This window comes from Coloeus monedula (genome assembly GCF_965178545.1).
Source record: "Coloeus monedula genome assembly, chromosome: 2".
NCBI classification, from domain to species: domain Eukaryota; kingdom Metazoa; phylum Chordata; class Aves; order Passeriformes; family Corvidae; genus Coloeus; species Coloeus monedula.
The window spans coordinates 88723967-88868145 of record NC_138782.1 but is presented as its reverse complement, the minus strand read 5'-3'; the positions used below and the strand labels follow the sequence as shown (position 1 = coordinate 88868145).

Sequence of the window (144179 nt, the reverse complement as noted above, 5' to 3'; positions counted from 1 at the left end):
TTTTGTACTACTGTTACATTACATTATTCCTTATCCATCTGCTGAAATATCTGGTGCTTGCTGTAAACAGAGACAAAATATAGAACTAGGACTTTCATCACATATAGGCTGGACATCCTGAAATCCCAAAGCAGAGTTATTCAGATCTGACATGACTTACACTGAACTCACCAGTTAATCCCCATTACTTTAAACAAGTGCTGTTTAGAGACTTCTGTCTGATTCTACATGATTTGCAGATGAAGGGAAACAAAAGGTACTATTAAACTGCCTACATTTACAGCATTTCCAAACAATTACGGATAGCTACTGATAACACAGCTATAATTTGACCATACCCATGATTAAAAAGAGGTATTTGAATAGAAATACTGTAACCTTTATACACTAGTATGAAACGTATTAATTGTCAAGAAGTGTCAAGAAGTGGAAGATTCCCTAGGAATTTTAATTTGAATTGAAACAAGAAACACATCCCCACCTCAAGTTCTTTCTATCAGCACTTGTGCATGCTGCCTGTTGGATTTCAATGTTCAGTTTTCACAAACAGCAGGTAAAATTTTGAAAAATAGAAGTCTCAGTAATTAAAAAACTTTTTAAAAGCACTATTCAAAGACACAGCATTATTTTTAACTAATTTCTGTATTTTAGAAAGGAAACTGAACAGCAACAACTGTATAATATTTTAAACGGTAATGCAATCTCCATCTGTGTGGCAACAAAGTTAGTTCTACACTATTACACAAGCATTTTTTTTTTTGATGTTCACAACAGTCAGTACTCTAAGTTGCTCTAAAAAGAAGAAACATAACCCAGAGACAAAGGAAACCACTTCACAGCAGAACCATTTAATGCAACGTGTGTTTTACAAACGTTATGTGCAACTGAGAGCTGTGGTAGCAAATGACTTCCACAGATGTTGATGCCTCTTCAGGGAATACCTGAAGAGGCACAATAAGGAACCCAATCAGCAACTTCAGTTAGTTTTTTCCAGCCATTTTGCAGCTTGTCCTAATGCAACCTTCTCTTCTAATGCTAAGGTTCCCCATCTTCTCCTCCCAAGATTGCTGGCATCACGTCTTTCTTGCACGGCATTCATCTTCAGATTGCTCTAAACCAGTTTTGTTTTTTAAACCAGGAAAAGACTATGTTAAACGTCTTGAAATTTCTGAGCACCTTTTTATCTTAGCTATACCAGTTTCTCCAGGTAAGCTATGCCATCACCAAAACAGTTTCATTAAAAACAGACCAGTACAGTCAAGTAATTGCTATAAATAAGAATATTCCACCTCCCTCAACTCCTAATTTTTCCCTGATAAGTAACTCAATTTTATAAAATTTCCTTGAAAAGCACTATATCTGGACCTTAAGGCTATGGTTTTGTTTCATCCAGTTACCTTAGTAAGAAAAGGTATTTTACCTCTGCTGCTCACTGAGGAAAGAAAGTGACAATTTGGAAACTGATCCAATCAGAATGAAGCTTCCTTCTGGTCCCTTTCTCCCCCAAACCCCATCCTTAAAATACTTTCAAAAATGCCACTTGTCCAGTGGTTTTCTTAGTTTTATTTTTAACTGGAAATGTTCTCCCCTATGAGGTAGCAAAGAAGTAGATAGTATTTCAGAAGCCATAAAACTTGGTGTAAAATCTGAAATAATCATAGAAGCCATAGAACGGGGAAAATATTTTTATAGTTATGTTTTAAAACAGAGCAGTTAAAGATGGGTACCATGCATCTTCAAACAAAAAATTTACCTTGAAAACTAGCACTAAGGTAAATGTCAAATAAGTAAAGATAGTGGAAATTATATGGCAGGCAACATTTTTGATGCATCTGCTTCACTGTGCGGGGTTATCATTTCCCATCTATATGTTTACATTCCAAGGTTCTTAAACAGGTTCTTCTATTCTAAACAGCAGATGATTTAGTTTCTTTAATTCAGAAGAAAGTGACTATATTTGCACATATCTCACCTCCTGTGCATCAAATCGCAGGATCTCCTTCATGTATGTGGGCAAGAGTGTAAGAAGTGTATAGAAAGTCCAATTATAAGAGAAGTGTGCCACAACAATAGCCCAGAGTGGAAGAGACCCCAGCATAGGTCTCCAGGGAACAGATTTCTGTGTAGAAAGCTGGCAGTCCGGAGACAAAAAGAGAAAAAGAAAGAAATCAGGATGTTGATATGAACATTTACTAAATAAAGCGTTTTGATGCTAATCAAATCTATGCTGATCACCCATTCTGAAAGGCACAAAATGAGTCTCAGTTGATAGATACAAGTCATCAGCAATGAATTAATTACTGTCTTCAATTCTCAGTGAAGGTGTACTAAGGTATGTGACTGCTCTGATGTTTACTATTCCAAAGTAAACCAAATACTACATTTTGTAATTCAAAAAGCATGCCTTCCCTTGTTGAAATTTGATGCCTTCTGCTTTTACTATAAATAATTTAATATTTAGTCAACCCTGAGGTGTTTATTTAGCTGAATCTTTCCTACTCAGATATTAATTGTGGTCTCTCAGCCAGCTTCACTGTTTGTAAATACATATTCCCCCAGTCACAGGAATGGATCTTATGCAAACTTTAGGATGTGGCTCATTAGCATTTTCTCTGCAAACAGCAATCTGTTTCTTACTCTAGATGACACACTGAGAAAGAGAAATGCTCTAAAATATTATACTGCAAATGTTGAAGACATTATACAGGTCTGCATCTAGCATAAAGTGACATATTTGAGCTTTTTTTAAAAATAAAAGGCTTTTTAAATAAAGCACCACAAAAACCATCTGTAACAAAAGGCATTATTATAAATGCTATTTGATTGCTGATTTTAAGTTTACAACTGCATTATTTTTAAAACTTTTTTTGTCCGAAAAATCCTGCTTCCATTTCAGTTTAAGAATGCTATTCTATACATAAACAGAGCATGACATTAATGACAGTGTTTGTGGTTTATGTTTAGGCTTAAGTAGGTATGTCTACACCAAAGTGCTGTACCTGATCTTTTAGAGAAGACAGTATATATTCTCTTTCAGCATGTGAAATGCTCCTGTGAGTTTCTGGTGTATCACTAACCAAACACATCCAGAAGAACCACCATAATACGCCAAGTGCACCTATTATTGTGAAAAGATGGGTGAAGAGATAAAAATTTTAAAAAAGCACTTATATTGAGTGAGTATATAATCTCAGATAATATAATCAGAAGTGTTTTCTCAAAACTCTAATATAATTTTAATGAACATTATTTTTTTATCTACTTACAAACACTAGTTCCCCAAAGTGTCTTAACAATGCACATTTAGATACAATAAACAATGAAGATGACTAAGCAGGACTTTTTGTTTTTTCCTCTTTTTTTTTTTATACTTGAAGTGCTTCATGCAGCAAGAAAGCTGATGCACATACATAATTGTATTCTTATCAGTCACATGGAAAAGCCACAAAGGATATGGCTCACCCTCAGGAAATAAAAATTCATATGAAGTTTAATCACAAAAAATGCTTCGTGCACATACATAGAATATCACTACATATAGCTTAATCGATGTACCAATCCTCCTTTTCTTTCTTAAGCCAACCCCAGAACTATCCTTTGAAAAAAGGTAACTTTTCAATAATCAGTCCAAATTAACTGCACGTTTATGTAACTGTAACATTGCAACTTATCTCATCTTGTTCAGTTCTTTGGTTTGAATCCTTGTAATTTATAAGAAATTGGAGATGGTTTTTTTGAGGAAAATGTAACCCTCGTCTTACATTCTGATTCCCTCTTCCCCATGCAGAATATGAAATGGCTCAGACATGTAAATGGACCTGGAAAAAGCATCAGCTAGACCTGTTAGCTAGATGCTGTTAAAAAAAGTATTTTCTGTTTCAGCTTCTTCCAGAACATAAGCCACAGTAAACATGCTATGCCTTGCATTTTGGGCATTCTTTCATGGTCCCTGTGACTGCTAGAGATTTTCCACACTTTAAGCAGCAGTAACTTTTCACACGTTCTTTCATTCAAAGTAGAAGTTTATTCCTGGGATTAAAGTTATTAACTCAATTTCACACTCCAGATAAGAAATTTCAGCCTGCTGTTTTCAAGTGATGGGAGAGTTAAGAGCATTTGACTTGTACCAGCTTTTGTCCAACTCAGAGACAGCTTTGCTCATTGGAAGAAAGCTTATTTAGCCATTCACTGGAATCTACTTAGCTTTAAATATCTCTAATTGCCCAGAAGGAATAAAACAGCAACCCAACATGTCAAACACACTTTTAAAACTCAAAATAAGTTTTATAACATATGCTTTTCAAAAAGAATGTGGATTGTACTTTAAATAATTAAGAAAAATCAAAACAACACAAACTCACCAAATATGTAGAACACATAAACCCAGTTCATATAGTAACAAATTAAACCAGATAGTGGCAGAGACACAACAGTTCCCAGCTGTGCACCTACCAGAAGAAAGAAAAACAAAGCAGAAAAATAATTAGATCTCCTATGGACCCCTTAAGTATAAGTGGCATTTCAGAGTTATTTTATTTCTCTGTAATAAATCATGCATAAAGATTGTCACCACCACTAGAGGGTTGTGATTTGCTTTAAAGAAACACAGGCACAATGAGCTGCTTCGGCAGCTCCAAGCAAATAGAGCCCCAGTGCCCTACAAAGCCAAAATTAGAAGCAAAGAGCAATAAAAGATAATAATTCTTGGCACATTTGTCTCCAATAAAGTGACGGCTCTAACACATCTAAACCAATGCAAATTAGTCAACTAGTATTGCTGTAAAACAAGAGAGAGCTGAATGCAGTATAATTAAGGCTTTGGGAGTACAGTGTTACAATATAGTCAGTTTGCATTTTTTGTATCTCCTACTAGCTCTACAAAACCAGGAATGCTAGAAACATGAACCAGAAGTTAGCCATATATAACCAGTAGGCTCAAATTCCATGTTCCCTAAATGTGACAAGGTGTAGGATCAAGGAAGAAGGGAAAGATGAGCAGATTCCAGTTCAGAATACAGCCAAAACCCAGAAAGAACTATTCCTGTGCTTATAATTCAACATACATTTTGCAAAGAATAAGGATGGCAGGTGTTTCCCTTTCGAAATCTAAACCAGAAACCCATATTATTTACATACTTAGACACTCTACTGGTGATAAACAGTAGGTTTTGTCTCTTAATGTTAGCTGTACGATTACTTCTCCAAACCTAATCTCAACTCAGAAAATATTAACATTATATTGATACTCTGACTACCTAGATTCCATCTTCACGGAAACAGTAATTTTTATTTGAGGCAGAAAGCTCCAACCATGAACAACAAAAACACATACATCATGCAAAATATAAATCAAAGTAACAGCTATATATAACCTTAACCACATGTACTCTCAGAAAATCAACATGATCACGACTAAATTAACTACCGAGCACATGACGGCCAATGTGCAGGAAAACAGCCTGCCAAGCTTACACAAGATGTCTTAGCCACCCGTGACTGCTAACAATTGGCTCTTCAAGGCTACAGACTCTTCTCACTAGTACATTAGCATAGTTTCACAAAATACATAAGGACAGTTTAAAAACTCCCATTTGCTAGATGCAGTAGAAGGCAATCCCAGCCCTGTACTCTCTGCTTGTGTGCTGGGTCTCACATGAAGACTTCTTTTAAAGTGGATTTAATTAAACACTAAGGCAGAAAACAGATTTTTAAAAAAGAGAAAGAAAAAAAGCTTTCTGATGCATTAGGTGTATTGAAGTAGATCATTGAAATGTCACTTCAATGAGTGATGAGACACTTGGTTCAGAGCAAAGTGAAGAAATGTGAGCAAGAAAGGATTAAGGCTTCATTCCTCTGGGAAAATCACTAGACTGTCACTAGACTGTCCTAGCTCCTTAAGAAACTGTAGCTGAAGTTTATATGGTATAGCCCTGTCTTCTTGATAAACCACAGGTCAAATAAAAAAGCTGTAACAGAATTATTACTAATAGGAGTGAGCAAAGCAAACCATTACTTCAGTAACTGAATACAAAATTTGTCATCCTCAAAGAAATAATATCAATTTTGACTAGCACATTTGGAAACCCGTGTTTTTCACCTGTCCCTCAAATATTGCACCAAGCAATGTGACTGACCAATAAACCCCTAAAATGCAAGAAGGTTCAGTGGAGGAGGGCAAGAGCAATGGGAAGAAGATCAGGGAATAATGCTGGGTGTGACCAACCACAGTTGTTGCAAAGAAGCTGACTTTATCTCAACACAAAGGGCACCAGAAGGTGGCTTTGGTTTAGATAAGCAGCTATGTCAGTCGAGTGGATCAGCTGGTGGTGTAAATGTTTCTCCTCATTCAGTTCATTAAAAGTGTGACTGTCTCCCTGACTTAGCCAGACCAACATGAGGGAAGTGAATACGTGGGTCAGCCCAACACAAAGTATAAAAGCTAAACAACAACAGAATTTCTGAGAGAACAACAGACTCGACTTGCCTTCAACCCAAATTGAAGTGTATTGCAATTGCTATATTTTGCTAAGTGTCAACTTACATTTGCTAACTTATATTTGTACTGTGCTTTCAGTAAATTCTGTATCACTCTGCTAAATCAAAAATCCTGTGTAACATCAGCTATCTTCAAACAAGTAAATCCAATATCAAATATTACACCTTCCAGATGCAGAATATCTAGGAGAATCTGGTCAGGGAGTACTGGACGCTGACACGGAGCTCTTGCAGCAATACATGGGACCTTGGATGGTTTCTTCCCCAAGCTCCTCCAAGAACACTTAAAAAACACTCCGAAAACCAACCAAACAGCTTTATCCTGTGACTGCCTCAGCTTTTTTGTTCCTAATACTAAATCTTTTTTATTTACAGTATCTTCTCTTAATCAGCTTCACAGTAACTCTTTGCATCATTTACACCAAAGTTAGACCCAAGTTTATACTTATTTGTAGATCACTACCTTTAGTCAGGTTATAAAAGCCATGAAGAAAACTAATGGAAAACAAGACTTACTTTAATGTTATGCTTTCTGGATTAAATGCTGATTAAAATTTACAATATAAATCCCTTTGATTTAAGTCAATCCTCCCTGTTACAGCAGTAAAAATTTATAATCCCATTATCAGCGTGGGAATTTCTCACCTGCATATGAAATACTAAGGAGCTTGCTGCGTTCCATTGGAGGAGCCCAAGAAGACCACATTGAATGCATAGCTGGGAAGGTAACACCCTAGAAAACATTTCATTCTGTTGAAATGCAAGAATTTTAGAACTCATTTCAATTTTACATGCTTCAAAGCATGTTTCATTAAAAAGCAGTAGTACAATCTGTTAGTTTGTTGTCTAGCAAGAAACCACTTATAAAACTTCTGCAAGGCATGAGAATAAGGAGGCAGAATTAATTTATCCTGCTTTTGATTCTGTATATACTGGAAAAGCAGAAATTATACAAACAATACTATTTTGAGGCCCTGGTTTCTGGAAAATGAGAATAACTCTAGTTTTGGCTCAAGTATCCTTACATTTCTTATCTGAAAAGCTAAGGCTAAAATATAGTGCAAATGCTTTAATTATTTTAAAAACATAAAACTAAGCCACTTGAATGAAACAATCCATATACTATTCTAGCATACCAACACCCCCAGAGTCTAATCACTACAATTTTAAACAAATTATTCAGATACATATCCAAGTTACATAGAGAAAGCAGGATTACCTCTCCCAGTCCTTCCAAGGCTCTGACAGCTATGAGGTAGCCAACTCCCAAATTCGCAGCTAAGGGAGTAAGCAAGGTGAATACAGAGGTACCAAAGATGCCAAACCCCAGCAACAGCTTGCCTCCAATTTTGCTTGCAAGATATCCTCCTGGAATCTGAGTAATGATATAGCCATAGAAAAAAGAACCAAGGATCCATCCCTGAGTATCAGCATCCCAAGAATATTTTTCTCCCTAAGAAGAGGAAAAAAACCCCAACAAAATGCAGTAAGTTAAAAACAACAGTTTCTCTGACCATATTTTATATTACATAGATACACTATTTAGTCCTTTATAAATAAATTTCAATTTTTTCGTGACCTACTCCCTAGGGTCTCCTTCCCCTACACTCACCTATACTGCAATCAAAGTTGTGTTAAAAGCTAATTCAGGTAGTTTACAGTCTGTTCAGACATATCTAACCGAAGTATGGAAGTCATCACTACATGAAATACAAGTGCTCTGGCAGTTATGCCTTTCTGCATTCTAAGCAGCTTGGGTTAGGTGACAGGTATGTAAACCTGCCTGAGTACAAATCCCACTTCTGAATCACAGAGTGGACATTCTGTCGTGCTCTGTAAAATGGCTTTACCTGCGAAAATTTATGGACAAAAAAAACAAACAAGGAAATACAGGTGCTTAAATTTAATATAAAGAAAGAGAGCAGTAAAGGACAGGGCTCAAAAAGGTAGGTGGAATAATGGGAGGAGCACAACAGAGGGAAGATGACTTCAGTGGACAATGCGATAAAAGCGAAGATGATTGAGATAGGAATCTGCAGCTATAAAGGAAGCCAGCAAGAAGATATGAACTGTTGCCCAATAAAGTGATTCTGACATTTGGGATCACTTCCAAAAGATCAATTTTTCGGCATCTAAATGAGCAGCATATATTTCACAGAAATGATGAGTCAGAACCTTCCCCTAAAGCTCACCATTATAATTTGTTTGTGATAAACAATAAATGACCTCTAAACAAACAAACAAAATGAAAGAAGGAAGATGGCAAGAGTGCTCAGGAATAACTTCAACTACAAGACAAGATCTGTGCAAGTCCAAATTCACAAAATTGGGGATTTTTTTAGAAGTTTTTTTTTCCATATCCAGCAGTTCAGTTAAGAAATGTGATTTTAAGGATTACTGGAAGCCAGAGGTAAAGGATATAAAGACAAAAAGCATGACCTGGGAAAGAGATCAAAGAAATGAAGAGAAAAATATTACATGTTAATTTGTAATGAAATTTCATGCCATTGTGACTGTACAAAAAGCAGGCAAATTGGACGGTGACGTGAGCTCTGACGCGGATGTAACAGTAACAATTGATTAGCGGCATATAAAACAGTGAGTCATGAAAGATTTACGTAGTCAGATTAGCCAATCTTTAAGGAATATCACAGAAAAGATGTACGTAAAAAAGCTGACCCTCAGCACAGCACTCCTTAACTAGCTAGTCATTTAAGGCTAATACTTCCCAGAATCGCTTTAAAAGAACCACTGGAAAGTCCATCTAGTGAAAAACAGCCTGTTTTCTTGCCACCTAAGTATGGTTCCATTTATCACAGACTTCTACTAAAACCACTTTGACATGCCACATTACAAGACATTATGTCTGAGACCTCACCGTTGTGTTGCGAGGAACATTTATGGCGGAAGAATGCTCTGGACATACATTGGAAGTCACATTCTTTGCTAAGCTTGTGTTAGGTTCTACCATATCCACCAGAGCGACGCTGAGGTTCACACGCAATGCATACAGGAGGAAGAACCCAAAACAGGCCAGGAGCGCAAGATTGTAGCGAGCTGAGCAGCATGCAGGGACTGAAATGAGAGCAAATGAAAAATGTTTAACAGACCTAACAGAGTAAGAACAACTCATAAGTCGTTTTTACTGATTTTCTCAGAAATCTTTGGGTAAGATAAAAAATTAGCAAGGAGACAAGGTCATTTTTCCTCTTAAGGAGTTTATTCAGTAGGGGTAGAGTCTGAGGCTGGTTGAAAGAATTTTTAAAAACCCTTTCATACCGATGTGCAAAGCAAATGTAATCTTCGTTTAGACTATAGGCAGCTACCCACACTAGAATGGGGGCTGCAGAGGAAGGACAGTGTGTGGTTTGTGGAAATGGATTCAGAAACATAGTTTTAAAAGTCCTCTCCAAAATACTGTAATATTTATTTAAGACAGAATTTCACACTAAAAAAACCCAAAAACAAATTAGTGGGAAGCCTGTAATATACACAGAAATGGATCAAGAAAAACAAATACTCTTAAAGGAGTGCTAAACAACAGTCATTGCTATTTCAGGCTGTCTTCTAGGACAAATTTTCTTTCTACAAGTTTGCTTACAAGGGAATATGCATTCGCTGACAGATGCCACACAGAGAAAACTCCATAAAGGGGAATGGCAAACCATGCGGTGGCACTGTGAAACAGCAACAGGCTCCCAGCTGCCCAGTACACCCTCTTGGCAGTCACAAGACAACAAAGGAAATGAGTCCTAAGATTCAGCATAAAATCTGTCATGACATTAAGTCAGCTCTGTCAGCTGTTAATACACAGATAGCAGACTATGAACTGTAACACAGTTATTGATTTTCTACAGTAGTACACAGCAGCATTTGGCAGAGAGCATTCATCAGTGCCAAAGATCCAGATCAGAGCTGAGCTGTAACAGTTTAAAGCTCTGCAGCTACTCTTTATGAACTGGGAATGCTTGAATCTACTGAGCAGAAACGTCAAATTGTTGAGGAACTACTTGAACAATCTGCTGAATTTTCAAATAAAGCATAGAGTTTCCCCTCTTGTGAGGGGAAAGTTTTATATAGGAAAGTTTTATATGGGAAGTTTTATAACCTGGATGTCTGAAACTCTAGGAAGGCTGGGGATCAGTAGATATTAGATCAGTCTACAGTGATCTCATCTTTCACTACTCAGAGTTCAAATGATGAGTAGAACAAGTACATCTATGAATAGGACTGACCAGAGCTTCATCTACTACTGCAGTACATCACTTAACTGGATTTTCTGATCTGCAGTAAGAAACAAAGGACATGCCCTGTGGACAAGCTGATGAGATACCTTCCCCTTGCCAGTAACTTCCCTGAAACAAGGAATGAGCCTATGTGATTTTATTTTTCAGGGGGAACACCACAGAGCCTTTCTGCAAGATTGTTTTTCATGAAATTAAGAGAACTTTCCCATTTTTGAAGTCTCTAATCCTGATAAATTTTATGTGAAGTTCATTATGGCTGCACAAGTTGTTAAAATGACACAGAGATGCTGTACTTGCTATGTTCATTTAATAAATAAATAATAAACAAGGCTATTGTACAAATACGCAAAACCCCTTCCAGACCTGTGGTAATTGCAAGTTTTGCCTCAGAAGCATTTGTAAAAGCCATCCTGGATTTTTAAATGACATAAGGGAGAGCAGCCAAGATTTTATTGCTTACATTAAAAACAACAGGCACTGAGTACAGGAAGTACTTACTACACAAAAACTAGTCAAGCCGCTTCATTGTTCTTTGTTGTTTAAAAAGCAATTTGCCTTAAGTAGAAAATGTATAGTCATATAATTTATAACAATGAATATAATTACAAGTAAAGCTACTTAACTGGTCCACTTCTTGTAGTTGCTGGGGTTAGACAGTAGTAACAGAAAGCTGAATAACACACTGGTGATGCAACCCTTCCTTGGAAATGCAGATTAACTGGACCATCCATTACTCTTCCGCTATAAGACTCTTACTGGTATACAACTTGTATGGAGAGCAAGCTCCACCAAACAGATGTGCAAGAACTTAACGTCACAAGTGTCAGATTTTTTTTCCAATTGTAAGCAGTTTATTAAAAAAACCTAACAAACATGTAGGACTGAAGTCTGAAGCAAATAGCTACTAAATTATTGATTCCCTGTCATTCCATCCTGTGCACTTGAAATACCTAAGAATATTAAGACCAGAATGGAAGATTCAAGAAGATTACAGGTGTGTTTCAGGAGATTGCTATAATCACACACAGAGGCATTCACTCCCCGAAAGGTTAAAGCAGCTAACCAAAGTTTAAAGCATTGTGTTCAAGGTCTTACCTTGACTAGCAGTCTTGGGTCCTACATCCATAGTTAATTCTGATTTCAGGGGCATGTTTAAAAGTACTGTAGCTCTAATTGAACAAGATTCTTAAATTGCAGTTAAAAAACAGGTCTGTGCTGCAAGCTGCACCGCAGTTAAAGGAAGTTGCTCCTCTGCTGTAGTTTCCTTGTGGGTGAGGTGAGCCACCTCCAACTGGAGCCTGATGTATTGTGCAAACTTAGGAAAATATTGCTTTAGGAAGACTTGAGCTCAAATTTCTCTCTTTCTGGTACTTTTAAAGTAATTTTGTTAGCAGACCCCCTTGATGCAGTTGCACATTTGCTAAATGGATTAGAGCATTTTTCCATGGCATACTAAAGAAACTAAAAATCTTACGCTACTCTTTATAGGTTGTACGTTCTGGGAAGCAAAACAGCACAGACAAATAAACGTGCAGGCTGTGTTGTTAAGCTCTGACCATATATCGAGCCTCCTCTTCTACCTTCCTGCATCCTTTCACCTTCTTTCCTCTCCACGCTTGTAACAAGCAATTAGTCTTACTCAAGTTCTGCCTTCATATGGAATTTAGACACAATCTCGATGGACCCCGGTAGTTTTTAATGGTTGGCCCGGTATTTGGGCTGGAATGTCCGCACTGCAATGTCACCGAGCCGAGGGCTGGTGTCTGACAGGGCTGCACGCCTGACGCCACCACCGACAGAGCTGTCAGGACGCGGAGCTGTGCCTGATCCAGCACCTCCGGGCATCGCGGCATCCCGGGCACAGAACGCCGCTAACGGCGCGGGCGGGCGGCGCAGCCCCGGGCCCGTCACCGCCTTCCCCGTCACCGCCTTCCCCGTCACCCCGGCAGTGGCACGGTGGCACCGACCCCCGGGCCCCATAGCGGCGCTCGCCGCCCGCGCCTCCATAGCAACGCGACGCTGCCACACAGGGGCAGCTGCCGGTCCTCTCACCCGTGTGGGGCTGGGGCTCCTTCAGCAGTGGGGTGCGATCCTCTCCCTCCTCGGGCTCCATCTCACTGCTGCCACCCGGACCGCGCAGCGCGCTCAAGGCCAGACCGCCCGGCGCCACCGCTGCGGCCGGGAGCGGAGCGTAGGGTAGGGTGGCGTGGCGTGGCGTGGCCTGGCCCGGCTCGGCTCGGCTCGGCTCTGCTCTGCCGGGCTCGGCTCAGTTTCCCCCGGCCGCCGCTCCCCGCCCGCTCGGCTCTGCCCCGCCGGGGCCGGGCACCGGCGGCCGCAGCCCCCGGCGATCATGTGACGGGCAGGGACGGGCGGAAACGGCTTCAGCCGCAGCGCCACGCTGGGGCGGGCCGCTCTCGGCCGCCATCTTTAGTGAGGGCGGCCGCTCCCTCGCTCCCTCCCGCTGGCTGACGAGGCCGCACGGACGCGCCCTCAGGCGGGCGGTGGGTGTCGCTGTGCGCGGTGTCCCGAATGCTGCGGGAAAAGTTCCTCAGAATTAGGACAAATCTGATCACGCTGATCACCACAAGCGGCTGCTTCTCAGTGAAGGCGAGCGGTCTCTCGGTGGGGGTCCACTGTGGCAGCCACGGGCGGAGGAGGAAAGGCTCGAGGTGCGGGCGCTGTGTCTCTCTGTAACCACTGAAATGCCGTTTAACGATAAATTGCAGATACTGCAGCACATGGTCTTTTTGCTCTGTGTGTGTTTGCAGTGTGCAATTCCTGGACTGAGGTTTTAAAATAATGGAATGTGAAGGGGTTGGAATGGACCCTAAAGATCATCTAGTCCCAACCTCCCCTGCCATGTGCAGGGACATCTCCCACTAGACCAGGTTTCTCAAGGCCTTACCCAGCCGGGTTTTGAATACTGCCAGGGTTGGGGCATCCACAACTGCCCTGGGCGATCTGTTCCAGTGTCTCACTACCCTCACAGTAAAGAATTTTTTCCTAATATATAACCTAAATATCCCCTCTCTCAATTTATACCCATTACTCCTTGTCCTGTTGCTACAGTTCCTGACAGAGTCCCTCTCTTGCTTCCCTGCAGGCCCCCTGCAGATACTTTAAGGTCGCTATGAGGTCTCCACACAACTTTCTCCAAGTAAACAGCTGCAACTTTCTCAACCTGTCTTCATAGGGAAGGTGCTCCAGTCTCCTTATTGAATACATGTGAAAATGCACCAATATAAATTAATCAGCATCATGGGATATGTAATTTTCCTCTTGCAATCTGTGTTTTTCAGCCCCAGTCAAAGCTAACAACAGAGTGGATATCTTTAAGTTTTACAGGCTCTTCCCTACACGGGAGCCGCCTCCACTTAGCCTTGCCAGGGCTGAGTGCTGAGTCATTTTGATGCTGCTGCTGGTCATCCACTGAAAGCTTTGGCATTGCTTAGATGCCTGTGCCATCCTACTGATGTGTAAGTAACTGCCTGGAAAATTCTGTGTACTGGAAAACAGAGGAATGTAAAAGATCCCTGGCAGCATATTCAGGTATATTGTTTCAAACAAGGTACATGTATGAGTTTGCAAGTATCAATAGAACACCTGTGGCTGTGTGCCTATCACATGGTATTACATCTCTTTGAAAACATGAAGCAAATCAGTGCTTCCGTTCTGGTTCTGAAACTTAGCCTGAGTGTCTTCTGTGAGTCAAATTTACCTGGAAGACATTCTTACAGCCAAAATGAAGGGAAGAAAACAGAAAGAGAGAACGTGTATCAAACATTTTATGAGTAGTGGTGATTTAGTTTGTAGTACTGAAAGACTTTAGCTTTGCATTTCACACATGTGATGCTCTTCTTGGAGTTTCTGCACATACCACCAGAGACCCCAGTGCATTAGCACCCAGCCCATGAGGAAGGAACTATAGGGGTATGTGGGCCAGGAGTATGTGCAACATGCACAGTATGATGAGTTTGATCACTTCCATCCACAGGCTGAACCCCAAGCTCTCCATAGACTCCTCTCATCATAACACAGGGAGGACAAGGAGCTGCAGGGCCTGGAATGATAGACAAAGCTTTTCCTAGACGTCTGCTTTTTTTTTACCTCTTAGTTCTTCTCCCCAAAGCAAGATGTACTTTAAATCTACCTACACTCTCAGTATGGGATAGTGCCGAAAACCCTTGCATTACCAAGGAGCATGGATTTCTCTGCCTTGCTGCCTCCTTCTTGGATCTTGCAGAACCTCACTGTGGAGTGAATCTCCCTTGGTTAGTGACAGCTGCACCAAAAGCAGCTTGATTGTGAGGCTGCAGCCCCACAGGCAAAAGGTGACTGATGAATACAGGTTCAGGAGTGTGTGGGGGAGTGTTGACCTTTGTCACAGCAGATAAGAATGTCATTCCTTACACCCTGGGGGCTGACTCTGTGTGTAGTTGTATGGAAACGGGCGTGGTTTGCCTCTGTCCAACCTACCAGGAACTCTATGCTGGTTGTTGGTGTGCTCTGCCAAGTTGTGTCATACTTGTGATGCAGCCTCCTGATGTGGAGGATTTGCAGTATTTTTGGACCTTATTTATTTTCATTTCTAAAAATGACAATTGTTTGCATTCAAACCCTTTTGCCCTGGTTACTTCCACTGCTGGGTGCAGCTGTGCTCTGTGATAGGCTGGGAAGGTGGTGGACAGCACTACTCAGCAACCCGCTTCCCTTGTCACCTGACTCCACAGCATAGAGGAAAAACAGCAGAGGTTTCCACTTCCTTCCCTAAATCCCACTCTGTCATTTCAAATCATCAATCTAAAAAGACATGCTGCAGCATGTCTCCTATAGAGCAGTAGATGGCTCTCTTTTCTCTGAAGTCCTGTTGGGAAAAGAAGCACTGCGTTTTAAGAGAAAATCCAGCCTTGTTCCCTCAGTGCCAGGGCTCCTTTTGGGCAAGCTCTCATATTCATTCAACAGTGCAGACAGGATACACTGTGATGATGTAGGAATGCATTTTAAACTGATTAACTCTATATACCTATATACCCAATGGCTTGAAAGATGAAGAAGGTGGCCAGGGAAAATAGATCAGTGATGCTAACTTAAATTGTAGTATTTCCTCATGGAGCAAGATAATACCTCTAATGTCAACCTATTAAGTTTTATAGGGTATAATAAAAAAGTTGTTTCTGGGTTCCCACATTTTTTTCAGGCTTTAAAAAACTATTACAAGATACCTTTAGTTTTTTATACCTTTTTAATGAATCTGACTTTTGAAATGTTGTTTTTTCAAGATAAACAAAAGAAAGGAGCAGAGAAATACAGATCATATTCACAATATAATAATCATCCGGTTATTCTCAAATAACTGAAAGTAACATAAATAGAGTTCAGTGAGTGAAGATTTGTCTAAGTCTCCTTATACGCAGTACAGTATACAGCATTTTAAGATTGTAAATGCCTAACAAGGATATTTAAATTTTAGAATGATAATTTACAAAATAGAAGAATATAAAGTTAAGGAATCACATTGTTTGGACAAGAAAATATATGCACATGCATCCAAGCAAAACATTTCTCAGGTTTCCCAGAAGAGAGCAGGTTGCAGTCAATCAAAAAGGAAAAGAATTAGAATGCCTTAAGCTGGGCAGTTCTCATACTGTAAAGCTGAATACAAAGTCATTACTTAATCATGCATAAGATGATGCTGACCAAATCAGAAATGGCTTATGTGGCTCTGGGAGTACAATGTGTTTTCATCTGGCTGGAAATATTCCGTCTGCTGCAAATGCCTCAGGGCACCCTGTCACCATGGACATTCTTGCCTGGGGGTTTATGTTGGGAGAGGAGACCCATCCTGCCTGCTTTTCTTATTGTTTGTTAGCAGAGGCATTCCATGCTGTTCAATTTTTGGCATTGGCCGTGGCAGCAGAAAGCTCGGGACTTTCCTCAATTAGCAACATTGCTTTCATATGGAAGAAAGGCTTGTATTGTGTCCTCTACAAAGTACTCCTCTGGGTTATATGGCAGTGCTCAACTAGATTCAGAGAAGTAGCTTAGGCTTTGCATTACCTAAATATTATATGAGCCAGTGGAAGTACAGATTGGAAGTACAGGTAATCTTAATGTCTAGACTCCCTCATTTATAGGTATTCTTCCTAAAGGAAATGGGAGTTGTGATGATGCTGGACATTTCCTGTTAAACAACTGGCCTCTGTTCAGAACACTCATCTGTACATGGAAACATGGTCTCGTGTTTCCCCTCTGTCAGTGGCATTTAGTAACTACAGTGAATGCTGAACCTCAGGCAAGACAAGGCACTGGGGCTTTGTGGAATCTTCGTTGTTTTAAACTATAGTTGTTTCCTTATGTATAGAAGCCATGAATATCCTTAGGGAAAAGAGTATATTACCCTCAAGCTTTGTTGATTGTTTCTGTATTTTCTGGGTTAATGGCTTAGAAACTTCACTGTGGACTACTAGGGGATGTTGGAGTGCTCACTGTGAAGAGAAGTTCTTTTGTCAGTGGACTCATAAAAACAGAGGAATAGCGAATGGTCTGTCGGACTGTTATGATCCAGTTTTAAGGTTCTTAGAAATGCCTCTGCCTGAATTAAGGTGCAAACGAGACCATATGCCAGTGACAATAGTAAGGGTTTTATTTGATGGTAAATAGGGGAGAGAGAGAGAGAGAGAGAGAGAGAGAGACAGAAAGAAAAGAAAGAAAGAAAGAAAGAAAGAAAGAAAGAAAGAAAGAAAGAAAGAAAGAAAGAAAGAAAGAAAGAAAGAAAGAAAGAAAGAAAGAAAGAAAGAAAGAAAGAAAGAAAGAAAGAAAGAAAGAAAGAAAGAAAGAAAGAAAGAAAGAAAGAAAGGAAGGAAGGAAGGAAGGAAGGAAGAAAGGAAGGAAGGAAGAAAGGAAGGAAGGAAGAAAGGAAGGAAGGAAGAAAGAAAAAGAAAGAAAGAAAGAGAAAGAAAGAAAGAAAGAGAGAGAAAGAAAGAGAGAAAGGAAAGAAAGAAAGAAAGAAGAAAGAAAGAAAGAAAGAAAGAAAGAAAGAAAGAAAGAAAGAAAGAAAGAAAGAAAGAAAGAAAGAAAGAAAGAAAGAGAAAGAAAAAGGAAGGAAGAAAGAAAGAGAAAGAAAGAGGAAGGAAGGAAGGAAGGAAGGAAGGAAGGAAGGAAGGAAGGAAGGAAGGAAGGAAGGAAGGAAGGAAGGAAGGAAGGAAGGAAGGAAGGAAGGAAGGAAGGAAGGAAGGAAAGGAAGGAAGGAAGGAAGGAATTCGGAATTTGGAAGGAAGGAAGGAAGGAAGGAAGGAAGGAAGGAAGGAAGGAAGGAAGGAAGGAAGGAAGGAAGGAAGAAAGGAAGGAAGAAAGGAAGGAAGGAAGGAAGGAAGGAAGAAAAAGAAAGAAAGAAAGAGAAAGAAAGAAAGAAAGAAAGAGAGAGAAAGAAAGAAAGAGAAAGAAAGAGAGAAAGAAAGAGAGAAAGAAAGAAAGAAAGAAAGAAAGAAAGAAAGAAAGAAAGAAAGAAAGAAAGAAAGAAAGAAAGAAAGAAAGAAAGAAAGAAAGAAAGAAAGAAAGAGAAAGAAAGAAAAAGGAAGGAAGAAAGAAAGAGAAAGAAAGAGGAAGGAAGGAAGGAATTCGGAAGGAAGGAATTCGGAAGGAAGGAATTCGGAAGGAAGGAAGGAAGGAAGGAAGGAAGGAAGGAAGGAAGGAAGGAAGGAAGGAAGGAAGGAAGGAATTAGGAAGGAAGGAAGGAAGGAAGGAGAAAATAGGTGGGGGGGACAGAAAGAGTGACAGGGACAGAATAAGGGAAAGATCACCACTCCGTGGATCCCAGTGATGTCCCGTTGATCCTCTCCAGCTGGCCTTCTTGGTGGTGAAGGTCCCCTCAGAAGGCACAGAGTCCGATGGGTTTCTATGCTCAGGCTGGGTGGGCATGTCCGGCCATGGCCCCCTGGAGGGGGGGTCAGTCTCTCACAGCAGACTCTGGGTCTGTTGCACCACGTGCAGCCCTGTGGGGCCAAGCCTCTCATGTGAAAGTCCCGTGGATGTGCCCTGTGGGGTTGGGGATTCCACAGCTGGGCCAGTTTGTGTAATGGAGGATGGGTGTTTGTTGCCTCTCACCAGAGGTTACACCATGCACCCAAAATCTCCTCCTCCCCCCTCGGTTGGGGGGAGTCTGTGTAAACCTGGCTTCTGTGAGCTGTGCTCTCCCTCCACCCCAAACTCAACTGGGGATAGTTGCAGCAAGTGGCTTTGGCCGTTTGTGGATGCCCACCTTTCCCTCAGCCTGAGGTGACTGAACAATGTGTTTCCCTTTACCCAATCAACAGTTTGACTTTCAGTTCAAAGTCCCACTCTTCAGGGATGCTTCTTCGGTTGTAGCTTCTTTATAATGAGCAAAACTTTATATCAATGTTTGAGGCATGAACTATTTTCAGTCTCCGACACAGACCAATGTTCACTTCCCCACAGTACCCTGTCTAACACAGCAGTCAATAGCAAATGCTGAGGGAAGGGCTTGTACAGACCAAACATAGGGTGACACATCCTCTGACTAGTCTCTAAATGTTTGAATACACTGATTAGTGACTCAGGCTATTCCTGAGCAGGATGTGGTACCTCTGTTCTGAATAGTCCCTGGAAAATTTTAACATCTGTTTCAGATATAATAAGAAATGTAACTGCAAACTCCTGAGCTCTGTATCATCACCCATCAGCATATGCAGTCTCAGTCCTTGGAGGTTTTCAAGACCTTTCTGGATCAAGCCCCAAGAAACCTTTTGTGACCTCATTACTCATCCTGCTTTGAACCGCAGGCTGTATCAGACAACCTCCTGAGTCCTCTGCCCTGAATTTTCCCATGGTCTTGTGATCCTGTGACCTCTCTCAGGAAAATATCATGTGCACTAGGTGTTTTAAATATAGTTCATTTGTTTTTTAATATCTAAAGTAACCTACTCCCAAGAAAAGAGAGAGGAGAGGAGAGGAGAGGAGAGGAGAGGAGAGGAGAGGAGAGGAGAGGAGAGGAGAGGAGAGGAGAGGAGAGGAGAGGAGAGGAGAGGAGAGGAGAGGAGAGGAGAGGAGAGGAGAGGAGAGGAGAGGAGAGGAGAGGAGAGGAGAGGAGAGGAGAGGAGAGGAGAGGAGAGGAGAGGAGAGGAGAGGAGAGGAGAGGAGAGGAGAGGAGAGGAGAGGAGAGGAGAGGAGAGGAGAGGAGAGGAGAGGAGAGGAGAGGAGAGAGATGAAAAGAGAAGAAAAGAGAATAGAGATGAAAAGAGAAGAAAAGAGAAGAAAGGGAAAGAAAGGGAAAGAAAAGGGAAAGAAAAGGGAAGGAAAGGGAAGGGGGAGGGGGAGGGGGAAGGGGGAGGGGGAGGGGGAAAGGGAAGGGGGAAGGGGAAGGGAAAGGGGAAGGGGGAAGGGGAAGGGGAAGGGGAAGGGGAAGGGAAGGGAAGGGAAGGGAAGGGAAGGGAAGGGAAGGGAAGGGAAGGGAAGGGAAGGGAAGGGAAGGGAAGGGAAGGGAAGGGAAGGGAAGGGAAGGGAAGGGAAAAAAGGGAAAAGAAAAGCCTCCCAGAACTGCTGTTAGTGGTCAGCAAAATCACAGGGCAAGTCTTTAGCCTAAAAACATGGCTAGGAGACCTTAGAAAGGTGTCCAACATATGACAGCAACGTCCAAACGTTCGGTTGTTACAGCAAGCTTTGGAAAGAGTAGCTCTTGGGTCCGCACCCTCTTCATTTAAATGAACATGAGTGCTGCTGTGGGTGGTTGGCAGTGGAACAAACAGTTGCTTTTTGGGCAGTGTGAATGAATACCCTACAGTGGCATTACTCTAGGGCTAAATTTATTTATTTATGTAGCACATTTGGTGACTTGAAACATGAAACTTTTACTCAGTTCCTTCTTAATCGCTGAGATCAGACTCCTCACCCTCCCTTCTTTCTTGTAGGCTGTATGTGGTAAGAGTTACTCCTCAGGGAGAGGTAACTGGTGCTTACCTATGTCAAAACTAAACACAAAGTTTTGTGCAAGTTTCATAAATAGTTTGAGTGTGTTTTTAAAATAATTCTTAATCGCTCTGTCTGTAGAAGCCATCTTAGCTACTACAGGGACTGATTTTGTAAGGGGCAATTTGTGTAATATGAGGTTGACTCATGATATGTGATTGTCAAATAGATGTCATCTAAAATAGAAGGGAGTTTCTAAGAGATTTTACCTATATAATTAAGGTCTACATACCTCTAACTATTTTTTCTTGATACCACAGTGGAGTGGGTTGGAAAGGCAAAGATTTCTTGTTTTCCTTTTTTTTTTTTTTATTTTTAGGTTAAAAAAAACCAAACAACCAAACCAGACAAACTAAACTTAAATGTCACAGTTTTAGCTTTTGACCAATTTCCAAGCAGAAAGTTTTGGTTTTATTTTTAGAATAAAAAAAGTTGTACTGCAAGAGATCACATCCTACAACTTTTCATTTTAACAGCTGCTTCTAATCCTGTCTTCTTTTCTTTTTTCGGTGTTGACCTTTTCTGGATGTGACAAGATGGAGAAAACCAGGACTGAAATAGTATGGTCTACACCACTGAGAAGTGCTTTTCTTTCCCTCTTGACAATTCTGTTTAATTTCTTTGGGAGCAGATCCCTGCTCTGTCCTTCCTGGGACACATTCATCTCTAAAGGATTTTGGTCCCTTGACTCAAGAACACCCTCACAGATTTTTGCCAAGCTGCCTGGAGATCGCCTAGCCTGATCTCTATGTTATGGAATACAGAATTTCAGCAAGCTGACCCTCTATTTAGCCTCATTGTTTGGTTTAGACTTTTGAATAGGCATTCAGGCTTAACTGGAAGACATAAAAAGAAGCAAAAACCACAGCTTTCCTGAGCAGTGTGTTCAGGAAAATAAACTCTGTTGACAGTATGTGCCTCTTCTCTAACTTGCATTTGATTGACTTTAATTGCCTGACCATTAGTTCCTTTTACACTTTCTACCATAGATTAGCACCTGGCATTTTCTTTCTATGAAAGAAAGAAGTGTCATGAAGGTAACTCTCAGTCTTCTCTGACTGGTGAATTAAAATACACATCTCTTTAGTCCGTGGTTTTAGGGCATTGTCTCCACACCTTGATTTACTTTTGTGTAAAATGTGGGAAATGAGTCTTGTCTACACTATGAATTGCTCTCAGGTGAGTCTGCTTTTGAAAGGAAGCTGCCTCTGCCTACAGGGATAACTGCTGTACTAACATCACCTTTTTTATGGGTACATGAATGCCATAAAAGCTATTACAGAAACACACATTCATTACAAAATCTGCCAGTTTTTACGTCCTTAATTTAAAGTGAAGTTACAGCGTATGAATGCACATACTCCAGAGTGCTGTGATGTACTAGTCTATGACATTATGGAAACACTGGGTTTAGAAGTTCCTTTTTAAAAACTTGTAATTGAAATTTACAGTTTAATTATAGGCTATAGTTTAAGATAATTAAATCCTCAGGGAATTCTTACCTTCTTTAAAATCAAATAGTGTTAATCCACACTAAATTATTTAATAAAAATAAGGTTTTTCTTGGCTGTTTTGGCTTTATTTGCAACAAAGACGGGTTGCACTGACCTTTTGAAAATCCTCAGAGGAAAGGGAATAAGAACACTAAGGTAAAATGATTAATGGAGCTTGGTAAATCTCATTTCATCACATACAATTTTAAATAATACTGCCCTAGGAAAATAGATTTTTGAGGACAACCTGTCACCATTTATATAGGTTTTTAACTTCTCTCATTTTCACAGAAAGGACATGTTTGTACATGTTTTAACATGCCCCTACTGTATGGTTGAACATTTTACAATCAGAGAATAATTCTAAAATAAAATAATGGCATTACATGAGCTTGCTTCCTAAATGTTCTGCATGTATGTATTGGATAGGATGCAGTATATCACTCAAAGTTAAGGGGCTAAATACAGCAAATAATGAAAAAGCCCCTCAGTTCTTTATCAAAGTTACAGAGATTTGAGTGAGGTGGAGGATACAATTTTGAGTCCTGACCTCTCTAAAGGCAGTGATTTCAGTGCCACTGATTGCTATAAAGCCAAGAGTCTACTTTGAGGCTGCCTACAGCAGAAATTTGAAGCTACACATAAAATCCTATTACAGCTATCCCGTTCACTCACACTTTGGAGGACCTTCTGCACATCAGCCATAAGAACATAGGGTCATTTCACAGTAATTCATTACAGTTCTGTGAGATTCATCAACTGCCGAGAGCTACTGTTCTGGGAAAAACAAGGGCCAAGGTCCTCATTTTCATTCCATTATGGTCCTTCTGCACTGCTTAGTTAGTTCAAAGGGGCCAGGGAACTTGGTAATTGAGGATTATCTTTACTGATGAGGAATCCCTATGTGTATCACTTGTAGATTTGTTCCTCAGACTTTCACATTTCCCATTGTGTAATTTTGTCATTCCTTCTTTAATTCCCTTTTCTTTCCGAATCTCATTTTTAAAAGCGAATCTCTCAAAACTTCATCAAGTCTTAACCATGAGGTCCCTCATTTTGTTGGGGTTTTTCAAAGCCCGTATATAATACTACATATCATGCAATAATATAGTACTTGCTGATTTAATCACATATATTTTTATGGGTATGTTTAAAAAGTGTAAAGATATTTAAAAATTAAAATATTATGAAAATGTAAGTATATAATTCCAAGATCTTAAGATTTTTCTATGCTTTTTTTAATGAAGAAGAAGCTTTTCACCTTTTTGGACATAGCTTGCTGGTTCTTATGCCAGTCTTTGAACAAAATCTGATACCTTCAAACAGTGCCTGATCCAAAGCTTGTTAGAATTAATGTCTTTCTTTAGGTTAGGCGAATACTCAGTGAGGACTCTTAAGATACAGTCATCTTACATGCTCTGGAGATAACAAGATATTTCAACTACTTGTCTTGATTTCCTGTTTAGAAATGTAATAGAAGTTGGTCCTTTAAGAATGGGATTCACCTGATAGGTGTAGAAGGCTGCTTTTGAATGTCTGTTCATTCAAATGTTGGTATTTCAGTGAGTCATACAAATCTGTTCTGAAAAGTGCCAACACCACTGTTCATCCAGTGAATGTAAATAACCAGTTATAGGCAATTGCACAGTCCATGTTTGATCAGGTAAATCCTACTACTCTGGGTGCAGTAACAGTTCAAGTTGGAAGAGAATTTACAAATAACATTTTTCACCAAGGGTGAAAATGTCTTCAGCTACTAGGAAAAAAAATTCTTAATTGTAGTGTACACCAGATTTTCATAAAGCTCCACCCTGATAGCTCAGGGCAAGTTTCAGTGCATGGCACACCCATTGACAGTGCAGTGTAAAACATTATGACACATTCCATCATCAGAAACAGCATCAAAGGGGTTCTGGGAGAGCTTTATAGCCTCTGCTCCTGTCAGTACTTTCCAGCAAATACAAATTCTTCAGGCTTACATCCAAGCAAGGAATGTGCCCGCCTACTACCACAAATGATCTTCCACACACTTATTTTTAGTATTCACTTTAATTCTGGTCCACTCACTATGAGTGATAAAACAGACTATTGCTTCCTTCCTAGTTCCACAAACTGCTGAATCACAATTTCTGCTAGGACCTCATCCAAAGCCTATTGAGACTGATAAAAAGATTTATCAATCCCCTAAATGAGCTCTGCTGCAGGCCTTGAGTTCAGTGATGCATAAGGCAACTGGCTAAGCTTTTGAAGAGAGAATATTATGCTGGAAGAGCCTGTAGTGATGTTCTGATTCAAATTTCCACATAACGTAGCTCTTCAGATTTCCCGGAATTTGCCTCATTTCATGGAAACATATTGTTTTCACCACAATCTGGAGTGCCTGCTGAATCCAGTTGAATATCAGACCATCCAAGTTCACTGTCTAATGCTAAAAGCAGACACAGGGCATTGACCATTCTAGTACTCTCTGCTGTAATTTTTGTGGAGATTTCCCCAATATTTTAAGTACTGTAGTGCTTAGGTTTTTACCCTTACCATAACAGTAGTTTTTTACACATGATATTAGCGAAGAAGAGACTTGCTGTGCGTGTTTCCAGCCAATCTTCATACAATTACTAGAGCTTGCTAGGTGCTGAGGTCCTTCTAATTGACCAAGGCAGAAGTTGCTTGCTGGACTCATTAAGAAACCATTCTGGTTTTCTGTATTTATTTAATTTTTATTTAGACTATACTTAGGCTGCAACTCAGAGATGTGATTTCTGCTGGTACTGGTACAGATATTCTGGCTAGACTTAAAATCAAGTTGTATAGAAACGGGTAACAGTATAGTTGTTAGCACAGCCAGTGTTGTAGATAATGTTTGCAGACTTTTCTGGCTCTGTTTGTCAAACACTATGAAGGATTAGAAAAATAAGGTTCCTGAGTAGCAGTGAAGGTGGTAAAAGTGGAATTTTCATAATGATGACGTACCACAGATCAGTATAAAACTTGAGTCTGGTAGTGTCTGTTTAACTCCAAAATGTGAACATTGAACAGAGAGGGAACTAGCTTCTCTGGTTGGTATGCTGAACACAAGAGCAACCTGTTTTACCTCCCAAATTGTGTCTCCACTGTATCCACTTGACCGGCTTGGAGCAGTTGAAGATTATTAAATCCTTCCATGCTAGGTTATACTCCTTCAGATTTATTCCTAATATTCCAAAACAAATTTTCCTTGCATGGTCATCTTTGTGTACAAATTAGTCTTTCAGGTGTTTGTCAGAAAGAGGCATTTAAAACATACTTAGGTCTGAGATGATGACAAATGGTTGTTTCTACAGGCTTGAATGTGTAGACCAGCTAAGGTCTTTTGTTTAGTTAAAACATGGATGTCCTAACAGTTAATTACTACTAATGTGATCTGTTCCTTCTGCTTGTTCTGGATGGACAGGAATTTTTTAGCTGAGAATGTTGTGTGCTCTATAACAGAACCCAGTGGGTATGCAAAAGCTTGTCATAACTAAGTACCCCTAAGTTTAATTTTGACCAGTTTAGCACACACTGAAGCAGTGATTGTTTTTGAGTTACCAGTCTGACCTAAATCAAACAGTGACACACAACTGCATAACAAAACCCTAGCATAGACAACTGTCAGTGGAAATGAGCAGATTAACAGAGTGCTGGGGAATGTAACAGTCCTACAACCAGTAGGGTTGTGTGATCAGTTATGCTTACCTGAAACCCAAGTCAAATCCAACAGAACAAATAGCTTAGCACTTAGTGAGCATGAATGGGATACCAGTTTAGCTCAATTCTCTCCAACTGTGCTAATTTTCCAAATACTCATGATCCAATTTTTTTCTTTGTGTGCAGAGAAAAGTGCAGAGTATGGTTGAGATACATGGTATAGTTATAGGCAGTCACTGGCTATAGGCTGGAAGTTTTCTTTGTTTCTTATCTGCCCATGCTCCATAGTTTTTTATCTACATCCTATACTGATACACACTTCTGGGGCTGTGGGCCTGTGCTGCAAACAGGGCCACTGAAATGAGCTGCATTAGCTGTAAACCTCTCTCCAAAAAGAACAGTATAGAACAGGCTGAAGAATAGGGTTTGGAGGGCTGTGGATTGCAGAGCTGGGAGGTGCTGAATGGAGAATGGGAGAGGGAGCCATCACACAGTAAAACTGCTCCCTGTTCACGTACAGTAGTGTCTTGGGGTGACCTTATGATGTGTATCCCATATCACTGCCTATGCCCAGAAATTAATTATTGGCCTTTCTATGCCTCTGAACTGAGCCTGAGAGGGGGAAGAAAATAACTGAGCAAAACTTTTTCAAAGCAGTTTGAAACTTGTTCAAGGTCACATAAAGATAGCAGGTTTTTTTTCCCAGCTGGGGCAGTGGGGGGGGAGCGAGGAAGCACCCGGCTTGCAGCTTTTCCAGTCAGTTTTTGGCCAGTTTTTTGTCCACTTCTTCTTGTTCTCCGGAGAGAGACTGAGAGTCGAACTTTTCCTTCTCTGGAATTTCGGATTTTCTCCCTTTTCTACTGGACTGCTTGATTGCTGTAACATCAGAGCACATCGGGAGGACTTTCCACCGGGCACAGAGGGCCTGGCCCTGGCCAAGCCCCAGCTCCGAGGAGACCAAAGGGAGGACTCGAACACTTTCCCAGGTTTTTCCTCTACAGCGAAAGATTTTACCATTTAACATTATTTTCCTTTCCCGTGTGTTTGTTAAATAAATAGTTTTATTTTCTTCACTTTCCTTCGAGGAAATTTTTTTTTTCCCCGAACCTGGTGGGGGGAGGAGTGGTTGTGCCTTCTCTCAGAATATATATATATTTCTAAATTTGGCCAAACCGGAACAAATTTAGTGGCGCCCAACTGTGTGGCTTGAAGGAAAGTGAAAAAAACCCTGTGCTAATTACATTTTGGTTTGAATTTACTTATTCTGTGTTGGAGTAAAGTAATCACCATGTTGGTTGAGTTCATAATGTCTCTCTGTCTTGATGTACTCATGTCTTTTTGGTCCTTAGGCTTCATTGAGGTATTGATTTTTTTTTGGTCCCTAGGGTTGTTTGCCTATCCACAACTTGCTCCAATTTTGTCCCTGATATGTAAATTTTACAGAGCAGGGAGACGAATCAGGATTTCTATCTTCTTGTGCTCAGTGATAATGATTTATAAGAAGTTGACAGAGGTACAGGCAGCTGTTCGAGGTGTGTATGATAAGTGGTTTCTCCGTCCTAACCCCAGTCCTAGCTTCAGTAGCCTGTTTTGGGAATTTATTAGTAATTGCACCCAGATTGTTAGAGGAGGAGGAGATGGGGTTTCCCTTCCCTTTAAATTTGATAGGTCATCTTTTGAGAATGTTCAGTTTACCCTGGATGTTAAAGAGACCGCCCTCCTGGTATTTAATCTGGTAAGCTTCCTCTATGTGCTCTGTATGTCTCGCAGCTTGTCTAGAATAAGAGCTCAGATTTCCAGGGTGACTGATGAGACACCTGACCCAGAGGTGGAACATCCTGAGTGGTGTGGGGAATGGGAGGATATAGGCCAAATCTTGAAAAAATTCTCTGACCCAATGGTTTGCAAGTTTCCCCCTGAACAAGTTCAGAAACCAGCTGAGGTGGCAAAATATCTGAAAGAGAAATACAATGACAATTCCAATGAGAACAAGCTCCTTGCAATATGTTGGGCTTTGGCATATGCCTATCGCACATTGCAGCAGGTAATGGTAGAGAGGCAGGAAGATCAGTCAGCAAAGCCTGCAGATACCCCAGTCACTCAGGCTGCAGATAAACCAGACAGCAAGCCCAAACCAGACGGAGATTCTAAGCCACTGACAGTGGCTCCTGTCACAAGGAAAAAGCACACAACCAAAACTGATCGCCCAGTGAAAGATGATGATGATGCAGGGGAAGGGACCTCAAAAGATGCAGGGGAAGGAACCTCAAAACCACCAACGGACTCAGGCACAGAAACCATTACTGAGTCCATGTCCATAAAGGACCTTCACAGCCTAAGAAAGGATTACACCCGACGGTCTGATGAATCCATAATAAGTTGGATGGTCCGTATTTGGGATGCGGCAGGTGATGATGTGATGCTGGATGGTGCTGAAGTGAGGCATTTGGGATCCCTGTCACATGATCCAGTGATCGACCAAGTGATGAAAAGGGGGGCTGACTCTACCAGTCTTTGGAGGCGGGTTTTGACAGGCGTGGCTGAAAGATACATGTGCGGAGATGATCTCTACATGCAGCAAACCCCATGGAAGACCATAGAACAAGGGATCCAGCGCCTGAGAGAACTAGGGGTGGTAGAGGTTATCTTCACAAATGACCCAGGATTGAGAAGTCCAGACCGGGCCAGAGTTATTCCATACATGTGGCGAAAACTCATACATCTTGGGCCACCAGAATACGCTTCTGCTTTAGCAATAATGAAACCGGACTATGGTGCAAATGAGACCGTGCAGGATATGGCAGTGAAGCTCCGAGCATATGCAGACTCTGTGCATGGCCCAACACATGCAAGAATCGCAGCTGTGGAAACACGTATGCAGAAAATGGAAGATAAGATGGAAAGGAATCACCAAGAGATTAAAGAGTGCCTTCTCCGTGGACGTTCCCCAGAGAGAAGGTACATCCCACGAAGTGAGCTGTGGAATTTCCTGTGTGACAGTGGGGAAAACATGAGGAAGTGGGGTGGACAACCCACTTCTGCTCTGGCAGCACGAGTGAGTGAATTGAAGGAGCGCAAGTCTCAGAAAAGAGGATCTACCAAAAAGGAAGTAGCTCCAGTTGCATGTAGCCAAACTGCCGGAAATGATGGAAAAGACGATGGCATGTCCAATTCCCATGAAGGAACCTCTAAGATACAGGCCCAGGGAAAGAAGGATAACCAGGCATAGAGGGGCCCTGCCTCTAGCCAGGTAGAGGTAAGGGAAAACCGTGTTTTTTGGACTGTGTGGATTCGTTGGCCTGGTACATCAGAACCACAAAAATATGATGCCTTGGTTGACACTGGTGCGCAGTGTACAATAATTCCATCGCAGCTTGTGGGGGTAGAATCTGTTTCTATTTCTGGTGTAACAGGTGGATCACAAAATTTGACCTTGGTGGAAGCTGAGGTGAGCCTGACTGGAAATGAGTGGAAGAGACATCTCATTGTGACTGGCCCAGAGGCCCCGTGCATTTTGGGCATAGACTTCCTCCGGAATGGGTATTTTAGAGACCCAAAGGGACTCAAGTGGGCTTTTGGAATAGCTGCTGTGGAGACAGAGGGCATTAAGCAATTGAACACTTTGCCTGGGCTATCAGAGAACCCATCTGCAGTCGGCCTTCTGAAGGTGGAAGAACAAAGAGTACCAATTGCCACCTCGACAGTGCATCGCCGACAGTACCGAACAACTCGAGATGCTGTGATTCCCATCCACAAGATGATCCGTGAGCTGGAGAGCCAAGGGGTGGTCAGCAAGACCCACTCACCCTTCAATAGTCCCATTTGGCCTGTGCGCAAATCTGAAGGAGAATGGAGATTGACTGTGGACTATCGTGCCTTGAATGAAGTGACTCCACCATTGAGCGCTGCTGTGCCGGACATGTTGGAGCTCCAGTACGAGTTGGAGTCCAAAGCAGCGAAGTGGTACGCCACTATTGACATTGCTAATGCATTTTTCTCCATTCCTTTGGCAGCAGAGTGCAGGCCTCAGTTTGCTTTCACCTGGAGGGGTGTGCAGTACACCTGGAACCGACTGCCCCAGGGGTGGAAGCATAGCCCCACCATCTGCCATGGACTAATCCAGACTGCACTAGAAAAGGGTGAGGCCCCAGAACATTTGCAGTACATTGATGACATCATTGTGTGGGGGAACACTGCAGCAGAAGTGTTTGAGAAAGGAGAGGAAGTTATCCGGATTCTCCTGGAAGCTGGTTTCGCCATCAAGAGGAGCAAAGTCAAGGGACCTGCTCAAGAGATCCAGTTCCTGGGAGTAAAGTGGCAGGATGGACGGCGTCAGATTCCCACTGAGGTCATCAATAAGATCACAGCGATGTCTCCACCAACCAACAAGAAGGAAACACAAGCTTTCCTAGGTGCCATAGGCTTTTGGAGGATGCATATTCCTGAGTACAGCCAGATTGTGAGTCCTCTTTACCTGGTTACCCGCAAGAAGAACGATTTCCATTGGGGCCCCGAACAGCAACAAGCTTTTGCCCAAATCAAGCAGGAAATCGCTCACGCCGTAGCCCTTGGCCCAGTCAGGACAGGACCAGAGGTGAAGAACGTGCTCTACTCTGCAGCCGGGAGCCATGGCCTGTCCTGGAGCCTTTGGCAGAAGGTGCCTGGTGAGACTCGAGGTCGACCACTGGGATTCTGGAGCCGAAGCTACAGAGGGTCTGAAGCCAACTACACCCCAACAGAGAAGGAAATCTTGGCAGCCTATGAAGGAGTCCAAGCTGCCTCAGAGGTAATCGGCACAGAGGCACAACTCCTCCTGGCACCCCGACTACCAGTGCTGGGATGGATGTTCAAAGCAGAGGTTCCCTCTACCCACCACGCCACCAATGCCACATGGAGCAAATGGATTGCTCTCATCACACAGCGCGCCCGAATCGGAAAACTGAATCGCCCTGGGATTTTGGAAATAATTACCAACTGGCCTGAAGGTGAAAACTTTGGTCTCGCTGATGAAGAACAAGTGACACGTGCTGAAGAAGCTCCACCGTACAACCAACTGCCATCAGAAGACACACGCTACGCTCTTTTCACCGACGGTTCTTGTCGCATCGTAGGGATGAAACGAAAGTGGAAAGCAGCCGTATGGAGTCCCACACGACGGGTTGCAGAAGCTACTGAAGGAGAAGGTGGATCAAGCCAACTCGCTGAACTCAAAGCTGTTCAACTAGCCCTGGACATTGCTGAAAGGGAGAAGTGGCCAAAGCTCTACCTCTACACTGATTCATGGATGGTAGCCAATGCTCTGTGGGGATGGTTAGAAAAGTGGGAAAAAGCTAATTGGCAGCGTAGGGGAAAACCAATCTGGGCTGCTGCAGAGTGGAAAAACATCGCTGCCCGAGTAAGAAAGCTGGTTGTGAAAGTCCGCCATGTAGATGCCCATGTCCCCAAGAGTAGGGCTAATGAAGAACACCAAAACAACAAGCAGGTAGATCAAGCTGCAAAGATAGAAGTGTCACAGGTAGACTTGGACTGGAAACACAAGGGAGAGTTGTTCCTAGCTCGATGGGCCCATGATGCCTCAGGCCATCAGGGCAGAGATGCCACCTATAAGTGGGCACGAGACCGAGGGGTGGATCTAACCATGGACAGTATCTCCCAGGTTATCCATGATTGTGAGACATGCGCTGCGATCAAGCAGGCCAAGCGGGTGAAGCCCCTGTGGTATGGTGGGCGATGGTCCAAATACAAGTATGGGGAGGCCTGGCAGATTGATTACATCACACTGCCTCAAACCCGCCAAGGCAAGCGCTATGTGCTCACAATGGTAGAAGCCACCACAGGATGGCTGGAGACCTACCCTGTGCCTCATGCTACTGCCCGGAACACCATCCTGGGCCTGGAAAAGCAAGTCCTTTGGAGGCATGGCACCCCTGAGAGAATCGAGTCTGACAATGGGACTCATTTTAAGAATAGCCTTATTAACACCTGGGCTAGAGAACATGGCATTGAGTGGGTGTACCACATCCCTTACCATGCACCAGCTGCAGGCGAAGTGGAACGATGTAATGGGTTGTTGAAAACCACTTTGAAGGCACTGGGTGGGGGAACTTTCAAAAATTGGGAACAGAATCTAGCAAAGGCCACCTGGTTAGTTAACACCTGAGGTTCCACCAATAGAGCTGGTCCAGCCCAATCTGAATCCCTGCATACAACCGATGGAGATAAGGTCCCAGTAGTGCATGTCAGAGGTCTGTTAGGAAAACCTGTGTGGATAAATTCTGCCTCGAGTACAGACAAACCCGTCCGTGGGGTTGTCTTTGCTCAGGGACCTGGTTGCACATGGTGGGTAATGCAGAAAGATGGCACAACACATTGTGTACCACAGGGAGATCTGATTGTTGTGTGAAAACCACCTATAATGTGGAATGCCTGTGTACCCCTGCTTGCTGATTGTCACTGTCACTGTTCGTATATAGCTGTATATATATATATTTACATATGTATTAATGTGTGTGTAGAATTAGAATATCTTCGTTTGGGCATTGAGCCAACAATATGGGATAAGGGGTGGAATGTCTTGGGGTGACCTTATGATGTGTATCCCATATCACTGCCTATGCCCAGAAATTAATTATTGGCCTTTCTATGCCTCTGAACTGAGCCTGAGAGGGGGAAGAAAATAACTGAGCAAAACTTTCTCAAAGTACTTTGAAACTTGTTCAAGGTCACATAAAGATAGCAGGTTTTTTTTCCCAGCTGGGGCAGTGGGGGGGGGAGCGAGGAAGCACCCGGCTTGCAGCTTTTCCAGTCAGTTTTTGGCCAGTTTTTTGTCCGCTTCTTCTTGTTCTCCGGAGAGAGACTGAGAGTCGAACTTTTCCTTCTCTGGAATTTCGGATTTTCTCCCTTTTCTACTGGACTGCTTGATTGCTGTAACATCAGAGCACATCGGGAGGACTTTCCACCGGGCACAGAGGGCCTGGCCCTGGCCAAGCCCCAGCTCCGAGGAGACCAAAGGGAGGACTCGAACACTTTCCCAGGTTTTTCCTCTACAGTGAAAGATTTTACCATTTAACATTATTTTCCTTTCCCGTGTGTTTGTTAAATAAATAGTTTTATTTTCTTCACTTTCCTTCGAGGAAATTTTTTTTTTTCCCGAACCTGGTGGGGGGAGGAGTGGTTGTGCCTTCTCTCAGAATATATATATATTTCTAAATTTGGCCAAACCGGAACAAGTAGTTAGTGTTTGGGCACCAAAGAAGGACCACATTTCATAAAAGAATGTAGGATTTAAAGTGGTGTTTTGGGGAAACCAGAACTTACAATGAAAATTAGCAGCTGCAGAGCACTTTTGAAAATCAAGACCTTGTTTAGATGCCGGTAAGACATGACTCTTGACATTATATTTGAATGGGCTAATATGTGTTTAAGTTTTCTGCCAACTGGGAACTTACCGAATCCTTACGTACCACACGATTTCTAAATGGTATATTTAACCATGAAAATCCTCTACATGTACCTATAGTGTAGTATATCCTGTTTGGAAATGAAATTATGAAAATATCCCTGAGTGAATGAATGTAAGAATTTGAGAGCTTATCTTATATGTTGTTATAGAATGGAATTTAACAATTTCTGTTCCTCCATTTTTTATCTGTTCTAAATCTATTCAGGACAGAAGGAACCCTAATACTGACAATCCATTTATTCTCTTACTTTCTACTGTAGAATTCCTTTATTGGCATTTTTGTAGAAGAAGAGATCAAATACATTTACCAAAGTATCTTGAACTAGTAAGCCCCTAGGACAAAATAGGGAAAATGGGAGTCCATAATACTGTTGCACAACTGGGCAAAATCTGTGACATTTGTAAGTATTTTCACTAACGAACTTTCAGGCTACATTCATGCTAATGAATTAAACAGTGCCAGCAAATGTTCTTGGGACTGGAAATTGATTGTCTCTACCCTCAAGTTGACCTTGGCATGGTTTTGCCCTGGCTACAGTGTTCTCTTGAACAATTTGTGCTGCTGTTTTGGGGTTAGCATGGACTATACCTGATAGGAAGTTTGGATGTGACCACCTTGTTTTGGAGACTGAGAGAGCTGATTAGTTTTGATAGGTATGGTGGAGTGCCAGTTTGGCTCAGTGCCAGGGAATGGAGACGTGTACTATGTGTAGCTTTGCCATCTGAGGCTGGGCTTCTTGCGATGCAGTGCTAGTTGTAATCTCTTTTTCCCAATCTTCAATAAAAGGAGAGACAGTGACTGTTCATCTTGCCTGGCTATTTCTCACAAGTAACAAGGAATTACTAAAACCAACAGCAAACATCTCTCAAACTTTGTCTTATCAGGCACCTTTTGCAGGTGAGGAGCTGCCAAGACTGATTTTGCAATCATCAGTTGGCTGCTGTTCGATCACCCCTTCCCAGGTCTACAAAGGTGGTACCCTCTCTTCTGTCTCCACAAAGAGTGGTGCTCCAAAAAGAATCAGCAGATGTATGAAAACCTAGAAAATCAAATGTAAAAGATGTGAAAAGACTGCATGACTGCCTAGCATACAATTAGAGCACAGTGTTTATGCACATTACTGTTTATATATGATTTTCATAAGAACATGCTTCTGTTTAGGACTATAACTGACTGCATTTGGCTGTGTACCACAATGCAGAGGATGCCAGTCCAGCACTTCTGAAGAGGCACACATCAAGAATTCGGTATAATTTCTAAATGCATTAGACTTGTGCTGGGATGAAAGAATTTGGGCAAATCAAACACTACATGTGTCTAGTCTACACAGTTACAATGAACATGCTGAAGGAACAGAATCTTACCCAAGCTGCTTTCAGTGCCCTTTTTGAACTCTAAAGATAGGTTACGATTTATAAGTAGGTATGACCTTATTTTGCAAATATTGGGCACGGAGGACAGTCCAGCCAGAGCTGCACTACCAATCGATTCACATTTAATTAGCTACGAAGCTCCTTGAATTTCTGCCAGCATCCTTCTCCCTGTTCAGACCCAGACGTTCCCGACTCGCCTCGGAGCCCGAGCCCCAGGCCAACTTGCCTCAGCGGGCTCTCCGGGTCTCTCCAAGTCGATAACCAGGCAGCTCCCCACAACAGGCTGCCGCTCTGCTCCGAGCTGCAGGCAGAAAACATTGCTCTCGGTGTTGCTTTCGTAGCGTGTTGTGTTCTGAGAATCTCACCCGTTTCCCAGCTGCATCAGCCCCAGAATAGGGCAGCGCTGGCTGAGGGGAGGTGGGACACACCCCTGGGTCTCTGTGTAGAGAGATGTGTGCTGCCGCCGGGCCGCCCCCCCGCTCCCCCGGCCGGCCCCGGGAACGCCCTGCGGGCGCTCATGCGGCTGCCGCCGGCGGAGCGTGCCTGGCACTGGGGCAGCGGCCGCCTCTCCCTTCCCTCCCCCGCCCGCCGAGGCGCCTCCCGCCCGGCCACAGCCCCGGCCCCGGCCCTGCACACAGCGGCGGACTCACCGGGCAGCGCGCACGGAGAGCCATGGCGCGGTCCCGCGGCGATGTCCGCTTCTTCCTCCTCCTCCTCCTCTGCAGCTCCGCGGCGGCCGGGTACGTGGGGCCGGGACGGGCTGGGGCACGGGACGCCTCACCCTCCTTCCCTCCCTCCCTCCCGTCCGGCGCGGGGGCTGCGCGGGCAGCGCAGCGCTTCCCGGGGCTCCCTGGCGCCCGCCTGGCAGCCGGTGCCGAGAGCGGGCAGAGCAGCGCTGCCCGTGCCCCGTCCTGCGCACCCGCAGCACGCGGGGGTGAGCATCACCTCCAGCCTCCGTTGCGGAGAGCAGCAGAGGACCTTGGTGACATGTGTTGTATGTCTTTACCTGGACGCGCTTTTTTTTTTGAGAGTGTGTTTCACTCCTTGCCCTTTCTCCCTCTGCCTGTTTGGACTTTCCAGACCTACGTTCCTTGTGGCAGTTCCCTGGAACATCAGGCCTGGAGGAAACCTTACTGTTGGGGTAGCTCTGCTGCCGGACAGCCCAGCACAGGTCACCGTAAAGGGAGAAGTGATCAGAGATAACGAGACTATCTTGAGCAGGGAAATGGTCTTCGAGAAAGGTAAGAAAAAGAATGGACTTGGTTTGGAAGTTTTTCAGTTTGCCTTCTCACAGAAATGTTTTCTTCCTCCCAAAATATCACAGCTTCTAAATGGTACTAAAATAGGGAATTTATTTTACCGAGTAGGAGTCGCTATGGGAAAACAGCCTTGCACACTGCTGGCTCTGTTTGGAGTTGGGCAACTGAGCTGGATATGAGTGATTGCCTCGGTGTGCTAACTCTCAGTAAATTCTGAAAATCATCGTATAGTAGCAAAGTGGGATGGATGTGGGATTTCTGAGGTACCAGCACGTACTCTGGTCAATGTAGTGGGGCCACTTTAGTAGTAGAGGAAGAGTTGCTTACTGGTAACTTGTTAAGGTGCGAAGTGGAAGCATGTGAGAGAATGGAATGGGTGGAAAAAACAAGGTAATACAGCAACTGGAGCTGCTTCTTCATGCCCTAAGAAAAAAACAACCTGAGGACCATAGGAAAGTGAAGATGACTCTGCCAGACACTTGGAAGCTCTATGCATTTGAAGAAACAGGAATTTTTAAGGATCAGGAATTGAATCGTGGAGAGGTTGGGAATTGAAGATAAGTAGACCTGAGAAGAGACTGATTTACTCTATGCCACCAAGCAGGGGTAGTGGATGTGGTGGGAGTTCTGAAGAGCTAAGATATCCTGGCCAGTGTTCCTTTTCAGAAAGGTAGCTGGCAGCAGAAGCATACTGATATCCTGCCTGAGATTTGTCGTCATGAGAAAGAAAATATTTTGTATGGATAGTCCAGCTTTCACACTGCTCTTAGTATGAGGCAATAGAAATAACATCTAAACTCTTGCTTTTTATTTGTTAAAAGTAGCAAGTCTGAGGGCAGCATGAGGTACTGAAAAATCTACCCTGCTATAAGGCACTTTCTTTACTGCTTGTGTAATTCTTCTATTAATGTCTTAATGTAGATGCCTTAGTTGGAAGCATCACACCTTCATTTCAAAGCCTTCACAGCCTGTAGAGGAGATTGAGGCTTTGGGCGTGATGGAGTGCATTTGAGCAGATCAAAAAATTTTGATAGAGAACCAAAACAAACCTAAACCAACTAACTTTTGCTGTTTTCTTTTGAAAGCCAAAGTTTTAAAAAGAAAATAAATTGCCTTCTCCTTTTCTTCCACTAACTATACTGGCTGTTATTTCCTGCTTCTGTTCTGCTTTGACATAGAATTCAGTGAGCCTTGCATGAGTTTCAACCTGTCTGTTTTTGTCCTTCTCAACATTAAAAGCCAGACAAGCAACTGCTAATTCCAAGCTTCTGAAAGTATGTGGCTGTCTCTTCTGAGCACACAGAATAGTACTTGACACTGGGAGCTGCTGAAGTCAGAGTGAACGGTGGGTTATCAGGAACAGGTATGATACTGTATCAGACTGGATACAGTGAGGAAAAAGGACAAATGCTATAGTGCATTACTAACTTCTAATACTTTCCTGTCTTTTAAATATATCTTTAATTTTTCAATTCTTTTTTACTTGGTAAGTGAAACAGAAGAGAATGCTGAGCATACCATGTATTTCCTCTTGCAAAATTCTTAACATTTAGTATGTGGCCATCAATTCTTTTCTAGTCAGGTTATATAATCTGTTAGTCATTTGTTTTCTGTGAAATAATATGTAAGCAAAACTGTTAAGGGCTAGGAGCAAGGGAACTGCCCTGTAAAAGAGGATGTGGTCTTGAAGACGTGTATCCAAAGGTGCTACAGGTGTGGATCAGTTCTGACTCAGAGCGAAAGCAAATTGTCAGAGGGAAGCAAAAGCAGCTTGTCAGAATAAGAACATAAATCTTTAAATTTTTCATTGAAGAACACAACAATCTTAAAATGAAGTATGAAGTGGTATTGTTATAGCTGAGCTTAGGCTGTGACTATTATGGCTTGTTAAAGCCTTTCAATCCAGCTGTTGCAGTTGAAGGAAAAAACCCAAGCATATCTCCAGGCACACAAAATCTTCTTTAAATTACATAATTGCTGCATATATTAGTGCCCAGAAAATGTTGCTTTATCTGTCACTGAATACCTACTTAGGTTAGGCTGCACATTCAGTGGCACTGTTGCCTAACCTGGCTCAATTATGCTCTGTAGTTTTCCTTGCATGGTGACAGCAAAAGCAGGGGATTAACTGCTCTGAGAAACTGATCTGACTGAAAAATAAAGTTTTTATTTTGTTTGAATGTTTTTTTAGGCAGACAGATTCCCTGGTTCAATGTGCAAACGTTTGTGCTGATGGAACTGAATTGGAAATCGGATGCTGGAGACATAGGACAGGCTGAGGACGCAGTTTTTATTAGGGATGTTTAATCTGGCAGGCCAAGTTCATTCAAGTACCTAAGTGTAAGAGGTATTACATACCTGTCTGGCAAATGCTTCTGCAGTTGCCTTAAATTAATGATTCAGCCCGGTTCTCTAGCCAGTGGCTCAATACGATGCATATACTGGTCTAAGTTTCTGAGTTAGCTCCATGAGAAGACCTTGTTGTATTAGAGGCATGGATGTTTCTAATTTCTATAATATAATTCTTGCTTTTTATAAGAAATAGAGTGTTTGCCCTCTGATGGTTGATAAAACATTTACTGTTCTAATATTGCTGGAGTGAAATTTTTATATCTGAGTGATTCTTGGGAAATTGTTAGAGGAACACTTCAGCATTCGAGGTTGGTTCCCATCACTATTGTGCTTTTTATATAACAAAGGGAAAATAAATATTAATAACTGGCTAGAGGATATTTGGAGTGAAGGAGAAAGTGTGCATGCACATACATTTAAAGATATTTTGAGCTTGGCTTGGTATTCCAGAATCCAAATGTACCATATAGAAAAGGAGATTGTTTAGGACCAATATTTTGGTACAGATGTTAAGTTAATTACATTTAATATAGTGAAAACAAACCAACTAAATGTTTGCAAGGGGGAGGTTGCTGCTACAGGTAAACTTTGTGTGAGCAAGCATAATCAAAAAAAAAGAATGCGTCACCGGGAGATAACATGTTTCCATTGCCTAGAGCAGACTCCAGGAGAACACAAAGCACTAACTGAAGCTGTTTGTGTGCGCTGTACCAAGCCTTGACACACTTTCTGTGGAGATGCGGTATCAGAAAGATCCTCGCCCTGATTGAAAAGAAGGGTAACGATGGCTGGTGTGCAATTGGAGCTCTTGGGTTTTCTGTGTCAACAATAGCAAAAAAGAAATTATGGTGATAGCAGATGGACAAGTTAAATTCCCTGCATGAATAGCTTGATCTATAGTGATTGCAGTGAAGGGTGACTCTTGCCATGCATATTTATCCAGTCATTAACAATAAAGATGTGGTATGAATTGGCAGGAGGTGTTTTCTCACAGGGTTTGCTACCCAGACATTGCCGTGTGTGTTAGTGTATGAGCAACCTTATACCTTAATTGTGAGAGCTTCTGAAAAGTATTTTCGGTGTTGGTGCTAGAATGGTTTGGAAAGAATAAGTAGCATATAAGTTGGAAAACAAAACTTGTTTTCATAAAAGCTTTCACGTGTGGTGAGGTGTCATCACTTGCCCAACAGTGTGAATGTTTATAATTCTAAAGTATAAGATTAATTAGTTAGAGCTTTTTGGTATTTAAGGTACAACGTAATGTATTTAAGGCATGCTGAGTGAAAATTATGTGAACTTACTGAAGAATTTGGTTTACAGCAACGTGCACAGTTTGTAAATTACTTGTACGTGTTAATTTACGCTGCTTTTCTGTATTTCTGGAGAGGAGTACATTTACTTGTTAACAGAGGTTACTGAGCTAGAGCATGGTAAATACTCAGGATTTATGAAGCATGATATTGAGAATGTTTGTCAAGCTCAGACATGTAGTGATCCTCCATATAGAAAATGGAAAATCTCCTTTTACCAGAAGGCATGTTTTACACACTTAATAATATGATTCTGACCATGTCAGTGTGAGAAACAGTGAGAAACACTAGGAATAGTAAGTTGTAAAGTAACACCTAAATGGGAATGAATGGCCTAAAACCGCCAATCCCTGTTAGTAACCTTGAGTTGTCTCTGCACCTTATGTCAGGATAAACTGAGTTATTGGGGACTGTGCTGTCTGTGCTGAAAATCTGTGGGGTGAAGGGTTTTGCTGGCAGTTTAGTGGAACATTTCCTTTCTGCCTAATTTTTCATCAATGCCTAAAAAGCCAAACAGTGAGAGAGTAGGAGTTGCAGCAGTGATCTTGCATCCATAACCTCCATATCCAAAAGTATGTGTAGCTGTGCCTCCTGAAAAATAAGTTGTTAAATAGTCAGCACATGCACATAACCTATGCAAAATCAGAATGAAGGAAAACTTTTTGGGAAGGAGGTGTTGGGGCTGGACCCAGAGATGACTCAGGTAGTAGAGAAGAAGGTGCTCTCTTATGGGCTTTCAGATTGCTGGAGTACATAAAAGAACAAAACAAACCCAAGAACGTAACAAAACCCAACAGGTTTCTGTGCCTGTTGTTGAATCCATCCTGCTGACAGGCCCATTAACTGTTTGCAGAAAAATAGGAGTAGTGATCCCACCCAGTACTTGAGCTTTTTTTATTGTTTGGATGCTGTTTGAGATTTGAGGAGAAGAGTCCTTCTGTTACTCAAGGCTTACGTGTTTGTACATGAGGCTTTTCTGGTCACCATGTTCTTTGTCGAGACCCAGCCAGGGAGGGTGTGGCAGATTGAGCACTACAGGCTGTTTCACAGTACCTTCAGAAGGGTAGGATAAAATAGAAATGGAGACAGTGGGGCAACTCATACAGACAAGGGAATATTACATGTCCTAGTGTACAATTCCCTGTTGCTACTGTGAACTGGAGGGGCTTTGCAGCTTTTAGTAAAGGGAGGAGAGAGAAGAGCAAACTAAAGGCTGTGAATTAGGGAAAAAAGAAGTGATGACTGTTAATAACAGGAATTGGTAGGTAACATGCTGTCAGAAACAAGAGAAGCAAAGGGTGAAAATTCCTGAGGGATTCATACTAAAAGGATAAGTACACATTAACAGAGCAGAAAGGAAAGAAATTAAGTAACTAAACATGATCTAAACTGGCCAAAAAAACAACAGAAAGAAGGAAAACCGTATGTAGAAACTGTAAATGAAATCAGTTTACGAAGGAACTTAAAGAAGTAACATGGGTAATTAAGAACAAAACTGGTAAGGCCAAACCTACAGTATGAAATCATGTGAAGGATAGTAAGGCAGGGTTTTTAAATAACATACTGGTAGCAACAAAGCTAGCAAAGGGTGTGGCTTACTACTCTTATGAGAACGGTTGCTACTTCTGTGGCTTGCTACTCTGATGATTAATAATGCTGAGAGGCAGTAAGTTTTCAGGCTTTACTAAGAAGATCCACTGTCGTGGAAAAGGCTTAAGAATTAAAATAACAGAAGGGGAGGAACAGTTTTAAGAGTACTTTGGTAAAGTAGGTGTTTAGGCCTGATAAAATTACTTGTAGAATATTTAGGGAATTGACTGAAATAATTTTAAATCTGCTAGTGAAGTTTTGAGAGCGTGAGTGAGCAGAGAGGTTCTGGAAGATTGAAAACCTGCAAATAAAATGTATTGCACCATGGGTTGGCAAAGGTTGTACGTGGAGAAGAAGCAGGATTTTGTTAGATTTTGATTTTACTAAGGCTTTTGATAGTCTGGCCTGGCACTTTGACAAGCCAGCTGGGGAGGCAGGGACAGCATGAAATTCTTATTTAATATGTTTGTGGCTGGATGGAAAATAGTCTTCAAGTAAGTCTAAGTGGCTTACCCTCAAACAGGAAGTGAGTTGCCCTGAAACTGTATTGTTCAGTATGACTGACATGAATTAAAAAGGGAGAATATTTATTAGGTTAGTGAAGGGGTGGTAAGGACACTGGGAGAAAGGATTAGATTTTGAATGCATTTTGGCAATACCAGAAATGATTAGGGGAAAAACTGGAGTGTGATCACTAGAACTAGTGCATAATTCTGCTTTTGTTGACAAATAAAAGAACATGCATTTATTGGATGGGGAACAAGGTGCAGGAGCAGTCCTGCAGGAAAGGGGATGTGTGTATAGGGGGGGTGGTGGTTTAAAGGTAACAGAAGGTGAAGGCTTGTAAATAATACTGTGGTGCTCAAAAAAGAAGGTGAATATTGTACTCAAAGGTATACACAGAAGTATTTTCTGTAAGCTATGAGAAATTATTCTAGTAATCTTCACAGACTAATTAGGCATCCTGAGGAATGCTGTGCTTGATTTTTGGCACTCATCATCGAGCCTGTGAACCAACTGGAGAAATGCCAGGGAAAGCAGAGGGAAGGATCGAAGATCTCTCAGGAGACAAGTTCAAACCTGACAGGAGAAGATGGGCTTTCACGTGAGATGAAAATAAATTGTGGAACTCCATGTCCCAGTTGTTGTGGATGGAAAACACAATTGCACAAATTTACAAGACAAAAGTCCATGAAGGGTTGGCCCAGTATAAAGACACACACATTGCATAGGCTGAGAAGAGTACCCAGGAAGGGTCACTGTGTACTTGTTCGGTTTTTACGCTCTTCAGATGTCTGTCCTTGACTGTCGTGGTATCCCGCGGTGGTAGGGAGGAGAAGAGAGATCCAGTAGGCAGGCAATGTGCAGCAAGATTCCTTTATTTAATTATTTTACAACTCTTTTATAGACCTTTTTCTTCATAGTCTAATTGGTCAAAGGATCAGCCACCCCTTGGGGTGATTGGCTAAAATCCTAAAACATCCATTGTCAAAATATTTTCCTACTGTACCATAAACAAAGCTTTGCAAGGTTGCAGGTGTTCATAGCTCATAGAACTCTACTAATATCTTCTGTGAGAGAGAAAAATATCTCACAGGACTGGAAAGAAGCAAGAAAGATTCTTGCTAGCTGCATATTTGTATCCACACTTGACCATTGCTGGAAATGGGACCTTAAGCCAAACAGACTTTGGTTTGACCCTGGGAGTCTCTTACACATTCTGGAAAGCATCTGAGGAGAGATGGGAGGAACTGGGGTGAAGTATCAAGAGAAGTGTGCTATACACCTGTTATGTACTATTAGGTACATTAAAAGTATCTTCAAAGAGAAAAGAGTGGGAGCTAACAGTAGATGGGTCTAAGGTGATGTCCTTAGTGGTGTCTAGTTAGAAGGAGATCCAAGCTGAAGTACTGAGTTATAGAAGTACCTGCGGAGGCAGCAAGCAGTTGGGAAATTCAGGAGTTTCCAGTTATACAGAGGCAACCTCTCTTTTCACGAGACCCTCATGTCTGTCAGCACTGGCAGTGTTGCTGGTTTCCATGCTGTGCTGTCCATGACTACCTGTTTGTGAAGGCAGAGTTGAGATCCTGTCAGCAGTGACTGAATAGCAAGTGTCAAGAGGTGATGCTGGTTCACCTACATTCACTGCAGTCTAAGTAAGTATGTGCGTAGAAAACATGGTTATAGTGACAGACCACTTTTTCAGCTTCCTGGAGGTATAGCTGTGAGGTCCAGGTGCTTATTTTGTATGGTTAGGGATTTATATTGCCTTTATTTACTGATAAAGGAAGTCTCTGGTAATACCTTTATATATTGAAATAATTTTGTTGCCTCAAGAAAGTTATGTGGCTTTGTCATCACTGACTTTGAATGTGTTCCAGAAAATGGAAGAAAACCAATATGAAAACAAACCTCTTTCTTTCACTCCCTCTAAGCAGAAATTTCAATAGATTCTGAATGCATTATTTGCAGTGAATGAGTTTGAGAAGTGACTTGACTTTGAAATTTTGCTCCAGTTACAGTAGTTGATGTGATGAGGGTAGTACTAATACTGCTAAATGTGTAGCATGTACAGGCTTAGCCATATTTTGTCTTAATGTGATTTTCCTGTGTTTTAAGTTGGAATAAAAACTGCAGGTGCTTTAAATTGCCTTAATAGTGGCTTTGTCTGTGTTTATTTCATGGACATCAGAGTGGATAGTAATGGTGACCAGTAGTGCCTTGAAAGCAGTATGTGCAGATGCCTGTGTGTATATAATCACCAAGGGGATGAAATGTATTTCACATTTAGTTGTGTAAAAGGCTTAAGTCTGAGATTATTCTGAATTGTCTGTATAGTTTCATAGACTGGATCTGATATCAAGAACGTTTCCTGTGTAGTATTCAAGAATTGCCTTCCTAACAGCTGTGAATTTATAATTCATGGCAGTATAGTTGTTACGGTATGGTAGGTAGTGGTAATGTCATATGCATGACTAGAAGTCCATGGATGGCTCTTAGGTTTGTCTTGGGAAAAAGTTGAAAAGAGGCTGTACTTGAGTTTAAGCAATGGTAGTGCCTGGATAGCTCTCAGAAGGTCTCTGATTACAAAGATTATTTAGTTTTGCAAATATGAAGCTGTTCTGTTTTCCTACCCAGTGTGCAGTGTCTTGGATAAACCAGAGAATGTTTTCTAAATACCGTGTTCTTGCAACTGGCTGGTCTCTGTCTACTCAGCTGAAAGTGGTAATAATAGTATAACCCATGGAGTTGGTTGGTTGACTTTAGAAGATTGACTGAAGAATCACATGTCTGAATTGTGCTTTAGGTTTAAAAAGGGCCAGTTATCAGGAAACATGCTGCTTGCTTGGGGAAGGGATCATGGATGTGGCAGGGCAAGGGAAGAGGTGCCCAGCCATAGGCAGTATCTGTTGGTCTGAGAGGGTGGGAGATGGTGGTTTTCCTCAAGGGTAGATCTGACAGTGCTGACAAGAGAAAAATGGCTGAATCAGTAGAAGGGACAAGCAGGGGGGTACCATGACTCCTTTGCCATGTAAGATGGAAAGACACAGAGAATGCTGTGGTCAGGGGGCAGAGAAGAGGAAGGACAGCACCTCTTCTGCTTTTCTTCTGTCCTCTAGGGCTGTGATGCCCAGTCGCTTGACCAGGCCCTCAGGTGATAAACTTTGGTCCAGTTTAGATTATTCCTCCTGTCCCTTTACATCTTTCTCCATAGGCAGCACGGCTACCTTGCCCCTCTCTCTCCCCCTTTACAATTTTGGAGTGCTTTTAGCCTCCAGGTTTGCAAAAACGATTGAAAAGGATAGGGGGTGGAGGAAATAGGAGGGTGGGAAGCGGCTGGGGAGGGAAATGTCTGTAGTGCTGGCAGACAGCCTTAGGAGGCTTTTTGGAGCAAGTTATACCCCTTTGCTACGGGCCTGTTGGCCTCATTTGGCTTTGGATGTCAGCCTGAATGCTGACGTCCCCTGGCAATCCCTGTTCCGTGTTGGAGTGCTGTATTGCCCCTCCTCCTGTCATCTGGGCCAAACTGAGCCATAACTTAACAGCAGTGGCTCAAGCTCTGTATTTGGGCTATTTGCATAGCTAATCAGTGCTAATTTGGGTGATAGATTTAGCATGATAGATGAGGAATATAATGTATTTAAAGCAAACTGCGAACTCAATAGATTTGCAGGTTGATTCTTCTTTGCAGAATAAGTGTTTTTTACTTCCTGGACAGCTTAGGCCTTGGCATTACTGCTTCCTTTTTTTTTTTTTTTTAAACACAAAAAGAGTATATATTTTGGATAGGAAAAAAAATCTGGAAGGACATTGAAGAACACTAATTTTTATTTATATGATGTGAGTTTTTGAAATAGATTCAGCAGTAGGAAATAACTCCATTTGCCACTGCAAAGAAAATATTTTTCTGTAAACATTTCCTAAGCATGGATAGATATATGAACACAGCTGCTGGAGCAAAGATGTGGCATCGTTTCAGTAAATCAATCTGAAGTGATTCCAGTTACAATTTTTCTGTTCTCACACATTACTAAGAAGGATTGAAGACATAGGTAGAAAAGTTTAAGTGAGAAAATTTGTTTGTAGCAATAACTGCCACATGAGCTAGAATATACAGTCAGTGCTGACTTTATGTAAATGAGAGACTGAAGTGCTACTTTACTGATGTATATTGGCACAAGCTCTAGTTCACTGTGCCAAGCCATGCAGTCATTTTTCTCAAACCTCTGCCCTTTTTTAGGGGTGGAAGCTGGAACATTTATGAGTATTCCTAGTGGTGTCATCTCAAGAAGAGGTAGCATAAGTTTCTGTGTTTGGGTCAGGCCCATGAAGTGGGAAGAATTTAAGATACCATTGTTTGTGCAGCTCTCCATAAGTCTAAAAAAACCATGCATGTGTTTACATAGAATTTTTTCTATTTGCTTTATCGATAATAATACTGTTAGACTGACAAAAAATGGCAGGGTAGAAAAATACTTAAAAAAGATGACGATTTCCTCCTGCCATCTATACTGGTGACATGTCACTCCCACACTGTCTTTGATTCCTCTTCTACTGGAAGATCCTAAATGCCAAGGATTCTGAGGAAAAGGAGGCAGGAGAGAGTGGCATTTGTTTCCACTGTATTTCCATGTATTTTTTCAATGCAGTATTTATTGAAGAAATACAGTACAAGCCTCAGGAATTCTGTGAAAGAAATGGTTTTGCAAATGATGAGAAAAGAGATTTTTTTCTTGAAGGCTCATGTGGCTTCTGTTGGGATTTTTGGTAGTTTGTTTTTTAACCGTCTTCAAGATTAGTCCAGAACAGTCCACTGAATTTTTCCTGTCTCTCCCTAAGACCAAGGTGTGGTTTCCAGCTGGAAGTTTTCAGTAACTATTCTCTTGTGGTAACAGGGACCGGTGCGCTTGCCTGGTCGTTCCCATTTGCTATGTCCCATTGCATTTGTGCTGGTGATTCTGCTACTGCAGAGAGCAGATGGAATTAATCAGGAGGAAGTGTTTTGTGGTTTGCAGTGCTTGATGTAGGTGGCTTAGCTGTTCTGGGCTCCCATCTAAACCTGCATCTTCTGCCTGGAGTTAGTTACCTGTATTTCATAACTGAAGGGATTCTTTGCAGGGATGTGTTGAAGAAGACAGAAGACTGTTGCCATTTCTGGGGACAGTAGACACCAGACTTGAGTGATCTCATGTGGAAGTGTTACACACTGCGTGTGGGTAAAAGTCAGCTGCATGGTAGCAGGGCTTGCAGCAGGGCAGTGCTGCATGCTAGCTGTTGGACCATGGTTAATTCCTTATAAACGTGAAATTGCTGTATGATTAAATACAACTTTAATTCATCAAGTGATGAGAAAAATTGGTGAATTTCCGCTATTCAGCATTGGCATAAAGGAAACGTTTTGCCTCTAGCTCTTGCTTGAGCATGTCCAAAGTCATCCCTAGGCGTAGTTGAGCAGAGCTCCAGGGAATTGACTGCAGCTTGATAGTGTCTGAGAACATGGGAAAATCTTGCATGACAGGGGGATCCACTGCAATGCTAAAGAATTTCAGATCTGCCCAGGCTGCTCAATTCCTAGCAAAATAATTACGTAGTGACATAAATTGGAAGATTACCTCATGCCCTGGAGCCTCTTTTATGATTTTCACTGGCTGGGAATTAGCGCTCTGGGCTTTATCACAGCAGCCAGGGAGGCTGTGGCTCCCTAGCGCTGCCTCAGAAGGTAAATCCTTTCTGAGTTGCACAAATGCAACTGTGATATAAATCTCCCTCCTCCCCAACTCTTTCCCCATCTGCATCACAGTTGTACCCAGCTCAGACCTGATGTTAGATCTCCCAGCCTTGGGAACAGGAAAGAAACCTGCCATAAGATTTCTGGGTTTTTGCATGCCACTTGTTCTCAAAACAGGTGGAGGCAAGCAGGCACTACCCTGATGAAAAAGCTTTGAAGTGCCTGCCCTGTTAAGGTTGCTTTGCAAGCTGGAAGATGCTGTACAGGACACTGTGCAGCTGTTCCCCTTGTCACTCTGCCCTTGCAGTGTGTGGGTATGAGTGTGTTTGCACTGGTGGGGAAAAGATGGAAATAGAAACCCCGTGGGGTGGGCTATGGTACAAATACCAGATTTGTGGTTGGTGTCTCCCAGTGTACTGAAGTCACTCCTGTAGCCATTGCTGTAATTAGTTGTGTGGGTTAGATTAAAGCTAGCGTAGCAGAACTTAACCATGTGCATATCCTCTCAGACATATGTGATAAATGGTTTCTATTCCTTGTTAATAACCAGTTATCAGCAGTGACAAAGGTTTGGTTTTTTTTTTTTTTTCTGGTGACACAGTGTTATGGGTTGTAGTTGTATAGACCCTGGCTTTAGCACAGCCTTACTTCACACATGGAAAGAAACAAGAGAAGGGTTAGAGTTTTAGTGTATAACTGAGAGAAGTTTCAGGAGGTAACTTGGTACCATTTCTGTTGCTAGTTACTGTGCATCTTGCTCTCTTTACAGTGAAATATAATTCCCTAAGAAAAATTCTTCCAACTTAACAATAACTTACCCTCTCCTGAGTTAGGAAGCCGTAAGTTTCCTTTAACTAAAATCATGTATCTTAGTGCAATTGTTCGGGCATGGGGTTGTTTGGGTAGATGTTGGGAATAAATATATCAGTGCACCTAGAGGTGTTTACATTGCCTGTGGATCAGGTACTCGGCAGGAGTTTGTATTTCCTCTCCTGTAGCTGATAGTTGTCCTGTAGCCCTGTGTGCCAAGCAACCTTGGCCAAGTGTGGGGGCTCCCTGCCACTGTGAATTGGGGCAGTCTCCACTGGCTACTGAGAAAAGTGTTTTGCTGGACACTCCTTTCTGGAAAACGTCAAAGGCCAGTGGGGTTCCTCAAGAGTTAATGACTGCATGGTTGCTTCTCAAGTGGAGAGAAGGATGATACAAAAAAAAAAAAAAATACAGGTTTAGCAGCAACATAAACACGTTGTGGAAAGAACTGTGTTCCTTAGGTACAGCACTGCCCATGCCTGTGAAGCTTTTGAATACCAGAATGAAGTATTGCAGTGTGCTACCCACGAACATAATTTGTGGGATGTGAGTCATTTGGTTTAACCCAGTTTATAATTTGAATAGATGGTACATGCTGGATAGCATTTTTCCTTTAGTGGTGTGGCAAGTCAGGACAACCTGTATTCAGTTCGTTGAGATTCTTCTGTTTGCCACTGTCAAAGGAAAGAATACATTGACTTCTAAAACTAACATTTATTGAAGTTCAGAGGTCAAGTGATTACTTCATCTTGGAATGCCTTTAGGTCCAGGATCAAGAAGGACATTAATAAATAAATAATTTTTTTTTGCTTACTCTGTGAAACAGTTGAGTAAAAGATAGGTATAAACCCATTGCTTTTTAGGAGATATAAGGCGGTCTAACTGAATGGAATCAGCAGAAACATATACAAGTCACCAGTGTGCCTTGGCAGTCAAAAGGGGGAACCACATACTTGAGGGGTGCATCAAGCACAGCATCCCCAGCTGATCGAGAGCGGTGATTATCCCACCGCGTTCAGTTTTGGTACTGCCTCACCTTTAGTACTCTCTGCAGTTCTGGGCCCCACAGTTCTAGAAGGTCCTTCAGTGCATCTAGAGGGGGGCGACAAAACTGGTGACAGGGCTCAAAGGCACATCCTGTGAGGAGCAGCTAAAGACTTTGGGTTTCTCTAGTCTGGCTGAGGGGCACTCTCATTGTTATCTACAGCTTTCGGAGGAGGGGAAGTGGAGAGAGAGATGTGATCTCTTCTACCTGGTATCCACTGGTAGGAGGTGTGGGAACGCTTGAGAGCTGCACCAGGGGAGGTTCAGACTGGACATTAGGAAGCATTTCTTTACTGAGAGCGTGGTCCACCACTGGAACAGGTTTCCTAGACATGAGGTTGATGTCTGGAACCTGTCAGTGTTTAAGAGGATTTTGGACAATGCCCTTAATAACATGCTTTAACTTTTTGTGAGCCCTGAAGTGATGTAGGTCCCTTCCAACTGGAATGTTCTGTTTTATTCTGTTCTGTTCTATTCTATAATACATTATGTAATTAAGATAAGAGCTGAGGCACTAATGGCTTCATGATGTAATGAGTTTAACAGGACATTTATTTGGATTCTAAAAATATTTGAGGCCACATTACCTAAAACAGTTAAAGCAGTGTTATATTAACCCAAATATATTGATATGTTAGTTACTTTTTCCCATGGTGACGTAATGCAGTGAGGTTAATTCTGGGTGCTCCTTTGCTTAAGGGTGATAAATCCTGTGCATTGTTTTAAAAATTTTAGCCTTTACCTGGGCTGCAGAATCAATGGAAAATAACTTGGGTGGCATAGAGGGTTGAATGGATTGTAAAAGTGTTTCAGTCTCGTGAATGTAAAGAAAAATGTTCAAGCAGTGAACATGGACAACAGCCCCCACCAAACAGAGAAGTAATGCTGCTGTATGCTGGTGTTTATATGTTTGCACAGTGCAAAAGGTATCTCACATCTTCTATCAGCTGTGTAGGGGGAGGAGCAGTGCTCTTCTAAGATAATGTTGATGTTTTGGTAAATTTATGGTAATTAATCTCACAGATTTCTGACAGTGTGGTATTTCTTCTTTTTTGTTCAGATACCTTTGGGACTCTTGTTCTTCCAGTAGTAAGTATTTTTTTCATTTCCTCCTTCCTTAGAAAATGTTGACTCCCTGTAACTTACCATCCGTTGGTGCCGATGATATATTTTGCATGTGATCCCAGTTACTTTCACAGTCTCAGATGAATGTATTTACTGACCAAATCAAGGATTTTTCAGATCAAATGCTGTGCATCTTGTTAGAAGTAATTACAGAATTTGGGAGCTGATTTCCAGCATCAACACAAGCTATCATAAAACTTGAACACAGAAATTTGATTTGTGGCTTTTTTTACTGGCTGATAACCTATATCTGTATTTTAGACACACCATGAAGGCTAATTACAGCTGAAAAAATTGTGCAAAGCAACAATTGAGAAATACTAAAATAAAAATATATTTATATACAGTCTTTGTAAAGGTTTGGAAATGCACATTCAGTAAAAGTACATAAAAAAACCCCAACAGTGTGTCTTGAATTGTGTGTTGTGTATGAATCCTGAATTTGTGATCCTGGACGTCCATCTTGAAAACCCAGTCTAAAGAGTTATGTACTTATATCAGGAAAAAAGTTTTACCAAAGTCATCCTTAAGTCTGGGTATCCTTTAATCCTGGGATTAAGTTCTGATCTCAAATAAACTGTCTCTGATTAAATAATCTGGAACTATTTGATAGATAGATAATCAATGACAATGAGCAGCTCAACATTATGAAAATTACTAGGTTGAAATACATCTCTATGAACTACAGGAAATGTAGAAAATTCCATTCATTAAAAAAAAACCTAAACAAGTTCCTTAATATAATCTGGGCAGGTCTTAAAATGTTCAAGCACCTAAAACTAGGCAGGGTGCTTTCCTCCCTCTCTTGCTGCTATCTGAAGGATGAACTGACTCATTTTTTAACAGCAAGATTTTTTACTCATTTGTGTAGCCACACTAGACTTAGGTTTTGTCCAAAGTGTAATTTGCTGGTAGCAGAAGGTGCGTGATGCGTTTCTGGATTCAGCCTCATCTTTTCCAGAGGAAACAGTAGCTGCTTTGTCTGAGGTACTTGTGATGGTGGTTGGTGTAGTCAGAAGTATGTGAGATGGCCTTTTTCTCTCTTGTGTTAGGAGTGCCAAAATGGGGATAGTAATACCATTCATTTGGGATGTTGTGACTAAGATAAAATATTTTCGCAGCAAGTTCCTACTACTTAGTGTTAAAAGCTGCCTTGCTCATGTTTGGGTTGAGAAACATTAGAAAAGGAGTTGGTGGGGCTGAAGTAGTTACTATTATTGTAGCAATGACCTTGTGGAAGTGTTGTATTAGTGCAGTTTCTGGTAGCATAGATGTGCGAAACAGAAGGTGGGTTACATTGCACCTCAGCTGTCCTAATCCACTGCCATGGCCATGCAAACGTCATTGTCTCTGACCTTTGCATCAAGAAAGGTACAATAGGCAGTTTTGTTATGGTGTTTTGGGAAGGAAAGATCTTTTGAGATATAAAAAGTGTAAAAATCTAGGGAGGAACCCACGCAATCTTATCAATATTTGTGATAGGAAAGAGATACAGGAAAATAGATGAGGTCTCTAAATGGCATTTACAGATTTTTAAAGAAGAAATCAAAGACAATAATTGCAAGCATGTTAAAATAATGCTGTAAGTACAGTTCACTGCAATGATGAAACAAAACAAGGTTATTTTTCCCCATTTTGATTTTGAATGATTATAATGTGTCCTGGAATTCTTGTAGTGAATCCTACATGCTTTTTAGGGATTACAGCTTCTTTAAGAAATACTAACATTCATAAATGAATATTTGAGGTAGTAATAAGCTAATATTTGACAGATGCAGTAGCTAAGGCTGTAACATACTGCAGAATATTTGGTGTGGAATTTGGAGGTTGTTGAAGTATGTGAATCATATGTTCTTGGCAATGTGTGTACAAAAACCTGCAGCTGAACAAAATGCAAAATCCATTTCAGTGTGAAGCTTTGGATTTATAAAATTAAATTTTAGATGCAGATTTTAAAGGGGCGATGTCTTCTTCCCATGTCATCATAGGCCTGCTCATGGGTGAAAAAGAGCCTTTTTATTTTTCCCCCTTCTTGATTTTTTTTTTCCTGGCTTGTTTTTAAAAACAGAAAGTCAGCAGAGAGGGATAGAATTGTAGTTGATTCCTCTGTAGAGGTAAACACACAGAGAAGGAAATGCGTTCTCTACAGACATTTGCGTCTGCTTCATTTGTCACCCAGTGACATTTTCCCATGTTTGTGAATGCCTGTTACCTCACTGCGCGCTGTTAAAATGAGCTTTGACAGCAATTCAGCCTTTCTTTATAGGACTTGGTAGGATACTTTTGAAGTGCTGTGCCTGGTGAGTTAACAGCTGTAATTTTCATTATAGTGCAAGAGGAGTGCTTCAGTTCCATATGTTATGCTGAAAAATGCTAGCCTGTCTGCTTTAGTTGTCTTAACTTCAGAGGTTTTACTCCAGATTTACAGTTTTAACTCCAAACAGAAGCATGTGACTCTTAAGCTTTTCAGCAGGGCTGCTTGTTGGAATTAGCTGTGTTAAAACCCTTTCCTTTCTTCAAAGAGACGTTCTGGCAGTACAGAAGCCAGCATCTGGGCTGGGATGTCCCTGGGGTCAGTGGTTGTCTGTGAAGGCTCTGCTCAACTAAAATTCCAGTGCGCTGCAGCATCTCTGCTTTAAGCCTTTCAACTCCTGTGACTGAGATTCCTCCCAGCTAACTTTAGGAAATGAAGCGATGCATCTGAATTATAAGCTCTGGATTACTGCTGTGCACTGGAAAGACACAGAGAGAGAGAGAGAAAAGAAACCTGTGCATGATTACTCTGATCTTAATGTGGTCTAAATTTCCTTGCCAGTGATATCTGTCTTTTCTGCCTGTACTGTAGAATCCTTCAATGTCTGTCCAAAATAAGTTAACCATATATAATTTCTGTTCCTTCATTTCTTAATATTTTGGGAAGAATAATTATTTTACTTTCTAAATGAGTCACAGTATGTGCTGTAATTATGAATCATTAAACTGAAATGGGACAGAATCTGTGAAGTTGCTATTGAAAAACAGTACCTCACCTCATGAGATATTAATTCTGCGTTTGATTTTTCTACCCCAAAGGATATAAAGCTAAAGACTGTAAAAAAACAAGTGCAAAGTTCTCTTACAGTCCTGCTCATCTTGCTTACACATACCTTCTTCAGATCTTTTATTTTTGGAAAATTTATTGGCAAAAAAGTGATGAAGAAGAGTATTAGCCCGTTATATCAAACCCAAGAAATTTCTAAACAACTGAAAAGAGAGAGCACAACGTATGTATGTGTGAGACTGTGAATGGCATATGAATGCATAGATACTTGTTGAAAACGTGGAAATCTGTTGAATTAGATGGAAGTCTGTTGAAAGCATGCTTCTGATAACATATTTTCAGGTAATTGTTGAAATAACGCATTAAAGTCATGGAAAAAAAACGCTTTCTCTTTTTGAGAATATACATAAATTGACAAGTTTAGGTATATATTAGTTCTTTTTGTCAAATGTTTTTTAAATAACAGTATCTTCAAGAATATTTTTGATACCTAACAGAGAGTCACTATTTCTTTTTAAGCTGCCTCTGAACAGTGCTTCTGGGAATTACGAATTACTGGTGGAAGGCCATGCTGATGGCCGGCGCATCTTCTCTAACCGGACCAGCTTGATGTACATGTCAAAGAGCACCTCTGTATTCATCCAGACTGATAAATCTATGTATAAACCAGGACAAGATGTGCTCTTCCGGATTGTCACTGTCTACCCTGATCTTAAACCTTACAAGGTGTCTCTGAATATATATATCCGAGTAAGTGTCCACAGGAACATAATGACATGTTGGAATGTGTCATATGTTCCAAATTGTGAAAAACACAGATCATATGTATTGCTACCTAAATCTTGCTAGCAAGGCAACTCATATTTAACGTGCAGCTTGACTTTTCTCCTAGGATCCTCGGAGGAAATTGATTCAGCAGTGGTTGATGGAGGAGGGTGATTTGGGTGTAGTTTCCAAAAAATTTCAGTTATCAATGAACCCTCCACTAGGAGACTGGTCCATAGAGGTTGAAGTGAACGTGAGTATTAACATTGCCAAATCATAGAGAGATTTATTTCTTCTGCTAGATGTGTATAAAATTGTGCTTACGTTGCTGAAGACAGTTATAAACATGGCTCATGCGATGACCAAATCCTTCCCTCATGTCAAATATTGTGCAAGATACTATGCAAAGATAATATGCAAACCTCACAAGATTGTCAGTAGTATATGGTTTTGTAGAGAAGGATACAAAAACCCGCATACATACTTTATCCTAAGGTCTGTGTTTTGATTCCAGAATAAAAATGTTATTAAAATAGTGAGGGGTTGTAATACTAATATAAAAGAAAGATCTCATGGAGTATAGTTTTTTTTTCTTTTTAAGTGAAATGCCCTTACATTTATTTTGAAAGCAAATACACAGAAATTTGCTGTGCCAGCTGTGCAGCCAGTCAAGTGTCTCAAGGGTTGAAGAACAAGACTATTTACTGATCTTTAGGGGTGTTTCAGTGATTCACAATGACTGATGAGTTACTGAGGAAAAAATAACTTTGTAACATAGAAGGGATGACTAGTAATACAGAACTGTTGCAAAACAAAACTGGAAGAGTCTGTGTTGGACGTTGCTATTGGCAGTAGTTCTCTCAGGCCAATCCTTCAAGCTGTGGAAGGATACACCATGGAACATGTTTCAAAAATAGCTGGAGGTTTAGCTGCTCAAAACTGTGTCAGGTTTATTCAGCCTGCTTTTAAATACCTATAATTTGGGAACTGCATTTCCTATTTGGCTTGCAGTGGCTGTTCAGAGACATTTAGCAAGTATAAACAGGACTGCTTAATGTTACATAATGAGGGAGATGATGGGTAGAAAGGAGAAAAACTAATGTGATCATGCATTACTTGGGAGTAATATTTAACAGTACCGGTTATGTGTTTGATAGATTTCTGTAGGCTTAGGTTTGTGAGGGTGGTGCTCAAGTGAGTGTCAGAACTGGATTTTTCAAATACGTTGTCATGTGGGTGTGGAGTTGTTGCTGTTGTCTGTGATGGGAAAAATGTATTAAGTTATTCCTGTGCTCCTCCCTGTGCTCTGCCACTCCTTCCCATCCCCTGACTGCTGTTCAGCAGCCTCTCAGTCAGGCTGAAGCAGCTGCCATCAGGCTGAGATCTAAAGTGCAGTGGGGAAGTGACCCAAATTGAAAAGCATCTGTGTTTTTCTTTGCCTAGACCAGGCCAGTTCACTGATCCAGCTGTCAAGCCATCCCCTCTCACAGCTATTGTAGGTGCTTTTCGGAAGTTGGGGAAGTGTGGCTCAGACAGGGAAACAAAGGTTGGTGACAGTGGTGGGCTCCTTCAACAGCTCACTTGCCAAGCAAAAAAGTGGGATATGCTGCTTGGGCTTTCTGCAAAGGCTTGAGTAATGGTGAAATTAGGAGATAATTGTTGAAGGAACAGTGGCAGCTGTTTTCAGTATCTCAATGAGTGCTACTCCCTCCTGAAACAAAACCAAAAAGAAAAACAAATTGGAGAGTTGAAAGAAAAATGCCTTGTAAATTCATTTGTGCTAATGAAACAGCTGTGAGACAAGTGAAGGGAACCTTAATAGACTGTAGTTGATGGTATTCTAAATTTTAGCTATGCTACAGAAGGTTAATGATCCTGGAAAATATATGTCAGAGTGGGAATGTTTCTCCAGTCACGAGTAACAAGGAGAAAGTAAATAGGGAACGTTTTGTTCCTGTCTATTTCAACACAGAGCTAAAGGGCATCAGGTAAAGGAGGTAAAGAGTGATTTCAAAATGACTAAAACATCATAACTGAACTGCAGAACACAGCACTAGCAGTTATTGTGAATACTGAAAATTCAGGTGGGATCAAAAAGTGCCTGGACAAATTCACAGTACTTTCCATCGAGAACTGATAACTAAAAAGGCTTTAGGTGTCAGCTCAAGACACAGGGTCACTCCTGGCTACCGTGGTTGATGCAGTTCTCTAGGTGTTCTCTAACACTTCATGATTGCCTTTTTGGAAGATGCATTCTAACAGTGCAGATTTCTGGAGTAGCTGAATACAAAGGAACCAAACCTGGGATAAAAGGAGATCAGGCTAAATGGTTCCTTTTGACATTTAAACTCTTTAAAGTTAAAATCAAAATAGAGGACAAAAAGAAGAGTATATTTTATTTTAAAAAAGTTTTAAACCTTGGTGTCCAGAAAACCTGGCTATTTTACAGTGCTTATCCTCTGGGAATAGAACAGCAACCCCAAGTCCCACACAGAAATACTTATGTTTACTTTCAGGCCCTTTTTTGTTTACACCTGCACCCCTTTAATTGTCAAATTCCATGTTGAATATAATGACAAAGCATTATGCATTATTTCTACAGCATGTGCCTACACAGCATCTTCATTGGATAAGGATATCATATGCAAGATACATTAAATGACTATTGCAATATTCACACTATTATATTAAGGCTGCCTAGTGTATTGTCTCACAGACTTGTTTTTCTGATACTGTGTCAGCCATTGGATTAATGAGACCTGCAAGACACTTTTCAGAATAAAAGAAAATAACTTTTCTAACGGGAAACTCTGCTTTATACTCTTGATTGCAAGGGAGTTCATGCAGTGAAATACAAGATTATATGGGATGGGATTCAGTTTGAACATTAAGCTGTGTAGGTGTCTCTGTGTTGGTGATACAGTGGAGATTTAGTTGGTGTTCAGTGAAAGCTAGTGAGTGAGTAGATGACTCCTAGTGGATATTCCTAGCTGTTACCTGGATATTCCTCTCTCTTCTGCAGCAGATATGTTTTTCAAGGGGACGTACAGGTTTTATTGTGTCACAGATAAAATTGCATAGATTCACCAATCTCTTCGTGATAACAGAGGTCACTGACAACTTAGATTTACTGCTAAGGAAGACTTAGCGTATGACTGGGATTTTCAATAGGTATGTCTTCCTATCCTTAACTAGTACTGCCAGCTCTAGCTCTGCTTGGTATCCAGCACAGCTTATGGATCTTTTCAGGCTTTAGGAACATCTTCATATGGCAAACCCAGACTGATCTCTGCATGACTTAGCTATCCTGATGCCATGACCTGAACTTTCTACTTAAATAGCCAGGCTTTCTTTCTCAGATTTCCCTCTTGTCTTTAAAGAGTTGTTAAATGATGAAATAACATTTCCCTTCTTGTGATTACAGATCAGTTTTCAAGTGTACTGAGTTTTGATTTTTGGAAGTGCTGCCTCTGAATCCTGTTTTAAATCAGGTTTTGGCTGCTTGCTGCTGTTAAACATCCTGTAGTATTTTTTAATAAAAGTTCAGGTGTAAGTACAGCTGTTCCAGGAAAACTCAAGACAGAGTAATTAAAGTCTGGTTTCCAAGTCTCTACCTTGTATTTTAGTTGGATATCTTATATTTCCTGTTGCCGAAAGGCTTCTAGTTGCTGAGTTTTAGTAGCATACACCTCCAACCAGAAGTTGTTTCTAGTTAAACAGCATTTCGTAATCTAATTTATGGAAGTTGTTATGTATAAATTTATTATCAAATATTGAAGAGTAGTAATGGTTCAGGTGCAACAAGGGCTTTCCAAAATATTTTTAAGAGTATAACTTTTTTTTTTTTTTAAAGCTTCAGCTATAAAGCAACTTTCAGAATCAACCAGGAATGTTTATATACTTTACATATTGAAGTTTTTAGCTTTTGAGGTTTAATATATATTGCAGTGTATCCACAGTGAATTCTGTCATGTTTTACTGCTAGGTCAGTTATGGATTTCACATTTGATGCATTAAGTTTAATGTTGTATATATAATTGCTTAAAAATGTGTCACACTTCTTCAAAATCAGACTGTACATAAAAGTTTTGGCATTGGCTGAGTATTTAGTAGTTTGCAAATGTGCACAGATATTCAGTCAGGATCTGCTAGTGTAAATAGTGGTGACACTGGTGGGGCTCTGTTTAGTTTCTGGAGACTGTGCTATTGAGTTTGAACAGAATTTCATTTTGGAGTTTGTTTCCTGCATGCGAAAACAAAGCATGGAAGTGATCATGAAGTGCTTCTGTTAGTCCTGTGTAGACAAAAATCTGTTTTATTTAGCTGCAAAGCCAAGGCGGAAGAGTGCTCCTGACAGGGCCTGTGAGACAATGAGGTAGCCCCAGGAATGCAGCCGGTGCCAGCATTGCACTTTTCCAGGGCAAAGCCCTGGACCACACCCAGAGTATTTCCCCATGCTCTAACAGCAATGCGTGTCAATGTCAGAAAGAAATAAGAAAGTGGACCCAGATCCGATTCATTCCAGGGACTTTCAATTGCCAAAGAAGAGAAATCTGTGGGGAACAGTTCCTGTGAGCTCACTTTTGTTGGATCAGACTTAATGAATTAAAGCAGGGCGGTTCATCACAGCAGAGCAGAATCTTGACTGTAGTTGTTAGGGGTTCTTGGATGTCAGGATCCAGAGCGTCTAAGGCTCTCCTGCAGAAAAGCTCATCCTCATCATCCCAGAACGCTTCTGTGGATCTCTTTTTTGGCACTTTTTCTTACTCTGGGCGATGGACACAGAATGCAATAGTTGTTCTGCAGTTTAAGAAATGATGATTTAGGGCAAAATGTTAGTCTAGAAGGGCGAGTGTACTTAAGAAGCAGGAGAAGGCATGGAATACAAAACCTGTACTAGAATAAAGCAGCTCTGGAAAAAAAATGGAATAGGCATGGTGTTGTTTTCCTATCTTAAAGAAAACTCCTAAAAATCTCTCTGGGGTTGTGCATATATAACTAACTGACTAACTGCTTGTCTGAAAAGCCACTGTTCCTGGAAACTGGTTTAACAACTTCCATTTCAGTATATTTGAACAATGTTTGCCAGAGAGACAGCCTTGCTTATCAGCTTAAAATGATAGAGTGGTTGAAGTGCTGTTACTTGTCCTACTTCAGACCAGCTTGGCTGAAAAGTGTGTTAGTGGGAGATCTGGCTTGGTATTCAAATCATCAAGATGACCAAATAGGGTCTTTGCCTTTCCCTGAACCATGAAGCATGGCTTCATTTCTGTCACAAAGCTTGTCATTTTAGAGAAGATGCAGCCAGGAGTGCTAGTCTCACTGTAATCTCTTGTTTTCTACTACTTAACAGTTCTTAGTTTTTAATTGTAGGTTTTGTTGGGTTTTTTTTTACTTCTAAGATAATGTGAAACAAATTTTATTTTCAAGGGAGATGCTTTTCTACCATGCTGTCTGGGGTAACATTTTGTTCAGGGTTTGCTTTATGGCAAGGGTCACATATGTACTTAATGCTGGAAATAAAAGCTGTACAGAGAGCAAGATGTGAGATGAATTCACTACAGGTCATTTTCCTAAGATACATGTTCCTGAGGTTACCTGATAGTAATCTGACTGTGGGCTGATACATGCATGTCAACGCTGTAGCATTTTGTGTTGCACGTATTATGATTTGCACAAATGTTGTGAAAATAGCTGGTTCTGCATGTATATTTTCAAACCTAGGAATGTAAATATGGCAGTCATTTTGGTGATCAATGACTTAATAATGAAATTGGCAGCAGTCTGATTTTTACTTTGACAGGAGTATTTTGCTAGGAAATGTGTAAATATAGATGTATAAAGGGCTTGGTCTGTGATGCTTAACTTGCAAAGTTGTTGATCAGGTAACCAAAGTTTATAATTGTTTCTAGTTTATGTCCTGATCCTAGGGTTTTTTACCACAGGAGTTCTCAGTTTATCTTCTCTTGCCACAAACAGTCATTCCTATCTGATACATCTTGATGTACCCTGACAATTGGTTATCCATATTCATTGTTCTTTTCCCCCTTCAAGAAAATCAGGAAATAAGTGAAAAAATTAGAAAAATAGGAAAATAGAACACAAGTAACAGCACATTCTATAGGGTTTTTTATTTCTTTCCTTGATTTTAAGTAACAAATAGCTGAGACAAGAAGATATAACACAGGAGTATCTGCTGAAGTAAGTATGACTGTTTGCAGCCCCCTTTTGAGTAAATGTAGAATCATAAGATTATATGTGCTTTTGAAGTAGTCTAGTCCACTAGATAGACACTGTAGTAGCCTCTTGTTTGTAGAAGTTAATTTAAGATACGCTAACAAAGGTACTGCTGGTATGTCAGTCATGGTTTATCATGATGACTGTGACTACTTATGCTAGGTGGTTTTATGCTAGCTAGCTCAGGTATTCAGTTTTTTTAAATACAGAAACCAGGCATATGTAGATGTCTGCAGACTGGAAGCTGCACAAGCTGTTCATTAGATACACTTACAGTCTGCTTCACATGAACTTCTGCGTCCTTCCGTTTTGCAAATATATACTACTGGTCTCTACAGGAGATGATAGTGATTGAGACATGATTTAAAATCACACCATGTGAGAAATTGTAGTTTAACTTGAATATGGGTGGGATTTGGCCAAGAAGGTATGTTAAATTTACTAATTTAACCACAGTTGTATGTATTTTCTCATATGAATTTTTTTCAATAGGGTCAAGTTCATTATCAAAGATTTAAAGTGATGGAATATGGTAAGTGTTATTTAAGGGCATTTAGTAGTGATCAGAATCAGTAGTGATCCTCCATTAATTTATACTAGCTTCCCTTGGCTGGCATGAACATTTTAAATACTCACAAAAACTTTTAATTTCCAAATCTTTGGCTTCTCTGAGACTGACAAAAAAAACACTTCTTATCAGCTGCCCTGTTTATCTTTGGTAGTTTTAATGATCCCAGAATATCTGTATAGTATGTGGTTGTGAAGCTTGCTGATGATTCTGTCAAAGCTGAATAAGCTAAATGTTTTCTATTTCAGACTTAAAAGCTTATGTGCAGGCTGCTTTTATGATGCTTTGTTCTCCTTTCAACAAAAAGTTGTAGTCTGGGGATTGGGTTAAAAATGTATCTTACCTTATATTAGGAAACTTAGGAAACTAGAAGTCTTTATCAAATTACATGTTCTACCCTTCTTACTTAAAAAAAAAAAAATCCTTCTGTGAATTTAATCCTTTCTGTAATTTTTTTTTTAGTTTTACCAAAATTTGATGTCATGATAACGACACCCTTATACTACTCTTTGAGAGATGAAGATGTAACTGGTGTTGTCTCTGCAAAGTAAGTAAATCACTGATACTGTTGTCACCCTCACTCTTAAGAAAGTTACTGCGGGTCTCTAAGTGTCAAAGTAAAACTTATATTTAGAATGCTAACAGAGCCCCATCTATTCAGAATTAGTTGGTTAGTATCCAACAAAATCCAACTGGATTTTGTTGTAACAAGGTTCAGTAGATCTTCAGATTTCTAGTAAGTTCTTTTGGTCTGGTAAGCACTTCTTGAGTATAGCTATACATTTTCAGCTACCTTATTTGAAAATCTTAAGTTTTTTGCTTGTAATATGTATTTTGATACTTTTTGCTTGTTCTTATAGTTCTTTTATGGTACTTTCCAATTTACCACATTCAGGTCTGTAGGTAGAGTAGCTATATTTTATTAGACTACGTGGAAGATTAGGCAAACTTCTGTGAACATCCTTCTTGTTCTAATAAATCAACATTGTGGATTTTGAGTATGGGTTTCTCCTATCAAAATACCTATACCTGTAAATGGGTAAAGAATTAAAAGCTCTTGAGAAATTCAGAAGAGGCTTCAGTGTAGACTCTTGTGTAAACAGTATTTTATTTTTCAGCTGAGCAAATATCTAGACAAAAATTTACCACGCATTAATCTCAAAGAAAAATTAATTTTATTTTTGAAGATGAGAGTCAGGTAGACCTACTTGATCTATCTATCCAAGACCAACATAAAGGGTCTTTTGTGGGTTATCTAATGCCTAAAAATACATACCTTCTGAAGAAGCACTCCATTTATAAGTGAAATGCAGAAATGATTGTGTAGCAAACTATTTAAATTAAATGTTTGAACTTTTAGAAAACACTTTGTTCTGTAGAATCCATGCAACCTGATATTATAAACTATCAAGGCTGGGTTGGATGGGGCCCTGAGCAACCTGATCTAATGGGTGGCATCCCTGTCCACGGCAAGGACCTTTAAGATCTCTTTCATCTCAAACCATTCTATGATTCTGTGAATCTCCGAAGGGGGAATTTTAAAAAACCGTTCTCCTTGCCTTTTTTTCCCCCATTCTGCTTTGCTTTTGGAATCCACTATATGCCAGGTAATATTTGGTTTCTTAAGTTGTTCCACAGGATCCTTCCACAGGATACTTGACTCTTTCATTTGGTATACTCATAAAGTATTTGAAAGTGTACCTGTCTGCTGCAATAAATTCATACTTAGACACCAGTGAATCACCTGAGATTGAATCCCAGCAGTGACAAAGTTTTCCTGATACATCGTAATTATTCATAGAGAATGACTTCATTCCTGGTGACTGTTTTTATAGACATAACGCTTATTTATACCAAGAGTTTTTACTCCCCTTACACTTGCAGATTTCATAAAACGCGTTTTCTTCTCTGGAGTATTATTAGATTAAGTTAAGTACAGGGATGCCGCCCAATAGCAGTATCATTTCAAGGTTAATGGAAACTTATGACTATAATTAGGTCTGATTAGAAAGACTGAGTTCAAATACAAGACAGTGTTATCAGAGTTATTCCTGTAACTATGCTGTTTGATTTTTCTTTCTGTCTGCTTTTCAGCTTTGATATTACTTAAGTGGCTGCATAATGATTTAAAGTACTTTGAAGTTATCACACCTGCATGTATTACTGCTGAGGACTGGAATGATTTTAGGTGTCCTGTCTGTCCCTATGTCATTCCTCTCTGCCCTCACTTCTCTGTTGCAATGTGAGAATGTCATGGTTTCTCTTAAGTATGACTTGGAAACATACAAAATTTTTATTTCATTGCTGCTCAGTGACTGCAGGTTGCTACTGTCATCCTAAGAAGGGAGTAAGTTACAGTTTTCAGATTTGCCCCAGCTGGACATCGTTTGCAATAATTTCTTGAGACTGTGACTACTAAATAATTAGTAATAATTATTAACAAATATCTGGAAATATCTCATTTCGTGTTAGCAGTATTTGGTAAACAAAATACTTACACTTCCCACATCCCATTTTAACTCTACTGCATATTAGTTATGATGCTACATCAGTGTTCTATTCAATAACTTGCTTCCAGCTTTTAGCTTAGGATAGTTAACTTTTGTACATTGTACAGCCCATAATAATTTTAATAGGTTTGTGCAGCTTATGTGCAGGAAAGAGAAGCACTGTGTATCTTCTCCAGGTTTTGGGCTTCCATCTTTAGTGTTGATAAACTGGTCTCAGTGTTGCAAACTCCATGTTTCAAAGGAAAAATGTGTTCTAGCCATTTTTTGAGGCCAGAGATTAGTATTTTAGTAGCCTTGAGAGCTCTTCAGGAGCCCAGGCCCTGGAGGGTGGTGCAGTGTTGTTTGACTTTGCCTGTTGTGTTTCAGGTACACGTATGGAAAGCCAGTAAAGGGAACTGTAACAGTCACTTGCCTTTCTGTCTCTTACTGGACAAATAAGAGAAATATAACAACAACAATGGAGGTGAGTCATCTCTTAGCAGTTTAAGTGTGTGTCCTGTTGTGGTTTAAGTGACACCTGGGACCATTCCTGAGTGCCAAGTTCAGCTGGCATGGTCTATGGAGTGACTTGCATGGAGAGTGTTAAACTCTCTTTAATTTCCAGCCTAAAGCATGTACATTCAGACTGCTTGTTGGGAATGATTCTTGGCACCTGTGCTCCCTTTGCCTGTGCCTAGAAGTTATTTTGGAGAGTACCAGTTGACCCAGGTAAAAAAATTTTCCAGGAGCCACATAGGTGCTGGAGGACTCATACTAAGGGTTGTTCCCTGGCCGTGTGCCGCTGCACACTGAGCTCTGTGTCACAAGGCCAGAGGAGAACACTCCCAAGTGTCTAGGTGGAGCTCTAGCATGGTAGAAACCAAAGCATTTTGCCTACTAATTGCCAGCAATTACATTTGAGCTGCTGCAGTAATTGTAACCTGAAGCGTGAAATTTAAAACAACATACAGTTGCAATCTGAACACTTAAAAAGAGGTGCTAGATTAATTGCATTCTTTTTGAAAAATTAGACATTTTACTTTTGAGATGTGGACTGTGTTTAAAAAAGGTTAAAGTTTTGCTACATGAGGTAACTGTAATTTTCTGTTTGCTGACTTTAGCTGCTGTCTGACTTCAGTGCCTTCAGCAGCACTTAGTCTACAGAAACTCAGCTCAGATGCTGAATAGGGTGTACCCCTCTTCTCAGGCAGGAACTTGTTCATTGAATTTTTCTCTAAAGCTTAGGTACCATGGCGCTAGCCATGTAGAAATGGATAATTCTAGAATTTAGGGAAAAAAAATTAACTTTTTCCATAAAGTATTGTTGCCTCTAAAAAAGTAGTGAACTTCTACTGGATTCAATAAAAATGGTTGCTGACAGCAAAAAAATAAAGGGTCAGCATTCATAATTTTCTGGTGTTGACACTCCAAAGTTTGTATATGGAGAGAGCTACAGGGCTTAACCAGAAATAAGCTACTGTAGACAGAAGGGTGCCCTTGGCTTTTCTGGCTCAACAATTATTTTTTCCAACATCGCAGATAAATGGATCTGTGAATGTAACCTGTAACAAGCTTATGTTGCAAAACTTGAACGCTGAGCAGTCGTGGCACCAAGGTGACAGCGATTACATAGAGCCGATAGAAATGATCGCAGTGGTGACTGAGTCACTCACAGGTATGTGGCTGTGTGAGGTCTGCTGAGGGAAATCCAGAGTAGGTGGGGCTGGAAGGCCTTACTGCTGTGTGGAAGAGCTTGGAGCACTAGAAAAGTATCACGTACTGATGTCAGCACAAACCATCCACATGCAGATATGTTATCTGAGCATTGCTTGCCTAGAAATTAAATAGTTTAACCAGCTGTTAACTCAGTTGAATAGAGTTCTATGCTAAAGGATTGATTAAATAGCCAAGAAATACATTCTGATGAGAGCTTAAAGTCAGTAACTGATCCTTTTTGATGAGAAGAGCAGGCATAAAGAATTGCTAGCATTAGCCTGAATTTTACAAATTTAGGTTTAATCATAAACTTGCCTGACTTTGGGTATTTGTAAGCCACATTAGTAGAAAGAGTTCCCTGGTCCTATGTTGTCCACAGTCTAACCCCTTCTAGATGGACTGATTTGCAAACTGAGGGGCTTTTGTGAGTTCATGTTCCACTGCACCTTGCACATTAGAAAAAAAAACCGTATACAAAATTTCTGCCTGTCCCTGAAACTAGGTTTCATTACAGACTTTCTGTAGAAACTCTGGCAAGGTGAAGCTGGCTGATTTAGGATTTAGTAAGTTCCTTCCTTGTGTCATTCTGACATAGCCTTATACTTCTAGCAGGCAGTGCCAGAACATATACCACCTTTGTACTGATGTTCAGCTAGAAGGATGAAGAATGATAGGAGTGGAAATGGGGAAACATAGGATAGAATTATTTCAAACTTGGGGAATAAATTGTATTGCTGCTAAAGTAATATGTGTGTTAAATGCATGTTATCTAAACACATACAATTATTCTACAGGAATCTCCCAAAATTCAAGTACCATCATATTTCCAAAGCAAAGTGACTATTTTATTGAATTTCTAGACTACTCCAGAGTTATAAAGCCTTCTCTGAACTTCATAGCTACTGTAAGTTCTCTTGTTTATCATCTTGATTATCATCTGTGGATAAGAAAATGTGACTTCTCCTCTATGCTTATATGGCAAGTTTTGCCTTGGATTTTTAAGTGTAATTTACAGATTGGTTTTCAAATTCCTTCTTTTTTTCACAAGACATATCAGCAAATAGTAAATTTGGAGGCATTTGCTCTAGAAAAGGGTAAAGTGGCAAGGAATGCTGTAGTCTTGGCAGGATATATGTGAGTATAGTTTCTCAGCATTCTCATGGAAGAGAAATCTTCCCTAGCTGGTTCTTTTCCATTAGGTGACTGTGCTTTGAAACAGCAGATTAGTTACTGAGTTCCAAACCTTTTTATGTCTAACTCTGTGTATATTTATATGTATACACACAGAGACACACAAATATATACTTTATATGGTGTATTTATCTACTTCAGCAGCTTTTACATAATTCAGTTAAAACTCATCGAACCACATTGCTCTCAAGTGAAAGTGTTCTTTCTGCCTCCTGTCCCTTTTCATGCCAGCTGCAGTCCACTCATAGAAGTATTTCGTGTTCTTCATTCTGTCCCTCATCTGCATTCAGTATTTGTACATTTTGCAGAGGTTGCAGATTGTATCACTGCATTTTGCTTGAAAATCCATTTTACAATTCTTGAGCTTTTACTGTATAGAAGTGAGACCTAAATAGCAGTGATTTAGGCTGAATATACTCTTCCAGAGTAGATTCAAGAGTAGGCTCAAGGTGTAGCTTTATGCTCACCTGATCATTTGGGCTTTTGGGTTTTGTGCTTTTCGTTTTCCTTGACAGTATCCCAGTTTGAATCCACCTGTTTTTTTCTCCTCTTCCAAAGATTACTTGAGTGAGAGACAGCTGAGGCATCTGGCAATTCTTGCAGCTGGCAGACAGGAAAGTATCAGTTATGCTCCCAAAGAAGTGTGAATGAACAGCTGCTGCTGTTACTGATAAGTGGAGACCTGCATATGGTCTTCAGAGAGAGAATTAGAAAATCATGGCTGAGGAGGAGAGGTAGTGCAGTGACATCTATGGACTGAAAAGGGAAACATCAGTGCTTTTAAATGTAAAAGTTGAGTTTTTTGGTGGTGTATAGTTCAGAATAAGAATGATTTTACTGGATGAAAATCTGCTTGAATGTGGGCATAAAGGTTGTAAGTTGCAGTGCTGATTGATGTATGATGAAGAGGTTGCACACTGTTGGTTTTCGGCCTAGTTTCAGTCTTCAGCTCATTTGATGAATTCATAAACACATCTGACTCAGCACCAGCTCTGCTCATCTGACTCCTTTTCCCACATGATGTAAATGTTAGGTTGCCCTTTCTTGTGGTGGTGATAAAGTTATGTATTCAGACTGTAGGTGGGATATGTATAATTCACCTGAGACACAAACATTTTCAACTACAAGAGTAACTGGGAGAGCTGAAGTGCGTCATGTCTCCTTTCAGTTCCATCTTACTCTTTTTTAATTCCCTGGGGTTATGAATAATTTTGTTCTTGCCTGACTTGCCTACTTGCAGTGTTTATAGGGAACAAAAGTAAAGCTATTGATGTGTGAGAAATCTGAGGATACCTTATTTTTCTTGATATGATGTGAGTGCAAATATATTGTTACATGCTATGTGTTGTGCATTTTAGCTTTACCCTTTTTCGATGGGTTTGATAAGTGTTTTCTTTCTTTTTGTTTAGCTAAAGGTGTCACGTTCTGATAGCAACCAGCTGACAGCTGACGAGAGGCAGAATCTTGTAACAATCACTGCTCAACAGTCAGACCTGCTTTTCCATCACTCTTCACTTTCTCATCTGGAAAATGAGGCAACAGAGGAGAGAAATCTGACAGTCCATGTCCTGAACTACACAGTCCCAGAAAATGGAGTAATTGATGTTGAGTTTCCAATCCTGTCTGATACAAAAACTCTGAGAGTTCAGGTAATGCTTTGTAACATGCTGCTTTGGAGTGTTGCCACACTAAATTGCATGAGCCAGGATCAGTGATATGCTGTCCTGGTATCTGCAATAGCTGACATGTCACCTATTGTTATTTTTGTTACTTCATATTTTATATATGTTACAGCTGGAAAGAAAGTGATGGATCTTGTCAAATGGGAACTAAGATATCAAAAGAGAAAAACCCAGACACCCAAAGCAAGCATAAAGTGGTCTTTTACTATGGGTGCCATGCTCTTGTAAACAGTACAACATACATGAACACCACGGATTTTGCTGTTTTGTTAAGAGCTTTTTTTTTGCACTGTCTCACAGGCAGAGTTCCTCAGCAGTAAGACTGACATAGGTGTTTATGACGTGTTCAGTTCCCCCAGTCAGACTTATCTCCAGGTTAAAACAAAGAGCCAGGATATAAAGGTACAGTCTGAGACAAAACTTGCCACGATAAAAACGAAGTTACTCATTGTTTTTCCATACTCATCCATATGAATCATGTGCTTTTCCTAGGCTGGGAAGCCTTTTGAGCTGAGTATTGCAAGCAACAAGCCAGTTAGAGAGTACCACTATCTGGTAAGTTACTGGTTTTACATTTGGGGACAATCCAAGGTGACTTTTACCAACTTGAGAAATACTCCAGTGAGTGGAATGTGATTAAACATTAGAGAGATTCAGCATTTTTTAATTGTCCTTTGTGAAAGAGGAGGCCCAAAAAACTTCCTTTCCACTAGGATGGTACTTTATGAAAGAGAGGTCTATTTTTCTACCTAGGAGGAATGCCCCTGGCACTGTAAGGAGGTGCTTCTGGAAAAAGTGCTTCTCTGATCTGGGTGTTGGGTTATTTCTGCTTGCAGATGTGAGATAAGGCACAACTGTGAGAACAATACTGTTTCTGACTGTGCAGAGCACCTGCAGTGGGAGAAGGGACTAGGATGTCCCAGGAGTAGCCCAAACTGTGGCTTTGTCAGCAGATCCTGCAGATGCAGGTGGAAGCAGGGGCCTGGTGGAGCCCGTATGCAGATTCGGGGCTGTCAGGCTGAGCCTGTGGGTACAGGGTGAGAAGAGCTGCCTGCTGAGGAAACAGATGGTTGAGTGGACAGAGTGGCATTGTTAACAAGGGAAATTCACAGGAAGCATTTTAAAATAAGTGTCTTGGGTAGTGGCCTGTTTAATTGCTCAGCTGCTCTACTGTATCTTCCAGTATCTGAATGGAAAGATTTATTATATATACCATCATAAGTTTCCTATCCTGTCTTTAACACGTGCCTATCTTGTTCACAGTCTGCATCTTAGTGACCATGTTAGCTGTATTCTTTTTCTTTCACAGACTTTAACAGTAAACTGAATTAGGAAAACCTATATACAAATACATGTAAAATTTGGGCATTCTTATGTATTTTCTAGAATAGAAACACTCTCTAGAAGGTTTAGTATAAATCAGGTCTGTGCAACCAAAGGCAAGGAGCTGCCTTTCATCTCTCCGTCTTTATTAGTAAGTCTATGTAGGAACAAATTTAGAGTGAAAAAATTGTTGCTGTGGGTCTGAAATCCCGGTATTTTGAGGTAGCTTCATACTAGCTCTAATCTGATCTGTTAAAATGAATGCCTGCTTTTAACTGGAGCGATTACTAGACCCCAGTTCACACTCTCCATGAGGCAAACCAAAGTGTTCTAAGTAGGATGTTTTGGAGGTTTGCTTTTAAAACTATATGCCTGATCCAAACTCAAATGCTGTTACAGGTGACCCACATGAGCCAACCCTATTACTGTTGTATTTTTATGTTCTCATAGCATATGTGTACACTTGTTGTAGTTCTTTACTTGTCCGTAGTGATACAGGAATTAAAACACAGAAAAAGAATTATTATTAAAAGAAATCTATTATTTAAATATTACATTACCTACCATGCCCATTTTCACAGAACTGGTCTACCACTTAGTAAAAAAACCCAGTGAATCACAGCTATGTGTCTCCAGCAGCTACTTGTAGAAAGAATTGTTGAGCTTATGACATATTGAGGATACCAACAGTTTGAGTGTTACATTTTTTTCTCCTTCAGGTATTATCTAAGGAACAAATTATGGCTTTTGGCACAAAGGCTACAGAAACATTCTCTTTAACAGCAGAAAATTCCTGGGCTCCTTTGATATCTATACTTGTATTCTATGTAGATGAGCTTGGAGTTGTTGTAAATGATGCTCTCACTGTCCCTATCCAGCCTGCTTTGGATGACAAGGTAATTGTATTGAACTTGTGTCTGAGACCATGTTTTTGTCTGGGTGTTGTGTGGCAAACAGTATTTTAGATCATAGGATTGTAACTGTAAAAACTTTTTTCATTGAGGATCTAATCTGAGGTTTGTGCAAGTCTTTGGAAAGACTTTTGATAATACCAGTGCAGTTAGGGTCCAGTTTTTTGCATATTTGCAAGTCGTTTCTACTGGTGCTGTGTTTTCCACATAAACAGATGCACAGCATCTCCTCATATTTTTCATAGTTTGGTCAATTACTGAGCCAAAGATTCCTCTGGCTAATATAGTGACAAGGTATCGTGAGTGCTCTAAGGGCAGAATTGTAAATGTTTATGAAGACTTTGTTCTAGCCAGTCAGTGGTCACGTTGTGACCAGTGTTTGTGTTTCGTGGGACTGTCAATGCTTTAACTCAAAAAAGTTTGAAGAAGAGTGGGAAAACGCCTAGTGCATCAATGAATTGATTTTTCAAGCTTATTTACTAGGATGAGATTTGGTCCTTTGTGCAAATAAAAGCCTCACTATAATTTTTTATAGGTGGCACCATCCAAAGCCTGGATGAGTTCAAATTCTTTCTCTCCTCTGTAGACTTTAACACTTATAACCAGACATCAGTAGGGAGCCTGTTTGTCCTGCTGCATGAAAAATGTCTCCATTTGCCTCACGATTTATCCAAGTTACCAAAAGTCCTAGGAAAAAGACTCTCAGAGGTCCCCAGTGTCCCAAATGTTCTAGGAAAAGCAAATCCAGGGTCTTAATTATAGCCAAATAATCTAAAAAAACTACTTTCTGAGAGTTGTTAACAGCTGTAATTATCACTGTAGAATTTAAATCAGTGCTGTGTTTCACTTTTTTCTAGATTAAAATCTCTTGGAGCAAAGATAAGGTCAAGCCATCTGAGAAAGTCTCCCTTAAAATCAGTGCAACAGAGCCAGGATCAGTAATTGGACTTTCAGTTGTTGATAGAAGTGCAAAGCTTCTGGGAGAAGGTAGTGACATAACAGAAGAATCTGTAAGTATATGGGAAAAAAGGTTTTCATTATTGTGTGTATGAAATATGTATGTTTGTGGAAATGTTACAGATTATATGCTGAACAGGTAATGTTCTTTGAGCATGATTTTTAGGCTGTAATTACGCAAATGTTTTTTACTTTTGCAAGTAATATGAGCAGCAATGACTGTAAGGCTTAAAAGGTAATAGACACAGCATTTTGAATTCCAGTCAATACTTCATTGTTTTTCATTTGATAAACTGTTAAGACTTGGCAGTTTCTTCATTCAGAAAAGACAAAGAAATTAAGAAAAAAAAACCCTAATGGTTTGTGTTTTGTGTTATTTAAATTTAATAATATAAAATGAAGAATTTTTATTCTTGGGAGGGCAGAATAATTATTCATACTTTAAAATTACCTTTACTTGCAGAAGCTCTACTGCATCTACAGTTTGAAAGAGCTTGCAATATATATTATTCCTAAAGTGCTCAAAGTACGTAGCCTAAGTGCCATAAAATATCGATGGGCTGTAGGCTTATAGATGGTCTTGGTCACCCTTCCATTAATCGTAAAACCACTGCAACCTAACCCCCTTCATCCTGTCACAGACTCTTCTCTTTGGCATGAGAGCTAAGCAAGCTACAGCTTGTGGTACAGCTGTATGAATTAGCAACAGTGAAAGTTCTTAAAACTGTAGTTGGCATTCAGTCTTTGGATGATTTTTTATTTTTTTCTTAGGTCCTCCATGAGCTCAATTTATACAACACAGTGCAGTATTTCCCCCTGGTCAGAGGTTCTTCTGGTGTATTTCAGGTACTTTATTTTTTCATAATTCTAGGCTGTTGGTTTTTTTACTGCTTAGTGATTTGCACATCACTTGCCAGAAAAAAGTGAACTTTCTAACTTTTGTAACTATAGACAATGTACTGTTTTCATGGCTTGTATGAGTTTTGAAGTGTGAATTTAGTCAATATATTATACTCTGAACGCCAAGGAATATATTCATACTTCCATAAATACAGGTTGCTTTATGCTTGATACAGTCTTCACTTTGAAAAGTTTTCAGTCATTATGGAAAAACTCAGATTCATATCACCTCCATTTTGTAGGTTCCTGTATATTATTTGCTTTAGTTCTATGCTTGCTTTGACTTTATTTACTTAAAAAGAAAGAAGAGAAAAAGAAAATAGATAAGCACTGTTGATGTCTTGAATGTCCTGTATTGAGATATACTGTATAAATTTTGTCCAGAAATGCAGCCTTTGGGTATCAACTGATGCAGTTCTTGAGGAGGATAAGGAACATTTTCTTTGTAAGTAATACAACAAATGTAGTCAAATCTAGTTTACTGAGTGGGGAAGGAGGTCCATGGGATAGGACCCCTATTATGTCTTCTTACTGTGCTGCATATAGGTTGCGTCCAGCCTTACAAACTATTACCAGTTCAAAGGTTCCAGACATACAAAATTCATACCATCAGCATTTTAGAAATTTTCCTTTTTCACTGCAGTGACATTACCCCTTAAAAGCCTGAGGGTGAGTGGAGTTTTCATATGCAGTTCCAGCTGATAGATGTTTTAGTGGTTTGTCATGTGTAGCCAACCTGCATGGCCTCTGTTTCATAAGCACTCCACAGAGGCCATGTAGAAATTTGTGTGAAACTTTTTTATTCTTAAAATAAAAAAGGTCCTAGTGTCACACAGTAGTTTTACCATATGTAAAAATCTATAGATTAGTCCAAACAGTATATTAATTTGAATTTTCTTAATTGCATTTATTAGAGTTTTCTAAATATATATATTTGTAGGTAGGACAGTATTTTTTATTTTGTAGATGGTGGAATGATACCTATAGAGGATGGTTTCGGTGATGATATGCCGGTATCTAAAAATGGACCTCCTGATTTCAGCAATCTCTATGTGAGGACACATTTTCCAGAGACTTGGCTTTGGATTGACACTGACATGAGGTATAATTTAGAAGCAAATGGAAACCGATTTGCATTTGCAGGTTTTTTTATTTTTTGTAGGTTTCAGTAGCATTCTGCACCAATGCTGAAGAACACTGCTTTAAAATGTAGCATTATTTATATTCTGCTACCACCTAGAGGCCACAAGTGAGACTGAAAATCGGAAAAATGAGTTGTACAACTGCACAAGAGAGGATTATGCTGACTGAAATCCTAGGAGTTTCAGTATAAGCAAGATAAAAATCCTGGAGACAAAAGAATGGGGACATAATAGATAGGGACACCTAGCGTTTTTCTCTACAGGACATGAAAAGATGGTGATTAGCCTAGAAAGGGAAATTATTGCTGTCTGCACCTAATTCAGTGCATAGTTCAAACTGTCAAATGATGGTGAAACATGACCTGTATCATGAAGCACAAATCTTGTATTCTTTTACAGGTGAGAAGTTCAGGAAGCAACCATCATCTGGGATTGTTTTAAAAGGATGTGTAAAAGTGGATTACATGTAATGTGATTCAGTGTAATTACCTTCAATTCATGTAATTTAAAATAATTTAAATTTTTAAAATAATTTTGATCCCATCATGGTATTTCTAAATGGTTAGAAGAAGAAAAATGGATAATGAGCAGCTTTTCTTTCCAGGAATTTGGACTTAATTTTTCATGCATTTTAGACGTGTGTATCCACTTACTGATGTCTGTAAATGGATGGTTTTGAAAGTCTGCTCTCCCCTTCTGCCATCAGATCTGACACAGAAACCACAATGGATGCCATTGTACCTGATACCATCACATCCTGGGTAGCCAGTGCTTTTGTGATCTCTGAAAACGGTGGGCTTGGAGTGACAACTGCCCCGGTGGAGGTACCATCTCACTAGAGTTCTCCTTTAAGGCTGGTAACACTGTAGGTTGTTGCTGGACTCTGATTTGGTTCTAACAGCAGCACCTCCTTATACTAATAAAGAGACTGAGAGGCCGCGTGTATTCAAGCTGTAAAGAAAACATCATCACTGAAGACATGTATGATACTATAGCTGCCTTCTCTTCGGCTCATACACATATCTAAGACTTTACACAGATATTTGGATGCCTGTTTCTGTTGGAGAAGAGTACTTCCTGGATGTGCCCATTTCAAAATCTTTGTATGTAGAAAGGGGGAATGACTATCTGGGAACAGTGTTGCATGTTTTCTTGGCTCTTCCCAGAGAGCATTCCATGAGTTGATAATGTATGCAGTGAGGTTTGCACAGACTGGCAGGGAAGAGGTGGCTGGGATGTGAGAGGCATTTGTCTGCTGCCCTGCTAACACTTACAGCTAACACTTACCCCAGGGAGGGAGAACAGGAGAGCTGATTTAACACTAAATTTATCTGTCAAAAGCAGTCCTGGAATATACAGGTACCCCTGATCTAGATGAACTTGCAGGGGGCTTGGACTACATGTTATCCAGAGGTCTCTCGCAACAGAACCATTCTGTGATCTGTGATAGGTGCTAAGTTTTGGATGACTTAGCTTGAGGAGCAGAGTGGACCCTGAGAGCTAGCCATGGGATGAGGTTCTTCTTGCTCCCAAATTTCTGTGTCCTGAGGCTCTTTTCATGCTTCCCAGTGTTTGAGGAGTTTAGCAGTTTAAGCTAAATTCAGCACTCCTCAGGTTAGATCTCTAACCTGAGTTTCCCGGTGTACAAGTTCAGTTGTCCTAGGATCACTCTGTATTCAAGGAAACCGCTGCTTAAAGAGAGTTGTTTAGCCTGTTTAAAACAGGAATTAATGCTTGAAGTCTCATTTAGCTAGTATTTTATATACATAGAATAATCCTTCCATTCATTATGTAAAGATCCTAGAGAAGCTATGTTCCTATCAGAGACTATTCCACTCACATACCTAAGTTTAGAAAGGTTGAAACTGTAGTAGTGGGCCGTGGATTTCCATCTTGGTTCCTGGACTAGGGGAAGCATAGCTTGTAGACAGCCAGCTTATCCATTTAAGTTCTCATGTCCTCAAATTCTTGGGGAAGAAGAACTTTTGAAATCCAAACTGAGATCTAGGTCGAGATTTCACAGTTGGCTTCTATACCAGACACAGAGCTTGTGCTTTGAACACCCTGATCTGAACCCCACTACAGAATTTGGAGCCCAGTCTGGATTTTGTGGCTAAGGCTCATTTGAGACTGGAATCCTTATTCTTGTTTCTTTTGGTTGGCTTGGCAGAGATGGGACAGAAAAAAAGGATAGTTTTCTGATTAAAACTGTGTGGAAATACACACTTGGCCTCTCATCCTCAAATGTGAGAAGGCTGCAAGTAGACCAGATGTTGAGATAATAATTTAGCTATAATCACCCCCATGCACTGCTCAGTACTTCACTATTGTTGGGACATTTAGGTTGTGCTTTAGAGTTCCATATGGCTGAAACATGTTAATCAGTACCATACAGAGAGGCAATTAAAAGAAAGACATGAAAAATGTAATGGGGGAAGGAAGTAAGTGACATCTGCGTGCTTTATGTCATGTACTGCTTTGCATAATTTTTTTTTTGACTTCTCCTACACAGAGTGTCAATAATTTTACTCAGTTTTATTTTATTGTAATATACTGGCATATCCCTGAGTGTAAGACTTCAGTTTTTATTTAAAGTAAAAAGACAAAAAAAAATAGGTGCATAGGGAAAGCCTTTACTATGAACTAACCAACTTCTCTAATGTTTAATATCTAAAGAAGTTTATGACACTGAGAGCTTTAGCAAACAAATTTTTTTTTTTTTACAGAAAGCATTGGAATATTTGCTAGCTAGAAAAGAAAAGCTGAGGGATTTTTGTTTCTGAAACTCAAAACACTTGGAAGATTTTTTTAAATGCAAACCAGATGAAAATAATTTTTAATTGACATTTCGCTTATAAAGGATATTATGTCCCAGCCATTCTTATTGTACAGCTGTTCATAAACAGTGAAATTTTGATCCCATTCAGCTTGATGAGACGTTACCACTGACTTCTTAGAGTCAAGATTTCTTTCAAAATGCTCTGTTCGCAGATAAAAGAAACTGCTTGCTGGTATATTTCTGCAGTTTTTATTTTAATTAATAAAGTACATATTTTTAGAAGTATAACTAAAGAACTTACGTTAAGATTAATCTTACTAAATAAAAAAAGCACTGTAAGGTGGTGTTGAGTTACAGAATTTGGGTCGAGTTAGTTAGTTACTATTGTATTGACATGAAAATAGGTCAATTTACAGAGTCTTAATCATTCATTACTTGTGTACTCAAAGCAATTCAGTTACCTTAATGAGAGTTCAGGACAGTTCACAGCTTCCAAACTTGCAAGATGATAGACTCTTAGTCCTAATTCAGTTGCCTCTGTTGGGGCTGCCCTGTCAAAGCTGTCAGCAGGTCTCGTCTGAATGGTGTTTCTAAAGGTGCTAACGACCAGAAGCATCTTTGCCTTCTGCTTCAGCCCCGCAGTAATGCGTTTTGTCAGCTGTAGAGTACAACTAAACATACTCTATCACTGAATTTAAAAGTGATCAGAAGACAAGTTGTATAGTAATTTTCTTTCTAGTCTCTAGTCTAGGTTGTAGGGGTTCATGACTGATTTTGTTTTGCAGCTAGAAGTTTTTCAACCTTTTTTCATTTTCCTGAACCTTCCATACTCCGTCATCAGAGGAGAGCAGTTCATTTTGGAAGTGAACATCTTTAATTATTTGAAAGAAGAAGCTGAGGTAAAAACCAATCTCTTTATCTTTGAATGTTACTTGATACTGCAGGGTTTTCATCACTGAGGAAGACCATACCTTTCTTTGTGAGAATTGGAGTATTTTCTTTAGTGGGCAGACCTACTTGTCTACACACAAAACAGGTGGCAGATTATGAAAGCAGCTTTTCAAAATTGACACTTTGTATTGCAAATATTACTGTATTTACAGGTTATTGTGATCCTGGATATGAATGATGCTTTTGAAATTATTTTAACATCCAATGAAATAAATGCTACAGCTAATCAACAGTCTGTATCTGTACCAAGTGAAGATGGGAAAACTGTTCAATTTCCAATCAAGCCAAAACAGCTGGGAGAGATTCCTATCAAAGTGACAGCAATATCATCTGTTGCTTCTGATGCTGTCGTCCAGAAAATTCTAGTAAAGGTAAACAGCCTGTAGCTTGGCTTGTTCCTGATGTAAATTGTTCCCAAAAACAGGCAACATAGTTCTGCAAAAAGGCAACCCAATGTACTTGTCCGCCTCTTGCTTTGTATGGTCGGTTTGGGGTCAGGTGGCTTAAAGTAGAAAACACTTCTTTTAAAATAATTTGTCCTTTAAAATTCTTTAGATCCCCTTCCAGGAATGAACACATAGATCTATTCAACTACAGATAGTTTGTCCAACGCTTCTTGAAAGCAAGGTGAAACCTATTTGTGTATCACTGAACCCTTGGTGCTATAGCTAATTTAATAACCTGTGGAGAGTAGACCAGGTAACTGTTTGGATAAGTGCAATTGATTTTACCATACACCTGGCTTTCATTCAAAGCCTATTTTAGATGAACATTTCTGTATTTTGCTACTGGTGCTGGAATTTTAGCCTCCAGGCTTTCTGGTAAACCAGACATGGATAAGACTTGCCTAGCTTTGGATGTCTGATTTGTGTTGGGCTTCATTTCAGTGGAAGGTGGTAGACAATTGTACATCTCATCCTACAATAAATGCTCAAGATCATAGAATCAGAGAATGGTTGAGGTTGGGAGTGGTACAACCTTCCTGCTCAGGGCAGGATCAACTACAGAAGGATACTCAGCACCCCTGTCTTTATCTTCATAGGCTGAAGGATTGGAACAGACATATTCTCAGACAGTCCTTTTGGATTTGACTGGGAATAAACGACAAGCAGTGTCAAAAACTTTGGAATTCACTTTTCCTTCGGATGTTGTAAGTGACAGTGAGAGAGTGCAGGTCACTGCTGTTGGTAAGAATTATCTTGCTCTGTTGCTGTCATTAGGGAATTAATTATGGCATTAATTGTTATTTAACTGCAATATAAATAGGTTGATGCATTAAGTCACAGTAATTTACCGTCATGCATTAGGATAAACATAGGGAGACCTTATGGATGGAGTGTTTTACTTCCTTTAATTTATTTAATTTATGCTAATATGGTGTTTGTAAGATATTTTCGGAGTTAGAGATTGGATTTTAGTCAAGAAGGTCCTGCAAAGTTTGCTGGTATTCTGTTTAGTTATGCTGTCTGCAGAATGAAACCTGTAACCTGACTAACTGTTGTTTACTGTAACACTGGGGCTTTGATAACTGCAGGTGAGAGAAGAAATAAATGAAGTTTCAAATACAGACCATTACTGAAACATTTTCTTGGATTAAATAGATTTTAGTTTTATGGGGTTCTGTTGGGTTGCTTTTGGGGTTTTGGTGTTGTGGGGTTTTTTTTGTTTGTTTGTTTTGTTTTGTTTATTTTTTAATGGTAGCTGTTTGAAATTGCTCTGTGTTTGGAAAGGTCTGTAGGGAGTTGGGTCAGTGGGCATAAAGTTGATCAGTAGATGAAGTATCTTTTCTGCCTGCTTAGTGGTGTTTAGTAGAAACATTCCCAATATATCATATTTCCTCCCAGTTTAGAGTATACCACCCTTTATGTGTGAGGTATGCATTTATTTGCAATAAGCTTTAGTTTATTTTGATTAAATTTTATCTTTCAGGTGATTTACTTGGGCCTTCTATCCATGGTTTGTCATCATTGATTAAGATGCCTTATGGCTGTGGTGAACAGAATATGATCAATTTTGCTCCAAATGTGTATGTTTTGCAATACTTGACTAAAACCAGGCAGTTGAAAGAGGATATTAGATCAAAAGCTGTGTCATTTCTGAGAAAAGGTCTGTATGCCTTAAAGAAAGATGTTAGATTTTTAAGAACTCTTCCTAGTAAAAAGATACCTATGACTATTCATCTGGTGTTTGAAATGTTGTTCAATTTGTGTCAATGAGAACTGGAAGAAAAACCATTGTTTCTTTTTTTTCCTCTTTATTCTGGGCTGACAGAATTAGACAGTAAATTATTTTGTTTACAAGGGCAAGTTTTCTCAGAAAAAAAATGTTGGTTTTGTACAATTACTTTTTTTCAGATGACAAATGCATTTTAGAAGATAATTCATATGGATTTACAAGATGGTTGTTACTTCTTGTTTGATAAAACCCCATGTGAGCAGACATTTCTGATCTCTGCCTGAGGCACAGAGCTTTAAAATGAGTCAGTGAGCAGAGTGAACCACATTCATCCCCTGTCTTCAATGACACCATCCTGACATGTCCTTGTAGAGCTCAAGGAGTGGCATTTGCTCTCATGGCTGGCTTTTTTACCCACAGAAATTTTAGACTTGGTCAGAACTCTGTGCTAGAAATCAAAAGCTGGAAAATTTTAGTTGGAAATTGTTGTATATTGGAATGGGGAGATACTCCAGAACATCACAAAGTCTGGAGACCACAGCTGCACTCTGGCTTTTGGATCAGACAGTATCTAACTGTGGTGTCCCACACGCGCCACGTGTCAGTCTCCATGCTGAGAGCCTGGTTCTCAGAGAGCACTGACACCAGCCCCGTGTGAGCTACACCCCTGCTAAAGCATCGTGATGACATTTTCAATTTTTGTTTACTCTCTCTAAGTCTTTTTTGTTGGATTTTTTTAAAGTTGTTGACATTTCCCTTGGAAAAAGCACAGCTCAAAATAAATTTTCCTTTCATCAAGATTGCAATTTTCTGTCAAAGCAGTTAAATGATCTTTTTTTATTATTATTTTTTAAACCCTTGCTACTACATGGTTTAGTTGAAAATTGCAGTGGGGAGGAAGAGATGTGTTATGTAAACAGCTACTCTGAAGTTTGTAAGCAATCTATCACTCTTTTAAGACTGAGCTTTGGTATCATAATTTTCTAAAGTTTTCCAATAGTGGATTTATTTAAGTTGTTTCAAATCAAATGAATGCTTTGAAATTTAAATGTTTAAATGTCACTTACATACAAAGTGTATTGTGTTCTTAACTTCTTTCTGAGGCTTTGAATTGAGGTACATGTTTTTAACACTGTAGGTGCCAAAACAATAACTATGCTGGAATACTTGTAACCTTAAGATAGAAAATAACCGCAATCTAAAAAATATTCTGGTATTTTTGCTTTATTTTAATAATTGTTTTCTGTTGTTGCTCGATTTTTGTTTTTTAAGTGTAATCTTCAAGTTGAAATTTAGCTTAAGATATAATTTTTATAGACTCAGTTTTTGAAAGGATTGTTATGAAGTTTAATTTAAAACATACTTTATTTCCCATGTCGTAATTCAACAAGTATTTGAAAAAGTAACCTCAGAATCTGAAGTAAATATAATTAATTTATGGCTAAATGCTTGTGAGAAGAAGGGATCATATAGCTAGCAGAAACTGCTATATGATCCTTCTTTTAGCAGTTTTATTTACTTAGAACAAAGGCAAAGCCAAAGAAAAGTTGCCCTTTAAGCACATTTCTTAATTCTGGTAATGACAAATCCCGTCTTTAAATCACTTTTTCTGAAATGAAAAACACCTGATTCATCTGAAAGCTTTGTTGTTAGACCCAAAGAGGTAAAGATTTTGAGCAGAATTTCCAAGCTGTTTAAAATGTAAGATCCTTCAGTCTTGAACATCTTTCTGAAGTCCTTTCCATCTTGATACATTCCTCTTTCGGCTTTGTGAGCTCTTTTCAATGAGCCTCCTACATCTCTTGGGTTCCAGCCAACCCTCTGGGAATAGTAGTGAACATCTTCATAATAGGATCCTTCTTTTCCTTGCCTCCCCACTTTCATGTGTTGACGTTTGAAGTATCATTTTTCACGTGTGATTGAGTGTCTGTTGGACCAAGTGCGGTGGTTCGCAGCCTCCAGGCCTCCTGTTCCAGCATTTCTGCAGGCGTTCCCATGTTAGATACGCTTGTGTTGGGAGACTTGTGCGTGACTGCAGCAGTGTTGGCGCTGAGACGAAAGCAAACAGAATGTAGGAAATAGCTGAGTGATCTCTCTCCCTCTGGTTCTGCTCATCTTTCTGATCCCTCCCAGTCTTACATTCTGAGATGAATTTGTGCCTGTGTAAGGGCTGCTCAGCAGTCTTTGTTAGGCAGGCTGAAAGTTGTAGTCTAGTGCTTTTACACTACCAGTAGGATGATGGTGATTATAATACTTACTGCTGTATATTGCTAGTTCTGCAAAGAAGCAGAAGACCTTGTTTTCAGACCTTGCAGTCAGATACTTTTGAAGAAGGAGCAGTCTATTTGTATATATACACGTGTTTGTGCTCCTCATAGAACATTATTTGGAGGCTTAAACTTTGACAGTGACTTTTGCTTTTCTTGGAGAGAAATGGCACTCGCTCCTCCTTTTTTTCCCCCTTCCATTTAAGAGTGTTTTACTTAGTATCATTAACTGAGATGACAGGTATGTCTGTGTCTGAAAGACTCACCAGTTTTAGTGATGTAATTAGCCACTATCATGCTAAATACATAATAAACCTATAGTAAAGCAAAAATTTTGATTGCAAACTCTTCTAAAGAAGACTCAAAAGCGAAATTTGTTGCTATTGGGGTTACGTGGGAAGGTACCCAGTTATACTATAGTAACAGTTCAGATTCACAGCTTTATATCTCATTCTCTTCTATTACAGAGAGACCTTAACTAGGAATTCATCTTACACTGGCACTTAGATTGAGGGACCAGGCCATTTATTCCTCAGTAACTGGGGGGTATGGTTCACTCACTGTTTATGTACAGACAGGATAGTATGGAAGTGGGTGATTAATGAAAGCAAGGAACATTTTACGTGGTTGTAGCTGGATGGACCTCACTGGACGTATTTGTGTGAATTCATTTGTGTAGGACTTACTGATGGTTGCCTGAAAGTTTTTCTGCCTGATTCTGTATTGTGTGCATATCTACCAGGTCTTTGATTAATGAGTATACTTCCTTAATTATAATAGCTAAAATAGTAAAACTAAGGGAAAAGACAAAGTGGAGGGAAAGAAAAGATGCTGTTACTGTTCTGGATACACAAATGGCAGGCAAGATGTAAGGGAAGAAAGGCTTTAGACACCAGAAACTACTGTGATTAGCAAATCATAGGAAGCTCTTCATTTCTAACATTAATGAACCCCTGGCTCTGTACTGAAGTCATCCACGAGTGAGAATGCCGCTGGTGGTTGCGAGCAGTCAGTGAGCCTTTGAGGCCCTTTTATTTTGGATGTCCTGAAGCCAGGAGAAAGCTGCACTTGTTCTGGATACTGAAAAATCTTAGGATAACATTTGAAATGGTTCTTCTCAGGATTTCAGGACCTTCAGGTCTTTTGAAAATTTTCTCTTGTTTCAGAACAGCCTCTTCCAACTTGCTTTTTCTGTTAGCAAGACTATTGATTTGACAAAAGCCACCTGAAGAAGAGGTCTGGCTTTCCAGCAGCACTTGTAGCCTTGCTCTTCCAGCTGGACAACAATTTTTGCTTGTTGTTCCTTTTATGCTGTAAAGATAGAGCATTTCTGTAGGTACACAAGATCCCCAAAGTGATGAAAACACTGAACTATAGCTGCATCTCTGCTCTACTCTCACTGCTCTGGTCCTGGAACCCTGGGTGTCTGGGGGCACATCTCTGCACTGCTTGAGTGGCTGATGAGCAGCAGCAGGAGTTTCTTGTTCTCCTTTTGTAGATGGATCCTTTGTGTTACTGCTGCCTGCTTCCTCATAATCTTCTGCATGGTCTTGTGTGTTCCTGCGTATTTGTGAAGTTTTTTAAGAAATAGAAGCTTCAGTTCTGCCCTTCTCAGTCTTAGAAAGTGCCTTACTTCCTATCATCAGTTTCAGTTCCAGTTTGTGCTGGAACCCGCATGAGAGGAATGTGTTCAATACCTGTCTCTACTTTTCCACTTCAGGCTACCAAAGAGAGCTGCTTTTCCAGAGGGATGATGGCTCTTTTAGTGCCTTTGGAAATGAAGATCCCTCTGGGAGCACATGGTGAGTAGTTCTGCCAGAATCATTGTGGAATTTCAGTATTTTAGATATTTTCCCTGCATCTGAAAAGTTTTTGTGAAGCTGGTAAAAGTTTCCAGCTGTATTAGCCTTCTGCCTGGTTTTCATTAGGTGTTTAGGCCAACTCTAAGGTCTTTCTTGCTGGATAACATATTGTCAAAGCCATTATTAGGGCGAGGCTTTTTAATTTTGCAAAAAAAAAAAAAAAAAGATGAATTATTTTAACCAGGGAAATAGTTTAGTCTGAAAGTTTTTGCTGTTGCTTTCCTCAAAAGAATGAAGAATAACAATTGAATTAGTTATTCTTGCACTTGACTGAAACCATTTAGGGCTATGTGATCATCCCTGCTTCAAGCAGATTTTCAGTTATCTCTGTACTGGAGGCTGAAGACTGACTGAGACATTTTGTAGGGGCTGAGCAGAGTTACTGGTTGTAAAAATTTTGTTATACTTGCCTCTCTCACATTTCCTTTTATTGAGACTATAAACACAGCTAAAAAAATCTTTACAGTGCTGTGTTTCACTCCAGGAAGCATACAGAGCATAGTTGTGGAAGCCAGATAGATAACGGAGACAGGTTCCACCACTTTGTTCAGCTAAACCTTGCTCACTTTAGATGTACTTATGTATTCCAGTACATGCTTCTGTCGTTGCTTAGAACCATCCCAGTTACTGTGCCACTGAAAGAGACTTTCTTCTGGAGTCAGTGGGCATCTTTCATTGATATCAGCAGGATTTGCCAGTACTGGCAACTCTGGTACTTAAATAGTTCAGTGACAAGTTACCTGAATGCACATTTGGAAAGACGGAGTCGAGAGATAATTTGGGATTATTAATAATAAAACAACAAAGGTTGTTTCAAGGATGTCATTACAGGGATAGTGGTGGTAATTAACATCACACTCATAACTGCATTACTTTGTAAACTATAACTTCTGTCTAGCAGCAGAAGGCAGGAGAGCAACCTTTGAATAAAGATATACATGTGCTGGCAGACTTAGAATCTATACTCTGTATTTATTTCTGAAGCACAGCAGCTGGAGAAGGGGTGATCTTCAGGAACAAGGATATATCTTCATTTTTTGGTGGATTAAGTTTAGTCTACTTGCTTATCTGGGTGAGGCATTCATTTTACTCTGCTTGGGAGGGGTGTGTTGAACACCTTATGCTTTACAGTATTCTTACATCATCTGAAACAGAGGAAGCTGTAATGCCTGGCTAATTTTGACTTACCTGATGAATCTTTTCCCCAAGGTTATCAGCTTTTGTATTGAGATGTTTCCTTCAAGCTCGTCCGTTCTTAGATATTGACGAGGATGTACTCATGGATACAGCTAAATGGATTGTCCGTCATCAGAAATTAAATGGGGAGTTCCAGGAGCCTGGGAAAGTGTTACACAGTGATCTTCAAGGAGGCACCAGTAATCCAATTACTCTCACAGCTTACATCGTGTCATCCCTCCTGGGGTTCCCAGATAAACAGGTATTGGAATTCATAAGTATGATTCGTAGTTACAGGAATGCTTCATAAATTTTCATAGTACGTGACAAACACTTGGTACTTTAAAGAAATAGAGGGATATTTGAACACAGGCAAAATTTAACCTCATTTTGTTGAACATCCCTTAACTATTCAAAACAATGCAAAGTTGTGTTAAGCCCTTCAATTTTGTATTTGCAAAATCTAAAGGCAGTTTCTGTTAGCAAGACTATTGTCATGACTTTAGTCCAAGAACTTGCAAAGAAATTTCTTGGGGGAAACTAGTCTTAAAGATGTTAAGTCATTCCAGTTGATTTAATTGAAATTACTCATTTTCATAAAAGACAGTGCCAGATCAAAAGGCTTGCCTTTGAGGTTCGTGTCTGCGACTCTGAAAGAGATTTCTCATTATTTTTTGGTCCGAATTTTTCTTTTACATTTACTATTCCAAGATCTATTTTATTCACTGTATATTCTTCAATATTATCTTCATTTCCAGCATGCTTATGCCATCAAGACTGCTACAAACTTTCTAGAAGATAAATTAGGTGAAGGCATTTCAGATAATTACACATTGGCACTTGTGACATATGCATTGTCCTGGGCAAAAAGTACAAAAGCAAAGGAAGCACTGAATATGCTGAACCAGAGAGCGGAACACCAAGGTACTGCACAAGTATCTTACTCAGTTGTACAGACAGGTTTTTGTCAAATTGAAAAATGCCTATCATATATCTACAGCTGTATATTCAGAATTCAAATCTGTTCTGAGTATGATATAGAGAATTAGCTAAGAAGTTCTAAGACAGCCTTAATGAGAAGTGTCCATAAATGAATGACGATTCACAAGAAAGCTTGTTCTTTCAGTCTCAGTGTTCCTGATAGGAGTACTGTGATGCTGTTGAAGAACGACTTGTCAGTTTCCTATTTTGTTATGCACACTCGTAAGATCAGCATGGTTAAAGAGGGGTAGATGGATGAAGTTAACTATTCCAGTGTAGTTTGGAGAGATCAGGAGGGTGTTGGGGGCTAATGAGTATTAGAATGAAGAGGTGAAGTGTTGGACTTTCTGTAAGGCAATACAGAGGTCTGTTGCACTTTCCCTGAGGACCTGTCATCTCAGTATGTTTAATGTCTTTCAAGTTTAGCACAGCTGAATTCTTCTTCCTAATTTGGGGGAGGAACAGACCATATGGAGTATAAGAAATGGAAGTTTTTGGCTCAAAATAGTAACTGTCCTCTTGAAAAAGCTAGAGGAATTCATGTTGTAGCCTAGCAACGGAGCCTCTTGAGTGTCCCTCTATGTTTACTGAATTAGGCCTTTTGGAGAGTCACTTCTGGGACGAGAAGTCATTTTTTTGGGAAGGATCCACTCAAGAATGAGTCTAGTGAGCAGCTGTGCTGCCTGAGGTGCCTTCTCTAGTCCTGAGAGAAAGGAGCGCTGTAACAAGGTGGCCTTTTCACAAGGGCTCTTTTATGTGAGCATTTCAGGCTGACAAGGAAAGGATCAATGTAAAGTTCACTGAAATCAATTGAGTGACTGTTTGGACTCCAGCTTTTTTTGTATCTTGAGTCAAACATTGCTAAGGAAGTACTTAAGTCAGTCCTTCATGGAACACATGCCTAAACTTTGATTTCATAGATCCTTGCTAGGGCCCACGTGTAAGCATTAATGAAGAGGTTTCCCCTAAGACTTTCCCAGAAATCCAAAGACTTCAGTCTGTGGATCTGAGGTTATTATTGGTTCCTTTTACAGGAGAATTTCGTTTCTGGGTAACACCTGCTTCTGAAATTTCTGACTCATGGCAGCCACGGTCCATTGATATTGAACTTGCAGCATACGCTCTGCTCTCTCACTTTCATCAAGACAGATTAGCTGAGGGGATCCCTATTATGAAATGGCTAAGTCATCAAAGAAATCACCTTGGGGGATTTTCATCTACTCAGGTAATATCTTGTCTTAAGGGGTTTTGCTATACTTTCTAAACGAGCAGTGTATATTTAAAAATAAAAAAAAAAGGACCATTTTTTACATAGTAATTACTGAGTTTTGTTTTGCTGTAGCTGCCTTGGTTATGTACAAGCCTGCATTATTGGCATCTTACTCCTGGACTGCCAGTTTTAGTATTTTTGGCAAGTCTAATAAAAAAGAGAATTAGAGGGAGACCTTCTTTACATAACGTATTAATAACAAAACAAATCAAGAAGAAATAGTGATGCCCATGGAAAAGTAATTAAACATATTTTCGAAATAAGTATGATGAAACATCTATGCTTACTTTCTTTCCAAGGAGAGAAACCTCTTTTTATTCTTACCATGTGCGGGTCCTCAAACTCCTGAAAGGCTATTAACTTAGCGTTTAACTAAGGGGAGTAGGTTTTAGAAGAACAGCCTAACCTAATCCCTCTGTTGGCAGTTGGTCTTAACTTAATAATGTACTTTGTCCTTATTATTGCATAGATTTTTGATGGGCCGTGAAATTTGGAAGATCTTCACTATCTCCAGGAGGTTTCCATGTTATTAAAGCCACATCTTATAAGTTGTGCTGGCATCCAAAAAAATTAGATAGTACTTTGGATTGCACTGGTTTAAACTAGCCTTTAAATTAACTGCAAATGCTGGTCACAGTAAAATGCTGCTTGGTACCAAGGTGTACAGGCTATCCTTCATTATTTTCAGATGTTGGTTAGTATTAATCTGAGAGAAATATGTTCTGAGTAAAATGCAATTTAAGAACCAGGTGGGTTCCCCTGAGTTATTAGTGCTTTCCTAATGTGTTAATTCTTGCTTATTTTTTGGAGAAGTTGATTGAAGCACTAAATGAGTTAACAAAATCTTATTCTTCAGAAACCTATTTTACTTAAAAGTTTGAAAATCGAGCAACATATCATTTACCCTTGAGGGTAAAATTAAGAAATTAACTTAATCATTTTGTTCTTCCATAGTCTAAACTGTTTTGATCTCAGAATTACTCCAGTGTCTTCCTAGATGCCTTTTTTAATTTGTAGAAATGACTCCATAGTTTTTTAGTTAACTTCTAAGATTGCTTTAAAAGAGTTTATTACATAAGAAACTTAATATATTGTTGAACAATAAGGAGGAAAGTGTTACGTTGCATATATGATGCTTTATAAATTAGGGTGTGATAATTCACCATAATCTGTATACATGGTGCAGTTTACTGGGAATTTGCAGTTGCTAATCAGCTGATCTTTCTGGATTTTAAGAAATCAGTGAAGCAGGTCATCTCACACAAGGATGTGGCATGGGAAGGAGAGTGGGTATGTTACCTGTTAGAGTAAAAAGTCAGCACATGCTGGCCCCTTAAGGTATGGTACCGTCACTATGTTGTAGGGAATGAATTCCTGTTATGTTAGAATTTTGTTACTAGAAGTGGCCTAATAGTAAATCAAGTATCTGTATGTCAAGCCTGAAAGGCCAATTTCTTCACTCTGACTGGTTAAAAGTAAGTGCAAAATGAACTGCATGAACAGCAAAAATCCCTGAGAAGATTAGAGACATTAATTTAATTACTGTATTTGTTCCCAGAAAATAGTGGATGTTAAAATTCTCATTCCCTAAACTGTGCTGGACCAAATGCTCAAACTCCGCCTCTTGTGTTCAAAACCTGGAGAGCTAAGCCTACAATCACACACAAAGGTGAAAAAAAAGAATTTTAGGTACATATATGCCAGTGTGTTTGTAAGTATATTTTGCAGTGGTTAAACAATTGCACAAAACCTTTGGATCAAATACAGAGTGTAAACTGGGCTGAAACCCTTTGAAATTCTTGTTGCATGTCTGATAAAATTAATTTCAGCCTTTTTTTAAAATAAATGTTAATAATTTTTCAGACCTGTAGCTTGTCAATGATGAACGCACCCTGAACAACTCCTCTGCAGTACTGAATATTTAATGCATAGTCACTAAATAAATCTAGGAAGTAGCAGTATCGTTACTTTCCTCTGTGTTTTTCTCCATGGTTGGTGTGGTGTGTAATCTTGACTCTTGTGTTTTTCAGCTTGTCAGGTGTTCCAGGTACCTTGCACAAGAGGAAAACTTCCTTAGCTGGGTCCCACCTCATTTTCCATTTCCACTGTAGCTAACTTCTTGCCTTGTGTTGGTATCTCTCTTTTGTGCTGGGACCTTCCAGCCAGGGGAATCCAGAGATGTGGAGATGGCTGCATGAAGACTCCAGCATAATCAACAAATGGGTCTGTGCAGGAACTACAAGCTCCCCAAGGCATGGTCTGTGTGCTGTGCCAGCTACTTCTTTTCAATACTGAAGGGTTTGTTTCTCTCAACAGGACACAGTGGTAGCTCTACAAGCCTTGAGTCTATTTGCAGCTCTCACTGCAGCAAGCAAAACAGAAATGGATATAACAGTGGCAGCCCCTTCTTTGGAAGTGCCAGAAACGTTCTCAGTTGATACTCGAAACCGTTTCCTGCTTCAGGCCAAGGAGGTACTGTAAAAAGTGAGGAATACTTTTGTAAAGTCTGCTGACCGAAAGTACTTTGAAAATACTGGTTTACTCATCTTTCTTCCAGATTCCCCCTGCACAACAAATGACAATTACAGTGTCAGCGGAGGGAATGGGATTTGCTGTTTTTCAGGTAGGCAATGCAGGCAATCAGGTAGGTATTCTTGCTAGAAATATGCTTTCTGCAAGGAAGGTGTATTTTGGAAGGTTTATAGAACATGTTAATAGGAACAGTCTTCCAAAATGTCTTAAAACAGTAGCAAAGCAGTTTACTAATTGAGGAATACTGTGAATGAAATATGGGCATATTCACGTTATTATTCTGACAAGTGGTCTGGCCTTTTAAGTAGTGCTGGATGACTGACAGTTTTGGGGCACTTCCATGGGCCAAAGCTCTATCAAAGCAATCCTCTCCTCCTGTGGAACTGCAGTGTCGATTTGCAAGACAGAGGACTTCAGTGGTACACTGGCAGGCACAGATTTCAGAGTAAAAGAGGTGTGTGGACTTGGCAGAAATGCCTCATTGAGAACCTGTGGTAAACCATAATAAAGCACAGATCAGTAGAGAACAAGATTGCACTGCTAGTTATAAGAGTTTTCCTTTTATTGAAATAGAATGCAACAAAAACTAAAAATAAGAGATTATTACAGCCAGGTTCTCTAGCAATTTTTACAGTGTTCTGAAATAGCATGAAAAACAGAGTCAAGGGATCCTGCAAACTACAAATAATAACAGACACTTAGCATCAACCGAAAGTGAGGGCGTGGCAGAGAGTGGAAGGAGAAATACCATATCAGAGGAAAACAGTGTTGGATCTAAATTGATATGGCCAGCAGTGAATCTCACTTCCCTGGTGCCCTCTCCATGATAATGGGTTGGAACCACACAGGTGAAAGAGAAGGCCTTTGAAAAGCTACAAATAATGCAGAAATACTGGTCTCTGAGCATGAGAGACTCATTTTATTCAAAGTGCAAACTTAAAGTTGCCGACTGTGTCGCAAAACCAGAGTTCCTACTGGACTCCTAGTCATCCTTGAGAAAACTGACCTAAGGCCACCTTTAATTGTCTCCATGTTTTATGCCAGGTCAGATTCCATCTCAAGTTCCATCCAATCTGTCCTTCACTTTAGTGTTCTTACGCATCTGGGAAGCAAAAAACGCCTGATGATGGTTGGTAAATATCTTTATCTTTGGGATAAAGACCTTTTCAAAGAAGTCTTCACAGGTGCCTTTCAGCAGTGAACAGCAGCTGGACATACACCTCATTCATTCACCACCAGTCTGCAAAACACACAATGCCATAAATCACAACCCATGTTTATTAATTCCCAGAAGTTTACAGCAAAGTTCAAAAGTTTCAGAGGATGATTTAGATTTAGGTTTGTAGGCCAAGACAGGAATGAACATCTCAGCAGGACTGCGTTACCACATCTGTGGTTTCAGTTGGTGTGTGTGGAATGTAACAAAGTGGAGCTCCAGAACAGTTAAGACTACTTAACCCTAATAATTGTTGAGAACTACTCCCTAATACTAAGTCAGCTAATTTGTCAGGTGAGCTGATCAAAAACTTTTCAGCAAATTGTTTCTTGCTGGAAGACACTGATACATTGAAATTTCATACATTTTTTGAAAACACCTTGGTTCCAGTTATGTTATTTCCAGCAGGAAAATTTTACATTCAAACCAGCATGTCTGGTGAAGACTGGGCAGAAGTCTTCCAGCAAGAATAGCCAGTTGACTGTGGTGGGAGCACTCCCTGGGGGTGTATAGTATCAGGGTTTAAGTTCCCGGTTCATTGCAGGAACGTGGAAGTGTGCTCACAAAGAACTGCTGTTCAGGAACCAAGGCTAATGAACCTTGTTCATTTAGGTCACTGTGCTGTCACCTCTTTTCCTGAAGCTTTGAGTCATAGATGCTGTGACTTGATTCAGAATAGTGCATTTCACACCCTGGAGCAGTTCCTCCAAAACCTTGTCTTTGCCGAGATCAGTTCTTTCCTTCTGCTTTCTTCGGCAGGTCTGGTATTCTAAAAGAAAGAGCACTGAGGACATTGAATGAGATTTCTCTTTTTCCCAGACGCAAGCTAGGTCTGGATCAGATTTAATAAATCAGATAGCATATGACATTGCAATCACATTTCTTCAGCTGTGTTTCATTGTATTGGGCCTGCCAGAGTACAGTGGTAAGAATCACTGTTCTGGGATTTGACTTTCTTGCCAAATGTAGCATGTCAAAACAGTAATTCATTTAAATATCACACAACACAAGATTAAATCCATTAATGGAAACGTCTGCTTTCCCAACAGAATGGATTCTTAGGAAAAACCTTTTTTTTTTTTTTTTTTTGGTGAAATCTCACTGTCTGTGTGTGCAAGTTGGCAGTGCATTCAGTCCTGATCCTTCAGGATCTCATGAAATGTATTTATTTTTGGATATTACGATTGCAAATGCAGACATTTATTTACAGCTTTTTGGTCCTGCTGTCAACCAAGTTTCCTAGCTCATCTCTCCATTATGTGAGTGTATACCATGGGTGACCTAAGACACTGACTCTGCAAGAGGGAGGAGAGGATGGGTTGGGGTATTATGAGAGAGGCTCTAGAGAAAGGAGTCAAAAAAGCAATCTTCCCTAGCAGGCCTGCTGAAAATCTTGAAAGAAACACCTCTCTCCTGTCTAGAATGACTGTGAACTGTTCTTGACGCATGACTAAAATAATTGGCATGGGCCCATGCCTTCTTGGAAGGAAGGAGAATGCTGCTGAAATCCAGAACTAGCAACTAGGGGAGGGTGGACAGGCTCAAACAAGGGTGGGTGTGGGAACCTATACCCATACTGTATCCACCCACCTGTGGATAGGTGAACAAGATCTCCTTGATCTCCTGATCAGATGTAGAGAGAGGGAGTGAGGAAAAACCCTCGGAATCCCCTGTTACTCATTACTGGAAGCACAGACTATTTTTTCCACTCAGTGCATTTTTACTAGGCTTATGCAGGGAACTGAATGTTATTTAGTATGATGGTACTGTAATAGGTACATGATGAAATCCACACTTATTTCTGCATTACCATTTGAATGGATGTTAAGTACTCAAAGAGGGACAAAAAATATTGGAGATCTTTTCATTGAATTCACATCCTCAGTCAAGCTCATTTATGCTGCTAGTTGAAGAAGGATAGGCATTGATTAAGGCACTATAAATGTACCGTATTTTTAGAAGTGTAGGGTAGTTGATAGTGTCAGCTACTATTATAAGCATCACTAGCTTTTAATTTTCTCTCCTTGGGTCTCTCACCAGAACTGGTTGCACTATTCACAAGACTGGACCAGTTCTGCCTTTAGCTTTGGCAGTTGTGTTTTAAAAGTTAAGGAATGCAGTTGGTCATTTTGTTAATTTAATGTGAGTTTCTGTATAATAGCCTTCTCTCCTCAAAGTGAGTGTGTATATAAAAGAAGGCTTTAATTAAACTCTGTGTTGTGAAAACATTTTCCTTCATTGTCAGGAGAAATCGGGAAAAGAAATTCAGACCATAACAGCAATAACTTACTCCATGAAAATACTAGCTGATTGACCTGTTCAGTATGTGGTTTCAGAACATCCTGCCTTGGCAGTAAATTCTCATTCGTTAGCTTTTTCTGGCAAAAGTTAAAACTGTTTTGTTTCTATGATGACAGATTGTCGAGGCACTGCTTTTTGCATGCCTTTAACTGGCAGGCTTTCTAGGTTGGTTTCATCCTTGGTACTGCCTTCTCCTGTGGAGCAGTTGTATGTGATAAATCTTCACAGTTGCCCTGAGTGCCCGTACAGAATTGGCTCTACACTCACACAACGTGCTAAATTCAGCAGTGTTGGACAGGGCAATGGGAAGTATGTGTAGAGATTGAAAGAAGGAGCATAGTTTTTATATCAAGAAGTGAGAGAGGCGGCAGCAAAAGCAAAAATCAGAAATTAAAGACTCTGTTTGCACAGACCTATAATTGACTTGCTAACCTATAACTTGGGACAACCCTCTATCATGCCTTTAAATTTGGATTGACAGTTTTCTGTTTGCTACCTGAAACCATTATAGAAGGACTGTGATTTTTCAGAAGCACTCTTCATTCCCTTTTCTTTAGCCAAGCAAAATGCATGTTGGGGTCTTGCAAGGGGATTTTTGCCTCTTTCTACTTATTTTTCTACTAAAATCAAAGAAGAACCCTCTCACCATGCTTTGTGTTTTATCTGGATGACTGAGGGAATGGATAATGATTGTTGTCATGACAATCTGGTGAAGTTCTCGCTGACTGAAAAAGGGGAAATATAAGACCCATTTTTAAAGTGGGGAAAAAATTAAGACCCCAGAAGCTACAGGCCAGTGAGTCTTGCATTGGTGCCTGGCAAGATCATGGAGTAGATCCTCCTGGAGACTGTGCTAAAGCACATAGAAACTAAGGAGGTGATTTGTGACAGCTAACATGGCTTCACTAATGGCCAACTGTGCCTGACAAATTTTTTTGCCTTCCATGACAGGGTTACAGTATTGGCAGAGGCGGGAAGAGCAGCAGCCGTCATCTGTTTGGACCTGTACAAAGCATTTAACACTGTTCTGAGCATCCTTGTCTCTAAACACAGGCTGAGAGCTCTGTCCTTTAGATAGACCAAATCTGTAGTTTTGTCTTTGTACAGATGAACCAAATGATGAAACTATTTAACTGTAAGAAGGCTGTGGTATTCTGAGTTTGGAGTAATGTGCTATTCCTCGTCTGGTTTGAGTGTGTGAATGCAGTGACATGAAGACCGATGACATATTCTGTACATACACTATGTATTTGCTCTTGCTCTGCTTTTATATACAGCCTCTCTTTTAACCTGCTTTTATTCATTCTTTTTCGCACTGTCAGAAAGTAACTCACTATAAACCAGCAGACAGCTACTAGGGAGAAAATTGTTGGTTGGCCTCCATCTCCCTTGTGTTTGCCTCAATTGTGTCCTGCTAATTCATTGGTTCTGCTGCATTTTGAAGTGTTCGAAAAGGATATTTTTTTCACAGAATTCCTATGGAACTGATGTGCAGCTGTCAGACTTGAGTCTGACTGTCAGACTCAGATTTGAGTCCACATGTGTTTTCTCATCTGAACACTCCTCTGGTGTTATACTGTTAGCAGCTTAGTCTTTTAAACACTCTGATTTGCTTTACTTGTCACCTCACGTCTGTACTTGAAATCCACAGCTCAATGTTGTGTACAACACAAAACACACCGATCAGAGGCTCAGATCTGTCCAAAATCAAGAAGCCTTTGACTTGAATGTTGATGTAAAGGATGATAGAGACGATAAAAACCATTTAACTTTGAATGTGTGCACAAGGTAGGTAAATCAGTTGGAGCATCTTATACGCATCTTTGTATATACCAATTCTAGATTACTTTAAATAAACTAAATTATCCATTCGTTCATATGTATTTACTAATGTATGGGATGTAAATGTATAACTGAAGAGAATAAAACTTGTTTGCACAAATGGTAGTAGTTAAACTAAGAAGCAATTCATAAGTCAGTTTTTTCTGGCCAGGTGATATTTTTTTCCTGGTATGCATAAAGATGGAGGTATGTGGAAAAGTTTGTATGAAATACAAGAAAAAAACCTCAAAGGTTTCTTTGGTGCAAGTGCTTCTGGGCTATAGGGATGAGTGTGGACAGACTTGAAAATTGAACCAGTATCTTCCACATTCTAACTTGTAGTAGCAAACTGTGACAAGTGCCTGTTACTCTTACCTTTGAAGAAAAGAATCCTTTGCTTTTGATAAACTTTGCTCAGAACAATTCTAGCAGGAGTCAAAATCCATATTTACATACTGATAAACTCACATTGCCTTATTGTGCAACTAACTTTGTGGTCTTTCATTTACCAGTATTAAAGAACTTGGTAATAGAATACAATACATGATTCTAGATTTGAAAGAGGTGAAGAGTTTTCCACTCAGGCTGATTCTATTCTTTTTGCTGAACGGGGAGGGGGGCAGGAGGATATGGGAGAGTGTGTGCATCTGGGATGATGTTTCTTGTTCAGTAATCAGCTACTAAGAATTGAGCTGAGACTGCTCAGGTATTATCTTGGGAACCATAGAACAGCCAGCTGGTGTTACCTGGATAGAATCTGGATCACGTGAGAATAGGCAGCATTGAACTGCATATTCCTAGGTCAGCCAGTCAACCAAGTTATTTCTTTGACTGCTTTGTGCCTCCATTTTGCTTGCTGTGGAAGTGTTCATGCACATATTTAAAAGGAATATTTGAAGGTGTTTATTTTCTGGCAGTTTCTTCAGTATGCACATCCTATTGAAGTTAAAGACCACTGCATATTTCATACGAAACCCTATAGGGCATTTTATCTCTCTCTATATATTTATGGTTTTTATCTTCTATCTTTTATTATCAACAAGGATGTTGTTGAGATGACTGTATTTGTTGTATTTAAGGATTTCATCTGTTTGTGAATACTTCCTCTAGAAACACTGTTTTCTTCTTGTGACATTATAATGGGTTCCTTGTAAGTGCAAGATTTGCAAAGTACCACCTAATCCACCATGATTACTGTTACATGCCTTTCATCCATGCCCTCTTTTTACTGTTTATTTAAACTTTGTGCACTGTGTGCCTAGAAATATTCTTATACTCTGCCTACTACAACAGAGCTGTGACTGGAGATGGAGCCTCTAGGTGACACCATCATACAAATAATCAGCTATAGAGAATATGATTTCAGTACAGAGGATTGATTTAATTTAGGAAATAGCCAGCAGGCATAAAGCCAGAGCTCTGTTTGTATATGTTTCTGGTATCCAGTTCAGTGACGCAGATGGTGGGCAGAGACACTAGAATACATGAGAGCTCTTGAAACAGAAGGGGCTTGTTCTCTTTTAAACTTTTCTATGAAGTCAACAGTGTTCTAAAGTGTAGCACAAACTCCTGATATGTAAAGGGCTTACATGCTGGGTTTGGGGTAAGTCTTTTCTGAGCAATCTGACTTTCTAGCTAAGACCTTTTACTTAAAAACACGGAGAAGAAGTGCTCCATTTCTCTGGGAAGTCTCTAGGGTGATGATGCTTTAATTGCAAAGTGTTCAAAGAATAGGGGGAAATCTAGTGACATTAAAAAGCTGCCTCAACTTGGAACATTTAGTTAGTTCCAACATTAGTTGCATCAACTCTTATTGTGGAAAGTGGACTGATACAACTTCGAGTAAGTCTGTTTAAATTGCTTAGGCTCCGGCTTCATCTCTGATTGCTTAGCTTGATAGACTAGTCATCTTCCTCTTCTTTTCCCTATAAATTGTATGTATAATATATGCATTATCTATATTCCTAAATTAGTTTAAAGTTCGTCTACTTACGATCTTTTTAACATGATGTGGCTTTCTAGTAGAGAAACCAAAAGAGGTAAATACGGAAAGACTGTTGAAATCTCAACGAGTGGGTATGTATAGTCTAGCTATGGGTATGCATCTAGCTGTGGATGTACATAGTCAGGTACTGAAGGCTTCAACTTCACAATTCTTTCTTTAATCTAGAGAATATCCACCTTCTCTCATCCAGCTTGATAGTGGTTGGCTATGGTCATCTTAACTGGGTATAATTTATGGCACTAGAGCAGGTGATGCCTCATTCAAATTGAAGTGGTTCTTGGTTAGAGGAGCTAGCTCACTCTCTGGGAGGCAGTGCCAGTTTTTTCTCAGTCTTACTGCCTGCATACCTTTTCCAGGCATGGGAAACTGATTGCTGATGGTTCCATTTACTCTCTCATTTCTGCTTTCTGCCTACACTAGCTTGGTGTTGTTTTCTCTTCTTTGCATCATCTGTGAGAGGGTCTCACCCTGATCTCATATTGCTGAAGAGCAGATACATAAAGTTCAACTGAAAACATTATGAGTTTTCTTCAGGCAGAAGTTTCAAGTCTGTCGTTCTCTTACTGGTCATTCTTGCATGATGATTTTTTTTTCCTCCTTTTTTTTAAGAGACTGTGGAGTTGAAGAGATGGTACCACAACCCACCCCCAAGGCTGCCTCTCCTCCTTTTTGAGAGGCCTTTTAACTTCTAGGGATATATCTAATTCACTTCTTGACAGTACCAAGGTAGTTTGGTTGCCTGTTGGTGTTTTAGTAGCACCCCAGGCTGGCTAGACAGCTTGGGTATTTTATTCCCCTCTTATTGGTAATTATGCAGAAATAATTACATCCAGTTCCAATTCAGTTATTTGTTTTCAATAGCAGCTACTTTGGCACAGCACATCATCGAACAGATGGTTTCATTTGTTTCTAATCTTAGGAGCCAGCTGAAGTCAGCAATTGTGCTGTATTTCTTTCAAAGTTGTATCTGCCTTGAATCAGCCAGGCTTAACAGCATTGCTTTGAAAGCAACTCTTCTCTTATATATTTTTTTAACTACCCAGCTCTACAAAGAAATAGTTTAATTACTTTCAATACTGCCAGGGTTTTGAAATGAGGATTGGAGACGCTTCTATTCTGGCAGAACAATAACAATTTACCTGCCATGCTAAGGCCGGGGAAACTTCTCTGCTACCTGCTTTATTTAAAGCAGTAGAATCTTTTGCAGGTCATTTAGGTGACACTTGTAGCACAGAGCACCATAAATATATTTTGATACATCTGTTAGGCACCATAGTGTGCAAGGCTTGCTCAATAGAGCAAACCTTTCTACTCCAGCATCTGGTTTTCACATTGGAAGAAGATGTAATAATAAGCGTTATTTAGGAAAAAAGAAGGGACTCGACTTATTAAATCTTTTTCCAAATATGGATTAATAACATGGCTATGCATTCTAAAAACTGAAACTTTGAGAAATAATTTGGTGATGACTTTGTTAATGGAACCATCAATCTCTATGAAGAAAATAGAAAAAGGTTTGGGAGACTTCTTTGGTGTATACACCTGTATTTTGGCCTCCAAAATGAATAAAAGCAAAACAAAGCATGCATAAGAGGAAATATATATATTTCAGTACAAGAATTCCTACAGCAGTTAGTTAATTGCCTCTTTGGAAACATGCTTAATTGAAATAATTTCTCTGTATTTGTAATATAAACTTGTAGTAATAGATGCCGATTGAAAGTTCCTCTTGATGTTGGTGTAGTCTCTCATATGATTCATGTATTGCAGTTTTCTCAGTGCTAAACCAGCTTTTGCATATGTGGTTAAAATTAACAGGCAAAATAATTGAGAAATTAATTATTAGCTCTTTATTATTAGAAATTTCCTTGGTAGCATTTTGTTCCATTTGTTTCCTAAATATTCTTAAGCATTATTACTTCGTTAGTTGGGATTTAAAGATGATCACACGTTTTCTTTGGAGAGTGGGCTACTGTATTTCTACTAAAAGTATCTTTGTCTCTGTGCTTTGAAAAGGTACTTTGGCTCTGGCACGGCTTCCAGAAGTGGTATGGTCCTCATGGAGGTTGGCTTACTCAGTGGTTTCTCTCTGTCACCAGATTTTGTTCCATTAGACAAGACAGTTAAGAAGACGGAAAAAGACAATGGAAAAGTCAACCTATACTTAGACTCTGTAAGTTGGAAGTAACAAAAAAATGTGTTTGTGGTGATGTTAATCTTCATTCTAACATTGTTAGGCTTAAATTTGGAACGACATTATGATTGTATTCTTTGGGGAAATCAACATCTGCTATTTATGTTGAATTAATAGTTCTTCTATTTTTTGGTGAGACTGCTTGGATAGGTGCAACTCAATTGTATTTGTAAGGGGTTTCTGAATTAGGCCTCTTAAAAATCACACATAAGAAGGCAGACATTTCAAGAAGTCTGTAATTTGACCAAAAGACTGCAAATGAGATAAGCGTCTTCCTATGCATCCTGACTCTTAAGCCTTTAGAAATGGACTACTGCTGAGCTAAAAGTCCTTACCTCTTCCATGAAGCCACCATCCCCAGGGTTCTCAGGGTGTTTCTCTTTTTTTCTAGCTAAACGAAACACAGGTTTGTTTGGATATTCCAGCTGTGAGAGACTTCAAGGTGGCAAATATCCAAGATGCTTCAGTGGCTGTAGTGGATTACTATGAACCTAGTAAGTGTCAGTCATTTCAAATGGGACTTAATTATTCAGAAGTTTAAAATAAAGTTTTTTCTTGTAGAAATAGGAGAAATTTTAGTGAAGAGAAAGCTGCATTGAACTGTAGTCTTTTTGGACATGAACGTGCCCAATTTGCTAACAAGTAGTAGTGTTTTCCCATACCTGTTGTCCTAATGGGTTGGTTCCTCAGTGGGTCCAAACTCTGGCCCAGTGTGTTCCCAAAACTGTCAAAATGAAGCAGGAACTTCACTGTGATTCACTTACCAAGTTAATATTTACCTCTCGAGTAGCTTTACCATCTGTTTCTTACTTAAGCTAAGAGTCCTTCACTGGAGAAAACGCCAATGTTTTGACTTCTGTTGTTACCTAAAAAAGGGGTACATTGGAAAAACAGTTTCAAAGGGGGTTTTTTTTTGGGGGGGGGGGGGGCATGGGGAAGTTCGGGTTTGTTTGTTTGGTGGTTTTTTTTTTTTTTTTATTGGTTGTTGTTTTGTGGGGTTTTTTTTAGTTGCTTCTTGTTGTTGTTTTTTTTTTTTTTAGTTTGTTGTTGTTTTGTATGTGTAGCATGTGTTTTAGAGATGGGCAACAGTGTACAAAGCTCTTTGGCAAAATTAAAAGCAAGAAAAAATTACAGGCTGCTGGAGAGGATACTAGGTTTTCATTGCATGAACCACCTGGTACATTATTAAGGATTTGGGCTTGGTTTGAGATAAGGCATAAGAAAGTTGTACATTTTTTTAGCACAATACAATTTTTTCATGTTTCTTTAGCACAATACAAAAGACAACCAAATATGTGTGCTACTTTAGCTAGATGATCACATTTAATCTATATAGGCTGAAATTCTTGTTCATTCACAGAATTTTAAAGTAAAATAGGAAATTGGTCGTTGTAAGCACACTCACCATTAATTAGAGCATGTTTTAAGGGCTAGTGGCTTAAAAAATTACAGCAAGTTTTTATTTGAGAGAAACACATAAGATGTAGAATCTATGGCCGAAATGAATTTGCAGCTCCTAGGAGAAGAGCTCAGGGCCACATCTTGTATAAGAATGCTATTAGATAGGCTAATAAATATGTGTATTGTAAAGTCACAGGTAAGTTTTTATTGTATTTAAATAAATTCAGTCCATAAATTCTCAGTTAGTAATATTAATATTAAGGACCAAAATTCATGTTATGTAACTGGTGCTGCAGTTTCTTTAACTTCAAGAAAATTATTTGTGCAAGTATTAGTTTACAAGACCCCATTCCTATTACTATATAGCATAGATATATTATTGGTCAACATATATACGTATGCGGTGACTGAGTTCTTCTGGGTGAACTCCATCCTGTCTAATACAGGCATGTGCTTTGATTTTAATTTATTGTTTTCCGTCACTGTTGTCGTTGGTGACCCAAGCTACAGGGATATATTTTATGTGATGATGACAGTCAGATTCATGTCATATTCAGAGCTAGGAAATGTGTAGAGGTCTCCTGCTGTGGCATTTATTGATAAATGTGATTTCGTTGTGGCAGATAGCACAACTGGCGTAGGTGTAAGAGCTGGTTTGGACGCCGGAACAGCAGTATTCTCTTACCTCACTTTTTAGAAGTAGTCAGGTGTCACTTGGGTAACCATTTTGGCCTATAAAATTACATATTTTTAAAATATCCTGAGGCTTGTAATGAAACTGAATATCATTTCAGTTTAAAAATGCTACTACTAAAAATAGAAGTTGCAAGGTCTCTAGTTGGAAGGAAGAAAAGAAAAAAAGCCACTGTAGGAAACTGCAAAAGCTTGTTCTGTGAGCAATTACCATGCAGTGATGTTTCTGAAATGAGTATGATTTTTCAGACTTCTAGTCTGGCTCTGTAGCAACCCTTTGGGGAATAGGAGAGTAAAATACAAGAGCAGGACGTAGGTGACGTAAGCAGTCCCAGATTCAGGAAGTGGAAGCTCCCAAACAAGATAGTGAGAGAAAGCATCAGTTAGGAGAGAGCTCACTCTTATTGTTCTAGCCAACAACCTGCCAGGTAAAGCATCTGAGTTCCTTTGTTATGTAGGTAGGGGCAAAATTCCTTTAAAAAGGTTTGTCCAAGGTTTGTGAACAGATGTGTCTAATAGCTGAGATTGAGTCTGTGAGAGTGTGCCTTTCATCAAGCATTGGTCCGAATACATTGAGGTGTTCTGGGTGAAGAAGAAAGTTTAATGACTGGGCCTAAATACCAACTGTGGGAAGTGTTTTGCAGTGTATGAGGAAGTCTGCATCAGAGTTTAGTGCATCCTTTAAAAGTGATTTCTTTTTGAAGCTGTGTTCTTGGTCAGTTTTCAAAGTTCATTAACTAATGTTAACTAACTTTTCTGAACAGGGAGAAGAGCAGTGAGAAGCTATAATTCAGAAGTAATGCAAAGTATAACCTCTTGTGACTTCTGTGAAAACGACTGCAACCTTTGCCACCGAGATGGTTCTGCAGCCTTGCTTCAGCACTCTTCATTGGCCTCCTTGTTCTGTGTGCTCTTTGTCCTTCATGTAAACTTCCTGTGCAGTTGGGTGCTGTAAAAGGAAACTGATTATGTTTCACATCTAAGGTTTCCATAAATTATCCAAAGAAAATTTTATGTTCAGATACCAGCCCATCTTTAGTGATTACCATGACCAAACTCCTGCTGTGTTCAGGGAGAACTGGGCTGGCCCATATGGTAAATTTCTGGCTGTGCCAGAAAACTTCTGTAAGTGTCTGCTGGGAAAACCTTTCCAAGTGGTAGTTTCATCCTGAACTTATTTTCTGAAGAAGCACAGAATTACTGAGAAAGCAGTGTGATAAAATGTAAATTTAGCTCCATATTCCCACTTTGTTTTTACCCCAGCTGTGCTTGTTTTTTAGGGATGCATGTTAGTTTACCGTGCTTTTCCAAAACACTATCTGCTTCTCCATTAGGGTGTTGATAAGCAATGATAGGAGCTTGGTATCAGAGCTCACTTTGTTCTGTTCTGAAGATGTGACACTTAAAATTAATACTGAATTTCTCTGTGTGCTCTCATGGGACATAATATGAAAAAAAAAAGGAGGAGCTGGCTTCAGAGCAGATCCAAGAGCCAAAAAGTACTGCATTTACAAACTGCTGAATGCTCCAGAAAGTTGTCAGTCTTCTTTTTTTTTAATAATGAGAGAGAAGGTGGATTTTTTTTGTCAATTCATAAGCTAATCCTGCTTGAAAATAAGGCCTCAGGATATTCTCATGCATTTTACTCTGAAAGGCTTTTTACTGTAAATGCATCAAAGAGTGTTTTTCAGACTTCATTTTTCCAGGGTTATACAGAAACAAATGCAATTCTCCTTCCATATGAGAATGCTGGTGTCAGCTGGCATATATTTATGGCCAGATGAAGGAAGGTTGCTTTGAACATGTTCTGGTTTTTGGATGTCTTCTAGAAATGTCACTCTGGGGCATCATTTTTGTCTTGCGCTTTCAGTGTCATCTTGTCAACAGTTCGAGTGGCATAACCCCAAACAGTTGTTTACTGCTCTCAGTGCCATGTGAGTTGGTGGCCCTGGATGTGCACCCTGTTGCTGGTGGTGGGAGAGGCTTTTAGGAGGCATTGGCTGCATAAGCATTCAGTCCAGCCAAACAATTCACATGCTTGCTTAACTTTAAGCGCACCTATGTGTGCTCAAGTGCTCTGCTGAAGTGGAATGGAGGAGAGGGATGGTGAAAAGCAGCAGGCAGTTTTACACCCAAACCTGCTCTTTGCACGTGGAGAGAATTAGAGATCTCTGTAAATACGGAAATGTGTGAGCTTGGGAGCTTACTGCCCCTGAGTGAGTGTATGAATGCCTTCCCTGTCTGGCAGCCAATCTGTCCTTCTTGAACACTGCCTGTAATATCTAATGCTTACTTCTTTTTGATAAAGCAGCCAAGCTGTTACACTCATAGTTACTAAAATGAAGTTAATAGCTGTCATGCTGACTAAAAGAGGTAGAAATTATAATTTCTATTGATTTCCTTTCTTTCATACCTTTTTGAGACGGAGTGTGTTTTTGTGCACATGTAATAATATGGCAGCCACTTTCCTTGAGCAATTTCTAATTTTATTCAATTTTTGCTACTGCTTAAAATGTATATTTTTGTATTTATGCTCATCTGTAATTGTTCACAAAGGAAAATTTGCATAGTAGCATGGGAAGAGGCCTGAACTTCCTGAACTGCGAGTGCCTTCTAATACCAATGTATAGATTTTAACTGCAGAACTAGTTTAGATGGGGTTATTTGTTTTACTTCACCTGTTTTTGGAATTTTCAATGTTTTCCACAAACTTGGGGTTCTGTCCTGTTTCTCAGGCAGAGCTTAGGCCTGGTTATTCATGGTCCATTCAGTGCTTTTTACTTGTCCTTGGTGTGTTTTGGATTTAGCCTTTTGAGTAGTTAATTAGTGCCTGAGCAGAGTGTGTGTGCTGCTCTAACCCACATGAAGTAATGTATTTATTGAAGCCAAACACACTGCTTAGTCAGTGAGCAGGGTCTCACCTTCTGTAAGCCATGTAACTTGGTTACGTGGGTCCAGAGCTAAGAGAAATGAAGATAACAGACTTAAAAAACATCTCTGCATCTCAAATCCTTTATTCATTTATGGGAGCCTAGATCAAACTTCCAGCAGAGCTTCTAATAGGCACATTGGTACCTGATTAATTGTAGGATAAAGGTGGAGATAAATTACTCCTTTGCAGTAGATAGTAGGAATAAATTAGTTCTGTTTTGCATGCAGTCCAATCGTCCTGAATAGCCTCCAAGAAAAACGGATTTAAATTGCTTAGTTGAGTTTTGGACAGTGCAGCTTTTACTAGTATTCCCTTCCATTTGTTTTTGAGACAAACAACACATGTTTTTAAACGACTTTTGGCTGCCTTGCACACTATATTAAGAACTATCAGTCATAATGCACCATGTCAGGGAAATTGTTGGAGTCAGTGAATAAACATCCTCTTTTATTTTACTTTTTTCTCTACAGCAGGCATATTGTAGCAGACATCCAAATCTGCATCTGTATCAAGCTATTTTAAAAGAACAATGTACATTGTATGACTTCAAACAAATGTTTACACCAGGTGGCCTTTAACATTCCTGCATCAGTGCCTTCAGTCACTTTGCAGTAGTGGCTGGTGCTTTGAGTTGCAGAAGATAAAATTTATGCTGTGTTGGCAGTGAATGGAACAGCAGAAATGGAATATTATTTGGCATAGTGACTTTTTTTCTTTCCTCATCATTGTGTGGGAACCTTTACACAAATGCTCAGCATATATATTATCCCCATTGCTTCATAACATCCGTTTTGGATGTTAGGGGGGCCATGCTCACAGCGAAGTTAATAGGAAATCTTGTAGCAAAAAATGTTTTTGAACTCTTTAGCAACAAGGTCTACAAGGAGCTTTAAGGAGTGATGCTAGAAACAGTCAGGTAAAGGTGTTTTGTGGTGAAGCCTTCATGTTGTATTGCCTGAATATTTCTGCTGTTTCATTGAAATCTGAATGTGCTTTGGTACTTCCCCATGCCCTTTTCAGCCATGTCAGTGGACATGGTCTGTCCAGGGCTAGGACTGAGTCCAAAACAAAACTATAAAGCATTTTAAAGGTATTCCCCCCAAATTCTACTTCTGCTGTCATCCATGATCCTGGCTGAGATTTCCTTTACAGGTTTTAATGTGGGTGTCATTTAGAGTTCATCTATACTAGATGCTGTTTTACAGAACAGGGAATGAGTGCTACTTAACAGGTTTAGAGCACTTCACAGTCTGCATGCTGGGCCAGCTCTGTGGCTGGTTTGTTTCCCAGCATGGCACCACCATAGAATCATTTATGTTGGAAAAGACCTTTAAAATCATTGGGTCCAATCATTAAGCTAGCATTGCCAAGTCCACCACTAAACTGCGTCTCCAAGCACCACATCTACATGCCTTCTAAATACCTCCAGGGATGGTGACACCACTTCTTCCATTGGCAGCCTGTTATGATGCTTAACAGTGAAGAAATTTTTCCTAATATTCAATCTAGAACTCCCCTGGCACTAGTGTCAAACACAAGCAGTGCAGGTATTCCCAGTTTGCTTCCATACCACATGCTCCCGTTCACATCACAAGCAGGAGCTTGTGGCTTGTGCGCATCAGTGGCATGATAAAAGGGGGAAGTGCCAGACTGGTGCAGGAGAAGCATGAGGGCCAGATCCAGTGTTTATAGAATCACAGAATGTGAAGGGGTTGGGATGGACGTTCCAGATCATCTAGTCCCAGCCCCTCTGCCATGGGCAGGGACATCTCCCACTAGACCAGGTTGCTCAAGGCCTTATCCAGCCTGGCCTTGAACACTGCCAGCATTGGGGCATTCACAACCTCCTTGGGCAATCTGTTCCAGTGTCTCAATATCCTCACAGTAAAAAACTCCCTAATATCTAACCTAAGTTTCCCTTCTTTCAGTTTGAAGTCATTACTCCTTGTCCTGTTACTACAGTTTCTGACAAAAGAGTCCCTCTCTGGCTTCCCTGTAGGCCCCCTCCAGACACTGGAAGGTTGCTATGAGATCGCCACACAACCTTCTCCAGGTGAACAGTCCCAACTTTCCCAGTCTGTCTTCACAGGGGAAGTGCTCCTCTCCTCATCAGCTTCATGGCCCTCTGGACTTGCTCCAACAGTTCCATGTCCTTCTGTTACAGGCCTCTCTTTTGCCTTGAAAATCACTGTTGACAATCAAACCTAAGAAGCAAAAGTCGGTTTTACTCAGTTTTCAAAATATTATCCTAGGAATATTACTCTGAATATGTTGTTCAAGTTGGTATGAATATTGACAATATATGATTTTAGCTGAATCCTGCAGAAAGCATATGCATATACATAGCCATTATAGGCTGCAGTGTGCTACAGTGTGCAATGTATGTGCATAAACCAAGATCTTCACAAAATGCCCAAACCAACAGCGCTGTGTAATGTTCTGTTTTTAGGAAAGAATATATTAGAAAGCAGCTAGTGCCTAATGGCATAATTTTTCTATCTAAAACGCTAAGAAAGAGGATTCAGTTTTAATTCTAATGACTAATATTATTTTTGTTATAACATTTCTTCTACCATAAGTCTTTATGCAGTGAACCATCTCTATGTGATTTGAAGATTTTGAAATTAGATGCTTAATTTATTTATAAAATATAACAGCAGTTGTTTCCTTTCCCCCTTATCAAAATATTTCACTTCCATGTTATTTCTTATTCAGTTTATTGTATTTCTGTGTGCCAAATGGAAATGCCATTGCACTATTGTATTCTAGGCAATAAAGGCTGATAGTGTGCTGTATTGATTAATCTAATGATTATTTTTCCTATAGATAGATTGTTTTCAGATAGGTATGAGCATTGATTCCTTATGTGCTGCATTTGTCACCAGTAGTCCTGTTTAAGATTTATCTCAAATAATTCATTGTATTTCTTAGTAGCTACCCAAAAACTTCATCAGCCTTGCTTAGATCTTATAATGTTTTTTATGAACTAGGTTTTTTTGTTGTGGTTTTTAGTTTTGTTAGGTTGTGTGGGATACTAAATACAAAGAAAAAGAAAAAAAAAGCTGGCTCAGTGGAAGTACATAAGCAGGTGTAAGATCTTACTGACTGGCACATCTCTTTCCATGTCAGGCCTTAAACAATTTGAACTAAAATTCTTGACTGCCTTGAGACATTGTCAGATACCCAGTTTGATCTAAGTTAGGATCATCATTCACATTTCCACTTCTGATCAAATCAGAAATGGTAGAAAAAGAGAGCTTTTATGAGCTGTTTTGAGCAAACAGAGGTGAACTAACATGCCAGCTATGCAAATAGCTTCTCTTTTCAAGTAATAAAGCAAATGTTAAGGAAATTGACTGTTTCAAAGGACTTTAGAAGATAGTGAATTGTTTATTTTTTTTAAAGTTTGCAATAGTTATTTTTAAATGCTATTAAAGATGACTTTTAATAATATATGTCTAATGTTTGCTTGTTTAACAATGCAGCTACTTACAGTAGATTGCCGTTTCTGTGCACTGCTGACCACTACCCATCCTGAGCACTTTTTAGAGGTTGGCTCCTCTGTGTTTTAAAGCTCAGAATTTAATAATATCAATAAAATTTTACAAAAGTTTTGCAGCAGTGGCTTCCCTGGCCAGGCTGTAAACAGTGAATCTGCAGGTCACTGTTTGGGACTTGTGTGACTAAGGTCACTCATTTTAAAAGTCTCTTATTTTGTTCAACATGGAGTTATTGCAAAGTTCTCTGGTATCTGTAACAGATGTAGCATAATCATGTTACGTGATGAGCTCAGTTCCGGTAGGCCCCTTGTGGTCATGGAGAATATCAGCAACCGTGCTCTTGTGTGAACAGGAGCAAATCCTTCAGACACAGCTAATTGCTGAAGTGGAAGTAGAAGAGCACCAAGAAATTTTTATGCCAAAATATTTTACACAAACGTAATTGAATTGATGTGCAGAACTTTTTTTCAGGTGATCTGCTATTTCCACTGCCGTTTTTCATGGTTTAGAAATTTGGTCTCCATTACACTGTCTTTTCCTAATTTTCCTTACAATTCTCTTGCTGTTCCTCTTGCCTGCCCTTGAAAGAGCTTCCTGGCCCATTTCAACTCAGAGGTCAGGATCTGCTCAGCCTCACTTGCCTCTTTTGCCCTCACCATCTTGCCCGTAAGTTCAGTAGCCATTTCTGTTCTCACGTCTCACAGATCTACCCTTTCCTTCAGAGCCTTTATGGCCTGTCAAGGCTAAAATCTTTGGTCTCATGGAGAATTAGCTATCAACTCAAACTCAGGATGAATAAAAACACTTTAAGACTTGTCATCACAGATTTATGAAGCTGAAATAATCCTTAACCAACCTAATAGCTTTCTGTGGTGAGAGGATGGGCTATGTGGATGAGGAGGAACAGTGGATAGACTGTAGTAAGGCTTTCTCTCATAATTTTTTTCTGCTTAAATATTGATAATAGTCCTAAATAAAGCAAATTTGGAACATGAGATGTTCTGATGATGGACTAGTCTCTAGTAAAGTGGTTTTGGAGCAAGCAACTAGGTAAAATGAAGAGGCAAGCAGAGCTTAAGTGTAAATACTGGTGCAGACATACCATCTCTTCCTACACGAGGTGTCAGGCAGATGCATGTGTAAGTAGTGCATAAGTGGTGACTCATCTTTCTCCTGAGCCATGGACACCTTTAGAAGAGCCGTGAGCAGAGGGTGTGCCTGGTGGTGGTGCTCACGCTCAGACCGCAGTACCCTGCTCCCTGTGCTGTGGCAGCGCACGCCAGTCTGGCCCTAGCTGGGTGTCCATGTCTTGAAATCAGCCACGATCTTAGGCACGGCTACTTAGGTAAGTGAGGATTTTAATATGACTGAAGCAAAGGATGAGAAATCATATCCCTAATAAAGAGGAGTAAAACGACATAAGAGCATCTTGATCTGATTTTCAACAGCTGCCTACCAGGGAGACTGTATGGATTTCCCTGAGGATTTTTCTGGCTCACACTGATGGAAAGGGAGGACTGAGCTGAGGGATATTTTAGGTAAGGGGATAGACATTCTGTTACATTTTTTTTTAGACAGGAATGCTCATTTAAAATGCTGGATCGAGCAGGGATGGCAATATAAACACATGTGGAAATAATATACTAACAAAGCTCTGTGTTTTCATGTGCAGAAAATAGATAGCAGCCAACTCTAGCTCAGTGGGTAGCTAATTAAGCCAGAGATCTCTTTGTACTTTGCCTTCTAAGTTCAGTACAAGAGCATGTATCAGAGAGGTGCCATATGATTTTTCCCTTATAGTTCACACTTTGATTTCAGGCATGAACTATGTATCATCCCCGTAGTGATTATTTAAAGGTGGGGTGGCTGGATGTTAGATGGGAGTCAGTATGATAATGTGTCTTGTTTGTGTGGATGATCATTGTCCTTGATCAGTTGTTCACATGCAGCTTAGGTCTTGTTCTTCTGTTCCTGATTTTAATAGAATCTTAGTTAGAATAATAAAAACGTGAACACTTTTACTATTTAACAACATGAAGTTTTAGTGAGACAGTTGTAAGGAGTGATTTTCCCATTGCTACATACTCTGCTTGCTCCACTTAAGATTGAATGCTACAGCTTTCATGGTTCCTTTCTCAACTCCATCCACCATTTTTCCAATACACAGAGACCAACCACAGTCTGAAAGACTTTTATTACAGGATACAGGAGAAGCAAAAAAAAAAAGGTGTGAATTCTTTGTGAGGAAGCTCAGCGTGTGGTCTCAAAGTGGTACCTCTCACCAAAGGAGTATGAGACTCCACATTATAGGGAAAACAAAGCCTGTTGTGACTGACACAGCTCTGCCTCAGCTGCTTCTCTGGTTTCATTCTTTTTCCACTCATTCATAATGACTTTATTCTTCTGCTTTTTCAAGAAGTAGAGCTGGGATAATGCTGCACAAGGTTGTATGCAGGAACACTCTCTAATGCAATCCTAAACTCCAAGTCCCTCTAGATTACGAGATTTCTTTCACCCAGCAGCCAGTGGGGCACATCTGGCTTGCAGGAGGTTTGAACATAGCCATTTTCCTTGGAGGTGATTGAAAACAAGTTATGTGAACTGCTAACAGAACTGGGAAGCAGCAGGCACGAGGTCACAAGGAGAGGGGCAGTGAACAAAGGCAGCTGCCTGGAGCAGGAACTGCCTGGCAGAGAGCGCTTGTTTGCACAGTCTCACCCCAACGCCCAGGGACGAGAGTGGCTGTCTCCCACCTGGGGAAGCAGCCAGCCTCTGTGCCTGGTCTCTGGCCAAAACATACCTTTGGCAGTGGGATGTGAGTCTGTCTGAGAGATACAAGGAAAGATGACTGTGTGGAAGAAGGAAGGCAAGAGCGGGAGAAGGAGCAAAACTTTATTGAGGATAATGTTGAACTGTTGGTGCTGGATCAATGTATAGATCAGTATTCTGTGCTAGGGGCAGCAAAACTGACTCTGCAGGCTGACAATACACATCTTGTTTCACAGGTCACAAAACATTCCTATGTGTATTCAAGTTGCATTTTATTGGCCTGAACACAAACCTCTTGCTCCATGTCCCGTGCAGTGTGGATGGCTCTGTGAGGGATGTTCAGGAGCAGAACACGCTGCTGTAAACAACTGCAGAGAGTCAATGACGACAGGCTGCAGTGCAAAAAGGCAAACAGAGTCTGATGTATAAACAAAGAGTGCACTTGGGAGACATACGATGCCCTTCAAAGCTACTGGCTGTGCTTTGTTGAAGTCTGTGACAGGAAACCAGTGCTCTGGCTGTGGGGCTTCTGCGTGCAGAGAACAAGAATTGTCTAGGAAGCTCAGCCACCATGGGAAGATTGAATGAATTAGGGTTCCTTGAATCTCGGGGAGGTAGGGGTGTGGATAAGATATTTCTCTCTCAGCTGTGTCTAGCTATTTTGCAAACCCTTGAAAATTAAGGAGAATAATTATTTAATTGTGACCATAATAGGTAAGATTAGAACCAGGTGATTAAATTGCAGAAAGAAAGTTTCAGTTCAAACAACAGGGAGAACTTTTCTAATAGGAGAAACAGACTGTGGGGCAGGCTGCTGTGGGAGACAGCCTGCTTCTTCTCTTCAGAAAGAAGAGCAAGTTAGCCAACACCTTCTAATAATGACCCGGGTCTGTGTGAGACTGTCTAGATGGTGGAGATGGAATAAGTAATCTCTTGATGTCCTTCCTGGACCTGTTTTCTTATGAGCTGATGTCTGCAAGCTCTACTGCTATCACACAGCACTGGACAGTTTTTACAAGAGACTTACTGAAATGCACAAGGTGTAACTTTCTGCTGATGCTAAGGGAAGTGCTGAAAAACTTTGAGTTTACTGGAGTTATAGAGGAGTTATGTGGTGATTATGAAAATCTAGGCCATAATTCCCTCCAAAAGTAACTGATTTGATTTCTGATTTATAATAAGGTTTATAGTATGTGCAGAATGAAAGTAGTTCTTGAAAAGGCTTCATTTGAAAGTAGAGGATCAGGTGTCCTGTAAGAAGGGCTGACAGACACAGTGATGTGAATTTTTGAGTCTTTTAGGGATTGTCTAGAAACAGATAATTGTGACCAGGTAACCTAAATAGAGATTGGAGTTGCATAAACATGCTACAGGTGCTGTTCTCCCAGGCTGTTCCTAAGGTCAGTCCAAATAATATCTTAGGTTTGTAGATTTCAACACCCAGCTCCTCATCGTTATAAAGAGATTTAAATGTTGTGTTTGTGACTCTGCTGGTTACAGCTGTGATGTTTGATTACACCTTGCAGATTCAATTTACAGAAATGCTCAGTGATGTATGTCTGATATCCTGGCAGTTCATCTCAGCATCTCCAAATAAATGTTGACAAGGTATGCACACTCATTTGATGCTTTCTGTATTTCCATTCTTCTGGGGTGCTGATCCTCTGAAAGAAGCCATGATGCTGGGTCACAGCAAATACCATACAGCAAATGCTGCCCTTGAGTTATTTTAGCTTTACTGTCGGGGAAAACAGTTGATTGCATCAATTTAAAAAGTCAGCTGCTGTGTTACTAATTTTTTAAAAAATTATTTGTTCTTGGTGAAGGCAGTAATCACTAGCACAAATGAGTGCAAGCCTTGCAGCACACAGAGCACAGACAGAGTCAGGCATGGAATTTTCTTTGGAGGCCACCACGGAGTCTCAGCTGAGGCACCTTTTCAAAGTCCTGATGTAATGCTCGTCCACCAGCTGTACATATTTTGATTTTTTAGGCTGCCTTCAAGTATTTACATTGAATATTTCAGAATCAGAAATACAGATGAGTTTCAGTTCTTGGTTTCTGAAAATCCCTGAGATCCAGGGAGCTGTAAATGATCTGCTCCTTTGAAAATGAGCTCACTGCTCTTTAGTGACCTAAGTATGATTATAAAAGCTTACTGGTAAGTTCAGATTAGAAAAAAATTTGCCAATAGGCAAAATGAAAAAATCTGCACACACAGTATTGACATAACATTATTGACATAATGCCTAGTGGGTGAGCCTGGCAGGGTCTGAAAACAGGTGACAAAAGGTATTTTTAATCCTTTTTCTCCTGATGCCAACAAAGAGCTTGGTGTAATTCTAGTTGTTCTCCTCAGCCCTCAGCATGCCGTATTAGATTTTATCTGGTTTTATTAGAGCAGTCAGTTTTTGTGCAAGTCTTTCCATACATGAGTTAAGCAGAGAAAATAAAGGAGGTAGAAAAATTAAATTACTACACTGTTAGATTATTTTTTCTTTTGTTATTTACAGCAAAGCAAACAAAGCTTATGTACCACCATCTTTTATGAAGGAGGTTAATGCTCAGGCAGAAGAGGTTTTAATTTAATTTGTGATTTAAAATCCCATTTTTTTAGCTTATTTGGAAAATGCTAGCAGTTTGGAGAAAGTACATGTTTAGCCACTGTCTGTTTCCACTGGATCCTATGCCTAACCCGTCCTATTACAAGGTTCCAAAGCCGCAGGAACTTACCAAGTTTCCTTTCAATCTTCCAGATGATCTGCAAGTATTTCAGTAAGTCTTGTGTAGAATCCTAATACAAAATTATATCCCTTAATTAAATGAAGGACATGCAGTTCAGTACCCAAAGACTTTCTTAAACAGGTTTTTCTTTTAAATTTAATTATAGATAGAATTTATAACTGGTTTTAGGAAAGCATATCCAACAAAGTATATCAGATATATTTGTTAAAAGATTTTGCAAACAAAGAGAATATCTTCAAAAGCTCAGGAAACATTTTAGTCCCCAGATACCACGAGGAACAAATTCCCCTTTTGAAAAATCTCCTGTATGTGATTGTAACTGATGTACTAATTTTCTAAACAGATTTTCTGAAAACAGGTTCCGCTTCAGATCAACCTTCTGGAAAACCTTTCCGGTGCTAAACTAATGTGAAACTTCAGGCATGCGCACAAAATGTCCAATTTCGAACAGTGTGGTGGAGAAGCGATTGTCACTTTAGCATGCTCAGCTAGGTCAGGACCTGGTGCACATGCTCTTGCCACTGATTGCATTGAGTGCTAGCTGGGACACCTGAGAAGTCCTGCTCAGTGGTCCTGACCCACCTGTGCCAGGTGTCATTCAATCATGGAGAAAACGACTGTCCCTACTCCAGAAAACTCCCTGTCAACACATGGAACACGGAGGACACAGAAGGATCTGGACAGATGAAGGGACATGAGGAAATAGTGTGACAACTACAAAGCAGCAGGTAGATCAATCTTGATTCGTAGTATGTGTCTGGTAGAGCCCTGGTGAAGACAAAATTCTGAACCAAATCCTTGCATCTTGTCTTTGAATCTCATTAAAGCTACAAAGCATCCACAACTATGAACTGACTTTTACTGTGTAATTAATTGGGGCTTTTCCTGCTTTGCACGGCAGGTGCTTTAAAGGCATGTAAAGACCATTAGGACTACTTTGATTAGGACCTATAGTGGTGTCATGATTGATTTTAAGGTTCAGTGGAAGGACTGTGATGGGATTTGAGTTCAGCCATAAAATTTTGAAGTAAATGCAAATTTGGGGATGAGAGATTGCTTCCTTGTAAATGTTTTAAAAAAGCCTTCCTTTGTTTTTATTTCTCCCCGATGTAACTAAATAGTTATTCTGGAAATATCATTAAAATGGATTTAAAAAGGAATATTATTCATAAAAGAAGTTTCATCATTACATTCTATTTTCTCCATGGAAAATAGTAGGGTTTTAATGTAGTTGAATGTCAAAGCCCTGCGGATGTAATTGTTGTGCTTTTGAAAGGAAAACATTAATTAAATGAATGTGTCACTACCCTGATTAGCTTTTCTCCCTTTTGGATAGTTGCTGTTCCATCTCCTTTGTGCAGAACCTGAGAGTGAAAATGTCACACAAAAAACCCTGAGAAATGTAAGAAATTAAAAGCGCCCTAAAATTTCTGGCTCCATCTCCTCTTTGACTAATACTGTCTTCACAAATATAATGGATGACCACAGTATTCTGGAACTGCCTTGCCATGCAGAAGGTGATTCAGAAACGGAGGAGGTCCAGAAGAATGATGGGGGTGGTAAGGAGACAGAAACAATCCAAAATTTAATAACACTGGAAAATTTGAATCAAACCTGAACTTCATTAAAGTCACCAAGCTTCTTTCTGAAATTTGGAAATATCAGAACAGTGCAATTTCTTCAGTGGTTTAATACTTGACTTTTTGCAGCTCGAGAAGGGGTGATAAAGCAACTCAGTTTGGAGTTAGCTCCAGAGAGCTCCTGCACCTTAGGCATGTGTGTGGCCGAATACTGGAATAAAGCCAACAGTTGGATGCCTCCAAGAGACTGACCTCATTGCAAGGCCTTAGGAAGCAAAGTATTTCAGGACTGGGAAAATCTTTGTCAGCCAACCATAGTGGGAAATGTTTGGGTCTGAGTTACGAGTTACGTACAATGGCGTGTCGCTTAAAACGATAGGTGCTTATCTGCTGTACTTCAGAATGCTTTATGTACCATTCTGTATGCGGTATGTGGTGTGTATGAACCTTTGGAATTAGCAGATAGTATTTTTGATAGTTCATGCTTTGATAATTTTGTACTTTTTCACAGCTGGGAGGTCTATTAAAAAGTGTTGCAAAAGCTGAGCATTTGTTTGAAAGGGTTGAATTTTGAAACAACAGGAAAATAAGGAAGATGTGAATGCACATTAGAAGGGATGTTTTATCTGCCAAGCAAAGCCACAAGCACAAGGGCCTCCTCAGCTTCCAGTGCTGAGAATTCAAGATGGCTCAGGAAGCTGTTTGGGCCCGAGGTTTATTATTGCCAGCGTGTTGGGAGAAAAGAAGGAATATTGATCATATTGATATAATTCTAGGAGATAGCTGCAGAAATTTCTCTGAATTTGTTTTTGCCTTTCACTTCCTTTCAGTTTTGATGCTGAATGTGAACCTTCAAACTAAGATTTTCTTGAGAGATTTCTGTTTTGAGAGCGTATTCTGATGAGTGCACTACATATCTTTGCAATGTGATAATTCAGCACTTTATGGCAATGATTTCACTCTGTAAAACTTGTAATTCAAAAAGCTAGGGAAAAGACCATAAAATTTTGCTGGAATTGTAGAAAAGTCTAACTCACCTAGCAGAAGATTGGAAATTTCAGTGAGCTGAGTTTCAGATTTGACTCAAATATTCCAGATTCACCGAGCTGTGATGATTTTCCTTAAATGATCTTCCTGACCTCATTTAATAAAAATGTTTTAAGAAAAATAAAACTCATCACTGATTTAGTCTTTGATATTTCCGAACCTTGGTGGAGGGCAGAGGTGGAGGAGTGGTGGGGGGGGGGGGGGGGGGGGGCAGTGTGTGTATTTGTACTTCCCTGAACCCTTTTGATGATATTGAAAAAAATACTATTTTTCTCAATATATCACCTCAAAGAGTCCAGTTATGGTAGTGCATATTTCTCTTGTTATGAATTAGACAATGTCTGCTATGATGGAGACCTAAACACACATGTTGGGTAAAAGATTGAATTTTAAGATCTACACTACATGAAATCTTCATCTTCCAATATATACTTAAAAATGCAGCTACAGTTATCCTCTTATGGAGTGATTTTCTATGGAACAGAAATTTGAATTGAGGATTAATGAAATTTTTTCACAAAAATGTTTTTTAAATTTCTGGACTCTGGGTCAAGAAACTATATAGTCCAAAGTCATGTCTTATGGCAAACCAAAATTTTTGTTGTTGCTAAAAGCCTCAAATAGATCAAGATTTGCACCAAAGTCATAAAAAACTGTAAGAAGTGGCATTCAAACAAAAACCAAGCTTTGGATTCTGGTGAGAGGCACTATTGAGTTAGTTGCTTCAGAAAAAAGAGCTACTGAAAACCAAAACCTTAAGCCCAAAACTTCCCAAGGAGAAACAGCTGACTTTGGCTTAGTATGTGTTTATCAGTTCTTAAAATTACAGTTTCAGGGCTCCAAACTCATAAAACAATGAGGAACACCTTTAATATTAGCAGATGCATATGTTGCTGTCAAAAAGCAGCTTCAGTCTGTTGATGAACTGTATGTTAGAAACTGGTTTAAATTCTCATCTTGTATCAATATCACATAACACCATGATGTGATTTCTCGAGAGTGTGAATGAGGTAGTGTTAAATTAAGATTTCTAACTCCATTTAGTCCCTGCACAACAAAATGTTTCCATCCGTGCTAGTAATCACATGGATCGCATTTCAGGACTAATGTTATGGATTTGCTAAAGCAAAGGAACTCCAAACTGGATTTTCTTGCACACAGATTTTCTCACTGACTCCCACAATATGAATATACTTAAAGTGTGCTGAAAATGGGTTTGGCACTATGCACACTGTCTGGTAAAAGTCCTTCACTTCAGCTGTCTATAGACTGAAAAACAGACTGAGAAAAGTTTAACTGTTGAGAAGGGAGATAGCAAAAGAAACTTGAACACATTAGAAAAACTTAGCTGCAAGTGTTGTGATGAAAGGCAACTAATTTGTTTCGGGAGTCTTTATGTCTGTTGATCATAGCAATGACCCATTGCTTAGAATTGATAAACTGAATTTACAGACTGATGTTACAGAATTTCTTTCTTTCTTCCTGAACTCATATGAAGTATCATCACTTACCTTGGAAAACAGCATTTTTGCTTCATAACATATTGAATTACTGAGTCTATTAATTTTTTCCAATGTTAAAGAATGCCTAGCAATAAAACTTGTTTAACACATTAAATGGTTCCAGCGAGCCAAATATCAGCCTTGGCCACTCAGTGGGAAGGGTGGTGTGTTCTCCAGATGACAGTGGATCAAATTGTCATGGTACACAGAGATTCATCCAGAGATTCTGGGCACCCTTAATTCCCAGGCATGCCAGAGGAGCTTAGGAGCACTCAGAAATTTTTAACTTCTGAGGCTTCTAGATGAGGTGCTGGCATAGTGGTTATTCAGACTGATGAGCTCTGTTCACAGTCTTCCTTTCAGGGAGACATGAGACTTGCCATCTAGCTCATGAACCATGCTTCCCTCCTGGGCAACATTCTGCCAGTTACAATTCCAGAAAAACGAAATATATAGCCTCTTAGTAAGTTAAATTTTTTTTAGAAATTAGTATTTTTAACTTGCAAAGTTAGTGATGTTTTCTTTATTGCACTGGTCAGGTTCCAGTGCAACATGAGGTGACCTGGAGACACTGCTGGGCTGAGAGTGTGATATAGAACCAGCAGGAGGGACTCTTTCCTCTATAACAGCCTTAGATCATTAAGTGTTGTTAGAGACCCTGAAAATTCAAAAATTCTATATTGTGGACCACAGGGCAGGTGACAACATTTTGGCCTGTCTTCTTCATCTCTATGAAAATCTCATATAGTTCAGATTACTCAAACCTTAACTAGACGAGAGTGAGTCAGCCTTCTCTAATGTCACCTATCCTAGAGAGGTGATCTCTAGTAAACACTTACCTGTTTTCTACTCCCTTTCCTTGTTGACGTTTTCCCACCCAGATCTTCACCTACTCAACTGTTGCTCTCTGCCAGGCTTTTCCATATCTCTTCCCTTCTAGTAGCAGGTCACTCTTGGGGTTGTCCTGAGGACTCCTGTGCAGATTTCCTCCTCCTCTCCTGCCTCGGTTTTGTTGATTTCACTGTTGGGGTTTCCGTTTCTCTTGAGAGAGTTTATGACCATCCAGAAACTACCTCTGCTAGGAAATTATTTTTTTCCTTAAAGGAATGTGTTCTTAAAAACAACACTAACCTTTCAGGGTAGACTCAAGGGATGACTAATATTTTGGCATACTCTCAGCAGTTCATATTCTCTCCTCTTTCTCTTTCCTTTCAATTCCATTGTGTGGATTTTCTAACTCTCTTTAGAGCATAATTGGAAAGCATATCTTTGTTTATTTCTTTCACCACACTGGTTTTTTCTGTCTAGCTCATTTTCCTGCTCTGGGAATACAAAGTACTGTGAACCAATAACAGTTCTTTAATGACAGTTGTCTTTAATTTCTCAAGGTTCTGTCAGATACAGTTTTTGTCTTCCTCATTTTTTTGCCATCTGTGGTGAAGATAATGCAAGTCTTAGGATTTTTCAGTAGACATCTGCAATAATTCTCCAGTTTCCTTCTTTCATCTGCAGAAATTGAGCTCAGTCTATCCTCTTCAGAATTGAAGGGTTTGGAAAGTATTGACAATATGAATCTCTGTTCCTTTTCTCTCATCCAGCTGAAATGATGTGGGCTTTGTTTCACCTTTGGTTTGTTTTTATTTTTTTGTGTGAAGAGGGCCCAAGGATTACTGGGATGTCACCAGTCTCCTCTGCTAAGTTGCATAATTGCCAACTTGAAAAGGTTCCTGGATGCTTCTCTTTCCCAGCACACGCTGTTCTACTGTTCACACCATTTATTCTAATACTTGTCAGGCATGCAGTGCTTTTTTTTTAGTACTAATCAGCCTGAAGAACCCATGAGGATAAGTGTTAGTGCATTTTCAAGGAAGACATATTCAGAATGATTAATTTCTGAAGGACAAAGGGGTGAAAGCTATTGCACCTGCTGGCTTCCAGAGCAGTTGGAGTCACAGAGGTGACTTCAAGGCCAGGTTTCCAGCAGTGTTGACCTCCTGTATCTTCTGCTGCCTTTGGCTGGGGTGCGAGGAGGTGGCCTGGTCCATATCTGCTTGGGAACAACCATGTGGAGATTTGCACTAGAGTGAGGCATCCCTGTGACCTTGCTGAGGCCAAGAGGATGCTGGGGACACAGCCTTGTAGGAGGCTTTCCAGATAGTTGACCCAAGGCCAGCTGCAGTAGATAATCCCTTCTGGCAGCTGACTGGACTCCTCCAAGAACAGTCTGAGAGCCTACTTTGCCACCATCTTCTCCATTTAGTCCCCATGTTGGGAATCTCACTTACATCCACATAATTCTGCTCAATAGAACAGATCTTTCTTCTGACATCTAGCCCATATAATCTATCTTTTATGCATATGGGCTGGGCTGAAGAAGGCACAAAGAGGTGGTGACCAACAGCATGTTTTGCTGTCTTTTTTTTTTTTTTAATGGTTCTTCAATGCTTAGTTTTTTACTAAACAATTAAACAGTGTTGTTTGTCATGATCACTTCTTTTCATTTCCATCCAGAAGTGAGTCTCCTCCTAGCATGCCACTTTGTCCCATCTCATCAGCTCAATGCTGTTGTAGGATGAATGAAGTGCAACACACTTTCTGTGGGACAGCTGCTCCTGGGAGCACCGAAGCAAAAGTGGCTCAGAGACATGCTCCTAACATGGAGACTCCATCAAACTGCACTTCAGAGATAACAGTGGGGGAACAAATGAGCTCCAGAATAGTTTGGGTAGCTTGGAATCATTCAGTGATTCCACACGAAATACCACCGCTTCTTTTATTGCTCTGCTGTTGGGGATGTAAGCAGCACAGGCAGGTGGATGGGAGCCCCAGGGAAGTAAAAAGGAATGGCATCAGGACCCTTTGACAGTGCCATTCCTCTCTGTGGTCCAAGATCAGTGAGGACAGACCTTTGGGGCACACTGTGGTGTGTCCCATAGCAGGCAGATGGGATCAGTAGCATGCTGTCCAGTTTTCCCTGCACCTGTTGTGAATGCCTTTCTGCTTGGATCACTTCCCTTTTCCTTGATCTGATGTAATTTTTACAGACGAGACGTTCATGGAGAGATTCCAACAGACCTCTAGTAACTTTTTCCATTGAATAATGCTTTATCCTTTTAAAACTGTTTCAAATAAATATGATAATTAATAGAGATAGGAAAAAAATTAGGAACATAAGGCATTTTTGGAGGATGAGGAAAGACCACCCGGTATATCATGTATTTCCCTTACCTACATGTCTTCCCAGCCCAGCTCTAGCCAATTGCTGCACAAACAGCTCTAATATTAAAATCCTAACTGTTTTATTGGTTATGTCTAGATTTGCCACAGTCATAATTAAAAATTTTGCTGTACTTGTGACCAAAGAATCACAGAACTTCCCAGGAATTACAGAAATCAGGGCTGCTGGGAACTTAAGCTGATCATTATTTCCATTGCTTTCATGCCCACTTGACATGCCTGACAGACATTTGTCTAACTTGTTCTTAGAAGTTTTGTATTTGCCATTGTGCTGCTTTTGTCTGCCAGCTAAACCAGTGTTGCAGTTCAATAATCACCCCTCGACCACTGCTGTTGCCTAACAGCAGGAATTCTTGCTCCCAAAAGTTTCCATTCTGTTCCTTTAATGAAATTGGTGTTGGGATGACAGTTGGAACTGGGGATATGTTTTACTCTTCATGGGTAAAAAAAGTCACCCCAAAGTTTCATTGCATAAACTGACACAAATTAGAGGTACAGTTTCTCACCTATGCATTCAGAAGCAGATTTTTTTTTTGCCAATCACAGTAGCAGCAAGGATAGTCTTGAGAATCTGCTTCTCCTTTCTTTCCATATAAGGCTTTTTATTTATATAGGTGTTCATAAGAGAAAGTGCTCCCAGTTCTCTGGCACCTTTGCCAGACTCTAAGTGTATTAAAATGATCACTTTCCATTTCCTTGAGTGTAGCCCCGAAACAGCAAGATCAGAAGGAAGGAAATGAGTTCACCCCTCTGCCATCTGCAGTTTTATGTCCCTCCATTTCCCACCCACCTCCTTGCAGGCAAGGAATACAATTCCCACTCAGAGACTAATAACTGCATGTGAATTTGGTGGGGGAGGGGGAGATTTTCCAAGATATTGAGCTCTAATAGAGAATTTCCTGCTATGCTTCTGCTCCTGCAGAAGTGGGTCTCAGCAACAGCACATTGCTAAGGCAGCTCTGACCAGATACTGTGGGGAAAAGAGGATGTCTCTTGGGAAATGCCTGGCTTACCAAGCCAGGTTTTATAAACCTGATCTGAAAGACAGCTCATTGCCAGTGCAAGTCTGTGGAGAGCCTTCATTTGGTGTGTCCATGAAAGGAAATACCTCATCAGAGGTGAGACTGAGCTGATTAGCTGCAGCCTCTGAGCAGAACCAAACCACTGCCCTGTGCAGAGCACAGCACCATCACCTCATCTCCAGATGACACAGGCTGTTCCTGCATTCCAAAGTTCATATCCAAACAAAAAAATAAATACAAGAGTGCAATCCTTTAGCCATCTGGTAAATGGAAAATTCAAACTTTGCCATAGAGGTTGCTAATCTCCTCCTGGCAGCTGGGATGCTGAGCAGACACCCTGATGCAAATCCAAGCAGCAAAAGGCAGGCACACACCTGTCAGGAAACGAGACGAAAGCGTGGCTCTTCCGACTGCTCTGCACAAGCAGCCAGAATCACCTCCCCAGAGCCAAACCCCTCATGTCTCAAAATGCTACGTAATGCAGCTGGCAGCTCCAGTCAGAGGAGTCAGTGCTTTTAAATCACTGTCACTGGTGTATCGTCCTCGTCACATCCCATGGTTGTTCATTTATGCGGCCTGCGTGCCTTCCGAGTTGTGGATGCTACACAAATCTGAGAATAATGCTGGCAAGGCAACTTTTCATTCCCTCTTTTATGAGCATCCTATCCTCAGCAAGAGGACAGTGAGGTGGGAGAGGAGTAGAGGAGACAACTGGGTTTTATTTTTGCCATGTCTGCAGAGGGGCAGAGATGAGAAGTAGAAGGAAAGGCAGCAAGCAAGTGAACCGTTGCTCCTGTTTTAAAAAGAAGTATTTAGGCTCCTGTCTCCAGGGACCTGGGTTATGAGTCCTGAAGGAATGGGGGAAAATCCCAAAATCTCAAGGCACAGAAGCAACATGGGAAGAGCACCACGCCCTGACCTGAAAGCCCTGCTGGCATTTGTTGGTTTCCCACTCAGTGCTGTTTATTTTTGAAGCTCCTGCCAGCTCACCTCATGCACTGCATGGTGAACTGAAGTCAGACTCTTAAAACTTTTGTCTTGTGAGGCTCAGTGCACTCTAGACCCTCTCTGGGCTTGATCCAGTATGCATCTGATGAGGAGTGGATAGACTGGAGTGCCTGACAGCCACAATCCATGCCATCAATAAGAAAGCAGTGCTAGGCTGGTTTCAGCCCATGACAACAGCAAAACCAGCCTACTTCAAAGTGCTCTGAGGGACACACCTGCCTTTAGAGCAAGGCTGGCAGGTGGGAGCTTGGGGCTCTCCTTGTTTTCCTTTGCTACACGGGGTGCAGCTCAGGGCGACAGGAGCGCTCTGACAAGCCCTGAGGCTGGGTCTTGGGGGACCCTCTGGCTGCTGCTGCTGGCAAGGCAGGCAGGGCTGGAGCTGGCTTTTGGCCAGGGCTCTGCCATCTAGAACTGCATCCTGTGGGAAGCCAGGCCCAGGCAAGAGCTATGCAGCAGAAAAGACTCACCTTCTTGGCCTGGCTCTTTAATCAGGAAGGGATCATTTTCTGTGAAGAGCTGTGTCCCCAGGTAAAAGGAAATGTCAGAATGGATTGCCAGAAATAGGTGCCTGATTTGAGCCCAGCTCAGGTGGGGATGCTTTTTATTATCAGTAGTTAAATGCATTGGAAGCAAAAAAAGGTGAGTTTATCTCCTGTTTATAGACTTTCACTTTAACAAAGTAAATTTGCTTTTTCTGGTTTTTGTTTCTTCCATGTCTCTCTAAATGGGGATTCTATCTGTAGCATTTTACAGATATGAAGGATGGAGAAACAGTTCAGAAACTGGCATTATGTTCCCTTATTTTCCCATCCTATTCCCATGGAGATTTAGGGAGGAACTGCTCCAGACACAGCATTTGGCAGGGTTTGGTCTTTATTTTTTTCTGAGCCCAGAAAGCTGTTTCTGTTTGATCCTGATGAGACTGGTGTTGAGGAATTTGCCACCAGTAAAAAGTCCACTGAGCTTTCAGGGAGGATGAGACCGCAAACATTCACTGCTGCTCCTGGAAGAGAAAGGCTCTCAGCATGCACAGTAGCCTTATTTAACCTGCGTGCTGCCCCTCAGACATCCTGACATCAGAACCCGCCGCGATGGCAGAACAGCGCTGCTCTGAGTCTGCAAAAGCCATTAGGATATTCTGCTGCTGCAGGGACTGGGGCCAAGCAGCAAAGACAATCTGCCTTTGAATGCAATCAAACACGAGTTTCTGCTCTGAAGGCTGGAGAGGAATGCCAGGAGGACAATCTGAGTGCTAGCAGGACGTCTGGCCCCGGGGCCGGGCAGCATGCCAGCCTGCACCGACCTGCTCGGCCACCGCTGCCTGCCTCTGTCCAAGAAAATGCTGGGTCATTTTAAGAAGATTTGTAAACCGAGACCTTTGGTCTTCCAATATTTAAAAGATATCCAAACTGTTACTGTGGCTACTATAGCTAAGGGCAAAAATCACATTAAATTCTAATGAATGTAATGGCTTACATTGAATTATCAGGATCGATGTCTAAGGAAAAAATGGCAGTGTTATCACATTTGTTTACGGATTAAAGTACATCCAGCATATATTCAGGGTATTTTCAGGCTGCAGAAAAGAAGGTTTACAAATACTAACAGGCTGAGCACCTGTTAGACCTCTTGCTGGTCTCCATCCAAGCTTGGATCCAACTGCTTTTCACCATGAAGGTGAAATTCCAAGCTGCAGCAGTGCTGGAAATTTGCTCCTCATCCATTTTTCCTCTAGTTCCAGGAATGAAATAATACTATAAAAAATGCATCAAAACAAGCCTGGAAAAATATTTGCTGTAGTGCAGAAACCAGGAGATAAGAAGACTCATGGACCACAGCATTTTCTGTGAATATGTAACCAAACTGAATCAAATTTAATTGGCAATTATTTCTTCCAGACTAATTTTTCTGCAACAGTTGAACTGCTACGTTGTTTGCTCTAATGTCTGTGTGCTTCCCTCTCAGACAGATCTTATTTGTACTCTCCTCTATAGCAAAGGATGATAATTCTTATACATGATATGATTTATTGTCTCAGCTACTCTTAAACAACACAGGCTTATAGTCAAATTGGTCTGCTGAACAAAATTATTAGTTGAATAAATCTGAGGAGTGCAAAAACTCAGTGACTCTTCTCACCAACATTTCCCAGTTTCCTGTCTGAATAAAGCTCTTTTGCTCAGACTTTTGAACAGCTGAGTCCATATATTTTACAACACCAGCATTAAATACATTGTTTCTTTCAAGAAGAGATCCCAGTGAAATAAAGGCAAGTGAATCTGTACTGCTGGCATTTGCAGTGGGAAAAAGTATAAAGCAGCTGGTAAGAGCCCTCAGGGAGTTCGTGTCTCAGCAAGCAGTGCAGCCCTCACTGCGGATGTGCCCGGAGCTCACTGCCTGTGGCTCTGGCACAGGGCATGGCAGACAGCTCTCAGTCCCAACAGCCTTCCCCCTATTTTTACCCAGGCACTCAGGTCTTCTGCTTCATGCCCTGTGCTGTCAGAAACTGGCTTGCTGAGCCACCATCCCAGCTGGATATCATTGAGGGTGTCCTTTCCCTGGTACAGAGAGAGTCTTGCTGCCTTTTTAGTTATTCAGGGGTGACCAGCTGTTGTGGTTTAGGAATGGTACTCCCCGATTCAGGGCTCCCACTGAGGCTCTGCAAACCATGCACCTCTCTCTCGCTGGTTTGATGCAGTAAAATACTCACTGGGAAACAAGAACTCCCAAATCATTCCTGTTTGCAGATGTCAGGGAAGTTGAGCTTTGCCCCGATAGCACATGTTCATCTCCTATCCAGTGGTGGCTGTGGGGGTGGTCCAGCCTTGCCACACCAGGGCTGATGGGGGTTACAGCCAAGCCCCCCATCTTGCCTCAGAAAAGAGCTTTGAGAGGGAAAACCCTTTAGTAAGCAACAGGACTAATCACACCTGGGGTGGAAATGACAGATTGGAAGTGCAGAACAAAGGGAAAAGATGGCTTTTATTACAAGGGTTCATAAAGTCATCACTCAGAGAGAAACCCAGCACTTGGGGAAAGGCCACGTTGCTGGGAGAGGGACAGAGGCTTTCATTTTCATGTGTTTTTCTTGGTCCACAAAGCAGAGATCATAAAGGGAATGCCATATCCCAGCACCACCTCGTCACACAGGAGCTGCTGAGACGTGAGCTTCATAGTCCTGCTGTGCCCATGGACGTCTCCCTGGGGGATAAATCCTCACCCTTTTCACAGATATTCAGGCTGGATGCTGTGTCCTTGGTCCAAACCAAAAGAACATTAACCAAGATGGCTTTTGTGGGTAAGAAAAGGCAAACAATCTGCTGTGCAACTGTGACTCCTTCATTCTGTTTCCCTGAACTGTAAGAAAAAGGAGGAGGATTTACATGGTAGAGCAGCAATGGATGTCTCACAGGGACAGAGACTGGAGAGGTAGCTGCTTGGAAAATTTCAGTGTGAAACTGAAAACATTAAACTTTATTAAAAAAACCAAGAAAACTTCAGTTTAGCTTTCAGCCAAAAATGGCAAATGATGGAAAAATTGTGGTTTCCTATGAAAAAGTAAGAGAAAAATTTCCAGGAAAGTCTTTGTCTAGTCAAAAATGTACTGTTCCATTATAACATAAATAAAAAAAAAAACTATTAGATCAGACAATTTCTTCCCAGTCCTGGTTAGGCCCAGCATTCCTAAGAAGACCATACCCACTAGATGTCAGTCTATTGCCATGCAATAAAAACAAATGAGCCAGAAATGTCATCAGGAGTTTTTTGGGATGAGGATATTTCCACTGAGCTGTCTTCTGTCAAAAATGTTGCCAATAACTCCTTAATTTCTATAAAATTCCTAAGTTTTGTATTTCCAGAGTTTTTCAAGGCCGTTGCAACACATTCCATACACTATGCCAGCCAGATATTTTTCCACTACCACATCTAACCCCCAACTGACCTTTGAGTCCCCAGATCTTAAAAAACTTTTAAGCAACATTTGAACAGCATACAAAAGGATACAAAAGTGTAATCCCCTCTGACTTCTCTACCACTCATGCCTCCCCCTTCAGTTCATGGTATTGCAGATTTTCTAGAGACAGAGAAACAAGCACTTTATTTAGCTGAGGTATGGGTACACAGCAAGAAAATCCTTTCTGCAATATTTTAAATAGCTGAAGCAAACACCTCTCATCCTGATACCAACACATGAAGAAAAACAGAGTGCATTCTATGAGACATAGGTCCTAAAAAAATATTCTATGATTTTCCTGCTCTCAGCAATCGTTCACTTTGGGATTTAGGTATTCCAAACAAGGCCCATAAAAGCTCTTTGAGATAATGACCACAGAAAAGCTTATTCTTCCCACCCACCACCTATTACTGCAGGCCTGGGCCCTAGGATATATCACCATGTCCCGCAGCCATAGGAGGAGGAGGAGGAGGAGAGAAGATCCAGCAGGCAGGAATTGTGCAGCAAGATTGATTTATTTAATTATTTTACAAACTCTTTTATAGACTTTTTCCTTCATAGTCTAATTGGACAAAGGACCAGCCACCCCTTGGGGTGATTGGCTAAAATCCTAAAACATCCATTGTCAAAATATTTTTCTACTGTACCATAAACAAGACTTTTCAAGGTTGCAGGTGGCTTGGTTGTTTATAGAACTCTGCTACCACTTCTATGAGAGAGAAAAGTCTCTCACGGACTTAGAAAATAGCAAGAAAATCCTTGCTAGCAACATTTTTGTATCTACAACCACCTGTGACAAATGCTATGATACTGTAAATTGCTCTCATTGACTTTCATCCCTGAATTGACTTCAGTGGAATTTGTGACAGTTGTATCACAAGAAAATGTGGCCAATATTTTCTAAAAGTTGTGGCCTGGGTGGTGGGCTGTTTCAATATATTTTGTTGCTTGTGTCTGCATCCATATTGTTTGCACCTTCTTCAGTATTTGTTCTGTTTCAAGAAAAATGTACAGCATTTACCTCTGGCATGGAATGCAATAGGAGAAATTGTTTAGCCCTTAGATCAGAATGGCACTTTCTTTCCTGGATACAAAACTTTAGTTTTAGGAGGCTTGCTCACATATTTCTGCTGCTGAATTAGAATTTGAATCTTCAGGAGATCAAAACTCCCTTTCACATACACATACAAATATAATAACAAGGGCAATTCGGTTTTTGAGTGTTTTGTATATTACAAGCCAGCTTTTTCGAATAGCACATGCAGACACCTGAGCAGAATTTTAAATACAGAATCTGTTAGAATATCTGGGTTGAAGACTTTTCTTGGTGATCAGCTGTGATTTCCTCATTCTCAGAAGAAACTCTGTGTCTTAAGGAAAGTAATTTTTTTTCTGAAGATTTTTTTGGTAGGATTATTTTGCACCCAGTGGTTGCTGCTGAATTCCATGGGTTTACATAGCTCCTATGCTTTTTAATGCCAGATTATTGGGAGACAGACAGTCAATTAGGAAAAGAAAAAAATGTGTGTATCAGATTTGTGTTTGCAAGACCAGACAAAACTGGAAAGAAAAGAAGAGCCCTCTTAGTCATAAAACTTCAAAGCCTCACTTTTCCTTACAGAATAGAGAATGCAGGAGTGAAAATTGAGAAACAGACCTCCTCGTGTTAAATACCCTCCTGCTCTGCTTAGTGGTGGGCATCAAGCCATGCTTCACAGTAATGCTTGTGGGAGAGACCAAGGGACAGTTTTGGCTGGCCACCATTCCTATGATGGTAATGAGAGGAACACATTTAATTAGAAATCCTGAAGTCTCATCTTCTGCCCAAGAAACTGCTGTGACTGAGCTGTACAAATTAAACTTGTGGCTGGCATAAGAGAAGTGCAAAAAGGTAGTTAATAAGTTAAGTTTCTTGGTGTTTATTGGACCTTAGTGCCAAAAGAATTGTCAGTAACAAAACCCATACATGTACAACTCTCTCAAAAGGAGCCTGAAGAGATCAGCAGCAACAGTTTTGGGGAAAGCACCAGCTCTGATTGGTGCTTTCCCCAAACACATGTTCTGACTGGCAAGCACTATTTCCATCCACATTTGGCTTTCATTTACAAGTCATGCTTTGCACATGGGGTCTGTCTCACAGGTGTAGCATGTTCCAGACAGCAGAGATCAAACGAAATTGGATAAATCTGCCTATCGAGACTTAACACATGATGTGTACTGGAAGATATGATACAACACCTTTGGTCCTCTGTAGTTATTCATAAGTTGGAACACCCTGCTATTTAAAGAGGTTCACTGTAAAACTCTTGTTTAATTTGTTCTAGCCTAACACCTTCAAATAGTCATTTGGGATTTTCCTAGTAACTGAAACAGCTTATGTGAGCTGTGACATCTCACGTGGGTCTTAGTTTTTCATCAGATCCAGGATGATTAGGCTGTCTGCTGGTGACAATTATTTCTTCAGGTCTTTGGGAACACACAGTAATCAAGCAGTTGAAACAACAATGGAGACAACTTGCTTTATTCTTTCAATTTCTCTGTTGTACAAGCCCTAGCTTAGAGGGTCACCAGAAAGCTTTAACTCTTCTACTGATAGTCCAGATCTCTCTAGCAGATGGGAAATAATAATGCTTTTGGCATCAAAGTTTGTTCAACAAACTGTAACAACAAGAGAAAAAAAATCCAAGGCTGTTGTTTCTTAATTTTGTTTTGGTTTGATCACTCGTGGAAAGAATCTTCTAGGAAATGTATTGCAAGTAATTCTTCTACATGATAAATCCTATCTTTAGGGTTTATTCGAATAACCCTTGCCCTGAAAATGTCATTGAAATAATGTAAAGGCTTATATGTTCCAACAGCCTTAGAAATTAAGAGGTGTGGGTTTTTGCTCATGCTGAAGCTACCACAGCTTAGATAGTTGAAAGATTTAGGATCAGATAAAGATCCTTCTTTGAAGGACCCAGTGATCCTTCAAATTGTGAATAGAAATATGAACCATCATCATGTTCTTGTACAAAAACCCAAGAAGTGTTTCCTCCTGGGGATGTATGTTCCCCACAATTTATTTAGAAATTATTCTGTTGTGTGGGAATTCTGACACTAGGAAGCAGAGGAAAGACAGAGTAGCCTAAGAAAAAGCAAACTGTTGCAAATGAATAGGAATGGATCTCCAAAGTGTTAGTACAATGAAAACCAAGGTATAGTACTGCTCTTGCACTGAAGGAAGGTGGCTGGTTGGAAGGTGATAATAAGTGACTAAAAATAAGAGAAGTTTCAGTCAATCTAGGGAGGCATCCATAAAGAAGAATATTAACTATGTCTTCTGAAAGAGAAATGTACTTCTACAGTGGAAGCCACTTAGCAGCAGATTGATTTGCTCCCTTCTTAAAACCATTCTTGAAAATGACAGTTAGGAAATGTTACATGCTGGCAGACAATGTGAATGAAGAGACTAGATCAGCAACTAAAATGTTGATTTACAAAGCCCTAAAAATGATATCTGCTCCACAGGAGAAGTTAGGGAGCAACTCCAATGCCCTGAGATGCTGCATCTTGACTTGGTGTGATAACCTGGGTGACCAAGAAGAGTCAAGAGGGCTCCTAAGTGAAAAGCTGCTGACCACTGGACCCTCTTTTGGAGGCCAGGAAATTCTGAGTCATAGTTCTCCTTACAGCACACAAAGGTGACTGAGTCTCATACTGAACTGAGACACATGATCTTCATGTTGCTGCAATAGGTATTTCTGGGCAACTGGTAGACTTGTTTGGGCACTCTAGAGGAACCTGTAAGGGTGCCAGGACCCCACGTCCAGAATGTCACAATGGATCACCTGGGGACAGTAAATAAAATGACCAGAACTTTAAGGTCTGGTTGGACCATTGTTATGCTCCTGCAGCAAATGCTGGTTAAATCTAGAGTCTGAACAATCAAAGAGATGCATAGGTGTGGGAGAGAGGAAAGCAGTCATGAGGAAAAGCAGTTCTTCAATTCAACTCCAGAAAGAAAGTCACTAAGAAGATTGCTTAAAACATAGGACACAGCAAAAAGGTGAGAGATGGGCAGAAACACGGGGCTGATATTGCTGGAGAGCTGGAGCAGCTGCTGAAAGGGATGTAGTAAAAGACTTGATCAGCTCAAGGAGATCCTAAGTGCCAGGCTTGCACTGCTTGGCTCGTTTGTGGCAACAGAGTGAGAGTGCAGAACACAGGGAAGATGGGGGAATATGATGGCAGAGCACTGTCCAGAGGTGCTGGACAGACTAATACAACAAACTGGTGCTGCCTGAGGTTGGGGACATGCCAGGTACCTGCAGGCAGATCCTGTGATCTGTGGAAACAGAAAGGAGATGTGGGAGAGCGGAGTGGAACATTTTATGCAAAAGCAGTAATATGCTGCTAAGATACCAACTACAAAAAACTCTGAATCAATTTACTGAGAAAAGGATGTAGAAATATCTGGATATATGTTTAAGAGTAAAACAAGCTGCTTTGCCAGGACAATCTGCCTTTAGACAGCTGGAAAGGAACATGAAAGGGGCTGACTAGCAGCAACCTTCTGTTGAAGTCAGGCTGAGAGGGAAAACTTTTGTGTCTGAACATCAAAGATGCCTAAAAGGCATAAGACAAAGTTGAGAGATTTTTTTCAAGCATTGTTCTTGCCCTAAGCAATGCTTGGCAGACAAAATATGATTCTTGTTCAAGGCATGAATTTAAATTGGTGTTAGGTCTGAGATATAGCCTGAAATGAGATGGTTAGTGTACATGTTAGTGATTGTCTATATTAATTATATGTAATAAGAATATAATTTGATAAGAGTGGTCTGGGGCAAAAAAATAGTTGAGGGATGAGTTTTTTGCTGCTGGGGCAAAGTTTAGCGAGGTTTTTTTTTACAAACAATACTCCAGGAATCAGCTGTTCTTTCTGAGATTTTTCAGAATGGGGGATTGTGACACAAGCTCTAAGAAGGTCACAAAAAGAAATGAATGGAATTGTTTAGCCAATATAAAAATAACAGGAGAATGCCAAAACTCATCATTATTGGCAGCCTCGGGGCACATTGCGGCAAGTCAGTGTTGCTGGTACAGTGCAGAGAGGTTTGGACCAGGTCTGCTTGCACTTTGCCTAGTTCACATCATTGCTTATTCATTTCTCACTTTCCAAAATATGAAAGCCAACATTTTTCATATTTGGATGGCAAAGTCCAGCTGAGTTAATTAAATCAGAAGTGAGAAGGATACCAAGTGATTTCATAGACCATGTCAGTTGTGGTTTTTATGCAGGGGATTTTCTCAGTAAGCTGTTTAGAACATGCAAGAAAAATCACAATGTTGTATTTTCCCCCAATTTTAGTTGCATGGTAAGTAATACCCTTCTGATTGTGACATCTTTGTCAGGAGAGGTGTGGCAGCTCTTCACAAGCTTTGAGCCTGACTAGATAAGTAACAGCAGAACAACCTTAGGATTCAGACAACCATCCAAATTGGTGGAGTTTTACAAGTTATTACATGTTCGCTGAGTAATTCTGTGGATATGATTTAAGCATGGGGAAAATTTAAGTTACTCTTGTATAGCTTCAATCTCTTTTACAACAGCCTGAGAGGTCTGCAGCATTCAAACTGAGAGCTATCTTCTGTACTTTGCTGGCAGAGTTACGATTGTAGACAATGGGAGTTTTATATCAGGGTTATACTTGTGATGGCTGAGCAATGGTAATGAAATATGGGTTCTACTGTTCAAGACTGAATATTGCATCAAGTTTCGCCATCAGCATGCTTTGACCTTTATTTGCCCAGAGAGCTAAATAGCCCAATTTTCACCTCTCAGCAGTCCTCCCTTCCACTTCCATTTGTTGTGGCTGCTTTCCTCTCTCACATCTGTGTATAACCTTGCTTAGTCAGCCTTCAAATATGATTATATGAGGACTGACAGCAGCTAGTAAATAATTGTGATAAAGGGTTTTGTAGTACAGACATAACCCCTCCAGAAATTGCTGCAAGGGTGATGTGTTCACAAAGACTCTTAGCAGAACCAAGAGAAATAAGTTTATGGGCTTAGTACAAGGTCAGCAGGATTTGAACCCTACAAAATTAAATTTGATCTACCTTATATTTGTCTGTTTGCTTTTGTTGACAGCTTTTTCTTGTCAGGTCTCTACATTTTCAAAGTGACATTATTTAGTGATCTTACTATATAAAAAATGAAAAATACATTAGACTTTTATCTGAAACAGTGAGATGCACACCTTGGAAAAACTAAAATGTGTTTTTCTTGCCATTACAGATATATGAAGTTATTTTATAGCTCTGTGTTCTCATTAACTTTTGCATGTAACTATTCATCAACAAACATATACTACGAGTAATTTCCATTAAGAACAGAATGTTAAAGTTTTAGTCTCTCACAGTACAAGTGCAGGAGATTCCACTGTAGTCATAACATAGTAAGCAGCTAACTGATTCCCTCAGGTAGCATTAACGGAGAGGAAACTGTACTGCCCACATGCTTTCGACAGCTTTTCACTGATTTTCCATTAAGTGTTCTGTCAGTTTTCTTTGCTCGTTGAAAGAAGCCAAAAAAATATATGGAAAAGCAGAATTAGTTAGAGGTGAGAAAATAATAATCTGGGAGTTTCTTTCAGATTTGGGAAGTATTTCTTTAATTTTTTTCCATTTCTCCAGGAACCACAAGGCAAACTTATACCTGCCTTGTTGCTGTGTGCAGTGTTACAATGTCTTGCAGGACCAAGATAAAGGTTTTTGTGATGTATTGAAAAACCCTTCTGGTGTTCTGTTTTTTTTGTCTTGAATCTATAAATTGTAAATACTATTAGAGGAATGAAGTCAGTGTGGGATCAGGTTAGAGAAAGGTTGCTACTGGTGTAAATACCAACCATCCAAAAGAGAGTGAGAATGAGTGGGGATGTCAAAAAACACGCAAAGGAAATATCTGAATATACACAGCAGTTATGTTATAAAATACAGTTTTAATCTGTAGTCACTTGGTGATGCTCTTGAGTTGTATTTCAGCTTTGGGACTGATAATTTGCAGAAGGGAATGTGCTACTTAAATGTTCTTCTATTTTCCTTCCTATCTCTAAGCTGAATCCTGAATTTAGTAGGGTCCCATTGTACACTCCTGAGCTCTCTCCTAGGTCTCTCCTGCACAGACTCAATAAGCAAAGCTGAAGTCATCGTGAGTTCTGTGCCACAAATGATCAGTCCAAGTGGTGGGATGCATCTCACTATTTCCAATCATCTAAAAGTATCCACTGAAAATCAGTTGTTCAGACTCTTCATCGTTGCTAGAGACTCCAGAGAATACTTCATCTCAACTCACCATAAACCAGTTCTCTTTTGACCACACAAGAAGCCTAAATGAGTATTATGTAGAAGATTCCCACTTTTTTGGGAATCCTTCCTAAGTTTCTTTTCTGGATGTTCTTGGCCTTGTTAGCTAACCCAGCCCAGTACAGCACAGCTGGGACCTACCTGAGACAGAGCAGAGCGCATGCCATGCTATAGAAACCATCGTGAGGCACATGACCAAATGTTCAGAGATTTCTGCACTATCTCTGCTGTAATGGGGATCTAAGGACCAAACCCATATCTTGAAACAATGATAAAAAATAGTTGTATCAGCTCTGCACTGGTATTTCCAAGACTTCTTTTCATGCCAGCTTCCCATGGATGCACTAGGGAGCTGAGTCTTCTGAAACTGCAGTTGCTGAAGCCCAGGAGGTTGTGGAGTCACCATCCCAGGAGATGTTTAAGAGATGTCTGGATCTGGAGCTTGGTGACGTGGTTTGGTGGTTCAGGGATTACAGTGGCAGTGCTGGGTGGATGATCTGACTGGATGATCTTAAAGGTCTCTTCCAACCTTGATGATTCTATGATTCCATGATTCTCTCGTCCTGGGATTGTTCTGACACATTGCTGCTCATCTAAAACAGTTAGACAGGGTTTTTAGACTGATAAAATGATATAGGAAATTCTGCCTTGTATACAAGGCCAGAGAACCTAGTCACATTTTATTTTTCATCATATCTATCTTTCTGTAGCATCTATTCCCTCAAATGGGTACGATCTTTAATATGTTGACTACTTAGATGAAAATATTATTGTAAAGCATAAATACTTACACATGCACTTTATATTCTGTGTTTTAAGAGGGTGTAACAAAGGAAGCTACCTTTGTGATGCCAGAAAATATGCCTTAAGTAAATGGTATTTAAAAGAAAATACCTGCAAGTTATACAATTGATGATTTTATATTTATGAGAACTCAGTGGGAAGTGGGGGACTTTAAAACCAGACTCAAATATGGATATCTTTTCATTGGCAATGTCCTGTCTTTCCAAAGTGTATGCTTGAAAGCTGTGACTTAGATGTTTTTAATTTGGCCTCATGATCTGACTAATCACAGCCTTAGAGTCTGTAGATGTTTTATCAGTACCAATTTTCCTTAAACTCTGGGTATGCTGATGTGCTATTTGTCTAGGCACCATTTTTTTCAAAGTTTTTCTTGGTTGACAGCAATTTGCACAAGAGGCAGCAGACCCCCTCTGAGCTGGACATTGCATTTATTTCACTGTGACATCTCAAGTAAATACTATTTCAAAGTTTTATTATCGAATGTGAGCAGTGAAAACACCAGCAAGGAAAGTCAATTAATGCCAAACATTATTTTCACACTGTAACATCCTGGGGGTTGCTTAAACCTGGTCAGCTGTATGGGCATGTAGTGAAAGTAGGGTGCAGTAACCAAGCTGAGAAAGCTACTGAAGTACTGCAGATGTGCTGACACTCCATTGGCTGTACCAGAGGGATTTTGTTCTTACAGACACCGAGGGTGCTCTCAAGGCAGCTTGTAAGCCAAACATACCAGCTGAGCCATCACCTACCCTCAAGATGTCAGTGAGGCTCACATGAACTTGGACTTTAAAATTTTTTTTCCCCTAATCTGCAGTGCATCGATTGACGTTGCTGGCAGATTTGGCAGCAGTTTCTGATCCCAGTGCCCAGAGAATTCCCTCTACCCATGTAGAACAGAATGTTTTGTTGCTGCACCTAAAGGGCTGTGGCAATTTAAACCCTCACTCTAGGAACAAAAAGCAACATGAGAAGTCCAACTATAATTGTTTCTAACCTTTCAAAAACAAATGCCAGCTTTGCTTTTGGGTCAGAGTCCTTGTCCTGTGTGCTCCATCAATGGAAAGAAATAATTATCTGTTGAATCAGTGAATTCCTCTCTAGTAGATTTCTCAAGCACTATAAAAGAGTCTAATACATTGAACAAGACATCTGTGTTGAAAATTTGAAGGAATGCTTATTACTATTTTATCTCAATCAGCTTTTTTCTCTATGTCTATTTTTCAAGAAAAGAAAACATTCTCTGTAGTCATCAGTCTGATATGTGTAAACTATTCTGTTTATTTCTGAATGACCACAGGAAAAATTCTAGAGTTCTATGTTTACTGGAAATTGTATGAATTATGTGAATTATTAGTCATACAAACCCCTTATTTTTATAATACAAGGAAGATCATATGTTTCCAATTTGACGTAAAATAAGGTCATCTTACAGAGAGGCAGAAAACACTGAATTCCATATATCAGAAGAAATAGTAATTCAGAATAGCTTTAAAGTATATTGCCACAGCCTGTGCCAGACACTGAAGATATTTTCCACTCCTTCTTCCACTTGTTTTTTTTTTTAGTTTGTTTTGGTTTTTTTTCATACAAAACCACTCTTTGCAAGAAGAGGGATTCTATATCAGGATTTGATTGTTAACTGAATGTAAGTGATGTTTTTCAACTAACGTTTGAATTTTCAGTATTAACCATTTCTGATAGAGTGGGTGCCCTTAAAATTTAAATGGTTGCTCTTGCAATAGTTACTAATTTTATTCACAGATTTCTCCATTTCAAATATAGCTTATGCTGCAAATGACATAGTGAAAACAGCAACTTTAGTGACCTCAGAATATAAAGTTATTTGTAGCTCTTACATTGTTTCTAGGCTGACTGAAAAAAACAGACCCATTTTTACTGCATTCTAGACTCTATCTATGAGATGTCTCAATATAATTTAAACAATTTATCTAGGTAGGGCAGAGCTGCTGGAAAGATATTTGAGTGATACTTTTTAGGTTGGACTTTTCAAAACTTGAGTAGTGGTTAACAGTGAATACTGTGGCAGGTTCTTCAAATTTCTACTGCAGAAAACCTTTAAATTGCTTGTTTCAAGTTTGTGATGGGGAAAAATAGGCAAGAATTGGTAAAATAATATTTTATAGCAACTTCTGGCTTATCATTGTTTACTCCTGGAAATTCTTACACCACATGAAAGCATTGATTGAAGCTTAATGAAAATAATTCGCTGTTTCTGAACATGTATCACTTTGCTCTACTCAGAATCAGAGAATATCCTGGGTTGGACTGGGCCCACAAGGATCATTGAAGTTCAACTCCTGACCCTGCACAGAACCTCAGAATCACACCATGTGCCTGAGAGCATTGTCCAGGCACTTCTTGAACTCTGGCAGGCTTGGTGCTAATTATTTTACGAGTATGTGAATTGCACCCAGGTACAGTTGCACCTGACTTACAGGGCTCTTTAGTGATCTGAGAACTAAACTGTGTGTATTTCATTCCTGTCTTGCTTAGTGAGCCTTGGCATGCTCCTTGTTTACAAAAATGAAGGGTCACTGGGGCAACTGTGTTGCTCAGAGTACTTCATAGCTCTCAGCAGCAAGTAGACTGCTTGTAAGTAAGCAGCAAGTAAGAGCGTCTCTTGTGGTCCAACCTCAGTTAGGGCTAGATCTGCTTGAACAGTATTGCTCCACTGGTTACCACAGAGATCAGTGCCTGTCCCTCCTCTTCCCCTCATGAGGAAGTTGTAACTGCAGTGAGGTCTCCCCTCAGTCTCCTCTTCTCCAGGCTGAACAGACCAAGTGCCCTCAGCTGCTCCTCACACGGCTTCCCCTCAAGGCCCTTCACCATCTTTGTTGCCCTCCTTTGGACACTCTCTAACAGTTTAATGTCTTTCTTACATTGTGGCACCCAAAACTGCCCCCAGCACTCGAGGTGAGCCTGCTCCAGTGCAGAGCAGAGTGGGACAATCCCCTGCCTTGCCCAGCTGGAAATGCTGTGCCTGAATGCACCCTAGGAGGTCAGCTCTTCATTTTGTGAAGATCCATCAGAATTCCCATTCTGCCTATCACAAACTTTATTTCAGCTCTTCCCTACTCCAGTATCACCTGCAGTTTCAGTGGCACTGCTCTATTCATCACTGAGATCACAAGGGCAACAACTGTTGATTCCTGTAGAATTCCTCGAGATTTCCAGTTTGGCAATTAATCTCTGATAAATCATCTCAAGGCACAGTTATATGTGATGATTAAGCATGCCAAGGTATAATCTTGGTATCAAGAATCTCCATAATTTGTGAGATTTATGAACTGTTAAAACAGTCATGGTTGTGATTTTGGTCCAAGCCGGCTAACAATTTCTTAAGTGATGTTTGAGTATGGGCGGGGTTGATATGGACCAGAGATTGCACAGGCTGAATAAAAGGCACCTTAAATGTGGTCACCACATTATGGAGGGAAAGGAAGTTGAGCAACATGGATACAGGATGTTCTGTGCTAGAAAATGGATCTAAGCATAGTTTAGTTCACTCTTAGTTTTGTATTGTCTCAGTTTTTCTTAGTGGTTGCATTTATTTATATTTGTGTATTTATTTATCTCTAAGTTATTTATGAAAATGTGCATGCAGACATGGCAAAGGGCAGAGAAAATAAAATCATTTGTCAAAACCTGTGCTGAACAGTTTGAGATAGTGCTATGCAGAATTTCTTTTTTGGGGAGTGATTTGAGTGACTAACTTGGTAATGGAGTTGGCAGAGACAGTGCTGGCTAAGTGCTTGGACCAAGAGATTTGATGTAATAAAGCTGCACTTTCAAGCCCTTTTCTGCAGTGTTTTGGACAGTCCAGAGATCCAGCGATTACTGCTCCATTATATCAGTCCCCGTGGGTATTGCCTGCTGATCCCCACCAAGCTGCTTAAGTGCATTAACTTCTGAGAACTCAGAATTTAACTAATACAATTTTTTTTTTTTTTGTTCTGGATTATATTTATTAATTAGTCTTGCATGGATTTAGAAATTCCATGTATTTCAGGTTTATTTCTGGTAGGAATGTAAGTGTTCTTTTGAGTTTTAATGGGAGTGGAAAACCACTTTAATCTCTTTTGTATCAATTTCATTTTGATTGAACCCTTTTGTTTTCATATGGACTGTAGTTAGGAGCATTCTGAATAGCACAGTTACTGGTAGAAACCTTAAAGAATTTTATCTCTGTCACAGGCACAGTCTGCCCACTGAGACATGATGTATTCATCATCTGTTTGTGTGTATAGAACATATTTAATAAATCTTAAATTTCCTAAATTTTCTGACCTGATATTTTTGAATAATATATTTTGGGTATAACTAGAACTAAATACTGTCATTAGGAAATAACTATCAAATTTTCTGGCAATGTCCAGCAATTTCTCCTAGACCTTTAGTCCCTAAACATTATGGCAATATTGGTGTTTCCACTCTATCAGTTAAGTGTTGAGCCATTTACTGACCTCTGTTATTCACATACACTAAAAAGGTAAATATTTTATCAGAAGGTAGCTCAAAGATACTTAAGAGATTGATCAATCTCTCAGGCGTGGCGCTAGCTTAGCAAGTTATTAACAGCTGAGGGGAAAACTTGATCAGTCCTAGAGTTTATAAATTCTAAATGAAGGTGGGGTGTTAAAGAATATTCAATGCTGACCTGATCATTCCACCACTGTGAAAAATTTCAGGATGATCAAGACTCCTACTAGGAGCAAATATAGCTTTGCTTGTAAAACATAAAATAATTTTAGTTTTTTATTATCCTTTCCCTCCTTTAATTTCTTTGATAAATTGGTGGATACATGGAAAGATATAATAAAAGAATGAATGCAAATCCTTTGATTATCACAAGCCAGAAAATATTGGCACCAAGGTGGCATTTATGGGGGAATTAGCAGTTAGTAATTATCCAGACAGACAGAATGAAGCAGGTGTCCTGTCAAAAACCAAATTTAAACCCATGTTGCATTCCAGCAGAAATCTGTAATGCTCCTGGTATAAAACTATTTAAAGTTATATAATATAATGTTTGTTTTATGAAGTTTAAGAGGTTGTTAAAGTTGTGTTTGAAAAATAGAGGGATTTAGACTGTTGTCTGTGAATTTAATGGTAATTTTGGTACCATTAAAGTGTACTAAGCTTCATTATTGTACTTTAGAAACTGTTTGCATGAGGCTGCTGTGTGTACGTGTGTGAGTTCAGAATGTGTGCATGTGAAAGCCAGGGTACAATAAAGCGTGTGTGGGTTAGCTTGGACACTGTTTCCATTCCACAGTTATAATCTAATGAAAGTACATAGAAGTTTAATTTAAAAAGCAGCATTGAACTCTAAAACACTGTAGTGCTAGGACACAAGCTGTGTAGAAAACCACATGGGAAAGTGGTGATTACAATATTGCATTTTTCCTTGTGGGCTCTGTTGGGTTCACATGACGTGGTCTACCAAAGTATGTCTGTTTTCCTTTCCTCAGCAGAACAAAAGTGCTATTGCTGCTTCCTCTGCACTAGCCATGGTGTTTTATTTTGCTCTGTGGACATGCCATCAGTCCTGTCATTTAGTTCGGTTTCAGCACGACATTTGGGTTCATGGGCGCCTCCATCGAGACAGGCAGCACTTCCCTCCATCCCCTGCTGAGTAGCACGCTGGCTGGGAAAGGTGACACAGAGGATCTCAATGGGTTCGTTATGTGTGGTAGCTGAAAACACTTCCCTACATGAGTTACTAATAGATGATAACTGGTAGAGGCTGGGCTATGCAATGGGTTAGATTACTCGGTCTCTTGTAAACAATAGCCTATTTCTAAAGGGAAGGCATTGAAGAATTACTGGTTGTGACCATGCAAATTGGCACCATTTCAGCAGTTTTGTTCAACTCATAAAGTTAACAGCTTCCAGGGGCAGTGCAAGCAGCACCTTCTATGTTTCAGCTTTTACCTCAGCCTGCTGCAACTGTAAAGAAACACTATGAATGATTTTATTATGAATCACTGAGCTGATGCCAAGTAAAGATAGACCAGATCTCTCCTTCACCAAAGATCCTAAGGGTTTGCCTTAATTCTAGCCACTCACAGACTCAGCAATGGCCAAACTGATCTGTCTCTCTAGGAAAGTGCAGGAAAGTGGAGGGTCATATAAAATGAGGTACTTCACCACCCAACTTGCTCCTCTGATGAACTGAATTAAGCTCTTTTGGGGGTTATCAGAAGTACCTATTGGAGGGACTCACAGGCAGTGAGCTCCAGGGTGAGTTGAGGTCAAAGTGATGAAGGGCAGAGAAGAGAGCCGAAGACAGGGAAGCCTTGTCAGTGCTGCTGAGAGCTCGAGCATGAGGAACTCTCCCCCTGTGAGGCTGTGTTGACAGGGTCACTGATGGCTGCATTGGAAACGAAAGAGGCCACCACATGGGTGGCAAAAGAGGGCTTGTTTAAAGGATAGTGGGACACATGAACCCCTGCCTCAATGGGGGCGAGTCTGACAGTGTTTCTCTGGTTATCAAAAAAGCATCCTGGCTCCTTCAAGATACAGCCTGTAATGCCCAGCTCTCCCCTACACACGGGAATTGGAGGGGGCTCACTTGCCTGGCCCATGAATTGCTTTTTGTGGGGCTTATAGACCCATGGTACATCAAAAGGTATTTTAAAACCAGTCCTGTCTCTCTTGCTAAAGAAATTATTGCTCAAGGGAAAAAAAAAATCAGTGTAGGCTGATGTAAACCCATGCACTGCAATTTAGAGTTCTAAATTATGTGATGTAGTCATCACATAGATTACACTGTACTTACCCTGCGTAGCTATTAGTTGTTTCTCACTAAGAAGTGTTTTGGTATGGTAAAGTGTACACAAAGAAACAGACCTGCATTCTCTAATTTCCAAGATTTCTAGTCCATTTCATCAGGAGCCTAAAAATCATGAATGTGTTAAACAGAAAAGCCATAACATATGCAACTTGTAGATTTCTTATTTTACAAAATAATCAGAAAGTAATTTGGGCAACATCATTTGACTTAAAAATTTGTCTGTAATTGAAGGACCTAATTTCATCCTGTTGTGTACATGTAAATTCAGAGTAGATTCAAATCCAGGAACTTACTTTTCAGCATGTATAAATGTAGAGACTAGAAATACTTTCTTTTTCTATGAAAATATTATTGTATTAATTAAAAAATAATTCAGATTTTTCATAAGTAAGATTTCTAACCACAGGAAAAAAAATTAGAAGAAGTCTCATGAATTTTCTTTCATGGTTATAAAAAAGAAGAAGGGAAAATCACGTGTGCATTTGTACCACAGAGAAAAAAAACCTACAGCTTTTACGCAGAGTTCTAGATACTCTTTTTTTGTACCTGTGCACATATATATCCTTTTTCTGGTTAACTGGTGAGATGAACACTGATTAATTTTCAAATCCTATCAAAATTAAACACTCCCCCACCCAAACCAGCAACCTTATACTCTGCTCTATTTAAGTACCACATATGCTACACATGGTGAGATACAAAATTACTGTTGCAATAATGTTCCCAAGCCTCAAGTAAAGAGGTATTTTACCTCATGGCAAGTGAAAGTTAAAACGTTGGAGAAATCCTTACTGAAAAAGTGTGGTTATTTCTATTGCTGAACAACCAGAAAACAAGTCTCTCTAATGTTTTGACTGTAGAGAAATCACTTTAGCTGTGCTCTCCTTATGCCATGTCTCCTAGACATGCTCCATAGAGAACAGGTGGTTTCCCCTCTAAACCAAACATCCCTAAGTTCTCAAGCTGTGTTTTCTTAATTTTTTTGGTAGACTTTTGCACATCTTCTCAGAATTCTTTCCACTTGCTTGACTGAAATGCCCTAAAATGCACTTCATTGTGCCTAGAAGAAAATATAGTGAGGTATAGTTATTTTTAGCTAGCAACAGAAGTGGGAAAAAAGCACTTTTTCATGTTTTTAGCAAGGGTTTCCCTGAAATAAGGTTTAACAAGGTTCTCTTGGTCACTGTTTCATATTACATTTCCTCTTCCAGACAATAAAAATCAGTTCACATCTTGGATACTATAGCTGAGTAATCATAAAATAAAATGTATGATGTCAAGGTTAAAATAAACAATCTGAGGGCAATCTGGCAATATAATAAAAGGACTGGTTTAATTGTGAGAAGTGGCCAAACAGATAAAAGGGGAAACCCAAGTATGGGAAAACACAGATGAAAGTTCTAGGAATGGAGTTTTTGTTAATTTTTTCACTAGACTAAGCCTTAACTATGGCATAAATATTTTTAGATTATGTTTTCCAGAAAAAAATAATAGGAAAGTATTTATAAATTATTGGTTGATCAAATGACAACTGTAGAATTATAATTTCCTAGTTACTCCATATAAATTATAACTGAGAATCCAGTTTAACTGGTGTAATTAACTTTTTATTGTAACCTATTCCTTCAGAAATCACTAAACTTCACAGAGTCTAGAGAAAATAAAAATAATAAGATTTATATATCCTAGCCACTCTTTTGAGAAGTACCTACCTATTTCTAGGCAGTTCTTGAGCAAATAGGCTTCCCCTCAAGTTTTGTGAATGATAGAACTTTTGCAGAATTCCAGGTGTCGGGATGCTCCATAGCCTGGAGGAGCAGTTTGATACCATCCCAGTCTTCTTTTTCTTTTCCCAAATCTTCTATCTGCTGTTGTGTATTTGTTGGCTGGAGACCACCTCTGCTGGATCAGAGAGCCCTGTTCTCAGCAATTCCATGTATCTCCCTACCTTCTCTTATGTCAGGGTGGATGCTCCACTGCTAAGCACTGACTTGCTGAACACTTCTGATAGAGGACATTTTTGCTGTCAGATGGAAACCTGAGAATCAGGAGAGGAAGGGAATTTTCCCATTTTCTCTGAGACTGAGCACATGCTGCTGCAGATAGCAGATCAGGGGTGGACAGTCCTGGTGGGGCTCACAGAATATCTAACCCCCACACCACAAATCACAAGACAGCGTCACAATGTCCTCTAGCATTTTCAGCCTTGGATAGCTCAAAGCAAAGGTGAGACTTAAGACTCTAAACTGTTCTAGCTGTGGGTGCCTGGTACAGCTACAGGCACACCCAAGCTCACATCACTGTACCCTCCATAAACTCTTATTTTCCACAGAAAGGGAGCTTGTGTAGACCAAAAAGGTGCTGTGGAGACTGTGACTGCTTGTCCTGCCTGAAGGCTTGGAATATCTGGAACCTAGAGCATTACCGTGCTTATAAATGGAGCCTCTGCTACAGGCTTGTACTGAAGGTCTTGATTTATTTTGTGAACCCTTCAGTTAGTATGTTTGCTGTAATTCTAAAAAACATCAGCAGCCAAAAATCACAAGAAGAATTACTTCATTAGGGCTTCTGCGGAGACCAAGGATTATGGTAATAACAAATCTCCTGTCTATTTTGATTTTGGCCCTTACATTAGATAAATGCCTGCTATTACTGCTCTAGTGGTTGTTTACTCAGCAAATGAGCTTCATCCCAATTCGCTTTATTGTACATCATAATTTATTTGCTTGGTGTTTATAGTGTGACTAAGCAGATGAAGGCTTTATCATGTTTGCATTGAGAATGCTGTGAAGAAAGCCAGACTGATTGGTGTGTGCCCAGTGCGTAGAGAATGTTCCACTGTGGAAAGCCACTAAAAACTTGATACATATACATAAAAAACAGCACTACTCAAAATTGATGACCTTGCGAACTCACAATATCTATCCTACAC

At 40.1% G+C, this 144179-nt stretch overlaps 2 protein-coding genes across 2 annotated transcripts in view; one reads left to right on the top strand and one right to left on the bottom strand.

Moving 5' to 3' along the window:
* The window catches only part of SLC17A5 (solute carrier family 17 member 5), a 23138-nt gene extending 10149 nt beyond the window's left edge, over positions 1 to 12989 (bottom strand). The window contains exons 1-7 of the mRNA XM_082303410.1: positions 12795 to 12989; positions 9374 to 9570; positions 7715 to 7948; positions 7141 to 7228; positions 4362 to 4448; positions 3000 to 3118; positions 1973 to 2131 (exon numbers count right to left, since the gene is read on the bottom strand). Coding sequence (XP_082159536.1) covers positions 1973 to 2131; positions 3000 to 3118; positions 4362 to 4448; positions 7141 to 7228; positions 7715 to 7948; positions 9374 to 9570; positions 12795 to 12855 — 945 coding nt within the window. The 5' untranslated portion in view covers positions 12856 to 12989. The remainder of the gene's footprint in view (positions 1 to 1972; positions 2132 to 2999; positions 3119 to 4361; positions 4449 to 7140; positions 7229 to 7714; positions 7949 to 9373; positions 9571 to 12794) is intronic.
* A 22401-nt stretch (positions 12990 to 35390) lies between these two features.
* On the top strand, positions 35391 to 101937 carry CD109 (CD109 molecule; the record flags this gene model as incomplete). The annotated part of the gene is made up of 33 exons (XM_082303024.1): positions 35391 to 35458; positions 35799 to 35959; positions 50373 to 50401; positions 53997 to 54227; positions 54370 to 54495; positions 60972 to 61011; positions 61510 to 61594; positions 63924 to 64020; positions 65076 to 65211; positions 66047 to 66156; positions 67853 to 68092; positions 68426 to 68527; positions 68618 to 68680; positions 70168 to 70344; positions 71217 to 71369; positions 72088 to 72162; positions 72601 to 72661; positions 73183 to 73318; positions 74065 to 74182; positions 76923 to 77036; positions 77241 to 77459; positions 78131 to 78275; positions 79018 to 79194; positions 83251 to 83332; positions 84602 to 84830; positions 85327 to 85492; positions 86584 to 86774; positions 89136 to 89291; positions 89377 to 89442; positions 94520 to 94656; positions 98711 to 98867; positions 99280 to 99382; positions 101747 to 101937. The coding sequence occupies 33 exons, from the start codon at positions 35391 to 35393 to the stop codon at positions 101935 to 101937; spliced, it is 4341 nt and encodes a 1446-aa protein (XP_082159150.1).
* Between the last annotated feature and the right edge of the window lie 42242 nt (positions 101938 to 144179).